Raw genomic sequence first — 105,026 nt, 5'->3', positions numbered from 1 at the left:
TCAAAAGGGCACTGCAGAAGATGGATATCAAACAAGGGGTATCGTTCTCCTCAAGGACAGGCAGACAAGAAGAAATGAGTGGCCAATGGGTGTCATTGCTAAAACTTTCCCTAGTGAGGATGGGATCATAAGGAAGGCAGAGGTTAAAGTTGCCCACAAGGGACTGTTAAGTGTTATTTTAGGCCAATTTCAGAGATGGTTCTCTTGTTATCTAATGAGGTTCACGTTTAGTTGGTGCTATCCCTGGATTCAGGCGGGGAGTGTTCTGACGTGTGTCATGCACTTTTATTTTGAAGGCTTGCTTCGCGGGTTTGAACAGGATATGACATCACTCCTATCGGTCATTTGTAGTAGGGAGCAGAAAAGTTGAGAACTCTCTGATAGCTGACATGTGTTCTAGGGATGCTTGAGTTCATGAAAGGCATTCCCTGTGAGTATGCAATACATTTGTGATAACAGTTAATGATTGAGATTAATAAGATTTTTTTAAAACGATTTGTGAGGATAAAGGGGAGCCATTTCCAAGCTAGCTTCTGTGATTCATTTTAATACAAATGTTCTGTTCCCAACAGCATTATAAAGTTAGGAGTTACTTCTTCACTAGACATGTTCCCCTGAAAGGTGATGTTGTTGTGCTGTGTTTTATCCTTTCAAAATCTGCACATATGATGTGAGAAGGGGAAGGGAACCATCCAGGGGGGTAGATCATCTGCCATTAACCTTTCTAATATAGAAAGGATTCCTGGATCACTGTTTGTGTAGGCACAAAGTTGGTGTGTCTTAGTGGTAAAAAATAGGTTACCTCCTTTCCCATCAAATCACTTAGCCTATTGACATTCCAAAGTGACAGTTTTGGCCCCGACCCCTCCCACTTCCAGTATGATGTCACTATTGGACCTATAACGTCACCATGGGTGACCTATGATTTATGACCTGCTGCCTGTGATCTATGACCTAAGATTTATGACGTGTGACCTATGACCAGACCTCTCAACTTTTGTCAAAACTTAAGAGTGAGATTATGTTAAATTTCGTTGTCTGGATGCTGGAAGAGCGGGTCCAGTCAGCTCCATCTAATTTTTATCCGACTAGACATGGAAGTAAACATGTATTACTTTTGTTAAAAAAGTGAAAGAAGTGTCAACACGTTTTTGTTCAGTTAGTGGGTTAAAACAGAAAAAAACATATAACCTTTTTATAAGAATGGAGAACTGCTGTTTTTATTTTATTTTATTAAAGAGTACCACTCATGCAGAGTACCTAAAGGCTCAATACTTGGCCTCTTCCTCTCTCTCTTTACTCCGTCCCTTGAGAGTTAGTTATCAACAATATCAATCAACAAGAGGGATCATATTTCTCCAATTTTAGCTTCCCTTCATCGGCTTCCTGTTAAATGAAGAATAGAATTTAAAATTCTTCTTCTAATGTATAAAGCCCTTAATAATCAAGCTCCATCATATATCAGAGCTCTGATTACCCCATATGTTCCTAAAAGAGCTCTTCGCTCTCAGGCTGCAGGTCTGCTGGTGGTTCCTAGAGTCTCTAAAAGTAGAATGGGAGGCAAATCCTATAAGTAGTAGTTATAAGTAGTCCACAAATCTTTTAATTTTCTAAATTTAAATTTCTAAAATTAGCAGGAACGATAATGCTACGAACAATGCTATTGTGTGTACGGTTCCTTTGTTTCTGTAGCAGCATAAATGGTACGCTGCCAGTTTAAGGCCAATTTTGGCTGCTGCATATAAGCAGGTCTCCACCTACCACCAACTGCGGTCAAGTGAGCCCTCACTTGTTTTTGTTGGTCACGCAAACACTAAGGATTATGGCAGAGACGGCTTAGACTACCTTTCAAAAAAAAGCAGCATGTTAGCCGTGTATCGACCACGTTTTTTACACATATTTACATCAGTTATATGAAATATTTTTCTATGCTTTACGTGACATTTTATGTGACATTCTTTAGCCTCAAAAAATACTCAAACAGCTTATTTATTTTACAGCTGACTACTTAACTTAACTTACAGATGACAGATGATGATCTCCAGAAGTTATTCATCAAAGTCCATCTACATAATTTGGAATTTAAAAATAAAGTTATTAAAAGTCTCTACATTGACTCAATTTGACCTGTTTTGTTGTAAATGTTGCTATAGAATTGGACATTTTCTGTGAATACCATTACATCAGCATGACAATAGAAAACCTCCTGATTTCGATCAACAAGTTTCAGACAATTTTGATGTGGCATTTCAAATAAGAGCCACATAAAAACTGTATATATTAAGTAATTTTGACCAAAGTTGCTGTCACGTTAGCAACTAAACCGTAGATAATCAATCGATGCTTCCACTTCAGCAGGACAGTACAACACCTCCAGATGTGGCTCAACAAAGCTCATTAAGATTTGATGTGGAATTTCAAAATAAAAGACTGTTAAAACATTAAGTGCATTGGCCATACATTATATTGCCAAAAATATTTGCTCACCCATTCAGATTATTGGAATCAGGTGATTCAATCACTCCCATAGCCACAGTTGTATAAATCAAGCATCTATGCACACTGTTTTCACAATCATTTGTGAAAGACTGGGTTGCTCTCAGGAGCTCTGTGAATTCCAGCGTGGAACTGTTATAGGATGCTACCTGGGCAACAAATACAGCCATGAAATGTCCTCAGGCAGTCCTACAGTTAGCATAGGCCTTACTTGAAGCAGAGAGGTAGCCTGAAATCCAGCAGCTAGCAGACGCTTCACTTGATACACAGAGGTGGCAGGAACTCCAGCAACTAAACAGGGAGCAAAGTAGGCTGACAGACGTGGAGAATGATGACGAACCGGCGGGGAAGAGAAGACTGAGGGAGGCTTATGTAGGGAGGCTGGCAGGCGGAATGAGTTCTGACTAATTAATGTCTAACAGGTGTGACTGATTGCTGAGGGAGTGGAAGGTGAGCTGAGTGAGATGAGGAGGAACTGGAAAATAACAGGGAAAAAAGCCAGACCAAAATTAAACCATGACAACTATTAATTTTGCTATTAAGAGTAACTGTGTTGCACTACCCCTCCCCTGGACTGCCACCTTATCATGGTGGAGGGGTTTGAGTGCCTCAATGATCCTAGGAGCTATGCTGTCAGAGGCTTCATGACCCTAGTAGGGTCACCCAAGGCAGACAGGTCCTAGGTGAGGGACCAGACAAAGAGCAGCCCAAAGACCCCTTATGATGAATGAAACAAATTAACGCAATGTAATGCTTGCCCAGTCGCAGGTCACCGGGGCCCCACTCTGTGGGCCACTCTGGTGGACACCGGTGATGAGGAAAGCTGTCAAGCTGAAGGAGTTCTGACATTGTTTTCAGAGTGACTAAATGTAGAGATTTTGATTGGCTCTGATTTTTAATTCCACATCAAAATTGGTTGAAACTTGTTGAGCGACATCTGGGGGTCTTCTACTGTCATGCTGAAGTGTAAGCATCGATTGATTATCTACGGTTTAGTTGCTAGAGTGACAGAAACATTGTTAAAAATTACTTAAAGTCTAACTCTTGGACTGAGTGTATTTAACGCAGATGCATTCAAATAGTCACCAGAGTAAAGAAATGTATATTATATGTGAATTATGTGCGCCGTTTGGAAGTAATTTCGATAAAAACTTGCTATATAAGCGAAAAGAGCCCGACCATTCCTCAATTGGCTGCTCCGGAAATGTGACGTCACAAACAGAACTAGTACCGTGCATCCGGCTGCTAACACTACAACTTTCGGACGACCGATTATTAATTTAATTAATAACTCTTACTCTACGTACAAAAAATTTATTAAATTTTTTTTTGATACATCTACAAACTTCACCTCAAGCATCGGCGACTACGATACCGAATATATATACGAAGAAACAGAGTTTGAACAAGGTGAACCTGAGGAGACTATATCTAACGCTGCCCAAGACATAGAGCCCATGCTCCATTGTAAGTACCCCTCAAAATCCTCGCTCGTGAAGTGTGAATTGCATAAAACACTTTTGTCACTGCCGGCAATCCAGTCCTTTCGCGTTTCTTTTTACGAATTTATCCCATTTCTTTCTGACCTTTTGATCCTTCGGCCAAGTATGTAGCGCTACTTTCTGGCCTGCACTAGACCGCGGTGAAGTTGGTTTGACATTGGACATTGGACTCAAGCTACAGCAACTTTGGTCTAAATTAGTTATATATAGCAATTTCAAATGGCTCTTAGTTTGAAATTCCACATCAGAATTGGCTGAAACTTGTTTGAGCCACATCTGGGGGTGTTCTACTGTCATGCTGAAGTGGTTGCATCCACTGATTATCTACGGTTTAGTTGCTGCAGTGGCAGCAACTTTGTTAATAATTAGTTATTATATAGCAAGTTCAAGTGGCTCTTATTTTGAAATGCCACATCAGAATTGTCTGAAACTTATTGAGCCACATCTGGAGGTCTTCTCCTATCATGCTGAAGTGGTTGCATCCACTTATTATCTACGGTTTAGTTGCTAGAGCTACAGCAACTTGTGTTAATAATTAGTCAATATATAGCAATTTCAAATGGCTCTTATTTTGAAGTGCTACATCAGAATTGACTGAAACTTATTGAGCCACATCTGGAGTTTTCTGCTATCATGTGTTGAAGTGGTTGCATCCACTGATTATCTACGGTTTAGTTGCTGCCAGTGGCAGCCAACTTTGTTAATAATGAGTTATTATATAGCAATTTCAATTAGCTCTTATTTTGTAATTCCACATCAGAAATGTCTGAAACTTGTTGAGCCACATCTGGGGGTGTTTCTACTGTCTGCTGAAGTGGGTGCATCCACTGATTATCTACGGTTTAGTTGCTAGAGCTACAGCAACTTTGGTCTAAATTAGTTAATATATAGCAATTTCAAATGGCTCTTATTTTTAAATGCCACATCAGAATTGTCTGAAACTTATTGAGCACATCTGGAGGTCTTCTCCTATCATGCTGAAGTGGTTGCATCCACTGATTATCTACGGTTTAGTTTGCTAGAGCTACAGCACTTTGGTAATAATTAGTTAATATATAGCAATTTCAAATGGCTCTTATTTTGAAATGCCACATCAGAATTGTTCTGAAACTTATTGAGCCACATCTGGAGGTTTTCTGCTACCATGCTGAACACTGGAGGTGTTCAGCATGGTAGTATAAAACAGCAAAATGTAGTTAATCTAGAGATTTTTAAATGCCTTTATTTTAAAACACAATGATGTAGATGCAGTTTGATGAATAAGTTCTGAAGAACATCATCTGTCATCTTAAGTAAAAGTAGTCAGCTGTAAAAGCAAAACAGTGTTTTGAGAGTTTTTTTAGGCTAAAGAGTGATACTAAAGATTATAGCATAAGCATGGTCGATAAACCGCGAACATACTGCTTTTATTTTGAAAGTAGTTCTCAGCCGCCTCTGCCGTAATCCTTAGTGTTGCGAGACCAACAAAATCAAGTGAGGGGCTCACTTGACCGCAGTTCTGATCGGTGGTGGAGCAGACGTTCTTTATTGTACAGGTGTACGCCCGGCTTAGTTGGGGCAGGTTGCGGTGTGCGTTTTGTTCTGGACTCCGTTATTGAAAAATGGCCGGTCCACCCGTAGAAAGTTGCTGCTCTTAGTAGTTCTACCTTAGTAGTTCTACCTCACTCAGTCATACTCAGCGTTTCCAGTTTTAGAACAGCCGATATCAGTCAGGTAACTAAACACAGCGGTTTCAAGCCATGGAGTTGAACGCGAGCAGGAGCAGGAAAAAAGCCTGATCACTGTGATCGCAAGTTAACCTGATTCACCATGGCAACGGCAGGAATAAGAAGCCTCGAAGTGCGCATTTCTCACAAGTGGAATTAGAAATATTTAATGAAGGTATATGGAGAATATTAAACCATAAGAAACAATGGTGTTGCAGCAGAAAGAGCAAGTTGATGGCAGAGAATGCTGTGAGAATTAGTTGATGGAAATTAGAGCTATTCTCACACTTCACAAATTCAACACAAACAGGAGGCGGGTTTTTTATATTTTTTGGGGGGGCGCATTGATTAGGAAAGGCATTGAAAGGACGGGCAGTAAATGATGACCAAGTAAGAAAATACAGTTTAATCAATAATGTTATGTTATAAGATTTTATGTTTAAAAATGCTCAACTAAAGCATTATGTGACTATATTCAACAAATACAAGTAATGATAGAATGGTGTGAGTTATTGAATCACTGATATGTTCATCTTTTTGCAAGCATTGTTCACCCATCCTTCTACAAATGAGTGACATTAACTGTCTTGTGACAACCTCACTTTATATTAATCATATAGGCTATATGTGTAATTCCAGCTGAAGTAAAGATAGTGTTATTTAAGTGAATAAATGTGCAGCAGTCCTAACGGTGTTGGGGGAAAAATAGGTGAACGGAAACTAAAATATATGCATAGAAAAGTAGAGCTGGAGTTGACAAAGTTTTACACAGAATAAATTATTGCTTTCATTCTGTAAAGTTCTCTTATTAATCTTGTGGGTCTCTGACTATGGAACACCTTTAAACTATAACTGAGTGCAACAGTAACATTCCTGACAGTACCACATACAGCTGCCTCTGAAAGATTTTTCTGCGTCTCCTACATTATTAAAAAGCTGCTGTTGGCATGAAAATTAAGTACAGCACAAAGAAATTGTTCAGAACTGAGAACGTTCCCTTGTTGTGTTAGAAAAGCGATGTGTGGCTGAGAATATTTATATAAATCATCTGAGGACCCCAAAGCGTTTACACTGACTCATAACCTTGATTCACCCATTCATGCACACATTCACACCCTGATGGTGGTGAGCTATGTTAGTAGCCACAGCTGCCCTGGAGCAGACTGACAGAAGAGAGGCTGCAAGCAGCACTACATGCTGGTGCTAAATCTCACTGCAGAAAATGTAAATAATTGAATGGCAATAAAATTGGAACTCTGAAAGATATGCACATCTCTCAGTTCTTCCTTATCAGGACCCCTACTCTGAAATGAAAATATGACAAGATTTTTGTCTTTTTCATTTAATCTGGCTAAATCAGTTTTATCTAAAATAAGTAATCTAACCCAAATCATTGCTGTAACTTGATTCTTTTAGTAAGCCATGTAGCTTGATATAATCTTAGGTTTCGTACAGCCGTAATGTAGTCTCAGTGTGCACGATGTTGCTCACAGAGGTCAAGTGATTGCTCAGGGAGTTTGTGTGTTTGCTGAGACACATAAAAAATTAGGGTGGACATTGCATATAACCAGTGTGCGATTTACAAAAAAATAAATAAAAAAAAACAGAGGGGGGGATCATTTCAAGTGTTTTATAAATGAACATAACGACAAGGTTATGTGGCCTGCATGCTGTCTGGCTCAAGACAGGGTGGACAAATCGGCTGCTGCTTCTTGTCTTGTGACGCTGCCTGCAAATCTTCATCATCCACCAAAGTTCGCCCTGTAACATTACCATGGCTGTTCGTCCCGTTATCTACTCTACCTTTTCTGTTGATTTTTTGGGCTGAAATATGACAAAATACTTTATTGACGTTCATGCTGCCACACGTTCTCATTCATTACTTGGTTAGCTAGCAGCTGCTCTTTCAGGTAGCTAGCTAGATCCAGTAGGTTAGACTATTGTTTTTAAACTTGTGCCATCTACTGTCTGGACTCGGGAGTGGGTATTAGTTTACTTTCAGTGTTGTATAGTAATGAAGTAAAAATACTTCACTACTGTACTTAAGTATATTTTGGAGTACTTTATACTTTTCTCGAGTATAACATTTTTTGATAACTTTTACTTTTACTTCACTATATTTCTGATCTTAATTGCATACTTTTACTCCAATACATTTTCAATGTTTTGGTTTAGTTACTCGTTGGTTTAGAGACTCATGCACGCAAGTGTTTTGACCCCACCTACTGATTTACTGTGACAAAGTCGGGACTTGCCTGGGCTTGTTCATCACCCCCAACAGGATAAGAAGCTGGTTCAGTGGTAAAGCAGGTTAAATTAACCTTGTGGTATAGGTAAAGCATCTAATAGCAGAGACTCCTAATTTTCTTAACTAAATGACCACCTGCAGGTGTATCTATTAGCAGGTTTACCACTTCCTGTGGGTTGTCTAGACCTGGTTTATCACTTAACCATGTTCTTAGTATACACCCCCTGGTCTACATTCTGCCTGCACTTGGTTGTGTACAATTTTAAAGTGCATAGCACTGATCTTACTTAAACAAGGAAAACTGAAAGCTTACAAAAAGGTTGTATTTTCTGTCTAAACTTGGTCTAAATTTCTCCTGCACTTGGCTGTTTATATTATTTCAAGTGAATTTGACTTTTAAAGTTTACCAAAACCAAAAAAAATGTCATTCAAACTGCATTTGCTTTGTTTTACTTTTTACTTATACTTTTTATTACATTACTTGAGTACATCTCTTTTTATAGTAATTTTCATACTTAAGTACAAGACATTTCAGATACTTTAAGACTTTAACTCAAGTAACATTTCAGTCAGTGACTTGGACTGTTACCAAAGTCATATTTTATAGAGGTACCTATACTTTTACTTGACTCCGAGATTTCAGTACTTTATACAACACTGTTTACTTTAACCCCTTTGAGCAGAAAACGTAATAATACTCTTTAAAAACAGACAACAAAAAATTCAATTAACAAACGTGAAGGACACAAGACATGTATTTATATTAGGGCTGTCAAACGATTAAAAATTTTAATTTGAATCGATTAATCACATAATGTCGATAGTTAACTCGAGATTAATTGCAAATTAATTGCATGTTTTATCCTTTTATTTCTGAAAGTGTAATAGCCTGTTTGGGCATTTTAATATGCAATTTTGCAATAAATGACACTAATAAAATACATGCTTGTACAAATTTTTATTTTGTTATTTTTCAAGCACTTTTGAGAATTGGAATGAAGACATCCTAGTGCCAAATGTTAAACTCTGGACTATAATGGCTAAATGACTAATCATGACGCCCTGATGTTTACACAATGTGTAAATAAATTTGTAAATAAATACCATGCCGATATATTTTTTTGCCTCTTAAACAAAGATAGACATGGTATTAGGCATTAATACAAATTTTACATTTCAATAAAGTCATAAGTTTTATTGTTCATTTTTTCACTCTCTCTCACACACATCTAATTCTGAGCTTTCACACCAACAACAATATTTTTGCTTGCTGTTTATATCCATATTCATAGAGTTTAAGCCTGGAAAAAGGTTTTAAATTTCCAGGTCATTCCAGTCTTACACTTTGCTTGCAACTGGGCAGGAGCTTAATACCCTGAAAGAGACTGTTTAGCAACTGTTTAGTAACTCCAGGTACTTCGTTTGGCAACGTGATTCAGCCTTAGTTTGTCAAATACAGAGAAAACGAATTAATAAGCATTAAAGTACGGTTTATGGGTTGGGTTTCTGCAATGTTATCAGCATGTTAAAAACTCATCTTCAGAACCAATGTCTGCTCAAAATGGTGATCTGCACCAAGTAATCTACTTTCAGCAGTTATCAGCGGTTATTGCACCGTAAACTGCAGAGTTGCTCTGTCTGCCTTTACCAACGGCTCCTATGGCGGAGGGATATTTCAGCTGGATACACTCAGTGTCTAGTGCAGGCAGGTCTCTTAATAACCGCCGTCCCTTATTTTAGAGCCCAAATAAGCGATTTCACTTTCAGAAACGTGACCCAAAAAAACGCAACCCATGACTTATGAAATTTACAAGCGTCTTTAGAAAAAAAACAAGCCCAAAGTCGCATGAAATAAACAGTCTGTGCAACAGTGAGCGCGGGTCTGTTTTGCTACAGTTTTGCTAGCGCTCTTGAAACTACGGAAAGCGGCGAGGATAAAAGAAACACAGTGCAGAGAGCACGGCGGGGAAAACCAATAGGAAACGGTGTGTGTGTTTTGATGCGCAATTAACGCAGACAAAAAAAAGTGTGTAAAACTGACAGCCCTAATTTATATACATTTTTAAATTCAGACCAGAGGGGAGGAGGAATGTATCCCCCCCAGGGATAAAACATGAATGACCAGAGGGGGGGACGTCACAAACAGAGGGGGGGGGGGGGGGGGGGGGTGTTATGCAATAATGCCATGATAAAAAATTGATCTCAGATTGAATTCTTCTCCTGCTGCAAACATGAGAGAGAGTCAACTAGGACTGCCCTTCTCTCACCAGAAGGTCAGCTGTGGACTACCTCCTTACAGACAAAAGCCACAGCCACCTCTATGGAAGAATTATTCTGCCATAATCCAAGAGCACAACATTTCTATTTGAGAAAAGAATTTCATCTTCTTGCACTCAAAACTTCTAACGCTCACACTCAAAACATATGCTCACACTTAAATATATTATCTTCTCCCTCAAACTTTGCTTCTGCTCTCAGATTTAATGCTTCTTCACCGATATTTTCTCCTCTCTCTTGCTTCCTTCTCTTCGCACTCAAACCGATACGCGCTTGCGGATTTTTTTTGCTCTCTCTCGGATTGCAGTCAATCGTCGCCTAGCAACCTTTCCAGCCAATAGAACGGCAGCCTCAGAAAGGGTGCGCTTGTTTTACCCTACTGAGTGTGCCTGTGGTACTACACCGCTCATAAGAGCAGCTGTTCACAGTAGTTTTGTGGCCATACCTCGATTCAGCAAAGTTCAGTATCTATGGATAACCCAAACGGTTCTGAAGTAAGTAACTTGAAACAATCAGTGGTTTATTATGTACGTAAGCCTAGAACTGACATATTAAATTATTATAGATTATTATCTTGAGATACTTTTTTAGTGTAATAGGAAACGTTTTCAGTGAGTGATAGATGTTTTAAAATGTTGGATGAGTGGACAATTGGTCCGGAAGAGAAGTCCAATCGCAGCTCAAGTAGGACATTACAAGGAAAGGAAACGCCTTATGTCTTCTGACAGCCACCTGCTGTTTTCACCTCAAGGGAGCTTTTCACTGGACCAACTATATGCGGTTTGTTGGCTATATTAACAGTTTAATAAGTAATAAGTACTGTATTATGAAATGAAAACAGGTATTTTTTTATTTAATTTTTATTGTCATGCTTAATCAGACCTCTCAACTTTTATCAGAAGTTAAGAGTGAGATTATGTTAATTTTCGGGGGTGTGGCTGACTTGACCCTGGAAGAGAAATCTTTTTTACTGACTTTGATAAGAAAATATTGTATTTGATTATAAAAGGCACAATATGAATGATCAGATTCACAATCAGGCAATAAAAACACAACAGATTAATATTAATCTACGGGTTTGTTTATCCATGTTGGTCTCATTAGTGAATCAAGCCTATATGGTCCAGCATTTTCCCCTACGGTGCAACCCTTGAAGCACACATGGGTTCATGCTGCGTCTTTACGCATGATCCAGCTGCTGATCTTTTCCCATCTTCAGAAGTTCTCTGATGACTCGGCTGTTGTGGGCTGTGTGTCTGAGGGGAACGAGCTGGAGAACTGGTTGGTCATCATGGACTTTGTGAACTGGTGTGAGAAGAACCATCTGTGCTTAAACACCAGTAAGACCAAGAAGATGGTGATTGACTTCAGGAGAAGACCCCCACCTCACTCACCTGTGAACATCCAGGGGCAGGACATAGAAACTGTGAAGAGTTTCAAATACCTGGGTGTTCATGTCAACAATAAACTGGACTGGACTCACAACACCATAATAATAGATGGAAATGACGACTATCCAACATTCTAAGTTTCTTTTTTTACCTACCTTTTGAAACAAATACTTGTTTCTACTTTTCCAAAATTTTACTTCAGAATAATTATGTTAATTTCTATAATTCTTACAGACTCTGCTGAGACGTCAAATTCTGGAGAGATTGCTGAGCAAAATGCAACATGTGCTTAGCCACCCTGACACAAATGTGGACTATCTTCATTTCATGTGCACTCATGAACTTGTTTTAGTTGAAGCTGTGGCAGAGCATGTTGCTATTCCAGTGTCGATTCTAAGTGCCATAAGGCAACTGTGCAGTTTACTTAGACTTCAAGTGGAGACTGAAGAACCTCTATGTTGTGAGGTAGAGGTAGTGCATGGTGCGAAAGGACGACCTAAATTCTGCATTCAGAAGGAAAAGCTGCAAGACCTGATGGAGACCCAGTTGCCAATCCCATGTATTGCACAGTTATTAGGAGTAAGCGAGCGTACAATATTTCGACGCTTGATGGAGTTTGGAATTTCTGTGAGAGGCTCCTACAGCTCAATGCCAGATGAGGAGCTCGATAATGTAGTGAGGAGCATCAAAGCTCAGATGCCTCATCTTGGCTACAGGCTTGTAATGGGAAGACTTAGGTCTTTAGGTCACCGGATACAGTGGAGCAGGGTAAAAGCATCTATGCACCGAGTGGATGGCACGGGGGCTCTTTCTCGACTAACACAGTTAGGATGTGTTGTGAGAAGAAGTTATTCAGTAAGAGCACCACTTTCACTTGTTCATGTGGACACAAACCACAAACTCATAAGGTAAGTGGTTTAATTTATAGCGCTTTGGAACCCCTTTTCACATTTCTTTACTCCAGCGCTGTATATTCAACAAATCTACAATTTAATAGATTTAAGTTGGTTACAATTATCAACATTACTTTTGGTTATTAGTTAAAAACAAAAACATCCCTGCCTTCAGAGAAACTTTTACATACACTAATTTTTAATTATTTTATTTAATCATGGAAGTTGTATTATATAGTTCAATATACAGCTTACTTGTGGCTAATCGTTAAATCCTGCATTTCTATATTTTTTTAAAGAACATTTAATTTCAGATTTTATCTTTTCCTTCATAGGTTCAACATAGTCATTTTTGGGGGCATTGATGGCTTTTCCAGAAAGGTAATGTACATTTATTAAGAAAAAAAACAAAAAGGTAACACTCATGATCCTAATTTTACAGGTTTAATGTTACAAATTCTGATACAATAATTGAAGTGGAAAATGTTTTATGTTTTTATAGGTTATGTACCTAGAAGCTGCCAACAACAACAAGGCATCGACAGCCTTCAAGTTTTTTCTGTCTTCATGTGAGAAAAATGGTTTGCCTTCCAGGTAGTATATTAACATTGCATCTTTACATAACAAATCCCAGTAATTTGGCATTGTGTTAGGACTATTATTAAATATGTACATATTCTTCAATTTACTAGGGTCAGAGGTGATCAAGGTGTGGAGAACCTAGATATTGCACAGTTCATGTTTACTGTGCAAGGAACTGATAGAGGAAGTTTCATCTCTGGTAAGAGTGTCCACAATCAGAGGTAAATATTCAGATCTACCACAAGTATGTTTTGTTTCTTTACATACAAATTGTGTAAAAGATCTATATGCTGAGATGGTTTCTAAAGAACAGATCCAGTAATCAGAGTACTTAAACTATGGATAAAAAAAAAAGATAGAGCACTCGTCATTGTGAGTTTAGGGCCTTTACCCACATGCAAAACCACTCTCGGGAGACCAGGGAAATGTTTTAAAGATTTATTAACAACAAAATTTAGGTGATCACTTGATGCAGGCCTGTTCTCTGGGACAGAAAGGCAGTAGTTGTAGATGACATAAAAAGGAGATTGTATCTAGCATGCTTGTGAGGCTAATGAGAATGGAGAGCAATCCTAAGAGCAGTAGGGCCCAGATGTGTTGTGGACAGACAGGTTTATCAAGACAGCATGAAGCTCCTATCCCTTTACCTTTCATAGAGTCAAAGGTAAAAACACTATTGTAGGTAGGAGAGGAACTCAGGACTGCTGTGCTGAGTCCAGGCAGCCTTCAGTCTAAAAAACACCATTACGGAACATAAACATGCATAAATGACCAAAACTTTAAGATACATTTTGTTGTAGCAATGCCTATAGTGGCATCATGTCAAATTTAATTACTAAAATCACAAATACTGTTTAGCCTCTGAAAGGATATTGCTGTGGGATTAGTCTGGTTTTTACAAAAACAGCTCCACTCTATGCTCTGTATAATAATGCAAACAATTGTTTCCATCTAATATATTGAACATTTATCTCCTTCACAGGATTGAGAGATTGTGGCGGGATGTATGGATGGCTGTAACAAAAAACTATTATGAGATCCTGCACAGTCTGGAAGAGGATGGGCTACTAGACATCTCAAATACATTGCACATCTTCCTGCTGCACTTTGTTTTCCTTCCCCGGCTTCACAGAGACCTCCAAACTTTTACTGAGGGTTGGAACAATCACCCTCTACGCACAGAGGGTAACATGACTCCCCATCAGTTGTGGGACTTAGGACTGCTACACAGCAGAACAAATGAGGATGTAAATGTAAGTCCAGAAATGGTACTCAGTTTTTACACAAGATTTTTTTACAAATTGTAAAAATCTATGTTGTTTTAATGTAGGAACATCCAGACCTCAACATAGATTGGGAGAGTGCTCTACACCATGTTGAGACTGATGAGCAAACCGGGCTGGTTGTTCCTGAATTTCCCTCTCCTCTAAATGACCACGAAATGAGAGAGCTTCAAGCCATTGTGGATCCCACAGCCCCTTCTGAATCTTATGGTCGAGACATATTCTGTCGCTGTATTCAGATCTTCCAGTAAAAACAATGTAAGTACAAATATATTAAAATGTTAAAATTTGTTTAACCTTTTTTTTAAAAAAATAAAGTAAAAAATATTATCAAAAAATATTTTTAAAAACGAACCCATAATTTCGTTGTACATTTATACATCAGTGTCTTAAGTGACAGAGACTCTAATGACTCAGTTATGTTTAGTTAGTAAATCAAATGAGAAAATAAAAACAATTCTTATTAATTGTTTATCATAAGCAAGGTCCCATATAAAGCTGAACATTATTTTTCAGCTTGAAATTAAGTCTTTGGAATGATTTTTTCAATCAACAATGTTTATGTAATTTTTAAATACATTTCACAATACTCAGCAGTAGGCCTAATTCAGATTTAACAACCAAACAAAGAGATTGTAGGTACAGTTGATGTCTTTATTACTCTTTTCAGCAAATAAGTTGTAATAAACATTCAGACAATACTAAGCTCATAACCTTTACACATCAGTCCTGTAAGCTTATCATTTTAAGGTTTATACAGAACATATTACTACATTTGTAAATGTATAAAACATTTGAACTATTACTATTAGTGTTAGTCTGGATATAATAACGGATCCAAATCCATTTACCATTCTGTAAAGGTTGCCTTCCTTTCATATTCCACCATTTTTTCTGCCATCATTTATACATACCAGGTTTAATAAACAGATCAGCGGTTATTTTACAACACAATATTCTGACAACAAATCAGTTAAAGCCCCGTTTATAAGCATGTGCTTTTTTACAATCTTATGCATTATAAACTGTCAAAATCATAGAACCAATTATTAGAACTAGTAAAATTAATGTAGCAACTATGTTTTAAACTTTTGAAAACCTCAAACTCTTAATGTAAATCTATGGAGAACATTGTGTAAGTTTATGTAAATGCTTTATATAGTGTAATGATCAGAGGCAGGGAACCCAGAATTCAGCCAGACCAGCAGATGTTCAGATCAGGTTCTTTCATTAACTAATTTCAAAAACAGGGAAAAGCCAAAGAGACCGTCAAAACAAAAGACGGCAGATAAACAAGCAGTCCAGCAGGGCAGGTGAAACAGGAACAGACAGAACAGGATGGCTCAGCTTTCTGGAGACAAGGGAGTCAAAAATCCAAAAGCGAAACATAAACTGAATATTGCTGGAGGAGACTCAACCATAAACTCAACAAGACGACCTGGCACTGATGTCTGGTCTCAACAGTTTATACGGAGGAGGAAGCAGGTGAAACCGGTGAGAGGTGATTGCAGCAGGGGTGGAGTTAGGCAGGTGTGCAGAGTAAGTAATTAGACCAGACATCAGTGCTGAGGCTCAAAACAAGAACAGATCAGAAACCAAACCTAAACTAAAAAAGCTGACAGGACAAGTGGACAGAAACAGAAACTACACCAGACTTCATAAGGAACAAAACAACCCTAAAGTACAAACCTAAAACAGAAGATAAAGCCAAGAATAAAACTGAATGACACAACAGGGTAAACTAAAACAATAAACAATCTAAACAAGAACCTAGACAAGACAAAACTCAAAGTAGCCAGAGAACTTAAGACAGGAGAGTAAAATAACTTGCATAACACAAACAGGAACAGAACACAGAATATTACACATAGGGCTACTTAATCAGATCCAAGAAACCGGTGTTAATGTAACTTTTACACTCTTGTGAATTCCTGACCCATATGGAATGCTTCGAGAAGAACACATTTAAAGTCATCATATGATTGCATGTGTTGAACTGGGAATGTTATGGTGTTAATGCACGCGGCCACAGAAGGATAACATATTTTGTGTTGAACTTATTGTGATTCACACTGATGAAGGAACTGCACATTCACTTGAAAGTTCTTCCTCTCCTCTTGCAGAACAGGAATATGGGCCTGTCCTGTAATCCACTGCAAGAAGGCGCTTGGAGACAGGGATGAGCCATTCTCAGAACTCAAAGAGGATTCACCTAAAAGAAACACAAGTGACAAAGACCTCATTTATAATGTTATGTATTAACATTCCATTTATGTTGAAAAAAGCTAAAAAAAAAAATAGGAAGAAAAAAAGTCAAAACATTTTGGTAAGTGGATCATAGAAAATGTGTAACTTAGCAACTTTCAAAAACAAAGAAAGCCACTACCTTGCTCGAGTTCCTGGAGAAAATCCTGAAAATGATTCATCAGGTCGACCTCAGATTGTTCCTTGTTAGAACCCTTCTCACTGAATTCAGCTTGGCAGACAGAGATGATGAAGTCTGCATCTGCCTGTCAAGAGAAGGAAGTTAAGCTACTGCTGTTAGATAACCACATGTATAGATATGATTTCTGCACTGTGAAAATGATATAGCCAATTACTTTAAATATCAATGTTCATTTTATAGATACACTAACTAATCTGTTAAAAGTAATTCTACACTTCAATAAAAGGCATTTTGAACAACTACAGCCTCCTGTTGACTTTGCTGAAAATGTGGTAGATGACAGGGACCCCCCCTAACTGTTTTTTTGTTTTCTAAAAAATACTTAGCGCTTAACAGTTAAAGATGAGTCTTACATTTTTAAAATGTTTTCTGCCTTTTGATACATCTTTCATGCAGTGCTAATTGTACACTAGAATGATTAATACTATTTATTGGAAGTCAACGTTTCCCTAACAAATCATTTTACATGTCAGGAAAAAAGGTCAGGCATGAATTAAAAGAAAGTAAAAAATATATAATATCAACTAGGGAAATCTGCTTAAAGTGAAATTATTTGTCTTTGAAATACTAAATAATACATAAAAGTGATTATTGTAGTGGATTGCTCTAACCCCATGATGATATATTAAGAAATGAAAACTTTAAGCACAAGTACAAAAACTACAAGAATCACTTCTATGTATTATTCGGTATTCCAAAGACAAACTATAATTTGTTTATTCTTGCATTTTGAAGATTGCTGGAGGGGTCATCACAAGGAAACACAAAAGCCAATTTCAAAACACCTTTTAAGATAGAACACAAAGTGTACTTACTTTCATTTCAACACCTGGCACAAACAATGGCTGGCAAGTATCTGGGTATGTGCTCATTATATCTGACAAGCCATAGAGTCTGAGCCCTTTCCTTAGCTGCTGCAAAATTGGGAGCAACCTCAGATTTGCATGAAGTACAACTGATCTGTTAAGAAAAAGACGTAAACAATTGAACATTGCTGAAAGAACAAATACTATTCCATTCACATATTTTTTTCAAATAAAAAATATACAGATTCTGCAATATCGGGGGGATCTAATTGTTTAGATAAACTGTACAAAGTTTGCATATAACTGACAGTAATGAGAATATAAAAAATGTCATTATAAGTTGTTTGTTAATCACCTTTTCCCCCCAAAAATATAGAGTTATATTCATAATCAAGGGCACATAAAGACAAAAAATGGGAAAATTGATAAACCATTAATATGTGATTTATCCATGCCTCTATATAAAAATAATCTAAAAAAATCTATTCAATAAATACTGCATCTCAAGAATTAGTTTAGACCCTAGAAACATTGAGTAGTAACAACTTTGCTGGTTACCGCAAAAGCACCTTCTCGATTGGAAATCAATCGAGAAGTGCCAGATTGATTTACCCCGTAAATGATTCTGGTAAGGCGCCATTTCCTCCAGGCCAAAACAGACCAGACTAATCACAGTGCAGGAGGTGGGACTTTGAAATGTGTCACTCTCATTACTCATGCAGCAGCACTTTTCTGTAACCATAACTCACCCTGTAAATCCCACCATCAAAATCGTACTATACCAGCTACTTAGCATCCTGATAAACAGTGTATATGACATAAGTCAATCTGGTTGGCTAAGGCTAGTGCTTGTAGAGATTGTGCATCGTCACTTGAATCAACACAAGAGGTCTGAAGTGAATTTTCATCAGTAATCTATAAGTGGTGTAACAACATACTGTACAAAAAGAAACATAGGACAATACACGTACCGCATCATTTCTTCCTTTTTATCCAAAAGAATAATTCCTGTATAACCACAGTTCAAGATGTCTTCAGTGATATCTAGAAGGGTTGTCTCATTGGCAGACTCAACCTAACATAAAACAATTTCCATATAAAAGTAAAAGGTTATTGAAAGCTCCAATAATTACTACAGTCACAGCATGCCTGCTTTCAAAGTTTGTTTTCCTTTAAGGATCTTAGTTTGCCAAATTTCTCAGGAAGTTGTCTCTTGGAACTGTGACTCAAAGGCATATAGGCAGATGGAGGAATCATGGTTAGTGGTAAAGGTTTACGACATATTAATAAACCTCACCTGAAAATGATGAAATGTATACCCTGCTAAATTCTCATAGTATACAATAGTTTTGGTTAGACTAGATATGAAACTAACTTTTCATTTTTTGGAGCTTCTTTTTAGCAGTTATCTTAGTGTCCTCACCTTTGATATAAGATCAATGAAGTATTCATCTACCACATCGTTTCTGCCCATGCTTTCAAAGTCAGGTGAACCCGTGCACAAGAATCTGTAGCACCAAGGCATCAGAAAGTTTGGAGCTGGTCCAGCTTGAGCCAAGCTCACTACCATTATTTCACCAACAGTCCTGAAAAATGTGAAACAAAATCAAAATTCAACAATGTTTGAGTAGAAAAACCTATAGTCACTTTTTATGCTTTTCAAATTTTCAAGATCAGTAAAGATCAAATTTTCTGCTGACCGTTTACACACAAGAGTTATCTCGGTGATCGAGCCCCGGACTGGTCTCGGCTCGGTTAAAAAAGTGTAGGCTAAACGGGCCTATAAACTCTATCCTGGTAAATGGATCCTTTCAATTTCTTGAATGTAGAAAGTACTAATTTTGCTCTTCTTACTTTTCATGTTACTTAAAATGAAGTGAACTGCCGCATCCTCCAGCCCTGACCACACCATGCTTAACCCACTCTTAGCACTGCTCACTTGGATGGCATCTGGGTTTATTTACACTTTATTATAAACTGTGTTGGGTGGTGCAACATTTTTCAGCAGATGAAATTTGTTAAAAATTTAGGATGTTACTTAACCTATAATCATTAACTAAAAAGACAGTGTAAATTAAAACCCTAATTACAAACTTTCTTTTATTATCTATGAATATCTTACCAGGTTACAATCAACTTTAAGCTATCACCTATTTTCAAGTTGGAACAATAAAAATAGAAAATTAAAACTCTCACATTCTGTACATGGCTATGAAATTAAAATTAAATCACTGTAAACAGAAATTACATTTAGGTACATACCGGAAATGACCTTTGTCCAAATCTGACAAGGAATACGTGGGTACGCAGCCATTAACTCCCTTCAAAAAGAAGCGCCTCTCAATCCCTGAAACCATTTCTAAGAGCACATCATCATATGCTTTTAGTAAAAACAAAATAAAGACATTGTGGAACTACAGAAATTAATATTTTAATGTTAAAATTACTGAACATCAAGAGTGTTATATAGAAAAACAATAGATACAAATACAGTTATAGATAATTATGATCACTTATTTTTAATGTGATGAGAATAAGACCAGTAATAAAAAAAGAACCTTAATTCTTTAATTATCATAAAAATTCAGAATGGATGTTTCATAATTAATAATGATATACCTGTCAAAAATTCCTTACGGAGGGCCCCTGTGTCAATGCCAACTTCACCTATGAAGGTGACTTTCAGTGGGTTGGTTGGGGATGTCTTCTTTTGCCGTTGCCATTGCGCAATGCCTCTTTCCAGCATGTTTTTGCGAGACACAGCAATATCAAAGGTAACTCCATCGGTTGATACTGCATTTGTGATTTCTTTTATGACATCATCAAGACTTATTCAGTAGAAGAAAAAAGAAAAAGAAGATACAGTTAAATATAATCTTAGAATAAAGAACATAATTACTATTGGAAGTGTTTGCACTGCTGTATGCTTCACAGACAGAATATGGGCAATTTAAATATATTAGCATATTGTTTCAGGTAGTTTCATGTAGGTTGTTAAAGCAAGCAGGAACAAAAACACTACAAAAATTCAAGAGTTTCATAATGGGTTGGTTACCTTTTTTCTCCACGTCCGGTTGATTTGTGAACCTGGTCTGGTCCAGATGCTTCCTCAACACTGAAGAAAAAAAAACGTTGCATCTCACACACACACACACACATATATATACATATACATATATATATATATACATACATATATACATATACATACATATATACATATATATATATATATATATATATATATATATATATATATATATATATATATATATATATATATATATATATATATATATTAGGGCTGGGCAACGATTAAAATATTTAATCGCGATTAATCGCGGCGATTAATCGCATTGTATTTACAAACTCCAAGAATGAATTTAAAAGTAGTGTAAAGAGCACTTTTATTTTAATGTTCTGCTGCCATATGAACAAAAGTGTTCTAACATTTGTAGCACTTATCAGTAACACATATTTAGCGTAAAGCTCAACTTTAACATGTAAAACAAAAAATAGCAATAATAATAAATTAAAGCTTATTGCCACTGACAGGGAATTCTCTTTATGGGGAAAAAATCTACCAAAAACAGGCAATTTCTGAGGTAACCGCAGGAAGCAGCATTACCATTTTATGTTCAATACCAAAGTTTAACTTGGCAGTGGTTACAACTAACTTGTTTCTGTCATATTCGATGCTGGAAGAACTTTAAACTGAAATGCTTGCTAACTCGATATGCTTGCGTTGCTTGTGTTTATTTCACGTTAACACGCGGTTTTTTGTTGTTGCTTTCTCGCGTGCATATAGTGAATGGCAGGGAAAAACAGGCAAAAACACATGGATACTTTGAAGCGAGAAGCAACCTTACCTAACGGCGTCTAAGCAGACCCCCCCCGCTCCGCTCCGCACAAAACTTGTTCCGGCCGCCAACTCACCGCCTCGCCTAAGCAAATAGCGTACCGCGAGCGAGCTATTTTTAGAAACGTAATGTCACGATGACGTCACATCACGTGGTACGCAGTAGGGCAAGCTTGCATAGTCCACCGCTGTTTTGCTGTAAAAGAGCTGTGCATTACCCTTGGTTTTACTCGTAAAACGACTGCTTTTTCCAAGTCTAAGACCATGGTTTTTAAACATTGTTGCTATGGAACGTGCAACAGCGACTCGAGGTACGCTGATCGGCCGCATATGAAGGATGTTTTCTTCAAGACTGCCAAGGAGAAATGTGTGCGCTGGGTACACCGGTGCGGTCGGCCTACATATGTAGCAAGCATTTTGTTGGAGGAAAGGGCCCAACATAAGAACATCCTGACCCAATTCCAGCGACATCAAGTAGTGAACAGGTAAGAGTTTTTTGGTGGGCGACATGTTAATAATGAAGCGCCTGCTACCATGATAGCATATAGGCTATCATGGTAGCAGGCGCTAACTTGATACCCTGCTACCAGGATAGCTTACTCAACAACATTTCAAATAAGACAAACATTAAACATATACCGATCCCTGGACGGTAATTACAAACAAACAAAACGGCCGACGACGCCATGACCGCCGCGCAGGAAAAAAAAAAACAAAGCTTACCGTTCGATAAACTCGGCCCGTTTTTCGTTTTTTTTAAGCCCTCGACACTCAAGCCATCGTTTGAGCTGAACGTTGGTGTGTTCTTCCACAGTGCGGCCAGTAATCCGTGTGCCTGGGACATCGTCTTGCAAAAGTTTAACGGCTGTAAAGTCGGTCATATCGCTGTTTCTGCTGGTTGCTACGGGCGCTCTCTACCTGTATGCCCTACCAAAGCGGCAAAAGGGGCGTTGCTCTTGAGACGGTGACGTCACGTGCGCGGTACGCTATTCCTGCGAGAAACACCGCCTTCCGCATGTCGGCTTTGTTTTTTTCCGGCCAGCACCTTTCTTACTCTGAATCCGAGGTTTGGCTGACAGCGAGGTTATTGGCGCATTATCGCCACCTACTGTTCTGATTCAAACCCCTACACCGCAGCAACAGACCTTCACAAAATAAAAGCATGTGAGCAACATGCGTTAACGCGCGTTAAAGAAAATATCGCCGTTAATAGTCTAATGAGTTAACGCGAAATTAACGCGTTAACTTGCCCAGCCCTTATATATATATATATATATATATATATATATATATATATATATATATATATATATATATATATATATATATAGTGAGTAAATTAAGTATTTGAACACCCTCCAAGTTATCCCACCTACAAACCATGGAAGGGTCTGACATTTTCATCTTAGGTTCATGTCCACTGTGAGAGACATAATCCACAAAAAAAAACAATCCAGAAATCACAATGACTGATTTTTTAAAGTATTTATTTTCATGTTATTGCAGCAAGTAAGTATTTCAACATCTGCCGATCACAACAGTCTGGCCCTGAAACACCTGTTATTCCACCTCTAAAAAGTCGACCCCCACTCCACTTATTATTCTACATTAGACGCACCTCTTGGAGGTGGTTAGCTGGACACCTGTCCACCCCACACAACCAGTAAGAGTCTAACTACCAACATGGCTAAGACTAAAGAGCTGACCAAAGACACCGGAAACAAAATTGTAGACCTCCACAAGCTTTGAAAGGGCTACGGGACAATTATTGCTCACTGCTTCTGCGGTTAAATGCAGAAGTGAATTTCTGCATTGTGAGATCAAAAAAGTTAAATTATCATTAAACAAAGGATACTGTACCAAATATTAAAATAGATTTTCATAGGTGTTGAAATACTTATTTGCAGCAGTAATTTGTGATTTCTGGATTTTTTTTTTGGGGGGGGGGGGTCTCTCATAGTAGACATGCACAGAGAGAGAGAGGAAGATACTCACCTCTATCCAGAACAGCTGGCATGGATCTGTAAAACGTCCAGTGTATATTCCTCTTGACATACTGGACAAACAGCCTTAAATTAAAAATCATAAAAGAAAGTTGATAAAAAAAGCACCAGTCACAAAAAAAAATAATCCTAAAGTTAGTCTTGCTTTACCATAGGTGTCCCTTCAGAAGTTTCAAGGATCTTTGTGTTGTTTGTCCTTAATGTCGATGCAACTGGAGTACCTCCATCAGCACTTATCTCATGATGAGACTTTCTAAAAGAAAACAAGACTTAGAAAGGAAAAGATAAAAGATTAGGATATTGCATATGTATTTTTTTTTTACCTTACCGTGTTAGGAATTTCAAATTCCTCTCCAGAGGATCTGAGGTCAACACATGTTTTAACATGGACAGCCAAGACTTGCAGTGGCATGGTAGCATTACAAACTTTGCATGATGCCTTGGGCATGCCTTTAAATTCTTTGGCATCCAAAGGAAGAGGTGACATATCAAGTTTTTCCTGAAGTGGTACTATGTAGATCAGATTTTTCCCACCTCCTGTTACAGATTTCAGAAGGGTGCCATTGTAACCCTCATTCTCTGGAGGTATAAGTGAAAGTTTTCTCTGCCCCGAACCTCCTAAAAATGAGTGAGACAATAGAAGACAACAAAGACCAGTTGTAACAGTTTTACAGATTTTAATACCTAGTGCTTTATAAAGCAGCCAGCCCCCTGTTAAGTTGTCAAGTTTTGGGTAGTGGCTGGTCAGAAGTTCTGCAATCTGTAAACTTTTTTTTTTTTTTTTTTTTTTTTTTTTTCTTTACAAAAATCACTTAAAATAATAATTTAAGAAATAAATTGGTCAAAAGGGAGGATGCTACCTGTAAATGATCAGCAGATTCAGGGAATATTTACTACGTTTACCCATTCCAGCCAGTATAAGTGTCATCTCCATGCCTGCTTTTGGTGTTTTATCAGTGTTTTCATTGAGCAGAAAAAATGCAATGTTACACTTTTGCCACTTGTGGATACCCCTCTGGATGGAGAGAAAAAGCGTTTTCTTCCCTTTGCAGAACTTCGAGAAAAAATACCAGGAAATGACCTACACATTCAAAAGGAATAAAACATTACTTACTTGGGCTAAAACAATTAATCAAATTTATCATGATTAATTAGTGAAATAATAGTCAACTTATTCGAAAATCGAATCAAATCATTACCTACAGTAATTCAGCAAATGCCAAAACGTGGCATTTGCTGAAACAATACCCTACTCACATGATTAATTTAGACTTAGACTTAGACAAATTTATTTGTCATTTTGTATGCACAGAGTGCGTACGGAACGAAATTTCATTGCATACAGCTTGTAAATTGCAGTAAAATTAAATTACAGTGTAAGATGCAGCAGTGATTTAAAAGTAAACAATTGAAGTGTAAATAATGCAGGAGAAAGTCACAGTGTACAGGTGAGTATTTTTAAAAACCATTTGTATGTACAGAATTTGTGCAAAGGACATTTGTGCAACAATGCATTTAGAAACTAAAAGTCCGGCAGCATTTGTAATGCTGGATGGAGATGCAATGATGCAAAAAGTCAAAACAAAACAAGTAATGTTTTTGCCTTTTACATTTCATTTAAGATGCTCTATACTTTTTTTTTCTAAATTCCAAGTGCTTATTCTGATGTATTGTGAATTACCGCTAAATCTTTTTTTAATTGAATTATTCCTTTGTAAATGTAATATTTTTCTTTTCCTATGTCATATTTGCCTCTGTAACATTTTTTGTTCATGCACATCAATCTGAATTGTCTTGTTACTGAAAAGTGCTTTATAAAAGAGGTGCACATAAGGGGCAGCAGGTGCTAATGCGCCATAAAAAATAAAATAAAAAAGCGTACCAGATGAAATGCAGTAACGCTCATTTACATGCCTATGTTTTGGAAATGTATAGGAGCCCAATCTGTGGAGCTGGCCTGAGCCATTGTTTAAGAATGCTGCCAAAATATTAAAGAAGCAAACTACATTAAGCAATTACTTTGGTGTTCCACCACCTCCAAAGAAACAACTGAGTCTGAAGTGGAAAAAAAAGTTGGTGTTTTCGGAAAAAAAGCTGCAGGAGGTGAGCTGGTTTCAATGAATGATGAACGCACAGAGATGTGGTGCAGAATATGGCATGAATATGCCCCCGTATGCTCCCCGGGCATAAACAAGAGCAAAATTATGCCAGAATTCCATTCTGGTGGACAAACAGCACCTTTTGTAGAGGCAGTAAAATCTTCAGTCATCCAGCTTTGGATAAGCATGCAAATGGCAGACAGCATGAGAAAGTAGTGCAGATAATTGAAAAATAAACCAGATGCAACCAGGGGTCCGTTCTTCGTACGTCGCTAACTCAGTTAGCAGGATTTCATTGTTGACGATTTGGCATGATCTTGGATCGTTTGGTTCTTCGAAAGACATCCTGCACTTGTTGTCATAGCAACATGTGCGCCAGCTTAAGCCTGCTCCAGAGCAGGCTTATTTCATGTAAACAAGATTAGATCACAGCTTTATAAGCGGAGGAGATAGGGAAGTCTGTCGTAGCCATGTCCATTTTTATGACAGCAACCTGTTGCGGAAGGGGCAAGAATAATTTGCAGAGTTTTTCGAATTAATCGCGTATTGCGCAATAGACAGGATCCTTTAGCGCAGCGCGACAGTGTAGTTGTAGAGAGATTTTTCTTGGTGGCTGTTATAAACAGACAAACACATCATTTAAGAGTGGCTTTTAAAGAGGAAAAAGTGGTGTTGGAGCCATAAATCTAAAGTATTTAAGTTATTTGTATGATAGTTTGCTTTTTATTTTTATCATATTCAGTAAGAAGATTTGTTCGGGCCATTTTATTGTGAAGTTTAGTTTACTTTGAAAGGCTTGCTTCCTGTCGAGCCGTATATTGTATTAGAAAAAACTATGGATGGATTATCTAGCCACGGAGCAATACAGTTTTACCGTGTAAACTGTGGATGACTTGGAAAAGGAACATTTTCATTTTTTATGGATAAAGATTTATTTATTTTTTGTTAAAATTCCCAGTTTGCACGTGTCCTTTACTTCCCGTGTCTAAGGAATGACACTGAAATTTGGATCTCTTGACATAACAAGTGCCTTTTTAAAATAAAGTATAATAATTAAAGGCTACCATTTTGTAGAATATTCTTGTATTTCACTTTTACTTGTCCCCATGTTCTAGTGGGTCCCGTGGAGGCTCTGACATAAAAGAACAAAGTTAATATCAAATTATTAAAATGCAAAAATTCATACTGTAGAAAGTGATAGAAACATCTACCATGGACAGTATTTACGCATTAATTTGTCTGCTGCTTTTTGCCAGCCCTCTCTCCTGGCTTTAACAGATTTTGAGGTGTTTTAATTAATGACTCAAATTCGACATAACCTTCCAAGCTCTTGTTCTGCTTGGGAGAAAAACTGTGGGCGTTCTTTGGCCATGCTGGACAGCCAATAGCAGCGCTGCTGATCATTGTTTCTACTATCGATACATTTCCCCTTTTAAACAAACGCATGAACGCGCAGTTGTCTCAGATAACTCAATCCAGCGAAACTAATCATAAACAACAGGTGTGTTCGAAGAACCCAATTAGCTGGATCATGATTAGCCCGATGAAATCATCTTGGATGTGTCATTTGATCTCGGATGTTACGAAGAACGGACCCCAGATGCCAAGTTATCCTATTGACTAATGGAAACAAAAACTGAATGAACATCATCAAGCACTGTGTAATCTATTCCTTTTAGCCTTTTATAAAGCAAAACACAGATGTCCTTTGCGTTGATGCTTTTTTGTATGTCTTGTTGTGTCTCTGCTCTGTCTTCTCTAACATAGAAAGTACTCCTGGGTCAATGTGTGCTTCTGTGCTTTTTTGTCTCTCTTGTTGTGTCTCCTGCTCTGTCTTCTCTAACCCACAGTCGGTCGAGGCAGATCACTGTTCATACTGAGCCCGGTTCTGCTGGAGGTTTTCCTTCCCGTTATTATAAAATTCAATTCAATTCAATTTTATTTATGTAGCGCTGAGTCATGAAGCATGTCATCTCAAGGCACTTTACAAAGTCAAATTGAATATTTTTCAACCTATTGTAGTCAAATATTGCGGTCAGTAATAGAAAGTTATTTAAGAGAATAACAGAAATGTATCATGAGTTTCATTTAGTTTTGTCAAAAACTTGGAAAATATAAGATATTGTTTTCTTTATTAAAATAATTCACTTACCTAGACATTTCTTTATGCACTGTAGTGGTTGTAGTGGGTGATGAAGTCTGTTGTGTTAAATTTGTGGACTGGGTTGGGGGGACAGTTGGTGCAGTCTGCTGAGGTCCATCCGCTTGATGCTGTGCACTCAGCAACGTCACCAGATTTCTTGCAACCTCTTGTATTGAACCGGTCTAAAAATAAATTAAGCACGTTATTATAAATATAAAATACTTTAAAACATAATCAACATAGAGTATAAAAATGTCTACAGGTAATTATAAACAATTTTTTGCTTTGACATATAATATCCTATAGTAGAACCTTTATGTCAAAATTTGATTGATGATTTCCGGTCCTGCCTCCCCCCCACACCACCTCAGCCCCCACTCTTTAATTATTATTATTATTATTATTATTATTATTATTATTATTATTATTATTATTAAAAATATTTCTAATTATTTCATTTCTTTATTCACACCCAATTTTGATGCTCAGGAAATGTGTTTTTGTAGGGTTACTTATAGCCAAATGTGTAATTTCAGCTGAATAAGCTGTCAGACTCTGAACGCATAAAGTTTGCTGGATAGGAAACTTTACTCTTTAGAATCGAAACTTGTCTCTTGACACTGAAGGGCAGTGGCTGATAATAACAATAAAAAGTTTATACGCATAAACGTGTGGCTCAAACAGAAAAACTTCTGTCCACGCACCGCTGCTGATGTGCAGAAATAATCATAAAAGGAGCTGGTGAAGGGAAATCCTTCACCAGCCAACCTTCGTGTGGTTGTAGTAGACCACACGCTCTGGATTTGCTTTTGGGCCGCTGAGGGTACCTGCCGAGATGTGGGCAGTACTAAGCACACACACATTTTTTGTGCTTTGCACTGATAGACATTGAGTGTCACACTGTTGTTTTTCAGCACCTTCGTGCTGAATATAGTGGGTTTTTTTTCCTTTGACACAGGGAGGAAGTTCTCTTCTGCTCTTGTTCATTGTGCCAACAAGACTCGTCAGTTCTTCTGCAAGTTTCAGAGTTACTTTAATTCTTTTCTCTGTAAAAGGCTCCAACAAATCCAGCACCACATTGTTCCCCAGCCGCTGACCCGCTCTGTGCGTCATCTTTGCCTAGATAAGGCGCACCGTTTAGCATGTACTAAGTGGTGACATCTGCTGCAAGCCACCGTTTGATGCCGAACTTATCTGGCTTATTTGCCAGGTAGCCTACTGCAGGCAGCTGCATCAGGCTTTGGTTGGCAGGAGTTGCTCGTCGACGGTAATGTCAGCTCCAGGTTTGCAGCAGGAGATGCTGTTTTTTACAAAGCCCTCCCAGACCTCGTTTATCAGCGCAAATTTTGATATTTGGATACGCGTGCTTCTTGTCTCCTTTTTGTCAAACCGCAAGAATCGCATTATCATTTGGAAACGGTTCCTTGACATTGTTTCCTTGAAGAAGCTGAATCCCCACTCCGCGGAGCAGAAGCTGGACAGCTCCATATCTCTCCCCCGTATGCTCCCCGGACATAAACGAGAGCAATAAGCTCATCCACCGTCATGTCCCACGAATTATCCCCCAAAACCCTGCGTGCTTCTGTTACAATGCAGTCCAGCATGCCGGGGCAAATTCACAGAGAAAAGCGCTCTGGGCATCGTGGATGTTTCGCTTGACATTTGCGGTGGGTCCCTGGGCCTCAGTCAGAACATTCTGACTCGGGCATCTCCCTCTGTTTTCGGCCAGTTCTTTAGTCACTATACCGATATGGGTTTATTCATTTGTTTACTGATCTTGACTGTTTAGCCTATACGGTTATATCACTCTGTCATATTATAATCTTGCTATCCAAACCTTGAACAGAAGTTTCAGTATCACCGGCAGAGTGATTGATACGCCTCCTTTTTGCGGGGGGCGGGTGATCAACGTCAGACTCGCTGTCAGATTCTAGACCGCTTCCTACTGACCAGTCATCATCAGTTTCTCCCTCTCCGCCCGAGTCAGCATCATCGAGATTCTGAAGCATTTCTAATATTTCTTTCACTGTTAAAATTTCTTCTAAAAGCCATTTTAGCTTCCTGATGAATACCAGAGATGAAATGTGCTAGCTAGAATGTTGGTTGCTAGGTAACATCCCTTTGTGTTCCAACCGCGGAAATAAGATAGAATGTAACTAACGCAGTTATTACACTTCAAAATCCGAAAACTGTCAAAATGACTGCTGTGGGAGTTCTAGTGTTAAATGGCCAAGACATAACTTTAGATGTAACTGCTGCGACAAAATTGAACAGACTTATGAACCATTTTAGCCTCGAGAAAAGTAGGAACTTACTTGAGTCTTGGAGTCGATCCATCATCATACGTGAGGTGAACAGAAAACTCCCGCCGCAGAGTTTGCTAGTAAGAAGTTTGCCTCCAACAGAAATTAGATGACTTTTCATTAGTGATTTTGGAATCGCCAAAATTATTTCCTTTTTTTAATTTTCCTGATTGTTTTGGTTTTTCAGCTCCTTATTTTACTAGCTTTTGTCAGGATGCAGCTTATTGGCTGCATGCTGAGCCTCTCTCCCTCTCTCTTGTTCCTGCGCAGCCTGATCGGTTTCACCTGGCAGGCTGCAATTAACCCACAACTGCTTCCACCTGTTTCCACCGCTTTATAAGACTCACCTCTTTCTGTTCCCGTCGCCGGTCCATAGCGTTCACTCCCGCTCAGTCTCTGCCAGTATTCTTGTCTGCTCCGTTTTGTTACCGTCAGCCTGAAGACTCCTGTCAACCTGGTTTTTGTTACAGTCAGCCCATAGACTTTCCGTCAGTTTGTTTTCTTCAGAACACGGCTCAGCGTTCAGCTCTCCGGTGCTCGGCTCAGACGTTCTGCTCTCCAGTACACGGCTCTGATGTTCAGCTCCCCACTGCACGGCTCAGACGTTCTGCTCTCCAGTGCACGGCTCTGATGTTCAGCTCTCCAGTGCACAGCTCTGACGTTCTGCTCTCCACTGCACGGTTCAGACGTTCTGCTCTCCAGTGCTCGGCTCGGATGTTTTGCTCTCCAGTGCTCGGCTCGGATGCTCTGCTCTCCTGTGTTCGGCTCAGAGGTTCTGCTCTCAAGTCCACGGCTCCAGAGTTCCTCCCGGTCAGTCTCTCCACACGCCTCCTGCCGGCCAGCTTCTACACCCTACACCTCCGTCTGTTGAAAGACTCTGGTCTCATCATCCACACCATTCAATAAAACTCACTCATAAGAACTGACTGTGTGTGCGTGCTGTGTCCGGGTTCATCCCAGAAAAATATCCTAACAGCTTTCATATTAAAAAGATATTTTATTCTCGTATTGTATTTTATTGTAAACTGTAATACAGGCACACTCAGTAGGGTAAAACAAGCGCACCCTTTCTGAGGCTGCCGTTCTATTGGCTGGAAAGGTTGCTAAGCGACGATTGACTGCAATCCGAGAGAGAGCAAAAAAAAAAAATAAAAAAAAATCGCACTCAAACCGATACGCAAGTGCGTATCGGTTTGTTAATTCTAGTGGCTTGCACCTAAGCAACCTGCAGTTGGATTGCTGCTTTTGTTTTAAAGGACATGGAGACCTATCCACCTAGATGCATTCTAAGTTAGATGCAAATCAATGACCTGAAGCTACTGCTTGGTGTGAGTGGAGTACTTGGGTCACCTGAATCCTGATGAGACTGCTGATGTAATCTCTTTGGAATGTGTTGAAGGACTGAGCTGTAAACACTGGGGAGTTGGAAGCACAATCCTCCACATCTTTTGACCAAGATGGCTTCGTTCACTCCTCTTTCAAACCATCTGTTCTCCCCGTCTATTGTTTCATTGTCATAAAAGTGTGTCCTTAGTTGTTGAGGTTCAAGTGGACTGCTGAATCTTGCCCCACGCCGTTGGGCCTCATGCGTTTATGTAGCCATTGTTTAATTTTTCCGATGTAGCAGTTGAAGACACAGATGTTCCGCTACTGCTAACTGTTTGCTATTCTTGCAAGTAAGTTAGCTTGATATGGGACCTAAATACACATAATTGAATTGTAGCCGTAGCCAAATGCAATGAAAAGCTGGAAACAACATTGCTGCCATCTGCTGGTTGTTTCTGTGATACTGAGGAAATTAAAAGGGGGACAGTCTCTTTAAAGTTTGATACAGCATTATCAGAATCAGAAATACTTTAATAATTCCAGAAGGAAATTACTTCTGAAAAAAATCTATCACAGTGAAACCTTATTTTGGGGAGGAGAACTCAAACTAAAATTTAACTTAAAGGGTATTAAAAATAGTCAGATAAGACAGGGTTGTGAGGAAATGCTGTTTATACTTTGCAATCAATGCCATATGTCAGCACAAGGTCCAAGGTATGAAGCCAACAGCGCGTCGGTTTATGCACGTTTTGAGCAAAACCAATTAAATCTAGGTTAGTCAGTCTCAGCATGAATGTTAAAATCCCACTATAATAACCTTGTCAGTGTTTAACATTAAATCAAATAAGAAGTCTGAGAACTGATCTAAAAACCGAAAAAGAGCCTGGTGGACAATACAAAACAAATAGAGGTTTGATTGCTTTGCAGTTTGGATGAGGGAAACTAAGGGTTAAATGTTCAAAAGAATTGTAGTTATGAATTGGCCTGGGACTAATTAATAAATCAGACTGAAAGATGGTTGCTACTCTTCCTCCTCTTCCTGTAGTTATGGGAATGTGGATTTTTATTAGCTATAATTCAAAATAAGAAAAATGAAAAAAAAAGTAATTAAATACATCATTACACAGAGTGTAATTAATTTGTCAGAGTCTAACTTTCTGAGCTTTACTAAAATAAACCTAATTTTTCTTCGTAATATACAAATGTCCTCAGATGGACCTGTAGTTACTGATGCTTATTTTCCTGTTCTGTAATGTTGCATCATTTAGACAGTCACTCTCTTTTGGGTATTGACAAAAATTGCGACCTTTAGTATAACATACTCTTGTGGTAAAGAATATTTTAAGAATTTGATTTGCACCTAAACATCATATTTACAGCTGTGCTTTAACTGGAGTCCAGCCTAATAATTGTTCTCAGACTGATGGGAACATACAGTGATGTCATGGCACCTCTAAATAAGAACTGACAATGTGTTACTGTCAGACGTTTCTATGAGGTCAAATTTAAATATTTCATAACCTTTGTATGTCCTGATTAGGAAAAAAACAGGAATTAAAAGTGTTTTAAAATAATTTATGTAGCACCGGCAGCCATTACTTCCAGTAGAAGATATTAGAGACTGATGAAAAGGTCAGTGTTGTCAAACAAACAAGGATACATGTTTCATGAAAACAGATTGACCAAGTTCATATTTCACATCTGTAGGGGTGAGGAATAAAGTATGTTCTGAATGCTTCATGACCACAATAACCTTTTGATTAGAAGGTCAAACAGTATAATGCCATCACATGCATCACAGCTAGAAGGTCATCCATGAAAGGATAATCCCAACTGTTGGCTGCATACCATCAAGCCATCATTAACATTTTTAAAAATTGTTCTTTCTACAAGGTCAAAAAGGCCAAATTTGCACAGAATTACTCCTATACAGAATTTGCTAACTTAATCATGAATTTTGCCTTCATCATATAAGATTCAAAAATCTAGACATAAGTGGCTAAATGGTTACTGGTCCTCATACAGGACTTCATCTATAACGACATCATTAGCGTCAACAGGGATTTTTTGACATAGCTGCTCCTTGAAGGCCAGGGCAATGGTGTAAGGCTTTCCTTTAGGGTGTTTGCTGCAGCGTCTTAAATAGGTGTCGTAAAAGCCTTTTCCTCTTCCAAGACGTCCTCCAAAGAGGTCAAAGCCCAGGCCTGGCATCAACATCAGATCGAGACCTCCTATACACACACAGAAAAGAGTGCAATATAAATATATCCTCAAAAACCTGTATAATCTCTCACTTTGGAATTCTGAAATTTTAGACAGACCCTGTGTTATGTGATTCAGTCAAACAGTCTACTTTTATACAAATAGACCCTTGCAACATTAGAGCAGCATATTTTTTATTTATTTATTTTGTAACGTATCCTGTCTGGCTGTGTAGAATTAAATGTACTTGTATAGTGCTTTAACTAGTCTGAAGACCCCAAAGTGCTTCACACTACAGTCAGTCATTCACACACACATTTACACCCTGACGGTGGTGAGCTATGTTAGTAGCCACAGATGCCTTGTGGCAGACTGACAGAATCTCTCATTGCCATACATTGGCGCCAGTGGGCCCTCTGACCACTGCCAGCAGGTAATTCGGTGAAGTGACCCGCCAATTGCAGGACGAACTCCCTAACGTCTGCGCCACTGTTCTTAAATTAAGAATTGCTGTCTTAATGCAAAAGAGTCCAACAGATTTACTTCCACAAGTGGAGCATTACGGCTTTCGCTACAGTGCTGCGCTATATATATATATATATATATATATATATATATATATATATATATATATATATATATATATATACACACACACACACACATACACATACATACATACACACACAAATATACATAAGGGCTGGACAATCTAGAAAAAAAGCTTATCGATAAAAAAATGCATATTGATCGATATCGATCGAATAATTATTGAATATATTTAAAGGTATACTATGCAACCGGGGTTGATTTTCCAGCGAGGCTCCCCCAAGAGGGCGAAAGTAAAAGTGCACTGTCGTCAAGATGCTCAGCTGTTCTGGTTTCTCCGGCAAGCCAGGCGCGGTTGTTTTGAGCTTAGCAGACAGGCGAACGCAACGAAAAGTGGAAAAACGGCAGTACAAACAATGACTAACACAGTGAAGGTATGAACATCAAGCTTCCCGCAGCGCTATCTTGGCGAGGCGGCCGGCCGGCCGCCGCCTCGCCAGTTTTATTATTATTATTTATTTATTTTTTTTTATGTTGGCGAGACGCTACCGCCACCGCCTCGCCAAGCCGCCGCCGCCTCGCCGCAGCCGCCGCGGTAGCGTCTCGCCAAGATAAAAAAAATAAATAAATAATATTATTATTATTATTAATAATAATAATTAATAAAACTCGATATGCTTGCATGTTTATTTGACGTTAACACGCGGTTCTTTGTTTTTGTTTTCGCCCGTGCATATAGTGAATGGCAGGGCAAAAACACGGAGTTCTCGTAAAGCGAGACTTCTGTGTGTGCGGGCCGTAAGCTCCTGCAATTGCAAGTGCGGTATTTCCCCCACAGACCACCAGGGCGGCCGAGAAAACCTTTGTTCGACCTAAAATGACTCATTTAATCATCCAAAACGGTATGGAACACATTAATTAACTGAAAAATGTTGCATAGTATGCCTTTAAAACCATATTTTATGTGCAGCTCTGCCTGGACATTTTATGATATTGCTAAATGATTTAATTTTAATAAAGAACACAAACACAGAATTCCAATTAAATCTTTATTTAACCAACTTTTTTAACCATAACAGAATTTTTTTTAAAGAAAAATAACTTAAGAGACCTGAGTTATGTTATTAAATAATGAGAAAGAATAAACTAAAGTGACCAGTAAAATGACCAAAATAAATATACCAAATAAATAAATAAAATAGCCTATTTAGGTGGGAATAGTAAACTAGTTACTTCTCAGGTTTCATAATTGAGAGGCTGACGCAGGTCTGAGGTCCGAGGTTGTGGCGTGTAAGGAGGACGCAGATTGCAGCTCATTTTGCACTGATTCCATGCACTAGTTGCAAAATTTAGGGAGCGCTGTTAGAGGAAAAACTTGCATCCCGGAACTTTATATCGCGGATCAAGAGTGGCGAGTAATTGTTTGAAGCCAGGTTTTTTAGGCTGCAGACGTATCCGTCACTATTAAGCATGTTACTGCATGCGTGATGTCCTATGCCGCTTGGACGCTTTTTCATTTTATCACAAAGAAGGGAGCCCAGTTTAGCTGCTATACCTGCTTTGTTTTAGAAGAAGTTCCAGAAGATTCCTAAGAAGACGCACATCAGCGCGGGGCTGACACAGCTCGTGCTGCTGCGGGAGTGAGCGGCTTATGTGATGAAACAAGTTAGTTGTGTTACCAGACTTTGTTTTTACCGGTTCCTTGCAAGTTTTACAAATCACTGAGGTTTATTTCTGTCAGGCTGGCGAACTAGTAAAACCCCGTTTTGGGACCGTTTCCTCCGCCGCTACTTGCTGCGACATATTCACGTGCTCTGTGTTGTGCTTTGAGAGGGCGGCGCTTTGTGACGGCGTGCCTGGGTCCGCGATTACGATTGGTCAAGAGGAAGAAGTGACTATAGCATGAACTAATATGATAGGCTGAAAGGAAGAAAGGAAAACTGTCATTCGAACTTTTATCGACCCTAATTTGTTCTATCGCGGCACACGTCTATCGGTCGATATATAGTGTTACTGAATATATATATATATATATATATATATATATATATATATATATATATATATTGTCAAGTCAAATTATACTTGAGATGAGTGCATTTTTAATAAATAAAGATATAACTTGCACTAAAAGAGATTAAATACGGCGGTGTACAATTCACTGACGGCAGTAGCGTCAAGCAACAAAACGGAGACAATCTGCTTAATTGCTGCCTGGTGCGCTCAAAAGCTCATGACGTCACGCACGCGGCGCATCCCTGAAGCACAGGTGTTATATCAGACCCAAGTAAGAGCAGAAGTTCTTGAGACACGGACGAGGATCCTGTTAAAATTAATACCAACGCAGCAAAGTACTTTTGAACGTCTACAACGATTGGAGAGGCAGCCGGTAAGAAGCTAAACTTAAAAATCTGTGCTACAGAGTTGCTACTGCTGCTGCTGAGCCATTCGGGAATGGTGTTTGTTTACGTGTTAGTTTGCAGCAAAATGGATGCGTAGCTCTGTTTAATACGCGTCATTTGCCATGCTTTGATTGTCTTGATGAAATGTGTGTTAGTATGGCCATAGGCTGCGTGTTTCTTAAATATTATTAGAAAGTGTTTGGTCGATTGGTGTAATAAGAGGGTCTGTTTTTTAATTGGGTTAACAGATTTAAAGGATAAATAGGTTAAATGGGGTTTGTGCAATTAAAGTGGCAATATGTGGTTTGTGCTACGTAAGCTTGTATGTGTTTCAGTGTTTGGTGTTATTTATCAAGTAGCATTTTGTATTGAATGGAATATTTAAGGCTGACATTTACATGTACATTTGTAAATATTTATGGATATTTATGTGTTTATGCCATTACTTATGTGTGTATTTTTTTGGTTGTTTAAAGGTTTTTTACCTGTTTGACCACTGCTAAAGAAAAGAAAAGAAAAAGAAGGTGGAAAAGAAACAAACTGAGTGGATTCCAGTTTTATTCTCCATGTAGACGGGTCAAAATCCCTTTCAAGTTGGGGAATCTGCACAACTGAGCTGACAACTTGACAGTAAAAAACCGGTTCCAGGAATTGGAACCCGGATAGCCAGAGAACACAGCTCTGATTGACAACCGAAGACCAGGTAATTAAGAAGTGTGGAAAGGCACCAAGCTTGGACCTGGGGAGAAGTTAGGAGCTTGATTGCTGGTGCATAGAAAGAAAGTACAAGAAAAACTTAAAGCAAAGAAAGTGCACTTACCTTGTTATCCACGAACGACCTGCAGAGATGTCAAAGACCGCTGACAAGCTGAAAAAGGACCGGACTGTGGCAAAGAGAGCATTTTCCCGCATGGCTAACATCCTGCTGAAGACCTATGATAACAAATCAGTATTAGAACTAGAAGATGGATTCGGCAATCTCACACAAGCAGCAGAAAGAGTCTGGGAAGCCAATGATGATTTAGAAGCTAAACTTCTCGAGGATAAAGAGACTGAGGTGGGTGCTGAAGAAGCAGAGTTGTCTGATCAGCAAAAGGCAGACCTAGTAAAGACGGCTGGTAAGTGCGAAGAAACATTGAAGGAAGTCTGACGTCTTCCTTTTAATAAGCCAGAGAGAGGGCAAGCTGGCGCCACAGCGAATCAGAGTCGTTGGAGACCTTGTGCTCTGGGACGGGCCGTTGGGGAAGACCATTGGGGGCACCAATCCGGACCTGTTTGAAGATGTCGTCATGTCAGCCCATGCATCAAGCACTCATTTCGCTAGGTCAATGAGGACAGCTGCCACAAAGGATGAGGAGTTCCTGGCCAGGCCCCCCAGGCGACAACCACCAATTGGTCAGCTCCGCCAAGGCATCCAGGTGTCCATTACTTTGACCACCTGCCACAACTTCCTGGAATGGTGGAGGTGGGACAGTGTTGGCGCTGCTTGCGAACCCAGGTGTGGAGGCTGCCGGTGCGGAAATTGTCAACCAGGAGGTAAAGACATGACTCTTGCTGAGGAGCAGGAACTGGAAGTAGTGAAAGGGGGGCTCACATACGTCACAAGTGACTGCCACAGCAAAGACCCTCACTGGCATGCCAGATATCCTTGGCTCGAAGATCCTGTTTCACTCCCAAACAATAGGGGAGCTGTTGAGGCCACCTTCCTTAGAACAGAAAGGCACCTCGCTAAGGAGCCTAAATGGAAAACTGCCTATGCTGCCCAGGTGCACGACATGGTCTCCAGAGGAGCCGCAATCAAGCAGTCTAAGAACATAATTTCTAGTTGGACCGGACCAGTGTGGTATGTTAGCCATCTCATAGCGTTAAATCCTCACTCCATTACAACCCCAGTGAGGCTGGTCTGGAACAGCAGCCAGAAGTTCAGAGGTGTGAGCCTGAACGATATGCTGATGAAGGGCCCAGATGTCCTCAACTCTATTTGGGCTGTCCTCCTGAGGTTCCAAAGTGGAGTTTTCACCGCCATCGGTGACATAAAAAAGATGTACAATTCAGTCTGGCTTGAGGACCGTGAAGTGCATTTACATAGGTTCCTGCGGCGAGACTCTGAAGATGAGGAGCTAGGAGAGTATGCCATTATAAGGGTTAATATTGGAGACAAGCCAGCAGGATGCATTGCACAGCTTGCTATGCGGGAGACCTCAAATCTGCCTCAGTTTATGCATCTGGAGGAGGAGCGACGTATACTTGAACAAGATAGCTATGTCGATGACCTCCTTACGTCAGACAATGATTTCAGTCACCTGAGAGCCGTGGCTACCAACATAGAGCAAATTCTTAAGGCCGGGGGATTTCAGCTCAAGCCGTGGGTGTTCTCGGGGCAAAGTGGGAGGAAGGAGCCTCAGGGAGAGCCAGATGATCAAGTGAGAGCCAAACGATGGTCCTTCCCAATTAGATGGGTGATGACGACAACAAAGCGCTCGGTTTGGGCTACATCGTTGAAGAAGACAAGCTTCATGTCATGACTGCAATCAACTTTTCAAAAAGGAAAAAGAAGATGCGGCTTGGTCAGAACCTTCGTCAAGAGGAAGTAAGGCCTCAAACACCAAATCCCCTGACAAGAAGGGAGCTGCTCAGTGAAGTAGCTGGACTTTATGATCCTGGTGGCCTCGTCACTCCTGCAAAACAGAAAGGAGCTATCCTGGTACGCAGAGCTTTCCAGGAAGCCAAAAGCAAAAGTTGCCCTACTAAAGATACATGGGACACAGCACTTTCAGAGGGGCTAAGGGAGGATGCAATCGAGCTATTCGAACAATGTGTTCAGCTCTGCAGTGTCAAGTTCTCCAGGGCTCTAACCCCAACATGTCATGCAGGTGAGCCATATGCAGTCACGTTCTCGGATGGGAGCGAGCACGCCTACGGGGCAGTGATGTACCTGAGGTGGAGCATTGACCAAAGGCCTGTTGTTCGATTGGTGGAGTCTAAAGCTAAGTTGACCCCCTTGGATCAGAAGGGTGATGCCGTAAAGTCAGAAGTCTGTGGAGCCGTGTTTGCCTCCCGCCTGAAAAGGTACTTTGAAGCGCACAGCAGAATTAAAGTTGAAAGATGGTTCCACTTTGTTGATAGCCAGACTGTCCTTGGTGCAATCCAGAGGGAGAGTTATGGTTATCAAACCTTCTTTGCAAATCGCATTGGGGAGATCCAGAGCAACTCACAAGTCCAGGGCTGGTGGTGGATTCTTGGGCCACAGAACATTGCAGACCTGATCACGAGAGACGGAGGGCCCGAAGACTTAGATGAGGGCTCTGAGTGGCAGAATGGTCCTAAGTTCTTACACTTCCCTGTGAGTAAATGGCCTATCAAATCTGCAAAGGAAATTGCTGCTGCTGCAAGGGAGAGCATCAAGAAGCTGCAGAAGAAAGCTTTTGTGGCTGTGTTGACAAGGTCCCAGACTGTAAAGCAAGCAGCACCTCAAGATCAGGGCCAGACTCAAGCTGGACGTAGGCTTGCAGTTCAGAGTCTTGTCGACGTCACACGATTCAGCGACTTATCCAAACTTGTGAAGGTCATTGCCTGGGTCTGGAGAGCAGCAAGAAAGTTTCTTGGACCAAGCCGAACCCTTAGTAGACCAAAGTGGGAGGCGGTCCTTTCGAGTGGCATAATCACGGTCAAAGAAAGGAAGGACGCACTGAGTGACCTTTTTCTTGCGGCACAAGAGGGCGCCAAATTCCCCAGCACGACAACTGATAGACTTGTCGTCTATAGAGCACAGGAAACTGGACCTCTCGTCTGCGGGGGCAGGGTGCAGAGCTTTGAGGGAGCCCAGGCTGCCGTCCCTCTTTTGCCTGGTGACTCATGGGTGGCCACACTGCTAGCTCGAGAGTCTCATAGTAAGGGTCAAGATGGAGCAGCTGGGACATTGCTCAAGATGAGAAGAAGGCCTGGGTCATCAGAGGAAGGAGGGTTGCACAAAAGGTTGTGGATGCGTGTCTTCATTGTAGAAAGGCAAAGGCAAGAAGGTGTCGGCAAGTCATGGCTGACCTGCCACCTGAGAGGACTGAACCTGCTGCACCCTTTGAGTTCACAACTGTGGACCTCTTCGGACCATATCAGGTCAAGGATGACGTTAAAAGAAGAGTGGAGATGAAGGTGTGGGGCGTAGTCTTCTGTTGTATGGCTAGCAGAGCCATCCACACTGAATTGGCCAATGCAGTCTCCACAGATGCCTTTTTGATGGCCTACCAAAGGTTTTCAGCGATCCGGGGGCACCCGAGAAAACTTTGGTCAGACCCTGGCACCAATTTTATTGGTGCGAAGCCAGTCTTGGCAGATTTGCACAGATTCCTGAATAGCCAGAATAGAGTTGCTCTGGAAGAAACTGCTGCAAGGAATGGGAGTGTATGGGAGTGGAAGATCCATCCAGCAGATTTTCCACACAGAAACGGTGCTGCAGAGGCTGCTGTGCGCATTGTGAAGAAGGCGCTTAAGAGTCTGGGGAAGGGGTCCACACTAAGGTACAGTGAGTTTCATACAGCTTTTTATTTGGCAGCCAACCTGGCAAATGAACGGCCGATTGATGCCAGGATGCAGAGCCAGGAGGACTGTATTCAGTATGTGTCACCTAATTCTCTGCTGCTAGGAAGAGCCTCCCAATGTGGCGATGTCAAGGTCTTTGATTTTACCAGTTACCCTTATAGGAGACTTCAAGAAATGCAGTCAGAAGTCAACAAGTTCCGGAAGAGCTGGAGCCAGCTTACCGGTCCCAACCTCTTTGTAAGGAGTAAGTGGCACACCAGTGAGAGCAATGTGGCTGTCGGGGACATTGTCTGGCTGTGCGACCAAAATGCGATGCGGGGCCAGTTCAAGCTCGGCAGAGTTGTCAGCACCAATCCAGACAGTAAGGGAGTTGTGCGGGATGTTAACGTGAGGGTTGTCCCAAGCTACTGTGTCCCAGTGGTGAGAGCTGTGGGAGCAAGAAAGTCAAAGGCTGATTGGCAAAGAGAGGAAACTAGAGCAACAGTCCTTCGCAGGGATGTCCGGCGGCTTGTCGTCCTGTTGGCTGCCGAGGAGCAAGGGGGCCATGGGGTTTGACTTTGGAGTAGCGACCTTCCCAGTGTGTTCACAGGAAAGCTCGAGTGGGAGGTGTCAAGTCAAATTACACTTGAGATGAGTGCATTTTTAATAAATAAATAAAGATATAACTTGCACTAAAAGAGATTAAATACTGGGGTGTACAATTCACTGACGGCAGTAGTGTCAAGCAACAAAACGGAGACAATCTGCTTAATTGCTGCCTGGTGCGCTCAAGAGCTCATGACGTCACGCACGCGGTACATCCCTGAAGCACAGGTGTTATATCAGACCCAGGTAAGAGCAGAAGTTCTTGAGACACGGACGAGGATCCTGTTAAAATTAATACCAACGCAGCAAAGTACTTTTGAACGTCTACAACGATTGGAGAGGCAGCCGGTAAGAAGCTAAACTTAAAAATCTGTGCTACAGAGTTGCTACTGCTGCCGCTGAGCCATTCGGGAATGGTGTTTGTTTACGTGTTAGTGTGCAGCAAAATGGATGCGTAGCTCTGTTCAATACGCGTCGTTTGCCATGCTTTGATTGTCTTGATGAAATGTGTGTTAGTATGGCCATAGGCTGCGTGTTTCTTAAATATTATTAGAAAGTGTTTGGTCGATTGGTGTAATAAGAGGGTCTGTTTTTTAATTGGGTTAACAGATTTAAAGGATAAATAGGTTAAATGGGGTTTGTGCAATTAAAGTGGCAATATGTGGTTTGTGCTACGTAAGCTTGTATGTGTTTCAGTGTTTGGTGTTATTTATCAAGTAGCATTTTGTATTGAATGGAATATTTAAGGCCAGACCTCTCAACTTTTATCAAAATTTAAGAGTGAGATTATGCTAATTTGGGAGGCGTGGCTTGTTTGGGGGCGGGGCTAACCGGACCCTGGTGGAAGAGCCGGTGGAGTCAACTCCATCTCATTTTTATCCCACCAGACAATGAAGTAGACATGTATTACTTTTGTTAAAAAGAGAAAGAGACGTATTAATACTTTATTGTTCAGTTAATGGATTAAAACATAAAAAAATACACAATTGTTCAAATAATACTGAATAAAATTAAGTAGTTTTAAGTTATTGACCGAATTATTACACTGTTACACATTCATCTATGGGTTTTTTATCATTGTAAATCTATAACCTGATTGGTGAATCAGGCTGAGTTTCATCAAGCCTTTATGGTCAACATTTTCCCCTCAGCAGCAACACTGAAGCACACAGAGGTTCACGTTGCGTCTTTACGCACGATCCAGCTGCTGATGTCTCCCTCCTTTCAGCTCAATGCACTTCTAGACTGTTACAGTTTATAACATTCTCATCACCTTTGACAGCGACAGGTTTCTCAGTCAGTCGTCGCGCTGACCAGACAAATCTCTATTTCTCTCGTCAGTGCGCTCTGGGCGGTGAGGTGGGCGGATTTTCCCCCGTTGTTGCGCTGCGTGCCACGGATAAACAGTGGGGGAAATGCATGACTAAAGGCTGTAAAGGGCTCCTATAAAGGGAACAGGGGTACTGACAGATCTGAGAAGAAGCCCCTGATGTTACAAGTTCTTTAAAATGACCCTTAAAAATGCGCACCTGCATTAAAGCGCAAGGCAGCACGCCCACCGAAGCGCCACTGATTCTATGTTGTTAAAAATAAAATAGCATGAAACACAGCTAGTAACTCTCCTATTGACTTTAACTGGCACACGTTGCTACCGATGTGAGGACATTAAACGCAGTGATTCACGTTTTGAATGGTGAACGGTGATAAAAGCACCTGCTACGAGGGAAAGGAGGGGGGGAGAGGAGCAAGCGCTGAGGCACAGAAATATGGTGCATGTAGTTAAAAAATGCAGAATTAATAAAAACTAAACCTATAAACAGACCAAGTGGCGTTTTAAACTGCATCTGGTTAGCAGAACTGTTTTCTGATCCAGCGTGCAGCCATGACTGGTTCTGAATGAACCGGTCATCTGGCAGCAGCTCTCCCCCGCCCCCTCCTGTGTACGCGTTACAGGACCTTACTGGCTTACTTTCACCACTGTTAAGACTAAAATTATTTATAACTCTGATCACTCTTCCTGCTGCTCTGTTAACACGAACTGCAGCAGGAATTATTGATGGCCACAAGCTGTGAAAGAAGCCGAAACAGCTCAGCAGAAGGCGGAGTTTTGTCGTCCGCAGCCCAGACGGGCTTTGTGATTTTTATGCGTGAGAAATGCCATGTTTGCGTGTAAAATGCCATATGTTGCGTGTGAGCGTGTGAAGTTAGTGAAATGTGTGTGTCACACGGTCAATGCGTGAGAGTTGAGAGCCCTGTTTAAGGCTGACATTTACATGTATATTTGTAAATATTTATGGATATTTATGTGTTTATGCCATTACTTATGTGTGTATTTATTTATTTTTTTTGGTTGTTTAAAGGTTTTTTACCTGTTTGACCACTGCTAAAGAAAATAAAAGAAAAAGAAGGTGGAAAAGAAACAAACTGAGTGGATTCCAGTTTTATTCTCCATGTAGACGGGTTAAAATCCCTTTCAAGTATATGGCGGGTTACATCAAAACAAAATGTAACCCGCCATATAAGTTTTTGGACTGATGGGGACTGATGACATCCAAGTACCCAAATCTTAATTTTAGCAATAACATGATATTGTCTTTCTTCACCATACATGAGCACTTTCTCACCTGAAGATAATGCTTCTTCCCTGCTTTTGCAATCCTCTGTTGGCTGACGGATGTTCCAGGATGTCAGAGGCAATGTCTCCAAGTCCTGCAGACTGCTGAGCTTCAGCATGTCCATATGGGAGTTGTTGCTCTGATACCTGGGTATGAAGCAGCTTTTGCCCCTTTTGAACATGTCTTTGATGATTTCCTCAGTACACACTTCATCATCCATACTGAGAAACACAGCAATTCGCTCAGAAGAGATATACTTAGGATGTTTGAACAGCTGGAAAAAAGTGAGCACAAAGATATCAGCAGCAGGACAGATAATAGCTCTAAAATTGATAGAATTATTCTTACTATTTGCTACATATTTTATGTTATTTACTATGTTCATTTAATTTATCATATATATTTACTCTTCACTACTAAGACGTTTTAAGGTTTTAGATCTCTCTCTTATCGTTGCAGAAGGCCTGCAGAAAGCAGAGAAATATGTTGTGACTATAATAAGTGTTTTTATGAACTCTATTCAGCCATCTGGACTGCTTACACATAACTGTACTGTGTGAACTGCTTGGTTTTATCTCGAAGGTCACAGTTGTTTTGCTTATCCCTACCCCTTAGCTTGACATTGAAACCAGGGATTCATTTTACTAATAAATAGAGAGGAGGCGACGGATTTGCTTCAGATCGAATTTGGAGATCTGTATTAAGCATCTCCGTTCGGTCTCCTTGCAAGACTTTGCTGTCTCTCCTTCTTGTGTTGTTTATGAATGTTTTAGGTGTTTGAACCTGACAGAAATCAATCAAGATCCCAGTTCAATGTGTTGGAGGTGACAGTGTCAATCACATTTTCACATCTGAGTCAAAGAAATATGCCGAGATGTCGATTTTCATAGGAAAAAAGCTACTCACATCGTTGTAAAATAAACTGGAATTACTGCAAATAATTTCCCTCTCACTATCTATTCAAACATTGAACATTATTTCAGGTGGTGAAATGTGATTAAATCAGCCATCTGTGTTGTGCTAAACGTTGTGCCAATAAGTCTGACTGTTAGTGCACCTATAGTGATCCTGCTGAAAGCTGCGTTGTCCCAGAGAAAATTGCCCTCCCCAATATGGCAGCGTATCACCAGATCCATGCGGGTGTTCGGCAGTGACTAAAACACACTGTTCCCTAACTGAAGTAATGCCTAAAGTCAGTGAACAGCTGGGTGGAAGTGTGTCTCAGTCCCTCTCACCTTGTCTGAAAGCAGTCGTGACTGTCGCTGCTTCTCTGCAGCGCTCAGCGCAACGACGCGTCGCTTCAGCTCCTTCCTCAAGGCTCCTTTAGAGGCTCTCAGCGCAGCCATCCTCTTATCAGGTACATGGGCTCACATAAATCCTCGTTTTTTATTCACTTCAGGGGCTGTTTTCGAGATCTACTTGCTCGATGTGACTTTCAGTAGGTTAAATATTAACAGGGACATGATGAACACCTGACAGGACAAGAGTTCAACATCATGACGTCCATCCTGCGGTCAAATGAGCTGAGCCAACGTTCTTCTTCTTCTTCTTGATTTTTTTATTGGCGGTTGGCAAAAAACGTTTAGGTGAGCATTACCGCCACCGACTGGTATGGAGTGTGGACCGCATGACAAAAAAAAAAAACAACAAAAAAACCCTAAATCCTATTGTACAACCTACTCTGTTTCAAAAACTCAAATATGACCGGGTATCCTCTGCTTCCTGATTCCTTTTGCAATAAATCAACAATATCAAGTTTAATTTTCATGTTACTAAGTTTACTTGTCAACCTGTTTCTCTGAATCCAATATTTATTACAATTCAAAATGACATGTTCCACAGTCTCATCTTCCCCACAGTCACATTTCCCTGTCTGATGTTTCCCTCAAAAATAATGATCTATTCAATCCAGTGTGTCCCATTCTAAGCCGTGAAATAATTATCTCTTCTCTCCTCTTCCTTTCTGTTATTCTCATTTGTCCAATTCTCTTTTGTATTTTATAAAACCACCTTCCTTTCTTTTCTTCATCCCATAACTTTTGCCACCTCTCTTTTGCTTTTTGTTTAATTATACCCTTTATTTCTGTTATACCAAAACTAGCATTAATATCTACCCTTACCTTATTTGTACTCTCCTTAGCCATTCTGTCTGCCATTTAATTTCCTTTAATCTCGTTATGTGCCGGAACCCAAACAAAATTTACTACTAGCCCCATCATATTTATTCTGTAAAGTGTTTGTTGTATTTCAATTAATATATCTGGTCTACTGTCTGACTGATTATTTTGCAAACTGACTAATGATGAACTAGAATCTGAGCAAATGATAGATTTTAATGGTATTACCTCTTCCACCCATTGAAGAACTGCTAAAAGCAAAGCTAGCATTTCTCCGGTATACACTGAAACTCCATCACTAATCCCTTAATATGAAACTGTGGTATGATAAATACTATCCCTACCCTATTAGCTGTGTTTTTTGAGGCATCTGTATATATTTGTATATAATTATAATATTTATTTAAGTGTTCTTTTCCTTCTTTTCTAATAATGAAAGATCAACTTTAGCATCAGGAAGTATCCAAGGTGGTATTGCTGTTAACGGAGCTGTCTGACATATATCTAACTGATTTAAATTAATTTCATTAACTTTATTTTTTATTACCCATCCAAAGCTCTTTAATTGTTTATTTTCCTTTTCCCATCCAGGTTTAAGCAACTCTAATGTTGGATGATCCTTCCTTTGCCCCTGTAAATTTAACCAGTAGTTTAATGATAGTTGATCCCTTCTAACCTTAAGAGGCATTTCTCCCATTTCAACTTGTAATGCTGCTGTTGAAGATGTTTTAAAATCTCCAGTACATATTCTTAAAACCTGATGTTGAATAATATTTAACTTATGGAGGTTTGTATCTGCTGCTGAATTATAGACTATACATCCATAGTCAAGTACTGACCTGATTAACCCAGTATAAATTGCTTTTAATGATTTTCTATAAGTTCCCCACTTGGAACTTGACATTAGTCGATACTGCTGGTGATCTAGTTCCTGTTTTATTAAGATCAACATGATTTAAACCTGTTGCTGGTTGTGTGTCTTCTGAAGATACAGAAGAACAGCCCCTAGAGGGCGGTCTTACTCCAGGTTCCTGGGCGTGCTGCTTTCGTCATCTGAAAAATGGGACGAGCGGTAGGCGGGGAGGAAGGCCTGTTAACAGACTGAGACGAGTTCTCGCGAGCAGCTCGAGCGAGAAAAGGTTCACAAGACTTCAAAGGAGTGAGAGATATGGGTGGTGCATTAAATGACATATGCGGGTGTTGAGTATTATCTAAACTTATATCGCCCCTTGGAGTATATACCGGGAGCGTTTCTACCACTAATTCTCTGCCTCTTACATCCAGAACTGGATACAATCCAGAAGAAGTAGTGTTTAAATTGTATGGTGGAGGAGATTGTGCTGTCCCAGATAACAAAATGTATTTGGCCCGAATTCGGTCCAGATTCATCATAACATCTGGACCAAATCCGTACAACGGATCTGGGCCGGTGTCTTTTAGCACAACGGGCCAATACCGTTACGGATCCGTTTTACTGATGAGGGCCAGCTACGGTTCGGATCCATACCAGATGATTTGTCTGTATTATCTGATCTGCTCCGGATTTGGGCCAAATGTGCCTCTAATCTTCTGATACTGCACCAGAATTGTACCGAATAAGGAGTCTTAGGCTATGTTCACACTGCCTTACCTTATTAATTTCATTAAACCCCCTAAATGTTTCATATTATTAGAAGACATACCTTTCAAAAACGATTAGTGTTCTTCAAATCTAATGATTTTTTAGAAAGAACAGAGCAACAGACAAGTAAAATTAAAAGAATAAAAACAGTTTAGCATTTTAAAAGTATCTATTTAAAAAAAAAGAACAAACAGATTTTTTTTAAATAAGTGATTTATTATGAGAATATATCATTTGACCATGTTTATTTAAATAACTGACACAATATGACTATAAATGTCAATATGTATAAATGTAAAAATAACATTAAAGTGATTGTTTTTTTTTTCACACAACAAACAAATCTTAATAGCCTAAACACCAGATCACTCACACAAGATCTATGAATATTTGAAAAAATTGTTTTAGTGTAAATATCAACCATTTCTCAATAGTCCTGAAATTTAACAAAACAGTCCAAACAAACAAACACAAAATAACAACCATCAAATTCAATGGAAACTTGAAGTGTTCTTATACCAGAGTAGCTTCATTTCCAACCAAGAACTTTAAGTTGAAGCTTTGGAGTTCTTTGTCACCACCTCCACGGTCACAAGGTTGAACCAGCGGATAGCAAAACTGTTTAGTTCAGTATCTGCTGCACTTGCTGATGAGGGATTCTTCTTTATAGCTCCTAGAAAGACAAAATATACATTTAAGTATACTAAACATTCAAAAGTTAAGACTCTTTATCAAGAGGGCTACTAAAATATGGAACACTATAAATAAGCACAAAAACAAGGTAAAAAGACTAATTTGTCATAACTACATTCAGACAATCTCATAAGTCACAGCCACCTGTATTCAAAGTGGCGATTGTTGGAGGTTGGAATCACAGATACATGTACATGTAAAATAGTGGGTAATTCCCATGTATTGGTCCGTATTTTGCTGCTGGAACCATAATTTGAGCTGATTATTTACTGAACAATATGGGTGATTTAAAACATCTAAACTTTACCTCCGCTTAACGATTCCATGGTTTATAAGTTAGACAGACTCTTTTCATCGGAAAAATTAAGAAGCTTATGTGATATGGAAGTTGTTTGTCATCTGAAGTCTTTATTCCGTTTAGTTTATATGCATAAAGAAACCTTTAAAAACATCTTACATCATTTTCAACTGTCAAAGGCACTTTTACAGAGCTAAAACAAATATTTTCTTAACATGTTTTGACCTACGTTGGCTTACCTTTATGAAGAATGAACTTGGTAAATGATTTAATTTCAAAATCACCAGCTGCAGTAGCTCCTTTCTCCGTCGTCTTTCTCTGGTGAATTCCAGCGAAAAAATTGCGACTCACTCCGTACCCCCGGGTCCAGACCATCAGTAATCTGACGGTGATTCGCGCTCTCTGATTTGGGGGCGGACAGTAAAACAGACGTGACTGTTATGCGGATCTGCCAGTCTGAAAGCGGATCTGGCGCTGTGTCGCCTGCTATCTGGGGTATCTTTTGTTTCAAACAAATGTTTAATTCCCTGCCAAATTACCAACAGTTTTTCCCATGATTTAACTTCTTTGTCTGCCTTTTCCTGATCATGCTTCCCAAAATGCAACAACCCAACAGATTTTTGTCTTTGAACACAATCATTAAGGTGTTTCTTACTTTTAGCATATTTTTTCACCAGATACTTGCCCAGGGGTTCGCTGTGTTCCAGACGTTTCTCTTCTGACGGCTCCAAGCACTTTCTGTCTCCACGCCGACTGGGTCTTTTTATCTAACTTTTCATGCGTTTCAACAAAACCCATCAGCGCCTTTACTTGTTCACCCAAGGACTTCCAAGAGGCAGATCACCATGGGTCGTCCTGAAACTCCTGGTCAAAAGCTCCCGCTATGATCCGGGCTATTGTAACCGGCTATACACAGCTTCCTGAGTCAGTACTTTTCCACCGCAAAAAGTACACGTGCAAAGCTATTCACAGCCACACATACACATGCGTAACCACCCGTTCACACACACAAGAGACTTCGAAGCCGTGCACACACAGAGAGACAGACTCACACCGGAGCTTTTGATCATTCACACCATGGATCCCATTTAAACCAAAATAAAATTGTTGTCTCCTTTCAATACCCTTCCACTCGACGAAACGTTCTATTTTTAATAACTCCGCGTCTGATCGTCGTACATCAGAAATCCTGTTCTGATGTTAGAGAGTAATTCCATTGTTCTCCTGGGGCCCCTTTTTTAATCTCTTATCTTCTTTTACAGAAATCCTCAACTCAGCTGAGAAACGTGGATTTTTACAACCAAACGATAGCAGGAGAGACAAAGGATACACCTGCACATGGGATTTATGCCTGCAGCCTCTTTGGACATTATTGGACTATATTTGGATATTTCGACATCCCAGCGCAGTGAAAAGACCGTCACAACACCACAACTTTCAAGACAAACAATTAGCCTACAAAAGGTATGTGTTTGTGTGGCTAATATGTTTGTGGTGTTTGTGTTTCCCACTGGGCCAAGGCCTGATCCAAGATGAAACATCATCATCAAGCAGTTCTACCCAACTTATGTCAATGATTGTGAAACCAACTCTGCACTTCTTTGGATTTGGATATCATGCTCTGTTTTTGACAAGCTGGCAAAAATGCCAAATAACCACCACCAAAGCTAAACATCATGCAAGCAGGAAGAATGGATGGTTATGGATACTTCTGCTTCTTCTACTCTTGAGCGGGGACATACAACTAAATCCAGGTCCCACAAATAATATCAACAAAAGTAATGTTGCAGAAATATGTGTTGAAAAGTTGCAACAGCCCCAAATTGTGGAAACATCATGTACTGCAGTAGCGTGGACACCCACTGGCTTACTACCAGATGACTTCTCAATGAAGTTGAAGATGAACACATTCTCTGATGTAAATCCTGACATTGAGAAAACTGTAACTATCAATTCTGGTGCTGCAAATTGCCAAGGAAATCCAGAAAAACTTACAAGTGCTCATTGTGCAGCAAATAAACAAAAAGAGCTGAAATATTTTCAAACTGTAAACCATGCAAAAGTAATCTGGGATTCTGCAACAAAACCAAAAGGAATTTTTGGGGGGCATCTTAACATTCGAAGCCTACTATCAAAACTAAATGAAGTTCACCATTTACTGAGCAATTCAAACATTGACTTTTTGGCACTGAGTGAAACTTGGCTAAATATTAATGTTCCTACAAGCATGATTGATGTTCCTGGATACACATGCTATAGGAAGGATCGTACAAATGGGAAAGGGGGAGGTGTTTTGATTTATATCAAAGATGGTTTAAATTGTTCTGTCACTGTACTGGATACTTTAGGAATTGAATGCCTTGTTTTAAAAGTTTTACTGTCACCTACAATGAAATTTAACTTACTAGTTGTATATAATCCACCATCTCATGGTGCATCTTTTTATCAAGACTTTGATGAAATGTTAAAACAAATTAATATTAAATGTGAAACAATTTTAATCGGAGATATGAACTTAAATTGGATGGAGAAAAACAAAAGGGATAAATTAAAAGCTGTGTTATCAAAACATAAACTTGTCCAAATTCTTGAAAAACCAACTAGGATCACCAAAACTAGTCAAACTCTGATAGACTTAATAATCACAAATAAACCAGAACGAATCATCAAAACATATAACCTTGTGACAGGTCTATCAGATCATAATATGACACTGTTGGTCAGGAAATTAACAAAGAAACGACTAGAGGGAGTTTTCACAGTTCCTAATGCAACAAAAAGTCAAATGTCTATTCCAAAAAACAAACTACCCTTATTTGAAAATGAACTGAAAAATATGTATTGGGATAATGTGATACAAACAGAAAGTGTAAATAAATGCTGTGATCAGTTAACTGAGACTCTAACAAATATTACTCAAAGATTTAGTTGTGTGATAAAAAACAATAGAAAACAAACTGGTCTACCTTGGGTAAACCATGCTATTATTCAACTTATGAAAAAGCGAGATCTTGCTCTGAAAATTTCACTAAAAACTAAATTGCAAACAGACACACTTGTCTTTAAAGGACTACGAAATAAAGTTGTTAATGAAATCAGAAAGTCAAGGTCCACATATTTTATGCAATTGTTTGCTGAATCAAGTGGAAATAGCTCAGAAATATGGAAGCAGATTAACAAGTTGACCAATCGCAAGTGCAATTTAAGAAAATGTGTAACAAAGCTCAATATAAATGGAATGGTTTGCAATGACTCTGCCAAAATTGCAAATGAATTCAATTCATATTTTATTAATTCAGTAGAGCAACTTGCTGGAAATTTCAATCCAATTTTACCTCCAAAAAATGTTGCTGAAGATTCAGCCTCACCTTTTCACATCAAAGAGGTTGACCAAAGTGAAATAAGGACAATTATCAATCAATTAAATTCATCCAAAGCAAAAGATATATTTGGTTTAGATACATTTTTAATCAAAAAGTATAGTGCAGATCTAGTAAAACCAATATCTCATCTAGTGAACTTGTCAATTAAAAAATGTGAATTTCCACAAGGTTTTAAGACAGCTGTTGTGACTCCAATTTTTAAGTCTGGATCAGCTGATGCGGTCTGTAATTATCGACCCATTGCAATTCTACCTGTCATCTCTAAGGTGCTAGAGAAGCTAGTTGCTGAACAATTAATGGCCTATTTAGAGGAGAAAAGAATACTTAACTCCAAACAATTTGGATTTAGACCAAGGTATTCCACGGAAATGGCTGTATGCCATTTTATGGAATACATAAAAAGTAGTTTGGATGGAGGAAAATGTGTTGGGGCAGTATTTCTAGATTTTACAAAAGCGTTCGATACTGTAAATCATACAGTTCTGCTCAGGAAACTGGAACAACTACATATTTCGAAACAAACCCTAAGTTGGTTTAAATCTTATCTTGAGCAACGACATCAGTGCGTTAAAATTAATGGCGTCAAATCTGGGATCCAAAAATGTAATGTGGGTGTACCACAGGGGTCCATTTTGGGCCCATTACTTTTCTGTTTGTACATAAATGATATTCCAAACATCTGCAAAGATGCCAACTGTCAAATGTATGCAGATGATACAATAATTTATGTGACAGCAGACACACCTGAAAAGGCCTCTGATCTTTTAAACAGACAGTTGTGCATCTTATCAGAGTGGCTCCAAAATAACTGCTTAACTCTGAATTACACCAAGACTGTCTCCATGTGCTTCTCCCTTAAGAAAGTTACAAACAATGAACTCAAAATAATTATTAATCAACATGAAATAAAGCCGGCTGGTGAATTTAAGTATCTGGGGGTAGTTGTAGATTCAAAATTGAAATTTGATGCCCATATTAAGAAAATGACGAAAACTATAAAGACAAATATAAATTGCTTTCGAATGATTCGACCATGTGTATCAAATCAAGCTGCACAAGTATATTTACATGCAATGATTTTATCCCATATGTCTTATTGTTCCATCGTTTGGGCCCAGGCCACAAAGTCTGTTTTAAAACCTTTACTCTCACTTTACAAACAAGCACTAAAAATATTCGATCAAAAACCGGTAAAGTGGCATCACTGCAAAATTATTAAAAAATACAACATGATGACATTTGACAATTTTATAAATTTCTAATTTTTAAAAGCTATTTTTAAATGCCTTAATGGTCTTGCCCCTGAAGTAATCTGTAAATTTGTTCTAAAGTATGCAAATGAAGGAATCAGGACAAGAGCTGGAGCTAGTGGGAACTGCAGGATTAAAAGATGTCGGACATCTATGGGTCAGTCCGCCTTCTCAGTGAAAGCATCACATTTATGGAACTCTTTGCCTCTGGAGCTTAAGTCACAGACTGATGTTAAACTTTTCTCCACAAGATTGAAAAAATGGCTCAAAGACAATCAAAAGTGTGAACACTAAACTGGCTTGTACTGTATTGTTTCTTTTAACTTTTCTTGTTTTTTATGTATTTGTGTGTTTTTACTAACCTCCCTCCCCGTAATGCTTACACCTTTTAAAAGCCTAACCAGGGACGAAGGCTGCAAATTAGCCCATGGCTACAAGCCTTATGTACTTGGACATCGGCCACCTGTTTGGTTGCAATGTTTAATTGTACTGTCCCTGTCAAATAAATAAATAAATTAAAAAAATCTAACGGTTTGCCAATGGAGAAAAAATCTCCTTACCTGTTTTGGGTCGACCCGTGATGCTTATGGCAAGGTCCTCCTTCGTGTCCAATATTCAAACAGACTCTTTACTCACAGCCAAATCCCGGGGTCACAGCGCCAGTTAACGAGACACCTGTGGGGCCCATTCACAACGGCCCCCCCTTCTCGTCTCACCCGGTTGAGGATTTGGCACAGAGAGAAAAAAGGCAGTGAATTCAGAGGCAAAAACAACGGATAAACATATATTTATTACAATTTGGAATTCCACAGTGGGAGACACTTACACGTTTATTTTAGATTAATTTATTTTTTGCTAAATTATTAATGTTACAGATCTAAGGTTGTGTGAATGGTAAAGCTATTGTTTATTTGTTTATTTATTGGTTTTGCTTAGACCCTCCTCCTTGGGTCCGTTCTTCGTACGTCGCTAACTGAGTTAGCTGGATTTGATTGTTGACAATTTGGCATGATCTTGGATCGTTTGGTTCTTCGAAAGACTTCCTGCACTTGTTGTCATAGCAACTTGTGCGCAAGCTTAAACCTGCTCGAGAGCAGGCTTATTTCATGTAAACAGGATTAGATCGCAGCTTTATAAGCGGAGGAGATAGGGAAGTCTGTCATAGCCATGTCCATTTTTATGACAGCAACCTGTTGCGGAAGGTGCAAGAATAATTTCAGAGTTTTTCGAATCAATCGTGTATTGCACAATAGACAGGATCCTGTAGCGCAGCGCGACAGTGTAATTGTAGAGGGATTTTTCTTGGTGGCTGTTATAAACAGACAAAGACATCATTTAACAGTGGCTTTTAAAGAGGAAAAAGTGGTGTTAGAGCCATAAATAGAAAATATTTAAGTTATTTGTATGATAGTTTGCTTTTTATTTTTATCATATTCAGTAAGAAGATTTGCCCATTTTACTGTGAAGTTTAGTTTTACTTTGAAAGGCTTGCTTCCTGTCGAGCCGTATATTGTACTAGTAAAAAACTATGGATGGATTATCTAGACACGGAGCAATACAGTTTTACCGTGTAAACTGTGTATGACTTGGAAAAGGAAGAACTTCATTTTTTATTGACAAAGAATTTTTTTGTTAAAATTCCCAGTTTGCACGTGCCCTTTATTTCCCGTGTCTAAGGAATGACACCGAAATTTGGATCTCTTGACATAACAAGTGCCTTTTTAAAATAAAGCATAATAATTAAAGGCTACCATTTTGTAGAATATTCTTGTATTTCACTTTTACTTGTCCCCATGTTCTAGTGGGTCCCGTGGAGGCTCTGACATAAAAGAACAAAGTAAATATGAAATTATTAAAAAGCAAAAACTCATACTGTAGAAAGTGATAGAAACATCTAACATGGACAATATTTACGCATTTAATTTGTCTGCTACTTTTTGCCAGCCCTCTCTCCTGGCTTTAGCAGACTTTGAGGTGTTACCTGTCGTTTTAATTAATGACTCAAATTCGGCATAACCTTCCATTAAAAGCTCGTGTTCTGCTTGGGAGAAAAACTGTGGCGTTCTTTGGCCATGCTGAACAGCCAATAGCAGCGCTGCTGATCATTGTTTCTACTATCGACACATTTCCCCTTTTAAACAAACGCATGAACGCACAGTTGTCTCAGATAACTCAATCCAGCGAAACTAATCATAAACAACAGGTGTGTTCGAAGAACCCAATTAGCTGGATCATGATTAGCCGGATGAAATCATCTTGGATGTCTCATTTGATCTCGGATGTTTTAAGCAACGTACGAAGAACGGGCCCCTTGTCAGTCAGCCTCCTGCTGAGATTAACAAGTAGAAGCAGCTGCTGAGGGGGATTTGATTGTTTGGTGAAGGAGTGAGGAGTGAAACAGTTTTTCTACACACACACACACACACACACACACACCACTTAACGTTTATACTTGAATATTTTTGTAAGTCAACTCAGAGAATATTTCTGTTATTTTTATAAGTAAAGAAAACGCACCTTTTTGAAACAAGAAAAATCTCTGCGAGTGTTTTTTGTTTTGAGTGAGTCGAAAAACCTCCTCATAAGACTACTCTTGCAATTTTAGATTTTTTGGAAATTATTTTGATGTAAGAGTGTTTATATATATATATATATATATATATATATATATATATATATATATATATATATATATATATATATATATATATATATATATATATATATATATATATATATATATATATATATATATGTTTTGTTTGTTTGTTTCTCTATAGTAGGGGTTGACCGCCTTTTCGAGACAGAGCAGTTTCATTAGTGTTGTGTCATAAGACACCGTGAACTATATAACACTGAGTAACTGTATTATCTGAATAATGATGTTGTCCATTCATATTGCTGCTACATATATTTGCACTATTTATATTGTCTGACAAATAACCTTTCTTTACATATTGTTATGTCTCAGCCAGTGTAGTAGTTGCAGGGCTTTGGGGGATTTTAGTTGTTGGTTTGTTTGGTTACTCTACACTCACCACATTCATGACAACACCTGCGCATTCATACTGATTTACACACACACATTAATTAATTTAAAAGTTCATGATATTTATTTAATGTTAACTCGCCCCCCCTCTTTTTGTTGCTACTCGTGAACCAGAGTAGTAACAATATAAATGTCTTATTTGGTTTGCTTACTACATTCCTGACAAAAGACACAATGTTTTAAACAGTTTGTTTCTTTGATACTTATTTTATCCTTTTAATTCTTTTAAATTGTACTTATTTTCCTATTGTGTTTCACTTGTCTTCTGTTTTTACTTGGAGCGTTGTAATAATATTTCGCTCAAATGTACGTTGTGAATGTGAAGTTGAATTCAATTCAATTCAATTTATATAGCACCAATTCATGCTGACCCACTTCTGCACAGCCATGATCCAGTTTGTCCTCTGTTCATCAATCACTGTCTGGTATGGATCTGCCACCAGAAAGGACAGGGCTTGATTTCAATGGACGGTCAGGACTGCAGAAAAGATAATTGGTTCTTTTGATTTCCAAAGTCAGGAAACAGTCAAAAAACTACAGTAAATCACAACTTGTTCCAACTTCTCCCCTCTGGTAGGCACAACAGAGCAATGTACGCCAAAACAAACTGACCTAGGAACAGTTTCTTCCCACAAGCTATCACTCTAATGAGCAGCTGACTTCTCCTGTGCAATAATCCTCTAATTCTGTCTTTATTCAGCCACCTGTTTACTGTCTTCCATTTACCAGTTAGTCATTTATTATTCTCTATTTCAGTGCTGTACATTTTTACTGTTGATATTGTCATATTGTGTGTAGTGCATAGCAAATCCACCTACATCATGTATATAGCACTGCATTATTCCAGCATTCCCATTCTCTGCACTAATTACACCAGTCTTGCGTTTATGCATTGTATTTAAACTAGTTTTTAAACTAGTTTACTTTGAGTGAGGTAGATTTTTCTGTCTAGGGAAGTCCTTGTATTACTCTCACATTATATTATATATAATGTGTATATATTTTCTCTTTGTTCAACACATTCTTACTTTATCCACACCTTCCCTTAACGTTGTGGGTGTTTTTAATGCTGACCACAAAAACTGAAGTCCCGTGCTAACAAGAGATGAGGATACTCACTTAATTTTAAGTTTTGCTTAGTCATTTCCAGACTGTTTTGAATTAACCCAGAGGTCTGGACCAGGGCGGATGCTGTAGATGGCATGTGATTGGCTGCATTGTGGGAGGAGGATCTGACCAAAGTTACTCATCTGGTAGCACTTAACACTGCTCAGCCTTTTCGTTAGTCCAAGAAACGGGGTGGCTCAGCAGACACAAGCAGAAGATGTCCTTTATAAGTGTAGATGCAGCTTCGGACTTCTCCTACCAGAATCTTCCATATGGGGTGTTCTCCACATCTGACAATGTAAGTACTTTTTTTCAGCTACACTTTTCAAACAGTTAAAAAATAAAAACGAAAAAAAATGCAGGGGCACAGAACACAGTAAATAAAAAGTAGCTGCACAAAGCAACAGCAAAAACCATCAGATATTTTTTTTTCATTAGTGGAAATGCAAATAAAATGTTACTATAAAAAAATAAAACTAACTAACTCAGCTGAAAGCAAATCTCCATTTGTTGCCCTTGTATAAGCTTGTGTTAGTATGGAGCTAAAACAGTGACAGCTTGCAGTGACATTGATAAGAGATTTGGAATTGTAAAATCAAACATTGCAAACATTAAACATTGAAATACTGATGCACTGATATTGAAAAAGAAATTATACATTGAAAAGTCAAACATTGTTAGAAAGTAAAAACTTATGATGATATTCTCATTATATCCTGCAGCTTTTTTCAAATGAGAGACGCTTTCATTGTCACTGCAGAGTTCCTTCAGCTATGATGTTGCTACAAGCTGGCACTGTTTTGCTGCCAGGGTTGGAGCTAAATTGAAGGCCCTTTTATGGGCCTTGTGTTTTTCAGGTACTCCTCATCATCTACCTGCTGTCACTGGTTTAGCTCCATGTCACTACACTCATTGGCTATATAAGCTAATGAAGATAATAATGAAAATAATACCCTTTCTTGTGGTCGAGCAGTGGCACTTGCCCTGAGCTTCCCATAAGTTCAATGCAGGTAGATGAGTACCGGTAAAACGGAAGGCCCATGAAGGGGCCTTCAATTTAGCCCCGCCCACGATGGCAAAACTGCCAGCTTGTAGCGACATCATAGCTGAAGAAACTCTGCAGTGACAACGGGAAAAAGACTCTAAAAACACTTAACCTCAGGTTTAGATCTATCCCTGGTGTACTTTAAACTTTGTAGATTTGAACATATTTGAGTTGGACTGCACAGTGGCGCAGTGGGTAGCGCTGTTGCCTTGCAGCAAGAAGGTCCTGGGTTCAAGTACACCCCTGGGTCTTTCTGCATGGAGTTTGCATGTTCTCCCTGTGCATGCGTGGATTCTCTCTGGGCACTCCGGCTTCCTCCCACAGTCCAAAAACATGACTGTTAGGTTAATTGGCTTCTCCAAATTGTCCATAGGTGTGAATGGTTCTTTGTCCTGTTTGTCTCTCTGTGTTGCCCTGTGACAGACTGGCGACCTGTCCAGGGTGAACCCCCCCTCTCGCCCAGTGAACGCTGGAGATAGGCACCAGCACCCCCGCGACCCCATGAGGGATAAAGCGGATTGGAAAATGGATGGATGGAACATATTTGAATTAATTTTATGATACTGGCTTAGACACTAAGCCGATATTAGCCTAAATATTTTAGACTAAGTCTAAAATTGTTACAGTCGTTTGTGTTTTTATGTGTTCATTGCCACAGCCCAGACATCGCATTGGTGTTGCCATTGGGGACCAAATCCTTGACCTCAGTGTGATAAGATCACTCTTTGTAGGACCTGTGATGTCCAAACAACAGGATGTCTTTGACCGGGTAAAGTTATTTATTTCCAGACTTGTTTCTAGACCCTCAGAAATTTAGTGGCAATCTTCAAACACGGTGACCCTGTTTTTTCACCAACTTCACAATATGATCACATACTCCTTACCTCTCATCTACAGTTTCTATGCAACCAAGTTTTTTTCCAAGGCAGTAATATTTTTGTGGAACAAACACAGAACAGTTTAATTTCAGTATAAACTGGAAAGCCTTCACCATCTGGTTCTTCCAATTTGCACTAGTTTTATAATATGGCTAAAAATTGAGAGCTGATATATGGGCTCCAGATTGAGGTCTTGCCAATCCTACTTTGCTTGACAGAGAAGTTCAGGGGAAAATAATCATATGCAACTTATTGGATCTTAATTCTCCTTCCAGCTGAATTCATTCTAACCCAACGTTGTTTAAATTGGAATAACATAGGTGTAAAAATACTCTTTTGAGGCCATTGCAGTTTATAAAAGATCAGCACAACAAAATGTTACTGGTCAATCCATTGCATTTTAGGAATTGCTTCTTGACATGTAATCACCTGCTGTCTTTTCAAGTCTACACTAAATGCTTTCATGGCTCTCGGTTATGAGGCCTGGAGTGAGGCCCGGAGGACCCTGCAAACGCTGCTGTCAGCCAGTGAGAGTACTCTGAGAGATGATGTGAGCCTTCGGAGCAGGTCAGTCTGGATATATTCTGCAGATGCTGTTGTACTGTCTAATGTTATGGGAAAAACCACAGGGCCCACTGGATGACAGTGGGTGAATAAAACTTGTAAAAAATACCTCCTCTAAGTTTCCGCAGCAGTTTCCCATGCTTTGCACTCTATTCAGTGGTGATATTTGATACCACCAATTTCTTTCCGATCCGATAAAGAATTAAATATATGCTGGTATCAGTGATTTTGATCAAATATTTTCATCAGTTTTTCTCGATTTGTTTACACACATTTTCTGAATGCCTCATATTCTAAGAACTCCACACACAAATCAAAAAACACACACAATGGGCAAAACCCCTCAATTCCCCTGCAAAATTAAACTTTACATTCAAAACAATGTTATTTTTTCTCAATGGTCTTTTGTTTTCAAAACAAAAGACTGAAATGTTTGTGATGTTGATGTTATGGTGATGGTACTGAAACAGCAATTTCCCTCTGGGATTATTAAAGTATATCTGATTCTGAAATTACACACACAAACCATCATGTGAATAGACCTTCATAAGAACTATTTGAACACAGATGTGCTCAGTGTAAAACATTATGATGAATGGAAAACACTTCTCCATTCATTATAATGACTTAGGCCTTTTTTTTGTTGAGTGTTACACTTACTACAGACAGTACATACATAAGTGTTGTAAAATATTTGAGAAAATTATTTTTATACTCAGAAGACACAAATACACAGTAACAAATATATTTTATTTGTCCCACAAAAACAATGTACACAGTGTACATCCCATTCCCAACCAACACAAAGTTGCACTTGCACTACATACAAAACAACAGAAGAATTTACTGTACAGTAAAAAAAAACTAAACAAAAAAAAACTACTATGCTGCATCCTCTCTTCTGTTGCGGTCTGGCCACAGCACCTCATCCACATCACAAGCAATGTTTTCCAGGGCCAAGCAGCAGGGGAAATATCCCCTTGCATGGTGATTCCAGCCATGAAAAGCATCAGCTGCTATATCTCCACATGTGTTCTCCATAGCTTGGAGAAGAGGTATACGCATTTGTGGATTTCGGTCATACACGTTCCATCTCCAGGCAGAAAAAAAATCCTCAATAGGATTGAGGAAAGGAGAAAATGGAGGGAGATAAACAACTAAAAAGCCTGGGTGGGCAGTGAACCAGTTACGAACCAGAGCAACCCTGTGGAAACTTACATTGTCCCAAAGGACAACGTACCTGAGCTGCTCTGGGCCATCTACCTGATCTGGTGGAATGAGTGTGTCGTGTAGGGTGTCCAGGAATGTGATCAGATGGGCGGTGTTGTAGGGGCCAAGGCTAGCATGGTGATGATTGATGCCGTAGTGGGTAATCGCTGGACACATTGTGATGTTCCCTCCGCGCTGGTCAGTGACCTCAACAATGGCACGCTGGCCCATGACATTCCTTCCCCTCCTTTGTCTTTTTGTGAGGTTGAACCCAACCTCATCAATGAAGATAAACTGGTGCTCCACTGCAGCCGCCTATAGCTCAAGGACTCTCCGAAACAGACATGACAATATCAGAAATAGACATGGAGTGGTCACTATTGTGAAGTACAATCATTGTGATTACAATATTGAAATATGTATAATTTTGGTTGCTCCTTGCTGTTTGTGGAGCTGAAATACTTCTACGCCTGACTCCGTTTATGATCTGCCCTTGGGTTGTGTCTCAGTGAGTGACTGAACAGCAGTGGCACACCCCCCTTAGACTACTAAGCCAGACAGAAGGAGAAGCAGTCGCCACTAATCAGGAAAATTTGGAGATGTTGATAGTTTTGTTTCTTTACTGTTTTCCTGTTAATAATATACATCACTTCAAATGACTGAAGTATTAAAGGTATCTATTTTTGATTTGAAAATTGTTTTAGAGCATAAACGTCTGGTATTGGAGGTATGACTATTTCAGTATTGCGCCACACATCATTACAAGTCAGTGAGGTTCTTGAACACCTGTATTTTCTGTGTGCAGCAGTGTTTCACTTTATTTTTTAGGTTGTGTCTATGGGGTTACAAATTCCTTCCCATCCAACCTTCCATTTTCTAAAATTCTTTGCAGTCAAGTGAAATTATTAGAGGTTTCGAGTTGCAAAAAGTGAATTTTGTTTATGAGCCTAGGTTCTTGATGAAGCTGCTAATTGCTGAAAGATGCAGGACAATTTATTATGCATTACTGGGTTTAGGACTCGTTTGCTTCAAAATTATCCTTAGATTGCAGGTTTCATTCCAACCTTTTGTGTTGCTTTCTGCAGGGCATTTGTCCATCAAAGTGCAGCCATGATGCACCTTCCTGCCGATGTTGGTGAGTGTTTGTCCTTTTCTGTGGAGAAAACTTCCGCAGACTGCAGACATTTGTACAGAGATATTCATAGTCTTTGTTAGATCTCCTCAGCAACCAAATCTCATTAGGAAACAATGTGCTCAGTGGGGTTTACATTGGCAGATATGCATCGTTGTTTGATGGCCATTGAGTTATAAATATGGGATCCCAAATGAGAAAAAAAATGGCTACCGTTAGAACAGGAACCTTGCCCGCTTCTTTATTCTGGTTAACACTGTGCTTCTCATATTAGATGAGTTTTACATTTGAGTTTAACATAAAAAAAGACTTTAGTGGGATAAACTGTCTCAAGGGTGAAAAGGAATTTTATATTTATTACATTTAAATATTTGGGGGATCAAAGTTGTTTCCCAAGCTGTTTAAAAAGCTAGAAACAAACACCTGGATGAACTGTTGATTCTTGTCAAGCTTTCTCTGAATAACATAAACAAGTTTGGAATTGATGGCTTCATCATCATCATCATTCTGTCATCATCTGAGTGATGCCTGTGTACGTCTGTGTGTTTCAAAGGTGATTACACTGATTTCTACTCCTCCAGAGATCACGCCACTAATGTCGGTATCATGTTTCGAGGAAAGGAGAACGCTCTGATGCCAAACTGGTACACACAAAGCTAAAGTCAACAGCATTGAGCAGAGTGAATCAAACCCATGGAGAAGATTCAAAGACATAGAAAATCAGACTAATCCTGTAGAAGTTTGCAAGCTCATGTAATACAAATTCACTTTTGCATGTTATTGTTGAAGGATTTTTATGTTTACTCATATTTTCAGGATCTTGTGGGTTTGATACTTATGGGCTGAATTATCTTAATTCGCCAAACAGGAAGACACATTCACATACATATTTATGGTTCAACATGTGATTATCTCTTACTTTTTACATGAAACAGTACTATTTAATTTTAAACACAGTAAAAACATCCCATCAAAAAGTTAGTCAAATGATACAAATCTTTAACTACCAGTTATTCAGCTGGGGAAATTAGTGCAAGAAGTCTACCCAAATAGCTGTGTTATCCAAAAAAATAAGTTGAGCAGGCCCCCTGAACAGGTTCTTCTTCTCCCAGAGACTTCATCGGTCTGAGAAGGCTCAGAGAAGAGACAAAACGTTTCAACAAAGAATAATCCATTCAAGGGGCCTACTCAAGTTTCCTTTATTTAATTTTTTTTCTACTGGATTATTTTGATACATCAGAACAGTTAGCAGTTTGGTTTTGTTGTTCTTACTGGGTTATGGTGTTTGGCAGGTTGAGGCTTCCAGTGGGGTACCATGGCAGAGCATCATCACTGGTTGTTTCTGGAACTCCGATTCGTCGTCCTTGTGGCCAGATGAGACCTGATCAAAGTAATCTCCAAATACTAGGAAGCATTGGGCCTTGATATTCATGTCCCACAGCATGTAGTTTAATTTCATGCACATGTCATGGTGTTGTGTGTTTCTCTTTGGATAATGCTTATTTTCAAGAAGTACATATCTTTAGTGACAGAGCTTTTAAAACCTGTATGACAACATCTTCATACCAAAAGTTAACATTTTAATGAGTGAATAGAGTAGAGCATAAAACCACTAAACCGGGAGATAATTTAACATTGTGGAGACTAACTAGTCATATTATCAGTGTGACATTACCGAGATGTTTGACTGAAAACAAGAGCAAAACGTAAATGATGGATAGTCAATAGATTTAAAAACAGAAAAGGGTGTGTAAATATGAGAATCCTAATTTTGTTTTAGTTTGAAGAAATTTGCTTTGTGTAAATTGTTCTTAATAGCAATTTTAATACAGATCAGTCATGCTGTAGATTACTGTGATATCACAGGATTGCAGTGGTAGGTTTTGTTTATTATTCATTATTTCACTTCTTTAATCTGTGTGTTTTGCGGTTCTGTAACTTAAGGGTATAATGGCCGATGTTTCCGGAAATGTAAGTAAGAAACGCCCAGTCAATTTTTTAATAACTGTGCAAGACCGTCCTACCTGCTTTTCTGCCCCTCAGGGGGATCACATGAAAATATCTCTCAAATCCACTATGGCCTTATCTCTGTCTTTTGAGGCCTTCCTCTTCTTCTCAAAAACTACCTGTATTTTTATGAAGGAGGTTGCGTCTGAAGATCAACAGGGAACCCTTCTGCTATTTGGCTTTGTTCCCTTCGGGTTGTGTCCACAGGATCTTTAACTTTTGATATAGGTTGGGTTGAAATAAAATCTTTCACTGTTCAACAAATCTGTGTTGACACAGACTTGTATTAAGTAAGTATACAAACATCGGCAGTGGGAAAATTAGAAAATCTCCTTTTACATGGTCTCAAAAATGGAAAACAAATAACAAGAGGACTTTCAATTAGACCAAGGGCCAAGTGGTGATGAAGGTTGCTGTAGCCAATGTTTGACAAAACAAATACGAATTGGTCAAACAAGAATGTTTTCATATATTCTCACCTCGGCAATTTAGAGAGACCATTTACCCTAACGTGTCTTTTTGGACTTTAGTAGAAAGCTTTATTACCTGGATCAAACAGTCACATGCGCAGGCAGAACATGTAAACTCCATATTGGAAGACTACAGGCCAATATCTGAAACCACGACCCTCTTGCGAAATCAGCCATACCATTGAATTCAGGTGTTTATCACTTCCATGGTGACAGGTGTATAAAATCCAGCAGACCTGCGAGCTGCTATTACAAACGCGTGAGAAAGAATGAGTCGCTTTCAAGAGCTCAGTGAATTTCAGTGTTTTACAGTGACAAGTGGCCACATAGCCTCTCGCCCAGTGAACGCTGGAGATAAGCACCAGCAACCCCCGCGACCCCATGAGGGATTAAGCGAGTAAGAAAATGGATGGATGGATGGATGAAGTGGCCACATGTAATTTAGTATTTCTCTTAACTTTCTGAAAACTTTCTGTTAAATTTATAGTTGCGTTGTAACAAAGTGAACACAATGCAACACAGAAAAGAAGCAACTGAACCATTAGGAGGTGGATCACTTCAAATATCAGAATAGGGTCAGTAGGTACTTGGGAACATAATGTGTTGAAGTCAACAACTTATAACAGTAAATGGCCACAGACCTCCAAACTCCATGTGGAACTTCACATGAGGTCTAGAACAGTGTGGAAATAGCTTCATATAATGAATCTTCAGGGCTGAGCAGCTGCATCCTAGCTTTACATCAAGTGCATCCAATGCAGTTGTTACAGTGGAACCTAGTGGACTCTAAAGCGGTGGAGATGTGTTCGTTGAAGTAAGGAATCATGGCTTTCTGTCTTGCTGTGTAAGGTACAAGCCTGTTTGACAGTTGCCAAAAGAGTAGCTCTTTCCTGAATGTATTATGTTGAGTTTAAAGTTGGTTGCAAAAGGGGGTTTTGGTGCTTGGCTGTTCTTCAGGGGGTTGGCATTGACCCCTTAGTTCCCTTTGACCAGAATGATTTCTTTCTCGATGCTCAGCATAGTAATACATTTTGTCACTTTCATGTGCTCAATTTTAGGGGAACAGTTGGACCTCTCACTGTTCCATTATGACTGTGCACCAGTCAACAAAGCAAGGTCCATTAAGACGCAGATGAGTGAGTTTTAGTGTGGAAGAAGCCTTCTCGTCCAAATCAGTTACTGACATCACAAATAAGCTTCAAAAAGAATGGTCAAAGCCTCTTATAAACACATTCATAAGTCTTGTGAAGAGCCTTTTTAGGTATATCTGCAAATGGTTAACCAACATTGTATTAAACCCTAGTAAGAATGGCATGTCACTCATGTTTATATATGTGTGAAAGCAGACAACTGAATATTTTTGGCAATATCATGCATGTTGCCTGAAATTGATGTGTTCTGTTGTTCCTTGAATTTAAAGAAAACCCTTTAAATTAAAAAAAACAAAAAGAAGCTAAAATGCTAATGAGTTAAAAAGCCTCCTAAGGGCAGTTCTTGAAAATTAGCATGTACACTATAACACATATGCACAAGCCTTTTGATTTACACCAGTGTGTTTTTTATTGTCCATATTAAGTAAATAAATGAATTAAAAATAGCTACATACCTCAGCCATTAAATCTGTAGACTGTTGCTATGATGCATGCCATGATCCTACAAGAGTTACCTGGTAAATTAGCCAGGCTCCGTGCTTATAGTGTCCAAAAATTTAAACCAAACCGGGGGGGGGATAAAACTGAGCTGAGTGCACTCTGTAAAATGGCTGAGTGTCTAACTTTATTACCAACATTATGTAGTTTGAAAATGCTAGGACTTTGCAAATAACTTACCATAAAGAGTCTAAACATTTTAAATTTAACTACAGACCCTTTTTTATTTTATTTCAATGTTTATACATATAAGGAGCAAAATAAAAGAAGTCAAACAGAACATGTCAGTACCAAAAATTATACTTTATAGAAGGATGCACTTTGAAAAATCAGCTGATTTATTGACGATTGCTTCAGCAGATAACCAGGCTTGATGTAATTACATTTACCTTTGCTTTTCTCCCAGCAAAACCTCCTGTGTTTGGTCCCTCCAAGCAACTGGATATTGAGCTTGAGATGGTGATTACACTGTTTATTTTATAGAACCATGACATTGAGTACCTGAGTAATGTGTTGGTAAATAAACTATAATATGACTGGAAAAAGTGATATTTTTGTTGTCTTTTTCATTGGTCACTGAAGGTTTTAACACATGAACATGTCAATGTTATTTTTGCTGGAACTTCCTTTTTCATTAACAGGCATTCTTTGTTGGAGGAGGAAATTCACTTGGGGAGCCCATTCCTATCAACAAGGCCCATGAACACATATTTGGGATGGTACTCATGAATGACTGGAGTGGTAAGAGTCTTTAATGACATGACATAGAAATGGCTACTCAGCCACCATAAATTAGGCAACAGAATTACACAAACTAAAATAATGAGTAAGAATCACAAATCATTAACAGTGATTTGGCTATATATATATATATATATATATATATATATATATATAGGGGCTGCACAGTGGCGCAGTGAGTAGCGCTGTTGCCTTGCAGCAAGAAGGTCCTTATATATATATATATATATATATATATATATATATATATATATATATATATATATATATATATATATATATATATATATATATATATATATATATATATTATATTATATTATATTATAGTGTGTGTGTGTGTGTGTGTATATACACACACACAATACAGTTAATGATAATGTTATTTAACTATGCGATTTGTTTAATTGCAGCCAGAGATATCCAGGCTTGGGAGTATGTTCCTCTTGGGCCTTTCCTGGGAAAGAATTTTGGAACAACAATCTCACCCTGGGTTGTGCCCATGGAAGCACTCTTACCTTTTGCAGAGTCTAACCCCATACAGGTTGGACAAATGTTGCAACTTATTGAATGTAATGTCCAAATTGTATATTATAAAACATAGTTACATTTATAATCCTGCCTTTTAGAGGTTATTGTGAAACACATAGAAATTATCAATAATATATTGGCATTTAATAAGAGCAAATATTCACATTAAACTATATATTCTATTACATTTTATGTACAAACTATCAAAAACTTTTGACTCTTTTGGAGCAGTGGTAGTTGAACTACTTTGTTATATTAATGTATTAAAATCTCTCTAGTTTCATTAAATGAATATAATTGTGCTTAGTCTCTGGAAAATCTATCTGGAGGGCAAATAGTTTTTTTGAAGGAGCCTTTATTGCACACATTATACAAAAGAATGAGAAGAAAGTTTTATGAAAACATTTTTTTTCTGAATAAAAATTTTAATACTTCAATTAAAAATTAACTGAATTAATTGGATCTATTTACTTATTTAATCTTTAAAGAAACTATCAAATGAATATATTTTACTGAAAACACAAACATAAAATTTAAATATTTCTTTCCCAAAGGGGATTCTGAGCGTTCCCATGCTCCTATCTCTCTGGCACTGCTAGTGGAAGGGTTCAGTCGAAGGGGTCAATCTCTAACTTGCTAGAAGTTTCTTCCTGGCAGGTACTTCCTTGGTGTTTTGCCAGTGTTTTCCTCACTTAAACTTTAGATACGTATTTTGACTCCCTGTCAAATCTGACTCTTTTCTTTGCCCTTCACACTTTGCAGTGACTCAGCACTGAGAGCTCACAGAAGTTGATGTTTTGTTAGTCTTCTTAGATGCTGGTCAGGGAAAAAAAATTACTTTTATTTTCCAAAATACTTGGTTCGGTGCCTCAAAAATAACAAACAGAAAACAGTTGGAAACAGATGTTAAGGTCTGAGAGTGCACTGATTTTTTTTTTCAGCAGAATATGAACAAAGTTGCATTTAGTTTACTGGGTTTTATTCTTGCAAAAAAAGACCATTAATGTAAACATCATTATTTTGATGTGTTGAGATGTATCCAAAGAAACGGTTCTATCAAAACAGCTTAACCACATTAAACATTGCATTTAGAAAAACTCAGGATGCAGTTTGTGGAATGGAAGATTATTTTGATCAATGTAATGTCCTCATAAAGGCTTTTTAACAACATATATAATAGTTTAATAGTTAAGTGTGTGGCTGTGTGCACCTGCATATGCATTAAATATGTCCCAGGTGAGTCATTGTGTGTCCTCAATCTACACTTTTAACATAATCTTGGAACCCCCATCCTTTTCTAACCACAGAACTACAGCTCACCAAAAAATCGTGTCACTATACCAAGACTTCAAAGGTAATGAAAGAAAAAGGCTAAACTAAGAAAAATAAATTGTCAGGTTGTATGGGTGTGGAGTAGGACCCAGGCACAGACGGGAGCATTGCATGAAAAGGATCTATTATAAAGACAGAGAATTTACAGGAGGGCAGAAGGTAAACAGGATGAGGAAACGGGCACATGAAATTTTATGAGACAATCCAGCAGAGGGCAATGTGAGGAAAAGAACTCATACACTGAGGGAGAGAAAGAGAATAAATTGCATGCAGTACATGGCAACCAGCGGTATCCGGAGCAGCTGAGACAGAGGTAAACTAATAAACAGCTGTATTTAGACACAGACAAATCTAACAGATAAATCTAAAAGTACAATAACACAAGAATAAACTATACACCTAACACACAAAGTAATGAACTAAATGACAACCATTTGAACACATAATCAACTGGGAAACTAAAAAAGAGACGCAAAGAAACCCAAACACCTAAGGATCTTAACAATAAAACCCTGGTGAGACTGATAAGCTGGATGACAAAATCTATAGATCCATATCAGCAACATACATTTTACTTCACTTCACTTTGTTCATTTTAAAAAAATTGTCAATGTTACAATTTTAAAAGATTCATAACTATTATAGATTCTGAGACTCCCTTAATTTTGTTTTTGTTCAACTTTTTTACAGGATCCTGAACCGCTTCCATACCTACAACATCAAGATGCTTACACTTTCAACATTAACCTGTTTGTGTCACTAAAGGGTACTGTACAGCGCCAAACACACGCTCACATACATCAGACCTACAAAACTTTGGTGCACATAGAACTGCTAACTGAAGAGTTTTTGTCTGTCAAATGATGATGCTGTTTGTATTTATTTGGTGAAATACAGTACAACACATTTTGACATTCATTATTAATGGCATTTCATTTAATCTCTGAAAAGATATTTGCCTCTGTATAATTTGTTTTCCATATTGTGAATATTATTAACACTTAATTGTTTCAGATAATCAACCAAATTTGAATAACAAATAAATACAAAATGCAGTTTTCAACTGTTAATTTCCATTAAGTGACAATGCTATCTAAATTAACCCAACTTTATGTGAAAATAGTAAGTTTTTATCTCTCTTGCCTAAGTGAAAGTCAGTGTTCATTATTCAACAATAAGAAAGAGACATGGCCAAACTGCCCTCCATGGGAGGGTTCCAAGGCCAAAACAACAGCTGGCCAAAACAACACAAAGGTCCATCCTCATTTTCCCCCAGAAAACATCTTTATATCCTGAAGACTTTTGCGAAAATATTCTGTAGACTGTTAAAATGTTATGTTTCAGAAAAAAACATCATACCTATAGTCAACTGTGGTGATAGTGTATAAGGTGCTATAAGTTTTCAGGATCTACATGACTGGCTTTAGTTAATGGAACAATGAAATCTGCTCTCTAACCAAAGTTTTAAAGGAGAATGTCCAATCATCAAGGCAAGGCAGTTTTATTTTTATAGCACATTTTAGTAACAAGATGATTCAAAGTGCTGTATATGAACAGCATTTACAGCACCTTTTTTCTCTTCAAGTAGGTACACCTGGTCTGCCGTTCTATTGGCTGTGACACCATCCAAGGGGGCAGCTCATCTGCCATTACCCTCTAACGTAGAAAGATTCCTGGTTCAATGTGTTCTTCTGTGCTTTTTTTGCTCTGCTGTCTTCTCTAAACCCCAGTCAGTTGAGGTAGATGCCCATTCACACTGAGTCTGGTTCTGCTGGAGGTTTTCTTTTTGTTAAAGGAGAGTTTTCCCCTCCACCTTCGCTTCATGCATGCTCAAGCCATGTTTTGACCAAGGTTTATGAAGCTCGATAGCTATATTACACTTTTCAGGACCTACCAAAAAGTTTCTCGAAGCAATGGTGAAAAACCCGACAGGAAGTCCACCTATTTGTATCAAAGTTGCCATTTTGTTCCTTTTACACATCATATCTGCGCCAAACTCCTCGTAGAGATTTTGACAGGCTTCAAAATGACTCTGTATACTCTGAAGGAATTGAAGGTCAAAAGGGAACCTCTCTCAGCTGCCTGTGGCTGTGGCTTCATCTAGTGGCAATGTGCGAGATCAGGCACGTTACCACTTCAAACAGATGTGATTTGGGATCCATGTCCACCCAAGACGTGGAGGTCCCAATACTGATCTGCCACAGTCATGACAAATGCTGAAGTAGCCCATTGCTACTTGCAGCTTTAATATTCTCTGTCCTTCTTTTTGTCCTCTTTCCTTTCTCCCCTCCCTTTTTTTTTTTTTTTTAATAAATTCCAAGACAAATATATCATCAGGAGAGAGAACACGCTCCTGCAAGGTCCCAATGCTGATGGTTCTTGCACAGGAATAGATGCCCCCTGTCTCACCTGCTGCTGCTGGTCAGTCAGGAAGCTGGTGATCTACTGACAGGTGGGGACTGACACTGTGAGCAGAAGGGAACCTCACTCGGCTGCATAGACCTGTTGAAGATCTGAGTGAAGATGGGACCAGTTTTTCAGTTCACACTCTCAGACATGAGCTGGAGATGTTTTCAGGTCTTGCAGCTTTTCTGGTATTCTAATGCTGGAAAATGCCTATGTAAATAGGTTTTTTCAGCATTCTTTAGAGGTGTTAAATCCAGGTAGAGGGTCTGATAAAAGGAGGGTGGTTGGTGCATGGGGAGATTTTGTGTTAGAGTAAGATGTGGACAAGTATGCACAGTTGCTCTTCAAACCTGTGGTTGGAGTTGGTGGAAAAGCCATTACTGTTTTTGTGTCTACTTTGATGATGTGTGTTAAATTAAGATAAAATAAAAGAGAAGAAATTCTCAATGTGACAACAATTTTTTTACAGTACTGTAGATAGTGGACTAAATAATGATTTACTGATTACAATGGGATTAAGCAGGAGGGGAAACAAACGTTTTAGGGGGTAACAATACTTTTTATAGTACCATACACCACCTTTTAAGTTAAAAATCACAGTTTATCAGTTACCTAACTCTTAACTGATGAAAAACAAGGGAAAACATCCCTCTGGACATTGTTAAAATGACTAAAGGTCATCAAAAGTCAAACACAAACTTTTAGCCTTTAATATCAGAATCAGATTCAACTTTATTTCGCAAAGTTTGAGGGTACAAATATTGTTAGGAATATATGTATTCCTAACAATAGAATCCATTGTTAGGAATTTAACAATGGATTCTAATGCTCACATTGTGTAAAGAAACAGGCAGACAATGGTAAGCACACAGTAACTACAACAGAAAATACATTTACAAGGGACAAAGAACAGGAGCAGAATGTGCAGGGGATTCCCCCCCCCCTCAGTAGAGTAGCTGGCTACTCTGATTGTAAAGTGTTCTTAAGAGACACAGCCTGGGGGTAGAAACTGGTTCTGTATTGTCTAATTTTAGCCATCAGTGCTGTCTAGCACTGACCAATCCTAACAAGAGAGTAGGATGAGATGGGTCGACAGCAATTTTAGCTGCCCTTTTACTGGGCCTGGACCTGTACATGTCATGAATGGATGGAAGGTTAGTCCTGATGATCCTTGCTCTACAGCTTTAATTGTATCATGCAGTTTGGACCTGTCAAGGTTTTGTGGATGAACCATACAGAGATGAATGAGCACATGACAGATTGAATGATGGCAGTGTAGAAGATGATCAGTAGCTCCTGAAGTAGGATGTACTTCTTGAGTTGCCGCTGACAGTCCGGTCTCTGCTGGGCCTTCTTACAGATAGTGTCAATGTGTGAGAACCATCTCGGTACCCGAGAGAGGGGCATTCCTAGGAACCACAATGTTGTTGAGGAGGGGTTCTCCTTAAGTCCCCCGTCATCTCTACAGTCTTTAGCAGGTTCAACTCCAGGTAGGTCTCAGTGCACCAGTGGACCAGCTGATCCTACTCCTGCAGTCAATAGTATATAGTGATAAGAGGAGAGGGGAGAGAAAACACTCCTGGGGGGTGCCAGTGTTGATCGTTTTACAGCGAGAGAAGATGCTCCCAAGCTGGCAGCTGGCAGTCAGGAAGCTGGTTCTTCAGGCACTCTGTGCTGGGTGAACTTCTGATGGGGGATGTTAAGGTTGATTGTGTTAAAGGCCGAGCTGAAGTCTACAAACAGGATTCTGGTGTAAGTCTATGTTTGGTCGAGGTGGAACAGGATGAAGTTTAGGCCCAGGTTTACTGTCTCTTCTGCTGATCTGCTTGTCTGGTAGACAAACTGCAGCAGGTCCTCTATATGATGTCTTTCAGGTGTTTCAGCACCAGGCGCTCTAATATGTGAGGAAAGCAAGACCACATTTTGAACAATCTGGAGACCAAACAAGTGTAGATAACAACCTCCTGATTCAGTGTGGTGAATATTTTCTTGAAACAGGAACTTCATACAACTTCAAGCTGTTGTGTAAGATTAAAACTTATGAGATACACTTTGGTTTAAAGGTATCCTGACAAAAATTTACTGAGGTTTTGGGGGTATAAAATGATCAGTTGTGCACTGATGAGGCCGTGTTGATGTCTAAATTGAATACCAAAGGACCTGCTCAGGGGCGGTCAGCTTTGTTGCTTTACTCAAAAGTGGTCAGACCAGAAAACGTGTTGTCTTTCTACGTAATTCATATTCTCCAGTCAGAGCACACCATCAAGCAAACAGCTTTCCCCCTCCTTACCCCAGCTGATACATCGGCTGTGAGTCGCGCTAGCATGTCTGACTGCTCTATTTGAGAGGAGGAGCAAGCAGATGGCAACCCCAGATCGACTTCACTGTATCAGCTTGAACAGGAGTCAGAAGCTGCGGAGCACGAATATATTCAAAATCCAACCTCAAACTCACTTCCCAGCGGTTACTAAAAGGGGAGCTGATATGTCCGAGGGTGATGGAGCTGGCTTCATGACCAGTTTTCCCAAATTTGGTGGTAGCCAATCAGAGTGAAGTCAACTCTGACAGAAGACGGCTCACCCGCTACTACCATCTAATGTAGAACAGATTACTAGATCAATGTGTGCTTCTGTGCTTTTTTGTTTCTCTTGTTGTGTCTCTGTTCTGTCTTCTGTAACCCCAGTCGGTCGAGGCAGATGACCGTTCATACTGAGCCCGGTTCTGCCGGAGGTTTTTCCTTCCCGTTAATGGGTGGTTTTTCTTCCCACTGTCGCTTCATGCTTGCTCAGTATGAGGGATTGCAGCAAAGCCATGTACAATGCAGATGACTCTTCCTGTGGCTCTACGGTTCCCCAGGAGTGAATGCTGCTTGTCGGGACTTTGATGCAATCAACTGGTTTCCTTATATAGGACATTTTTGACCAATCTGTATAATCTGACCCAATCTGTATAATATGATTGAACTTGACTTTGTAAAATGCCTTGAGATGACATGTTTCATGATTTGGCGCTATATAAATAAAATTGAATTGAATTGAATTGAACTTGGTACAGCTGCATATTATTACCACAGCCAACCTTTCCACACAGGAGGGACATTTGGCCTAACAAAACAACAAGCTGACAATAATTTTTAATGAAATCATTTGGAAAATATCCATATGCAGCAATATCAACAACATTTAACACATTTAAAAGTATTAAAATACTGATTATTACGTCACAATATCACACTAGGCCCAATGACTACTGAAGATTGGCACTCTGAGACCCTCCACGGATAAGGTCCCATAGAGAATGGACAGATAGATTTCTGAATGAAAAACATTGTCCAGTTGAGCTAATTAATAGAAGAAATATCCACTATAACTCTTGGAAGTCAATACAGTGGGTACAGAAAGTATTCAGTCCCCGTTACATTTTTCACTCTTTGTTTCATTGCAGCCATGTGCTGAAAAAAAAGTTCATTTTATTTCTCATTAATTTAGACTCAGCACTCCATCTTGACAGAAATAAAACAGAAATGTAGAAATTCTTGCTAATTATTTAAAAAAGAAAACCTGAAATATCACATGATCATAAGTATTCAGACCATTTGCTGTGACACTCATATTTAACTCGCATGCTGTCCATTTCTTCTGATCCTCCTCGAGATGGTTCTACTCCTTCATTGAAGTCCAGCTGTGTCTAATTAAACTGATTGGACTTGATTAGGAAATGCACACACCTGTCTATATGAGACCTTACAGCTCACAGTGCATGTCAGAGCAAATGAGAATCATGAGGTCGAAGGAACTGCCCGAGGAGCTCAGAGACAGAATTGTGGCGAGGCACAGATCAGGTTACAAAAGAATTTCTGCAGCACTCAAGGTTCCTGAGAGCACAGCGGCCATCATAATCCTTAAATGGAAGAAGTTTGGGACGACCAGAACTCTTCCTAGACCTGGCCGTCCAGCCAAACTGAGCAATCGTGGGAGAAGAGCCTTGGTGAGAGAGGTAAAGAAGAACCCAAAGATCACTGTGGCTGAGCTCCAGATATGCAGTAGGGGGATGGTAGAAAGTTCCACAATGTCAACTATCACTGCAGCTCTCACCAGTCGGGGCTTTATGGCAGAGCTGCCCAACAGGGGCCTCTTCTCAGTGCAAGACATATGAAAGCCCACATAGAGTTTGCCTAAAAACCCATGAAGGACTCCCAGACTATGAGAAATAAGCTTCTCTAGTCTGATGAGACAAAGATTGAACTTTTTGGCATTAATTCTAAGCGGCATGTGTGGAGAACACCAGGCAGTGCTCATCACCTGCCCAATACAATCCCAACAGTGAAACATGGTGGTGGCAGCATCATGCTATGGGGGTGTTTTTCAGCTGCAGGGACAGTATGACTGGTTGCAATTGAAGGAAAGATGAATGCGGCCAAGTACAGAGATATCCTGGAAGAAAACCTCGTCCACAATGCTCAGGACTTCACACTGGACCAAAGGTTCACCTTCCAACAAGGCGATTACCCTAAGCACGCAGCTAAATTAACAAAGGAGTGGCTTCGGAACAACTCTGTGACCATTCTTGTCTGGCCCAGCCAGAGCCCTGACATAAACCCAATTGAGCATCTCTGGAGAGACCTGAAAATGGCTGTCCACCAACATTCACCGTCAAACCTGACGGAACTGGAGAGAGGATCCGCAAGGAAGAATGGCAGAGGATCCCCAAATCCAGGTGTGAAAAACTTCATCAGCATCATTCCTAACAAGACTCATGGCTGTACTAGCTCAAAAGGGTGCTTCTACTCAATACTGAGCAAAGTGTCTGAATACTTCTGACCATGTGATATTTCAGTTTTTCTTTTTTTAAAAATTTGCAAAAAAAAAAATTTCTTTTCTGGGGGGTTTTCTGTCAAGATGGGTTGCTTAGTGTACATTACTTAGAAATAAAATGAACTTTTTGGATTTCAGAAAATGGCTGCAGTGAAACAAAAGAGTGGACATTTTTAAGGGGTCTGAATACTTTCCATAGCCACTGTATAATCCCAACTTTTTTAGAGAATTAAAAATTATTGTGAGAACTATAAAAATATTTAAAATTTTGAGAATGTGTAAAAAGCTATGTGATAGTACATTATTAGAAGACAGGCAAAATATAATTAAATGCATATGGTGAATATTTAATTGCATAATTAGAAATATTCCTAGAAAGAGTGATTATCAATTTTTTTTTTTCGAAAAGTAAAAAAAAAAAACTGGACACATTTTTTTTCAAGAAAATAAACAGATTTTGGAGTCAGAGGGGCACATCATAAAAAAAATATTTGTTCTCAGAATCACAATATCCATCCATCCTGTTTCCGACACGCTTATCCCTGCTGGGGTGGTGAGGGGTGCTGGTGCCTATCTCCAGCTGTCAATGGACGAGAGGCGGGGTACACCCTGGACAAGTCGCCAGTCTATCGCAGGGCAGAATCACAATATTGAAACTTAAATTTTTTTATTAAATGTTTATACTATATCTAGTCAATGAAACAATCAATACCTAGGCAATATCTATAATACCCGCTATTACCATCTAATGTAGAACAGATTCCTGGATCAATGTGTGCTTGTTGTGTCTCTGCTCTGTCTTCTGTAACCCCCAGTCAGTCGAGGCAGATGACCGTTCATACTGAGCCCGGTTCTGCTGGAGGTTTTTCCTTCCCGTTAATGGGAAGTTTTTCTTTCCACTGTCGCTTCATGCTTTCTCAGTATGAGGGATTGCTGCAAAGCCATGAACAATGCAGACGACTCTCCCTGTAGCTCTACGCTCTTTCAGGAGTGAATGCTGCTTGTCGGGACTTTGATGCTATCAACTGGTTCCCTTTTATATAGGAAATTTTTGACCAATCTGTATAATCTGATTGAATTTTACTTTGGAAAGTGCCTTGAGATGACATGTTTCATTACTTGGAGCTATATAAATAAAATTGAATTGAATAAAGTAATCAATAACCTATTTTCAATTTTGTATTAATTAAAGAGAGCTTAAACAAAGCAGCATACAATCTAATTAAAGTTTATTAATTAAATGTAATATAATCTGTAGGAGACATTTTCATTTGTTTTGTTCAGAATGACGAAGTGTGTGCCTGCATGTGCATGTCTGTATGTACATCTATGTTTAAGTTCAGTTTATATGTATTTCTCATGGATTTGACATGGATCTTCTGTCATACATACTGAAATACTCTCTGCTTTTTGCCCTCCAAGGACAGGACATGACTGAGGCCGTAAACATCTGCAGGTCAAATTTTAAAGTAAGGATCTGAACAAAATTTCAAGAGGAGAGTTTAGTGTTTTATGTAACTGTAAACATAGACAGTCACATTTGTTTGATAATGTCACATAAACTTTTCTGACACAATCTTCTATAAGTGGTGCAACATTTTTGTGCTTGTAATAGAAAATGAGCAGTTGTTGAATTTATAAGATGGGCAATTTAAAAAATCACTATTTATTAAGGACATTATTATATGTTTGGGTTTTTGTGATGCAACAAGCTAAGACGGTTACAAATTATTTCAAAACCTTTGATTCTTTTAATGAGACATATATTCTCTTTAATTCAACTGAAATACATTCAAGTCTGTCAGGAGTAAATATAAAAATCAATTCCAAAAACTGGTGTTGCAAGTGTACACACAATAATACTTTGTTTAAGCAATTTTGGATTTAATAGCAGCATTCGGTCTTCCTTGGTAGGAATCTATCAGCATACCACATTTTGTATTGGAAATATCCACCCACATTTGCAATTAATGAAGTTCACTGGTATATTTGCTTGGACTCCTTGTGATGCTGCAAAAGTATTTTGCAGTACGTCATAAAATAATGTAGCCCACAGTACATCCATATGGCATGTTCTGTTAATAAGAAGTGAGAACATAGATTCAGTGCTTTAAGGAGTATCTTCTGTATACACATTACTGAATATACATCTCCCAAGCGGTGGCCACAGTCACACTAATTCGCAAACGGATAATTGTGGAGCTTAGTTCATCGCATTTTTGTTCATGCTAAGTTTAAAGCTACGTACTGGTTTGCATCCGTTTTATTGGGTTTTGATACCTGTAAGTCTGATAGTCATTTAAGATATTCATCCGCTGTTTACATCATTTTCCTGGCTCTCATTACACACACATCTACACAGATTTCACCACAACAGTAACAGTCACGGCTCCACAAAAAAACTATTGTTAATAGCTGTGCTGTTTTCTATTCACCTTCCACCTTCTTGTTATGATGTGGTCTTAATACCTTTGGCTCCCGTTGCTCAAAAACAGAGACGTCATGTTTGGCTTAATATATTTGGCCCACATGCAGAAACACACTTGGCAGCAGAGATCAGTTTAAGCAGTTTATTAAACGGAGGTGATGGTACGATCGCTCAGGAGGTGACGAGGGAACGACGGGACCAGTACCCAAACAAATCACTGAAAGGGAAGGAGAGACGATTAGATGAAAAAGGGCATGGGGTAAATGATCTGAGGTACGTAAGCTTACCACTGGACATGGTAACCAGATCCAGGGGAGGACGGTAAGGACTCAGCGTGCTGTAGTAGATGGTGGCAGGTGCTCCAGAGACCGGGAGGGTGGAGGGTGGTCCGAGCGTCACCGATCCAGTGATCCAGGACAGCAGGGGAAACCAGACCGGCTCGGGGTGGAGAGGTGGACTCAGAGTGGTGGTTACTCGAGAGGGTTCTCCAGGAAGGAGACGAGAGCACTCGGGAGCGAACCTTGGAGACACAGAAGTAAGCGGTTAGCTCGAGGGAATCTATCTCGGGACAGAGACAGTGGCCTGCAGTCATACCACGACTGATAACACTCTGGAATCCTCCTGCTGTCCACACGCAGCTCTTGTAGCGCGGCCAGACACTGCTGAAACAATCCCGGTGTGTGTGCCCCGCCCACCAGTCAACTGGAAACACCTGCGGAAAAAAGCAGACAGGCAGAGCTCAACAAAACAGCATGGCTCTGCTGACTGAGTCCTGACATGTTCTTTTTATTCTATAAATGGTGCATTGCTGTATGACCCTAACCTAAGCTTTCTGGGTTTGTTACTGGCACCATTTCAGTTGGCAGGTGACTGGACTCGTCGATGGGCCCTTAAGTCGCAGCATGGCTCAACAGGACGGTGCAAAACACTGGCCGGCTTACTGTGTACTCTATGGCACTCTTCAAGGGACATTTAGCCAGCGTGGTTCTAAATAGCAATAATAAAACCGCTTTTCAATTAAAAAAACAGTGCACATTAAATATAACAATAGTGATATTATTAATGTTACAACAATAAATAGCCCAACATATGTCATTAGACCTTATTAATTTATAATGTTTAAAAGTGGCCTCAGTGTGGTTTGTTGCCTGTTGTTTAGAGCCTGTTTGTTTTCATAGAGCTGGTTTCTTGTTCCTCTCAAAATAACCAACAGTATTGGCTGCCCACATTCACACTGTTTCCTTTTAGTCGTAACTGCCTGGGCATAGAGGGATAGAGTTTTCTTCTCAAATGATTCCACTGCCATGTAAAAGTAACAAATTAAAAGGCAAGGCAAGGCAAATTTATTTATATAGCACAATTCAGTACAGAGACAATGCAAAGTGCTTTACACGATTAAAATATAGGAAAATAAAACAGAATAAAAGCAAGTAGGGATAGTATAGAAACAAAAAAGAACATTTGAAAACAGTAAAACATTTTAACTTGAACATTCAAAGGCAATTCTAAACAAATGTGTTTTTAATCTCGATTTAAAGGAACTCAGGCTTTCTGCACTTTTACAGTTTTCTGGAAGTTTGTTCCAGATAAGCGGAGCATAGGAACTAAATGATGCTTCTCCTTGTTTAGTTCTGGTTCTAGGTATGCAGAGAAGGCTGGAGCCAGAAGACCTGAGTGGTCTGGAGGGTTTATACGCTGATAACAAGTCTGTGATGTATTTAGGTGCTAAGCCATTTAAGGATTTATAGACTAACAGAAGTATTTTAAAGTCTATTCTCTGAGATATAGGGAGCCAGTGTAATGACTTTAGAACTGGGGTTATGTGCTCTACTTTCTTAGTCTTGGTGAGGACGCGGGCAGCAGCGTTCTGGATCAGCTGCAGCTGTCTGATCCACTTTTTAGGCAGACCTGTGAAAACACCGTTGCAGTAATCAATTCTACTAAAAATAAACGCATGGATTAGTTTTTCCAGATCCTGCTGAGACATCAGTCCTTTAATCCTGGAAATGTTCCTCAGGTGATAAAAAGCCAACCTTGTAATTGTCTTTAGATGCTTTTGAAGGTTCAGGTCTGAGTCCATCACTACACCCAGGTTTCGGGCCTGATTAGTGGTTTTTAGTTGAAGTGACTGAAGCTGTGTGGTAACTTTTGATCTCTCCTCTATTGGTCCAAAAATTATTACTTCTGTTTTGTTTTTGTTCAACTGAAGAAAATTTTGACACATCCAGGCATTGATTTCTTCTAGGCATTTACTCAGTGCTTGAACTGGTTTATAGTCACCTGGTGACATGGTGATGTAAAGCTGTGTGTCGTCTGCATAGTTATGGTAGCTGATGTTGTTATTTTTTATTATCTGGGCTAGAGGGAGCATGTAGATATTGAAGAGGAGGGGACCCAGGATGGACCCTTGGGGAACCCCACATGTGATTTTTGTCGTCTGGGATGTAAAGTTACCTACTGATACAAAAAAGTCCCTGTCCTTTAAGTAGGATTTAAACCAGTGGAGAGCTGTAGCAGAGAGGCCGACCCAGTTCTCCAGGCGCTCTAACAGAATGGAGTGATCGAAAGTATCAAATGCTGCACTAAGGTCCAATAGTACCAGCACGGTGGTTCTTCCACAGTCTGTATTTATATGGATGTCATTAAACACCTTGATAAGGGCGGTCTCTGTACTGTGGTGAGCACGGAAACCTGACTGGAAAACATCAAAGCGGCTGGTCGTTGTTAAGAAGGTGTTTAATTGTTGAAATACAGCTTTTTCAATAATCTTACTGATAAAGGGGAGGTTTGAGATGGGCCTGTAGTTCTGGAGTAGAAGTTTGTCTAAATTGTTCTTTTTCAGCAGTGGTTTGATAATTGCTGTTTTTAGGGACTGGGGGAAAACACCTGACTGAAGGGACGTGTTTATTGTCTTGGTCAAATCAGACCATATGCCAGGTAAAACTTTTTTAAAGAAAGCTGTGGGTAGAACATCAAGGCAGCTGGAGGAGAAACTTAACTGCTGAATGATCTGCTCTAAGCTTTTGTGGTTTATTTCGCTGAAATGGGACATTTTGTCAGAAATAATTCCAGCTGAATAAAGCATTGGTTCTGGTGTTGATATGGTAGTACAAAGTGATCCTCTAATTTTTAGGATTTTTTCAGTAAAGAAGTTAGCAAATTCATTGCAGGCCCTGGTGGAGTGGAGTTTGGAAGTCACGGACACAGGAGGATTTGTTAGCCTGTCAACTGTGGAAAATAAGACACGAGCATTATTAATGTTTTTCTTGATGATCTCAGAGAAGAAAGATTCTCTTGCATTTTTCATTTGTAAGTTATATCTGTAAAGTCTCTCTTTATAGATGTCGTAGTGAACCTGGAGTCTGTTCTTTCTCCACCTGCGTTCAGCTTTTCGACACTCCCTTTTTCACCTCTAACTGCTGGAGCATTTCTCCAAGGAGATTTTTTCTTCCCGGAAAAAAAACTTCACTTTGACTGGAGCAATGCAGTTAATGATGTCTGAGACTTTAGACTGAAAGTTATCTACTAGCTCATCTACTGAATTGCAGCCCGAGGTTGAAGTATCAGAGTAAGCTTGAATAAAAGTTTCCGCGGCATTGTCCTTAAAGGTGCGTTTTCTTACGATGTCTCTTTGGCTAAATGAGTCACTGGAAATTATGCTTTCAAAGGTAACAGAAAAGTGATCAGATAGGGCAACATCAGCTACATTGACCTGTGAAATCTTTAGACCTTTAGTGATGATCAAGTCTAAAATATGTCCCTGTTTGTGTGTTGGCTGTTTAACGTGTTGACTTAAACCAAAGTTTCTAAGTGTGTCACACAGTTCTTTTGCACTTCTGTCTTCAGGGTTGTCAACGTGAAAGTTAAAGTCTCCCACAATAATTAAACAGTCATAATCAACACATATCACAGACAGGAGGTCACTAAAATCATTAAAAAAGTTTGATGTGGACTTAGGAGGCCTGTACACATTCAGAAACATAGTTTGTATCGGGCCCTTTACCTGGAAAGCCAAATGTTCAAAAGAGTCAAATTTTCCTAAAAACACCTTTTTACACTTTAGTGAATCATTAAACAATGTTGCTACTCTTCCACCTTTCCTTTGCTGTCTGCTCTCACAAAGAAAATTGTAGTTTGGAGGTGTTGACTCCATCAGTATAGCTGCTTCACTAAATTCATGCAGCCATGTTTCTGTTAAAAACATTACATCAAGATTATTGTCAATAATGAAGTCATTAATTAAAAGGGATTTTCCTGACAGAGATCTAATATTTAATAAACCCAGTTTATATGACTTAGTGGTTGATGATGTCTCTGTGACAGGTTGCATCTGACAGTTTATGATTTTTAAGTATTTGTTCCTGTTTATCCTTTTGTTTTTCTTATTTCTGCCACGTATTATCACAGATATTCCATAAACTCCGGCGAAAGGCCCCGGCTGATGCTGGGAACTCTCATGTCTGATAAACGTGTGGCCAGGGCCCAATCTGTATCACAGCAAAGTAATTTGGAGTTCCTCAGTACCAAAGTGTTCTGTGATACGTAGAGGAGGAGGATCTGAGGCTCTGAGGCCGTTGGAAAATCCTGGTTTAGTCACAGCAGAATGGCTGTGTGGAGAGGATGTCATCTGTAGGCCAATCTTAAATACTTTGTTCATGTTATGAGAAAATTCCAGAAAAGGAACTTCTGGGCTTTGTGGAGAAGGAGGGGAGGCGGGTCCAGTCTGGACCGGTGTTTGTGAAGATGGAGGTTCTTGGTCCTGTCTTTGTCCTGCTGAGATCTGGGATGAATCATCCTGTAGCTCTGACAACGCCTCATTCTGTGTCATCTTTCTGGCCGTCTTTATCTTGGCTTGTTCGGGCTGCACTGGGCTTATCATTTGTTTTGGCACTGGATGTACTTTGTTTTGGAACAAAGCTGATGACGCATGGTTCACAGAATAGAAGATGTTTGAAATCAGCCGTTTTGCTCCTGACCTATTTAGAGAGAAACGATCTCTGTTGAACAGATGTCTTCTTTCCCAAAAGATGTTAAAGTTGTCTATGAAGGTTACAGTTGTTTCTTTGCATGTTTTTTCCAGCTATTTGTTTAGCATCAGAATTCTGGAAAAAATCTCGTCTCCGCAGTTAGCGGGTGCGTGAGGCCCGCTAAGAAAAACCTTGACATTCAGGCCATCAACAAGTTTCAACAAACGAATGTAATCCTCTTTTAATACTTATGATTTTCTTATATGGTTGACGTCCTTCAGGGCTTCAGCTTGTATTATGAGGTTTTCCAAGGTCGGACGTTTTCTCAAGACCCTTGGAAGGTCTGTCTGAAGGATGTCTGTTAAATCAGACACCAGGCCACAGTTCCCGTCGTTATAAATCAACACCTCTGTATTTTTCTTGTTACAGAAATGTTTAATCCCCCTTACAGAACCATTGCATAATATCAGGGTCCTTGGCCCTGTGGCATGTCTTTTCTCTGATGTCTTAGAACGAAAATCGTTGACATACCTCTGGTTTTTGTCCTCCTGGGTCACATTTTGGAGCGGAGCAAATCTGTTTAGTAACGGAATTCCAGCATTTCCAGCAGGTTTACTCCTATCATTTGTTTTGAGAACAGCCCGCTGTTGTTTCCCTTGTCCTAGGACATCTCTCTGTAGTCTCGGCCAGTTTTCTTTGTCTAGGCGTGGGGTTCGTTGGTCCTTTGGTCTTGCACCCAGAGTGGTCCAGGGATTCTCATTTTCTTCAGGGAACTGTTTGTTAGCTGAGTCGCTGGGCTGGTGGTCATTGCTCGGAATCACGGGCAGGGTCGTATCATTTCCATTCGCGGCGTTTACATCATAATTCACTTCAAGTCGACAGATTTTCAGTTCCATAACAGCTATCTTCTGTAAAAGCATGTCAAAGTCCATTGTGTTGAAGGAAGGCATCTTTTCAAAATCCAAATCAAAAAATAAGTAAAAGAAAATAAAAAGAAAATAAATAAATAAAAACTAAATCCAACTTTCTGTGGTTTAGGTTAAGAGATAAAAAGGAGATAAAAAGTAAAAGGCAGGAAAATGCAAGCAAGCAGAGAGCAGAGAAAAAAGCGTCCGAACAGGCTGAGAGGCAGATAAAAGGGGTAGTTTTAACTGTAATTCTGAACTAAAACAGCTACCCCCTCAAACATGCACCACTGCACACATTGGTCATGTGCAATATGTCTGCATGCAGCATCTTTTTTGTCTCGAGATATGTGACATAGACTAAGTGACAGTGGCTAGCAGCTAACTGCTTGGTTAGCTGTGCCCACCACTGCATCTCACAAAACCAGAACATCAAGAAAAAAATTCTGTAATTTTTACCCTAATTTTAGAAAGTAGAACACACACTGTACATTATATTGATACATTGCACAGGTAGTAAAATATTTCATGCTTTTATTTCTTGTAATTTTAATGATTATGAATTGCAGTCAATGAAAATCTCAAATTCAGTTTGCATGTTATTTGGAAATTAAGGTATCAGAGTTTTGGTAGATACCTAGAGAAGCACAGATTCAATGTAGTCTGAAGTCCATTGTAAAGTTTCCAGTGTTGCACCTCATCCATGAGAAATATTGAATATTTGGATGGATACCCAGTGATGGTACTGTGGCAAACTTCAGGACTAATCCTCTTTAAGACAGCCCTGGGGAAAGAGGAGCCAAACAGCAGGAGCACCAAGTGGCATTAGAAAGTCATAGCACTGTCCGTTTACTGGCCAAAATGGACAAACATTTCTTTAAAGTGGGACCAAAGCAAAGTACAGTGTGTTTTCTGTTAAATCAGACATCGAAACAGGTAACCAGCCTCCACAGAAACAAGTTGGCTGTGATCCTTGTCTGAGCCTTTGGAGGTAAACTAAACTGAGACAGTGTTTCTAAGCATATCTTCTAAGCATATCTTCAACCCAATGAAGCTGTTCCCATGTGCCTTCCCCGGCTGTGACCAAGAGCAGCCTTTATAGGCCTCAAATTTCCTTTGGGACAATAAAGTTAATCTTAATTTAATCTAATCTAATCTGATACAAGGACAGCGACAAGCACAGCTGCATCAGTGGAGCTGTGCAGGAGCCCTCTGGAGCGGGTAAAAAGGACAAAAACCTGACTGCAGCGCGCTGTCACGGCAGCACTCTCCCGCTCCCCCTCCCCTCTCGTACATGGCTCAGCGGCGCCAGCCAATCAGCACGCAGGCTCAGCCTGGCCCGCCCACTCAGCTCTCACACAAATTCAACACACAAACAGCTGAGAGAGACCGCAGCAGTGGAAAAACATGAACAGGGGAAGTAGCACAGTTTGGCTTTATTTTATTACCGTAAATGCAATCAAGCTGTGTGTTTTGTAAAAAGCCTGTTCATTTCAGTGGAAACACAACAAATTTATCTAAGCACGTGAAAAAACATGAAAACTTCGAGCCACAGAAGTGAAGAGAGGAGACGAAACTTCTGTCATTGCCCCGACAGACCCACAGACTGACGCCTCCATGGAACATCCAGGTAGATCAGTGTTCATCTTCAGCAGCAGTTCATGTTAACTTTCAAAGTAGATATTATCTATCATATGTTACTGGAGCCCACACAGAAAATGTAATTAAGACCTTGAAAGAACCCAGTACATATATTAAAAAGTGTTATTTAACATAAGATAACATTAGCTAATCCTTTTTTTAATCCCACGATGGGGAAATTTATAGGATTAAAGCAACAGGCAGGTGCACACAACACAGACAAAATTACATAAGGATTGAAATATATAAGAGGTGGATTAGCAAAAAAAACACTGAACATAACATTATTATTATTATTATTATTTAATTGTAATAATAAAATAAAAACCACAAAACCCAAAAGGTCAACAGTTTCATGATACATCAAGCTTAGGGACTGGCTAATATACACAGGTCAAAAAAGGCCATATTTTGGCTGCAGTGCTTGCTGTTCTCTTATGAAGAAAAGATCAACTAGTGCACTAAATTCAATAGATGGGTTGAAAATATCCAGTATAAAATAAGTGCTACAAATGTTACAACACTTTTGTTTATATGGCAGCAGAACATTAAAATAAAAGTGATCTTTACACTACTTTTGAATTCATTCTTGGAGTTTGCGCATACAATGCGATTAATCATGATTAATCGGGCAAATTATACAATTAATCGCGATTAAAAATTTTAATCGTTGTCCAGCCCTAAGCATGAATGAATGAAATATGTGAATAACAATGTTAAAGGCATCAAAAATGGTGAAATGTATTGATTTAAATTCAAAAATACTTATTTAAACCCAAAGGAAAATTAAATATTGGGTAAAAATGTAAAACTCTGAAATTATCACACTGGGTTTAGATCCTGCAACCTCTTGATAGGCAGCCAAAGACCTAACCCACTGTACCAAAGACCAGTGCCATGCATAGCTCTGTCCTTTTGCCCATCTTAATCTTTTTCTTTTACTGGCCAGTCTCAGACATGGCTTTTTCTTTGCCACTCTGCCCTGAAGCCCAGAATCCCGCAGCCGCCTCTCCACTGTAGATGTTGACACTGGTGTTTTGCGGGTACTATTTAATGAAGATACCAGTTCATTAAGAAACAGTTCATTGAGAAACAGATGCCTATGCGGCGTCTGTTTCTCAAACTAGAGACTCTAATGTACTTATCGTCTTGCTCAGTTGTGCAACGCGGCCTCCCTCTGCTTTTTCTACTCTGGTTAGAGCCTGTTTGTGCTGTCCTCTGAAGGGAGTAGTACACACCGTTGTAGGTAGTGATGTTACGTGATGTGCCGAGGCTTCGAGGCGTGTGTCGAATAATGGAGGGGGCGTTTCCGTAAAGCGCGTATCGAGGCTTGCTTCATTTAGGGGAGGAGCCGAAAACGATGACGTCCGAAGCCTCGCTGCCCGGCTGTACCACGTGACTGCTTCAGGAAGTGGCTCAGATTTTGCCAGATGACCGGTTCATTCAGAACCAGTCATGGCTGCACGCTGGATCATAAAACAGTTCTGCTAACCAGATGCAGTTTAAAATGCCACTTAGTCTGTTTATAAGTTTCGTTTATATTAATTCTGCATTGTTTAACTACATTCACCGTATTTCTGTGCCTCAACGCTTGCTCCTCTTCCCCCCTCCTTTCCCTCGGAGCAGGTGCTTTTATCACCGTTCACCATTCAAAACGTGAATCACTGCGTTTAATGTCCTCATATCGGTAGCAACATGTGCCAGTTAAAATCAATAGGAGAGTTACTAGCTGTGTTTCATGCTCTTTCGTTTTTAATAACATAGAATCAGTGGCGCTTCGGTGGGCGTGCTGCTATGCGCTTTAATTCAAGTGCGCACTTTTAAGGGTCATTTTAAAGAACTTGTAACATCAGGGGCTTCATCTCAGATCTTTCAGTACCCCTGCTCCCTTTATAGGAGCCCTTTACAGTATTTAGTTGTGCATTTTCCCCGCAGCGCACCAACGGGGGTAAAATCCGCCCGCCGCACTGACGAGAGCAATAGAAATTTGTCTGGTCAGCGCGGCGACTGACTGAGAAACCTGTCGCTGTGAAAGGTGATGAGAATGTTATAAACTGTAACAGTCTAGAAGTGCATTGAGCTGAAAGGAGGGAGACATCAGCAGCTGGATCGTGCGTAAAGACGCAACGTGAACCTCTGTGTGCTTCAGTGTTGCTGCTGGGGGGAAATTGTTGACCATAACCCCCCCCCCCCCCCCCCCCAAAATTAGCATAATCTCACTCTTAACTTTTGATCAAAGTTGAGAGGTCTGGTTATTACACACCATGCCATATCACATGACACTACTATTTTGGGAATAATTACACACAGAATACATTCAAACAATATTTTATTATACACATATGTGTATACATGATTTATGTAGACAAATGATTTTGCCTACACCTTTTGTGAAGTCATTCCCAAGAGCCATAATAGACAAAAAAATCAATGCATCACACGTGTTAAACTACAGCTGGCTGTGATTATACAACTGGCCAGTAGGTGGTGTTGTGTGCACATGAAGCTCCAAGAAATGAACCCTTTCTCGAACCAGTTGGCTCAAGTGGTTCGATGCTTCATGAGGCTTCATCTCACCATCACTAGTTGTAGGAAATCTTCAATTTCTTAGCAATTTCCTGCATGGAATAGCCTTCATTTCTAAGAACAAGAATAGACTGTCGAGTTTCAGATGAAAGTTCTCTTTTTCTGGCCATTTTGAGCGTTTAATTGACCCCACAAATGTGATGCTCCAGAAACTCAGTCTGCTCAAAGGAAGGTCAGTTTTGTAGCTTCTGTAACGAGCTAAACTGTTTTCAGATGTGTGAACATGATTGCACAAGGGTTATCTAGTCATCAATTAGCCTTCTGAGCCAATGAGCAAACGCATTGTACCATTAGAACACTGGAGTGATAGTTGCTGGAAATGGGCCTCTATACACCTATGTAGATATTGCACCAAAAACCAGACATTTGCAGCTGGAATAGTAATTTACCACATTAGCAATGTATAGAGTGTATTTATTTAAAGTTAAGACTAGTTTAAAGTTATCTTAATTGAAAAGTACAGTGCTTTTCCTTAAAAAATAAGGACATTTCAATGTGACCCCAAACTTTTGAATGGTAGTGTATATGAGTTTCACTTTCCAAAATGAGTTACAATTAATTCATTATTGAATTTTCTTTACCTGTATCTCTAGGTGGTAAAGGGTAGCATGTTGCAGACTAACTAAAGTTTTTACTGAAAGACTGAGTGGAATTGTGTAGTTGTGCAATCTGAAGAGGCGTTCATGATGAACCAGGCTTTTAAAGCTTCAGGCAGAAATGTTATATTAGTGATTAAAAATAGAATTTTAAAATACATTTAAATTAATTAATCTCTCTTTCTTTCTTTCTTTCTTTGCATTAAGTACATGTACTGGACAATGAAGCAGCAGCTCACCCATCACACAGTAAACGGCTGCAATGTCAGACCAGGAGACCTGTTGGCGTCTGGTACCATCAGTGGACCTGTGAGTGTCTGCATGCATAGCATACTTTCTGCCTTATTAATAACTGATTGGTTTTGTTTTATGAACACACACACACACAAAATATAGAGCAATGTTAATACAAAACAACTGACAGACAACATAAAGAATTGAAAGCATGTATGTATATAAAATGCAAAGGCAGTTTGGGTTTTTCCAGACAGCACTTATTATTACATACTTCAAATCAAAGCTGCAGTAGGGAGTTTTGATGACTGACATTGCTAAAAAGCAATCAGAGAGGAATGTTTTACTCCGATTGGTTGTTTCTCACCAGGAGCAGTGTATTTCTGCAAATTGCAGTAGGACCACTGGGAGAAAACAGACACTCTTGACTTTTTTCACAGTTTATCTGTCTCATATTTTACTGTCAGGACAGCGTAAAAGTTTTAATAAATGGGTAAAAATTTGATTTATACAAAAGTTACCTACTGCAGCTTTAAAATTTGAAATGTAAAATTTATGTCAGAATAACAATAAACCCTGTTACACTGATGCTCCCCCAAACAGCAGAATAAATGAAGCCCAAAATAACATTCGTCCAGTCTTATCTGGACACACATATTATCCAAAAATCACATCCTGTCATGATTTGGGTTTTTGTTTATTTTTCCTTTGGACATTTTTGGACTTTTCCTGTCAGCTTGTCACCTCTCAGCCACCATTCAATCAGCTCAGTCTCCCTCCAGCCACCACCCTACTCTAGATCATCTCCACCTGTTGCCACTAATTAGTCTACTCTGCTGCCTGTGCACCAGTCTACATATACCTTCCTCAGCCAACTCATCGCTGCCAGAATGTCTCCTCACTTCTCTTCTCTGTTGTCACACCCAATTTGATGTGCCCTGTCTCTACCAGTTCATGTGCGCTCAGCCAGCTGGACTCTTCTGTTAAGGTCACCTGTGTCTGCATGCTGCAGTTCTGCCTTTTTCTCCGTGAGCTCCAGCCGCTTGCTCTGCCCGTTCTGGGGGTTCCCCGGTCCACATCGCCTGCTCTGCTCTGTCACAATCTGCATCCTCTGGTCTCCTGCTCATCCCTGCCTGCCTGTACCTTCTGCCAATATTAATCTGCCTAGTCTGGTACTGTTTGTCTGCTTCACCAGCCACAACTCATCTTCACATTTAACCTTTTGAACGTAACTCTGTGTCCAGCTGAATATCGGGTTCACCAGCAAACATGACATTGGTGTGGAAAATTGTAAAAACAATTCCACACATGCTTTTGTGGAATCCATCTTTGAATAGACACATCATGAAATTACATTAAAGCTTATTTTAAGGTTTAGATTGATTTATTTCAACCTGTCCTTTTTAGGCTGGGATGATGTCACAATCCATCGGTGCTTATGGCCTTGAACAAATAGCTGGGCCTTTATCTGAGGGAGAGATTTGTTTTTTTTTATATATATATATATATATATATATATATATATATATATATTTTTTTTTTTTTACATTCTTTTTATTGAACATTATTGAACAGTCCAGCAACGTGCATACAGAATATTAGAAATATATATCTGTCAAGGTCTTGTTTACCGATGAACTCAGGACGCACACACGGAACTAAAAGTTTGAGACTTTATTGAAAGAAGTGTGCTGGGTGATGAGTGATGAAGACCGGAGGTTCAGGACTGCAGAAAGTCAGGGATGTAGATGATGGCAGGAGCTGACGGCCCGGAGACAGAGAGTCCACACTTGCTAGGTGCTGCTCGGCTAGCAGGCCTCATAGCACTCAGGTTAGCAGTTCATTGTAGACACCAGGGCACAGAGCTGAGCTTCACCAGGGCGGCTAGTCAGGTTAGCAGAACTTGAGAGACACCAGGGCACAGAGCTGAGCTTCTCCAGTGCGGCTAGTCAGGTTAGCAGAACTTGAGAGACACCAGGGCTCAGAGCTGAGCTTCTCCAGGGCGGCTAGTCAGGTTAGCAGAACTTGAGAGACACCAGGGCACAGAGCAGAGCCTTTCCAGGATGGCTAGTCCAGTTAGCAGTTCTCTGGAGACACCAGGACACAGAGCAGAACCTCTCCAGGAACAAACAGTGAACAAACAGTCTTTAGAGTGACTGACAGGACTAACCTTAACAACAGGAGCAAAACAAAGCTTCCAAGGCAAAAGGGGGACTGGCATGGAGAGGTGTGGAATGATGACGGCCCAGTGCTGAACTGAAGACAGAGGGAGGTTTAAATAGAGCACTAACAGGTGAAACAAGGGTCTGACTAATTAACTAGTAAATGATTATCAGGTGTGACTGACTGCTGAGGAGGTGAAGTGAAAATTGACAGTTTTCAGTCATCAGTTATTTTCTAACAATAAATAAAGTCAAACCTAACCCAAAAGAGATGAAAAAATGAAAATAACAGAAAAACAAAGCCAAACCAAAACTCAACCATGACATTACCCCCCCCCCCCAAGGCCGGACTCCAGACGGCCTAAAAAACAAAACAAACTACAAAGTGACCGAACCAGGGTGGGTGGAGGGAAGGCAGGATGGCGGGCAAGAGTCATAACCAAGCTGATCTAACCTGGGTGGGTGGAGGGAAGGTAGGATGGTGGGCTAAAATCAAACCAAAACTACCCACTAGGGCGAACTAAAAGGGGGTTTCTAACAACCCCTGGTAAACCAAACAAAGGGCATCTAACAGATGTTGGCAGGCGAACATCGCCACAAGGCAAAAACGGGCATGACAGGCGAACATCGCCACAAGGCAAAAACGGGCAGAACAGGCGTACGACAACGCCAGAGGGAAGAACAGGCGTACGACAACGCCAGAGGGAAGAACAGGCGTACGACAACGCCAGAGGGAAGAACAGGCGTACGACAACGCCAGAGGGAAGAACAGGCGTACAACAGCGCCAAAGGGAAGGAACGGGCGCACCACAGCGCCAAAGGGAAGGAACGGGCGTACTTAACGCCAAAGGGAAGGAACGGGCGTACTTAACGCCAAAGGGAAACCCGCCGGGGCGTGAGGAAAACGCCGGGGCTTGGGGAAGAGAACGTCGGGATGTGAGGGAAGCAGGAACATCTAAAACGCCTAGGAACAAGAACGGAGGGCGTACTTACACGCCGGGGAACCGAGAACAGAGGGCGTCCTAACACGCCGGGGAACCAAGAGTCAGAGAGCGTCCTAACACGCAGGGGAACCGAGAACAAAGGGCGTCCTAACACGCCGGGGAACCGAGAACAAAAGGGCGTCCAAACACGCCGGGGAACCGAGAACAAAAGGGCGTCCTAATACGCCGGGGAACCGAGAACAAAGGGCGTCCAAACACGCAGGGGAACCGAGAACAAAGGGCGTCCTAACACGCCGGGGATCCGAGAACAGAGGGCGTCCTAACACGCCGGGGAACCAAGGGGTCTAAATTCAAGAAGACCGAGGAACAAGAAGGCCAAAAACTAAACTAAGGAAGCTCTAACTAGCCAAACTAAGGAGCGTGAAACAGTTCATTATCAGGGGTCAGAAGCCTAAGCAAGCGCTAGGAACTAAGGAGTGCTGGAACCTAAGGAGCGCTGGGACCAAAATAAAGAATCAAAACCAAGAACCAGAAAATAAAGGCAAGACAAGAAAACTAGGTCAGGGATAACACCACAAAGAAAAACTATAGCAAAATACTACTAAATCAAAACAAAATACTAAGCAGAACTATGAGACTAAAGCTAAACTAGAAATTAAGGCAAAACAAGAAAACTAGAACATGAATAAGTAAACTAACGAGAAAACCAGAGAACTAAGGCTATAAATGAGGAAACAAAGCAAAGCTTGGAAACTAAGGCAAAATCTAGAATCCTAAAACGGAGCAGGAAAAACAAAAGTAAAACAGAGACTAAGAACTCTAAGAAAACAAGAACCCCTAAATAACTCTAAAACCCCAAAAATCCTAAGTAAATCAAAAACTGAAATCGAGCCCAAAAAATAACAGAAGGCACTGGCCTTAAGGGCTCAGGCAAAAACGGCTGCTAAGCAAAAAAGAAAAAGTCTTCGTGGAGGTCGTCCTGGACGAGGCAGGCGGCGGAGCAGCATCGCCCGACTAAACCTCGAGGAGGGCGGCCCCGACGAGGCAAAGTCAAGCGGCCCGGAGACCGCGGTCGGCGGCTCCGGCCGAACAGGAAAGTCAGAGACGGGCGCCGTGGTGGACGGCCCCGACGGGGCAGAGTCGAGCGGCTCGAAGTCCGCAGTCTGCGGCTCCGGCCAAACAGAGAAGTCAGAGGCGGGCGCCGTGGTGGACGGCCCCGACGAGGCAGAGTCGAGCGGCTCGAAGTCCGCAGTCTGCGGCTCCGGTCGAACAGAGAAGTCAGAGGCGGTGCCAAGCTACAGGTCTCGGCGGAAGCCGAGGCCAGAGGCGGGTCCTCCTGGACCTCCTCACGAGGCTTGGGCGGAGGCAGGTCCTCCTGGACCTCCTCACGAGGCTTGGGCGGAGGCAGGTCCTCCTGGACCCTCCTCACGAGGCTTGGGCGGAGGCAGGTCCTCCTGGACCCTCCTCACGAGGCTTGGGCGGAGGCAGGTCCTCCTGGACCTCCTCACGAGGCTTGGGCGGAGGCAGGTCCTCCTGGACCTCCTCACGAGCCTTGGGCGGAGGCAGGTCCTCCTGGACCTCCTCACGAGCCTTGGGCGGAGGCAGGTCCTCCTGGACCTCCTCACGAGGCTTGGGCGGAGGCAGGTCCTCCTGGACCTCCTCACGGGACTTGGACAGAGGCAAAGCGGCTCCCTCGGAGGCCTCGGGCTGAGGCAAAATGGCTCCCTCGGAGGCCTCGGGCTGAGGCAAAGCGGCTCCCTCGGAGGCCTCGGGCTGAGGCAAAGCGGCTCCCTCGGAGGCCTCGGGCTGAGGCAAAGCGGCTCCCTCGGAGACCTTGGGCTCATCCTCGTCGGCCGGCGGATCTATTTTCTTGGCGGCCGGCAGAGCGGAGGCCTCAGTGGTCGGCAGAGCGGAGCTTACTGGTGGAGGCGGAACCATCTCCTCGGCTACTTCAGGCAGTGACGGGCAACAGGCTTCGGAGGGCGGCGGCGCCGGGCTACAGGCTTCAGAGAGCGGCGCCGGGCTACAGGCTTCAGAGAGCGGCGCTGGGGTTGGAGGCGGATCCTCCTCTTGAGCCTTGACGGACCCTCCGTGCCGGTGGTTCTGCTGTCTTCGCCGGGAGGGGACAGATGAGGAATCTGGGGCAATCTCGGGGGTGGCAGCTGGCCAGCAGGGCAGAAGGTCGTCTCGGTCACCGTAGAAGAAATCCCACAGCTGGCTCTCCTTGATGCGTGGAGCTCCGCTAGGTGGAACGATGAGCCTCACTCGAGGGGCCAGCTGCGAGTCATGGAGGTGATGACCGAGACGACGAGAGGCTGAGTGGCTTCTCTTCCGGGGTAGCCGTAACTATGCCCACGTAAACCACCTGGGGAGTGGAGTCGGTCCGGACGGGTGGCGCAGGGTCCCGGGCGGAAGCCATCTTGGCATACCTCTCCCTCATCTGGCGTTCGCACATCTCCACATATGCGAGGATGTCCGGGTCGTCAACTCCTGCAGGTAAGTCCCGCATGGCGCCTGAGTTCACCTTTTGACTGGGCCATACTGTCAAGGTCTTGTTTACCGATGAACTCAGGACGCACACACGGAACTAAAAGTTTGAGACTTTATTGAAAGAAGTGTGCTGGGTGATGAGTGATGAAGACTGGAGGTTCAGGACTGCAGAAAGTCAGGGATGTAGATGATGGCAGGAGCTGACGGCCCGGAGACAGAGAGTCCACACTGGCTAGGTGCTGCTCGGCTAGCAGGCCTCATAGCACTCAGGTTAGCAGTTCATTGTAGACACCAGGGCACAGAGCTGAGCTTCACCAGGGCGGCTAGTCAGGTTAGCAGAACTTGAGAGACACCAGGGCACAGAGCTGAGCTTCTCCAGTGCGGCTAGTCAGGTTAGCAGAACTTGAGAGACACCAGGGCACAGAGCAGAGCCTTTCCAGGAACAAACAGTGAACAAACAGTCTTTAGAGTGACTGACAGGACTAACCTTAACAACAGGAGCAAAACAAAGCTTCCAAGGCAAAACGGGGACTGGCATGGAGAGGTGTGGAATGATGACGGCCCAGTGCTGAACTGAAGACAGAGGGAGGTTTAAATAGAGCACTAACAGGTGAAACAAGGGTCTGACTAATTAACTGGTAAATGATTATCAGGTGTGACTGACTGCTGAGGAGGTGAAGTGAAAATTGACAGAAAATAACTAATGACTGAAAACTAACAATAAATAAAGTCAAACCTAACCCAAAAGAGATAAAAAAAAATGAAAATAACAGAAAATCAAAGCCAAACCAAAACTCAACCATGACAATATCAAATCCATAATAAGCCAAGTGGCTGGGGAGAGGGACGTCTGGGCCTCCCTACTGAAGCTGCTACCCCCGCGACCTGTATTTTAATCATGTAAAGCAGGCCTGCTGACAGCTTTGCTAGGGCCCGGGACAACGCAGTGTTTTTGGCCCCCCCCTCTACACCTCCCGCTACACACACACACACACACACACACACACACACACACACACACACACACACACCAAAAAAAGTTAACTTAACTGTATACTTCATGCCCTGGAAATCTCTGTATTTTATACTGGATATTTTCAACCCATCTATTGAATTTAGTGCACTAGTTGATCTTTTCTTCATAAGAGAACAGCAAGCGCTGTAGCCAAAATATGGCCTCTTTTGACCTGCTGTATATTAACCAGTCCCTAAGCTTGATGTATCATGAAACTGTTGACCTTCTGGGTTTTGTGATGTTTATTTTACTATTACAATTAAATAATAATAATGTTATGTTCATAGTGTTTTTTTTCCTAATCCACCTCTTATATCTTTCAATCCTTATGTAATTTTGTCAGTGTTGTGTGCACCTGCCTGTTGCTTTAATCCTATAAATTTCCCCGTCATGGGATAAATAAAGGATTAGCTAATGTTATTTTATCTTAAATAACATTTTTTAATAGGATATATGTACTGGGTTCTTTCAAGGTCTTAATTACACTTTCTGTAGGGGCTCCAGTAACATATGATATATAATATCTACTTTGAAAGTTAACGTGAACTGCTGCTGAAGATGACCACCTCTGATCACCTGGATGTACTCTGGAGGACTGAAACGCTTCAGTCAGTGACGTCAGTCTGTGGGTCTGGGTCTGTCGGGGCAATCAGAGAACTTTCATCTCCTCTCCATTTCTGTCGCTCGACATTTTCTCGCTCTTGATTTTTCACGTGCTTAGATAAATTTGTTGTGTTTCCACTGAATTTAACCAGATTTTTACAAAACATACAGCTTGATTTCATTTAAGGTATTAAAATAGAGCCAAACGGCGCTTCTGTTTTTCTGCTCCTGCAGTTTCTCTCTCTCTCCGAGTCTGATCAGCAGCAGCGTGGTTGTTTGTGAGAAACAGTTGAGTGGGCAGGCCAGGCTGAGCCTGCGTGCTGATTGGCTGGGGCCGCTGAGCTATGTACGAGAGGGGAGGGGGAGCAGCAGAATGCCGTGGCACACAGACTGCTGCTGCAGTCAGCGAGCGCTGACTGACTGACACTCTGACTGACCATTAAAATAATCAGTCAGAGTGTCAGTTTTGGGCCCCCCCCTCTGACCTGGGCCCGGGACAACTGACCCGTTTGTCCCCCCCTGTCGGCGGGCGTGATGTAAAGCACTTTGCATTGTCTCTGTACTGAAATGTACCTATAAGGGTAGTTCACGCGTGACGTCAGCGCTACATCCGGGTCCCGCGGGTAGGCAAAAAACAGGACTGTTCTCGTCTACTACATGACAAAACGGGTGATTTAGAGCGTACTTTTAGTTAGTTTATTTTTGGAATCTAAACAATGCCTACGACTTGTTGTGCTCCCGGTTGCACACAGAGGCATTCCAAATCGTTGGATGTACGTTTCTGTCGTTTACCGAAGGACGAAGAAAGAAGACAGAAATGTAAATTTCAATGAAAAGACCGCAGACAGGCAATCCCAATGGACTGGAAGAGCCATCATACCCCGACAGAATTTGCAGTCTACACTTCATCTCGGGTAAATACAACTTAATTCTGCACTAGTCATTGTTCTACTTAAATAGCGGCGGAGGGGAGATGGCGCTCGTTAGACGGGAGAAGCGAAATCGATGCGCTGCAGCAGCAGCACGCCGCATCATTTTACTTTTCTTCGTGCAATCGGTGTGCAATAATGTTCAACAGACAGCGGCTGCATTACGCCCCCGTTCACGCGCGCTAGTACATCTGTGTTTACGCTGCAACGTCGCCGACACCCCCACCCATTTTATTAAGACAAAAACATCAAAATAATCCGTAGTGAACAATGTTTTTTTTTTTTTAACCTACCGGGCGGGTCCTCCTCTCTGCTGAGGCGCGGTCTGTGTCCCACGCCTATGTCCCGATATGAAATAATTGTAGCCGTCCAGTGGTTTCAGGGGCTTTCGTGCTCTCTCGTGTGTACTGGCCTGCATGTTTATAAGGCAGCTGTATATGTCTCGGTACGGAACACTTGGTCAGCATTTCACAGACTCGCTCCGTCCCTTCAGGCTTTTGCTGTATGGATCTGGTAATCTGATACCATCAACCATCAACTTACTCTTAAAACAATCTTGTGATACGTTATCTAAAGAAGAAAAATACGTGGAGAACTCGTCAGTTTCTCTGTTTGCGTCCGCCATTATGTTCGCCTTTTGCCTACCAGTCCGGCGCGAAAAACCTGCATCAAAACAATAACAATGAACTGGTCTATACAAATAAATTTGCCTTGCCTAATCCTAATGCCATCATGTCAATGACTATGTAAATAAAAATACACATCAGTTCAAGTAAACCAGGAAGTATCCATGTGTATGTATCTATATTAAGATAAACAGAGTACATCTTAATGTTATATAGCGCTCACTGTCATTGTGCGAGTCGTTCACTGTTCATTTGTATAAGAAGAAGTCTATAAGAGGATGATATAATTACCCTGATCACAGGTGGATTGATAAAGATATTAGGTCGGGAGTGTCTTCACGTAATCATTGATTTCCTTCATAGTGGAAAGGGAGACCTTTATTACAGCTGGGTACACAAACGCATATTTTACCCACGCTTCCCTGAGCCTTCCCTGATCGTCTGCAGACTCTTGCCTCCGCTTGACAATCTCCGCGGAAAGGTCCTGGTAAAATCATACTACCTGACCATCCATGGAGACTCTGCCCTTGTTTCTTGCCGCGTGTAAGATCCTCTGTCTGTCCGTGTCGTCATGAAGCCTGATCAGGACCGTGCGGGGCCCTTGTCTGTCAGTGGGTCCCACTAGAGGTCCCACACAATGAGCCTGCACTATTTTCAGCCGCTCCCCTTGCATGTCCATGTTCAAGACCTCTGGAATCCATTTCTCAAAAAATCCCCGTGGATTTTTACCTTCAGTTCCTTCTTTTAGTCCAATAATTCTGATGTTTTGTCGTCAACTCTAGTTGTCATAATTCTCGAGTTTTGCCATTGCTTTTTTCAGCATTGCTTCTACCGATTCAAGCCGCTGCATTACCTTCCAAGTCGGAGACTCATTCCACCCACCCCAGTCTGTCAACTATTTCGTCTAGTTTTTCTGACATCTCTGTGACTGGTTTCAATATATTAGCGAGTAGGGTGGGTATTGCCAAAGAAGTCACGATCCAATTCTAATCACGATTCACATGCCACGACCCGATTCTATCACGATGCATCACGATACTTGAATTATTGCGATGCATCACGATGCATTGTGATATTTTCACTGAACACTGTTAGAAATAAATACAGCCATTACCAGTGGCTGACCGGCTGTGTATGATCTGGATAGTGTCTTCAATTGATACATAACTGAAAGAAACTGAATTCATACATGTATTTATTAAAAAGACATTTGGAGGTATTGCCATGAAAACAAATATTACTGTTACTGGACACAAATATTACTATTACTGGAGTGGACACACTGACAAAAAGTGCTAAGGATTTATAAAACTTAAAATAACAAAATAAGGATAATCAGTGCCGTTTACATGGCCTCAGTGGTCCTTTAAACCAATGAAGTTGTATTCCACTTGTTTTTGGCTGATGTTCGCCAACCATTCATGCAATTTTATTTATAGACCAGGGGCCCCTTCTTCGTACGTTGCTTAAAACATCCGAGATCAAATGACACATCCAAGATGATTTCATCCGGCTAATCGTGATCCGGCTAATTGGGTTCTTTAACACACCTGTTGTTTATGATTAGTATGGCTGGATTGAGTTATCTGACATAACTGCGTGTTCATGTGTTTGTTTAAAAGGGGAAATGTATCGATAGTAGAAACAATGATCAGCAACGCTGTTATTGGCTGTTCAGCATGGCCAAAGAACGCACACAGTTTTTCTCCCAAGCAGAACAAGAGCTTTTAATGGAAGGTTATGCCGAATTTGAGTCATTAATTAAAACGACAGGTAACACCTCAAAATTTGTTAAAGCCAGGAGAGAGGGCTGGCAAAAAGTAGCAGACAAATTAATGCGTAAATCCTGTCCATGGTAGATGTTTCTATCACTTTCTACAGTATGTATTTTGGCATTTAATAATTTCATATTTACTTTGTTCTTTTATGTCAGAGCCTCCATCGGACGCACTAGAACATGGGGAAAAAAAGTGAAGTACAAGAATATTATACAAAATGGTAGCCTTTAATTATTATATTGTATTTTAAAAAGCGACTCGTTATGGCAACAGTTCCAATATTGGTGTCATTCCTTAGACACCGGAAGTAAAGGACGCGTGCAAACCGGGAATTCGAACAAAAAATGATTTATCTATAAAAAAATGAAGTTTTTCCCTTTTCCAAGTCAAACACACTTTACACAGTAAAACTGTATTGCTCCGTGTCTAGATAATCCATCCATAGTTTTTTCTAATGCAATATACGGCTCGACAAGGAAGCAAGCCTTTCAAGGTAAAACTAAACTTCACAATAAAATGGCTTGAAAAAATCTTCTTACTGAATATTCAATTCAATTCAATTTTATTTATATAGTGCCAATTCATGAAACATGTCATCCCGAGGCACTTTACAAAGTCAAATCAATCATATTACACAGATTGGTCAAAAATGTCCAATATAAGGGAACCAGTTGATTGCTTCAAAGTCCCGACAAGCAGCATTCACTCCTGGAGAAGCGTAAAGCTACAGGGAGAGTTGTCTGCATTGTCCATGGCTTTGCAGCAATCCCTCATACTGAGCAAGCATAAAGTGACAGTGGAAAGAAAAACCACCCATTAGCAGGAAGGAAAACCTCCAGCAGAACCGGGCTCAGTATGAACGATCATCTGCCTCGACCAACTGGGGGTTAGAGAAGACAGAGCAGAGACACAACAAGAGAGACAAAAAGCACAGAAGCACACATTGATCCAGTAATCCTTTCTACATTAGATGGTAATAGCCGGTGATCTGTCTTCTCTGGATGATGTCACAGTTAACAGAACGTCAGACCAGGTGTACCTACTATGAAGAAAAAAGAGATAACAAAAAGTTAAAAGCTTAAATGACAACAGTCATTTCAATGTAATGCAATGCAAATCTGGAGAACAGTAGACTGGAGAACAGTAGAAATCAGTAGAGTGAGAAAAATAGGCCCTGGTGTCCTCCAGTAGCCTAAGCCTATATCAGCATAACTATAGAGGTAGCTCAGGGTAACATGAGCCACTCTAACTATAAGCTTTGTCAAAAAGGAAAGTTTTAACATTAGTCTTAAAAATAGATAGGGTGTCTGCCTCACGGACCAAAACTGGGAGTTGGTTCCACAGGAGAGGAGCCTGATAGCTAAAGGATCTGCCTCCCATTCTACTTTTAGAGACTCTAGGAACCACCAGCCGACCTGCAGTCTGAGAGCAAAGTGCTCTGTTAGGAACATACGGGGTAATCAGAGCTCTGATATATGATGGAGCTTGATTATTAAGGGTTTTATACGTTAGAAGAATAATTTTAAATTCTATTCTTGATTTAACAGGAAGCCAATGAAGGGAAGCTAAAATTGGAGAAATATGATCCCTCTTGTTGATTTTCATCAGAACTCTTGCTGCAGCATTTTGGATCAGCTGAAGGCTTTGAACTGCATTTTGTGGACTTCCTGATAGTAAAGAATTACAATAGTCCAGCCTTGAAGTAACAAATGCATGGACCAGTTTTTCAGCATCACTCCTGGACAGAATGTTTCTAATTTTGCCGATATTCCGGAGGTGAAAAAAGGAAACTCTGGAAACCTGTTTAATATGGGATTTAAATGACATGTCTTGGTCAAGATTTTTTACTTTATTACCAGAGGCCAGGTTAATGCCACCCAGATTAAGTGATTGGTTAAGAAGTTTATTTTTTGAGGACTTTGGCCAAAGATTACAACTTCGGTCTTGTCAGAATTTAGTGCAGGAAATTTAAAGTCATCTCTTCAAAAAATCTTTTGATGGCATTAAGACATGACTGAAGCAATCCTTAAAAAGTCTGAAATTATTCTATCATTCCGCAAGGGCTGTTATGGATAAATATAGCTCAGGTCATCAGCATTATACAGTGGAAATTAATCCAATGCTGCTCTGATCACATGTTGCCAATCGGAAGCTATATATAGTAAAGAGAATTGGTCCAAGGACTGAATCCCTGTGGTTGACACAAGTGACCCTAGTTTGAAGATTTAATTATTTTTGCATGCACAAACTGGAATCTGTCCGACAGACAAAGATTTAAACCAGAGTTCTAACGCTTTTTGTTCTTAATCCCTACAGTATGCTCAAGTCTTGTGGAGGGAATACGTGATCAACTGTATCAAATGCAGCACTGAGATCTAGCAGGACAAGTATAGACACAAGTCCATTGTGTCTATACTTGAATCAATTTTTACGTAACGTAGTCATCCTTGTAGCCAGGTTTCTGTGGAGACAACAAGAAATCAGTTTATCAGAAATTAATTCATTAAACTACAAAGTCTTTGTGTAGGGAGAGACCTTATATTTAATAGACCACATTTAATTGTTTTATTTTTTTGGTCAAGGGAGCCGTATTGATTTTATTAGATTTTTATGATTTGTTCCTTTACGATCAGTTTTTGATCTTTGTTAAGTTGGGCTGTGGGAAAGACACATTATCTCAATAGGGTAATGGGTGGGTGGACAGTAAGAAGCTGCAGAGAGGTGTGTTAAACTAAGTGCTCTGTTCCTGGTCTGCTCGCTTTTTTATTTATGATAAAAATAAAAAGCCAAACCATCATAACAAATAACTTAAATATTTTCTATTCATGGCTCTAACACAACTTTTTTCCTCTTTAAAAGCCACTGTTAAATGTATGTGTTGGTTGTGTATAACAGCCACCACGAAAAATTCAATTCAATGTAAATTTTATTTATATAGCGCCAAATCATGAAAACATGTCATCTCAAGGCACTTTACCAAAGTTCAAGTCAATCATATTATACAGATTGGGTCAGATTATACAGATTGGTCAAAAATGTCCTATAAGGAAAGGAAACCAGTTGATTGCATCAAGTCCCGACAAGCAGGGCATTCACTCTGGGGAAGCGTAGAGCCACAGGAAGAGAGTCATCTGCATTGTACATGGCTTTGCTGCAATCCTTCATACTGAGCAAGCATGAAGCGACAGTGGGAAGAAAAACCACCCATTAGTGGGAAGGAAAAAACCTCCGGCAGAACCGGGCTCAGTATGAACGGTTCATCTGCCTCGACCGACTGGGGGTTACAGAAGACAGAACAGAGACACAACAAGAGAGACAAAAAGCACAGAAGCACACATTGATCTAGTAATCTGTTCTCACATTAGATGGGTAGTAGCGGCGTGAGCCGTCCTTGCTCTGGATGATGTCCCATTTACCAGAACGCCCAGACCAGGCTTTGTACCCCTTACTATGAAGAAGTATAAGAGACGAGAACAGAAGTTAAAGCTAGATAGCTGACAGGTAAATTTCACTATGAACATGCAATGCCATAACTTGAAGAACAGTAGTAGAACTTCAAGTTAGAGTGAGGAGAACATTAGGATCCCTGATATCCTTCCCAGCTAGCCTAAGCCTATAGCAGCATAACTTTATAAAGGGTAGCTCGAGTAACATGATCCACTCTAACTATAATCTTTTGTCCAAATAAGAAAGGTTTTGTAAGCCTTAGTCTTAAAAGTAGACAGGGGTGTCTGCTCACAGACCAAACTGGAGTTGGTTCCACTTGGAGAGGAGCCTGATAGCTAAAGATCTGACCTCACCCATTCTACTTTTAGAGACTCTAGGAACCACCAGCCGACCTGCAGTCTGAGAAGCGAAGTGCTCTGTTAGGAACCTACGGGGTAATCAGAGCTCTGATATATGATGGAGGCTTGATTATTAAGGCGGTTTTAGTACGTCCATAGAAGAATACATTTTAACGTTCTATTCTTGCTTTAACAGGAAGCCAATGAAGGGAAGCTAAAATTCTGGAGAAATTCATGATCCCGGCTTCTTGTTTGATTTTCATCAGAACTTCCTTTGCTGCAGGCATTTTTGGATCAGCTGAAGACTTTTGAACTGCATTTTGTGGACTTCCTGATAGTAAAGAATTACAATAGTCCAGCCTTGAAGTAACAAAATGAATGGACCAGTTTTTCAGCATCACTCCTGGAAAGAATGTTTTCTAATTTTGCCGATATTCCGGAGGGTGAAAAAAGGAAACTCTGGAAACCTGTTTAATATGGGATTTAAATGACATGTCTGGTCAAAAATAACCCCAAGATGTTTTACTTTATTAACAGAGGCCAGGTTAATGCCACCCAGATTAAGTGATTGGTTTAAGAGTAAGTTTATTTTTGAGTGACTTTGGCCCCAAAGATTACAACTTCGGTTCTTGTCAGAATTTAGATGCAGGAAATTTAAAGTCATCTCTTCAAAAATCTCTTTACAATTGCACTGTCGCTAGCGCTAAAGGATCCTGTTATTGCGCAATACGCAATTAATTCAAAAAGCTCTGAAATTATTCATCACCTTCCGCAACAGGTTGCTGTTGT

General features: G+C 40.1%; 4 protein-coding genes across 5 annotated transcripts; 2 read left to right on the top strand and 2 right to left on the bottom strand.

Annotated features, from left to right (window-relative positions):
- Positions 1 to 10,159: 10,159 nt before the first annotated feature.
- LOC118561136 lies at positions 10,160 to 16,580 on the top strand. The gene is made up of 8 exons (XM_036133060.1): positions 10,160 to 10,723; positions 11,855 to 12,528; positions 12,849 to 12,894; positions 13,016 to 13,107; positions 13,206 to 13,316; positions 14,078 to 14,348; positions 14,426 to 14,636; positions 16,502 to 16,580. Exons 1-7 carry the CDS (start codon positions 10,700 to 10,702, stop codon positions 14,627 to 14,629), a joined length of 1,422 nt encoding a protein of 473 aa, XP_035988953.1. The 5' UTR covers positions 10,160 to 10,699; the 3' UTR covers positions 14,630 to 14,636; positions 16,502 to 16,580.
- LOC105921256 lies at positions 16,406 to 30,426 on the bottom strand. Its single transcript, XM_036133059.1, has 14 exons — positions 30,385 to 30,426; positions 27,744 to 27,916; positions 24,396 to 24,573; positions 23,821 to 24,110; positions 23,643 to 23,741; positions 23,485 to 23,545; positions 20,688 to 20,745; positions 20,250 to 20,461; positions 19,893 to 19,989; positions 19,054 to 19,216; positions 18,602 to 18,705; positions 17,640 to 17,784; positions 16,765 to 16,888; positions 16,406 to 16,590 (listed from the first exon to the last, which is right to left on the bottom strand). Exons 3-14 carry the CDS (start codon positions 24,424 to 24,426, stop codon positions 16,436 to 16,438), a joined length of 1,539 nt encoding a protein of 512 aa, XP_035988952.1. The 5' UTR covers positions 24,427 to 24,573; positions 27,744 to 27,916; positions 30,385 to 30,426; the 3' UTR covers positions 16,406 to 16,435.
- A 2,496-nt stretch (positions 30,427 to 32,922) lies between these two features.
- Positions 32,923 to 45,768, bottom strand: mthfs (5,10-methenyltetrahydrofolate synthetase (5-formyltetrahydrofolate cyclo-ligase)). Its single transcript, XM_012856957.3, has 3 exons — positions 45,488 to 45,768; positions 44,262 to 44,526; positions 32,923 to 33,594 (listed from the first exon to the last, which is right to left on the bottom strand). Exons 1-3 carry the CDS (start codon positions 45,596 to 45,598, stop codon positions 33,371 to 33,373), a joined length of 600 nt encoding a protein of 199 aa, XP_012712411.1. The 5' UTR covers positions 45,599 to 45,768; the 3' UTR covers positions 32,923 to 33,370.
- Positions 45,769 to 57,929: 12,161 nt separating this feature from the next.
- Positions 57,930 to 90,082, top strand: fah (fumarylacetoacetate hydrolase (fumarylacetoacetase)). Of its 2 annotated transcripts, XM_036133077.1 has the most exons (12): positions 57,931 to 58,068; positions 59,474 to 59,584; positions 60,139 to 60,260; positions 62,552 to 62,601; positions 63,152 to 63,242; positions 63,891 to 63,988; positions 67,131 to 67,183; positions 67,366 to 67,465; positions 67,879 to 68,009; positions 70,019 to 70,094; positions 77,971 to 78,017; positions 89,879 to 90,082. In XM_036133077.1, exons 1-12 carry the CDS (start codon positions 57,988 to 57,990, stop codon positions 90,065 to 90,067), a joined length of 1,149 nt encoding a protein of 382 aa, XP_035988970.1. In that variant the 5' UTR covers positions 57,931 to 57,987; the 3' UTR covers positions 90,068 to 90,082. The 2 variants fall into 2 exon arrangements, with proteins under 2 accessions (XP_035988971.1, XP_035988970.1); XM_036133078.1 differs by lacking the exon at positions 59,474 to 59,584 and having other exon boundaries at positions 57,930 to 58,068.
- The last annotated feature ends 14,944 nt before the right edge of the window (positions 90,083 to 105,026 follow it).

Source organism: Fundulus heteroclitus, unplaced genomic scaffold, assembly GCF_011125445.2.
Source record: "Fundulus heteroclitus isolate FHET01 unplaced genomic scaffold, MU-UCD_Fhet_4.1 scaffold_57, whole genome shotgun sequence".
NCBI classification, from domain to species: domain Eukaryota; kingdom Metazoa; phylum Chordata; class Actinopteri; order Cyprinodontiformes; family Fundulidae; genus Fundulus; species Fundulus heteroclitus.
This window is presented reverse-complemented; position numbering and strand designations above follow the sequence as displayed.

Coding starts and splice junctions, on each gene's coding strand:
- mthfs (XM_012856957.3), bottom strand. CDS start 45,598: ATGGCTGCGCTGAGAGCCTCTAAAGGAGCCTTGAGGAAGGAGCTGAAG. Junction 44,527..45,487: donor CACGACTGCTTTCAGACAAG/GTGAGAGGGACT, acceptor ACTTTTTTCCAG/CTGTTCAAACATCCTAAGTA. Junction 33,595..44,261: donor GGAAGAAGCATTATCTTCAG/GTGAGAAAGTGC, acceptor GTGTGTGTATAG/GAGGTCTCGATCTGATGTTG.
- LOC118561136 (XM_036133060.1), top strand. CDS start 10,700: ATGGATAACCCAAACGGTTCTGAA. Junction 13,108..13,205: donor AAAAATGGTTTGCCTTCCAG/GTAGTATATTAA, acceptor TCAATTTACTAG/GGTCAGAGGTGATCAAGGTG. Junction 14,349..14,425: donor GAACAAATGAGGATGTAAAT/GTAAGTCCAGAA, acceptor GTTTTAATGTAG/GAACATCCAGACCTCAACAT.
- fah (XM_036133077.1), top strand. CDS start 57,988: ATGTCCTTTATAAGTGTAGATGCAGCTTCGGACTTCTCCTACCAGAAT. Junction 63,989..67,130: donor CCAGATGAGACCTGATCAAA/GTAATCTCCAAA, acceptor CTTTTCTCCCAG/CAAAACCTCCTGTGTTTGGT. Junction 68,010..70,018: donor CAGAGTCTAACCCCATACAG/GTTGGACAAATG, acceptor ACTTTTTTACAG/GATCCTGAACCGCTTCCATA.
- LOC105921256 (XM_036133059.1), bottom strand. CDS start 24,426: ATGGAGATGACACTTATACTGGCTGGAATGG. Junction 19,990..20,249: donor CCGTAAGGAATTTTTGACAG/GTATATCATTAT, acceptor ATGTGCTCTTAG/AAATGGTTTCAGGGATTGAG. Junction 17,785..18,601: donor AAAAAGGAAGAAATGATGCG/GTACGTGTATTG, acceptor TTTTCTTAACAG/ATCAGTTGTACTTCATGCAA.